This window comes from Hyla sarda, chromosome 5 (genome assembly GCF_029499605.1).
Source record: "Hyla sarda isolate aHylSar1 chromosome 5, aHylSar1.hap1, whole genome shotgun sequence".
In the NCBI taxonomy this organism is placed as follows: Eukaryota; Metazoa; Chordata; class Amphibia; order Anura; family Hylidae; genus Hyla; species Hyla sarda.
In genome coordinates, this window is record NC_079193.1 from 111,662,840 (window position 1) to 111,807,018 (window position 144,179).

Consider the following 144,179-nt stretch of genomic DNA (forward strand, 5'->3'; position numbering starts at 1 on the left):
TATACTAGATTTATAGGTAAAGAACGTTGATCCAGGGATTTATTCTGACTGCCATATTTGGAGTGGGGAAGGAATTTTTACCTCTAGTATGAGGGTTTTTTGCCTTCCTCTGGATTAACTCAACTCAGTAGGGACTCATTAGGGATATAGGTTGAACTTGATGGACTCTGGTCTTTTTTCAACCTCATGAACTATGTTACTATGATAGTGCCCGGACAAATAGCCAATGTATTTAATTTGGCTACCGGTAAAACAGTTTTAAGACGGCCTGGGGCTAAATGACTTTATGCACTTTAGGCAGATAATAAAAATGCAGTAGTTGATATGTCTTAACTTTTTAAAAAATCTTATTTTTATTATCTGCCTAAAGTGCATAAAGACGCCAAAAAACCTCCGGGGAGACCAATCATTTCGGGAGTAGGTGCAATAAGTTGCAACCTGTCCCACTATGTGGATCTTTCTTTTTACAAAGCTATGTTCGGGATTTACCATCTTTTTTAAAAGATTCCACTCAGCTTATTGCAGAACTTTCCCATGTACCTTTTTCCCCTTATTATTTATTTTTATCATTAAATTTGAGTGCGTTGTATTCAAATATTTTAGAAAGTAAAGGTATTGACTCTATTAAATTTTATTTGGACTTGGATAAGGACATGACTACATTACAAGCCGAAATTTTATTGGAATCCATTCTATACATATTACAACATAATGTATTTTCATTCAATGATGTAGTTTATCATCAGATCCGTGGATGCGCGATGGGGACTCGTTTCGCCCCCAGTTATGCAAATCTGTATATGGGGCGGTTTGAGTCCTTTTTCATCGCGCATCCGCGGATCTGTTTTTATCGTAGATATATAGATGATCATATTATTTTATGGGATGGATATGAACAAGAAGCCCGTGAATTTGTAAGTGACCTTAATTCTAATAATTGGGGCCTGGTTTTTACACCAAACATATCCCAGGAGTCCATTATTTTTTGGGATTTAGATTTTTTTTTAAATAATGACGAAAATATCTTCTGCACTCGCACTCACTTCAAACAAGTAGATGTCAATAGTTTCCTATCCTAGCTGTCATTTCCCGAAATGGGTTAAAAATATTTCTTATTGACAATATCAAAGGATACGAAAAAACTGTTCACTTGACACCGATTTTACTGATCAGGCAATAATTTAAAAAAATCGTTTTTTAGAAAAGGGTTACCCAAAAAGTCTTTTAAAAACAGCCTATAATAAGACAAAGGCTTTTAAACAGGGTGATTTACTAATTGAGAAAAATATAAAAGTACATGATAAAAATACTAATGAAAAAAGAAAATATAATTTTATTACTAATTTTAATAGTTCCACAACCCAGATTTCCAATATTTTGAAAAAACATGGGGAATACTACAAAGTGACCTCATATTAAAAGCTAAAATTCCAACCAAACCTGCGATTACATATCGCAGGGCCAGGACACTGAGGATTCATTTAGCCCCGGGCCGTCTTAAAACTGTTTTACCGGTAGCCAAATTAAATACATTGGCTATTTGTCCGGGCACTATCAGTTGCGGACATCCCTGTTGTTTGTGCTGTGGGTGGATTACAGAGGGCAATAATTCATCTTTTAAGTCCCACTGGAGAGACTTTTTCCATTAAAATCCAGTTGGACTGCTCCACGATGTTTATTGTGTATCTACTGACTTGAAAATGTGGAATACAATACATTGGCCAAACAGTACAAACACTTAGGGCACGAATGAATAAACATAGATACAATATTCATACTAAATTCATGCAACATAGTGTCTCAAGACACATTACCACGGTTCATGCCGGTGATCCCCATTGTCTGTCTGTGTTGATAATTGGGGATTTTCCTAGCCTTGGTGCAGGAAAATATAGATTTTATTAAAGACAAGAGACGAGTATTATGCTTTAACTTTCTTTTACTGACTGACAGCAGCAACCAATCAAATCACATAAAAGAGAAAAAATGTATGCATGCATATGCAAATGAAGGATCGATATTATCCAATCAGCACACGCCATAGTATATATAAACTGCTGACATCAACTGAACTTCCTCTTTCTTGATGCGAACTGTAGGCTTGGAGAAGAAGTTGGAACATCATAAACTAATCGAACTGGAACTGAACAACTACTTCATATGACGAAACATCTGGATTTAGGCTGTAAAATAAAAATAGGGACGGGTTATTAGGGTGGGATAATACTCGTCTCTTGTCTTTAATAAAATCTATATTTTCCTGCACCAAGGCTAGGAAAATCCCCAACTTTACTGCAAGAAAAGAGACTTCATATTATGCTAGTTTAAAGCTAAAACAATATTAAATGAATCATAAACATATATGACTATTATAATAATATTAGAAAAAACAATATACTGCGATTAATGCAAAATGACAGAAGATATGTGAGATTCTGGTCTAAAATAAAAATCACGAAAGGTAGTTTCAGAAGACCAATCTGCAGCCTTTAAGATATCAGATAGAGCACCCCCAGATTGGAAAACAGAAGTAGACATAGCACCTCTAGTGGAATGGGCGCCAAATATGGAGATGTCAATTCCAGCTAAGGACATGGCATATTTAACCCATCTGGCTAAAGTGGGTGAGGAAACTGGAAGATGAGGTTTAACATAAGAGATGAGAAGCTGAGAATAGGAAGGAAGACGGAAAACGGAAGTTTTTAGTTCATATGCTTTTACACAACGTACCACACAAAGTTTAGGATTCTGAGTGAAAGAAGGGTAAAAAACTTTACGTAAACCAGTTTTGGTGCTTCTGAAAATAGAAAATTGTACACCATGTGGAGAAAAAATACGATGAGTAATATCGAGGGCTCTAACGTCTGATACTCTTTTAAGAGAAATTAAACATAGAAGGGTTGTTAGCTTAGCAGATAATTGTTTTAAGGATAAAGAATCATTATCTGGCCAAGAAGAAAAAAGATTGAGAAGAGAATGAACATCCCAAGTATAATGGTATTTTGAGGTAGGTGGTCTCTTAAAGCGGATACCACGTAACAATTTACAAATAATAGGATGTTTTCCTATAGGAAGAGAATTAAAAGGTTCATGATAGAATGAAATGGCGGATCTGTAAACATTAATGGTTCGATAAGCTTTACCGTCATCGAAACATTCTGAAAGAAAATTAATGATGTGGTTCAAAGATGCATGTACAGGATCCAATTCCCGTTCCATGCACCAATTACACCATAGCTTCCATGCGGAGCGATAAGCCTTTCCTGTACCTGGGGCCCAGGCTTCCGACAAGATCTTCTGAGCCGATTGTGAAATTCCAATATCAGATCTTTCTGACCTGAAATTAACCAGGCTACTAGAGATAGAAGATCTGATTGGACCAGAGGATGAGGAAATCCCGACGGATTTAGAAGAATAGAATGGAATGACGGTAGAATTCTGGGAAAATCTATCGTCCTACTCAGAACATGAGGAAACCATGTCTGAGTCGGCCACCATGGAGTGATCAGGACTAAGATGGACCTCTGAGCTTTCGCCTGTAGTAAAACTCTCGGAATGAGAGTGAATGGTGGGAATGCATAAAGAATTTCTGATGGCCAGGTCTGAGTGAATGCGTCCGTTCCCAAAGCTTCTGGATCTGGACGCCAACTGAAAAATAGAGGTATTTGACGATTCAAACGGGAGGCAAAGAGGTCTAGATGTAGTGGACCCCATAGACGATTGATATCCTGAAACACTTTCTGATTCAGCATCCAATAGCTCGAATCTACAAGATATCGGGAATTCCAATCTGCAACGGAATTTGATACTCCAGGAAGATATTCCGCCTTGAGAATAATGTCTCTGTCCAGACAAAAATGCCAAAATTTCTTTGCAATATCTGTCAGAATTTTTGATTTCGTACCTCCTAAGCGATTCACATATTGAACAGCTGAGATATTGTCCATTCTCAAGAGAATACAACAATGGGATCTCTCTTTGGCAAAACTCTTGAGACCGAAAGAAGCGGCCAATAATTCTAAACAATTTATGTGGAGAGAAGACTCTTCCGTGGACCATTTGCCTCCTGTGGAAAGGTGTCCGCATCTCGCTCCCCATTCTAAGAGGCTCGCATCTGATTCTATCACTAGATCTGGCATGGAATTGAAGATAGTCTTCCCGTTCCATGCTTGAACGTGTTCCAGCCACCAAAGAAGTTCTTGTCTGGCCTCCGGATTCAAGGATATCTCGTCTGAATATCCTAATCCGTTTCTCAAATGAAGAGCTTTTAAACGTTGCAGAGCCCTGTAATGTAACGGAGCTGGAAAAATCGCTTGAATCGATGCTGATAAAAGACCGACTATTCTCGCAATTGTCCTCAGCGATATGAGAGATTTGTTCAACACAGAGCGAATTTCTCTGCGAATAGTTTTTAATTTCCGTGATGGGAGGCTTAAAATGGCCGATTGAGTATTGACCATAAAACCTAAAAATTCCACTTCCCGAGATGGGGTAAGTATGGATTTTTGGTAGTTGATCACGAAACCCAAATTGGTTAAAAGAGAGAGAGTCCAATGCATGTGACGATGAATCAGGTTTTGTGAATCCGCCATGATGAGGATGTCGTCCAAGTAAATAATTAGAAGGACACCTCTTCTCCGAAGATAAGAAACTACTGGTTTCAGTAGTTTTGTGAAGCACCATGGAGCGGAAGATAGACCAAAGGGAAGGCTGAGAAATTGCCATTTGATGTTGTCCCACAGGAATTGGAGATATATTTGGGATTCTGGGTGCATAGGTACGGAGAGATAGGCGTCTTTTAGATCTATTTTCACTAGCCAATCTCCTTGCCATAATAAATCTCTCAAGAGATGAATACCCTCCATTTTGAAATGCTGGTATCTGATGAACTCGTTCAGATTTTTTAGATTGATGACTGGTCGATGACCTCCATCTTTCTTTTTTACCAGAAATAAATTGCTGAGAAAACCTGGAGAATGGAAGGGAATTTGAGTTATTGCATTCTTAGAACATAGTTCCTTGATTTCTGAAGATATCAGAATTTTTTCTTGGTCTGAAAAATACATGGGAAATGGATGTTCTTTCTGAACTGGGAAAGTGTAAAACTCTATCTGATATCCCATGACTGTGTTCAACACCCAGGAATCTGTTGTTATCATAGACCAGTTTTGGAAAAAATAGGTTAACCTGCCCCCTAAAGGAATCTGAGAAGATAGAGGAGTGAAAAGACTTACCTGAAGAAGGGCGAGATCTAGGATATCCTCTTTGACCTCTAGCCCTCCATGGGCGGCCTCTTGGAGGAAAGAAGGGGCTTGGTTGTTGAAAAGATGTAGGTTGAGGGGGGCGGTATGTATATGCAGAGCCTCTGAAGGATCCTCGATCCGCATATTGACGGCCGAGAGAGCGGCCCCTGCCTCTCCCGGCCTTCCCAAAAACCTTAGAATGAAAAACTTTTTTCATAGAGGATTGTGCTTTCTCCAATGATGAGAACAATCCGACATACTTGTTGAGCTCTTTGACAAAAGAGTCTCCAAATAAAAAACCCTCAGTAGAGGATGATGGTTCTGATTGAGCTAAGTTGATTAGCTGGGGGTCCAATCTGAGTAAAATTGAACGTCTGCGTTCACAGGTTATGGCAGCATTCGCATTGCCTAATAAACACACAATTCTTTGAGCCCATCCTCTGAGGATTTTTAAGTCTACCGGAGTATCAGAAGACAATGCTTCTTCCGTGATATCAAGGATTTTGGTTACAGGGCCCAAAACATCAAGCACCTTGTCTTGAATAGACCGAAAAGATCGGTCTATGCCCTTTTTTGGATTAGGACCCGACTTAGATAAAAATTTTATCAGGGACAAATCAATATCCGGAGTACAAGATTTTTTATGATCCAAATATGGTCTTGGGCATTCTGCCCTAAGTTTATTTCTGGAACTTTTGTCCAATGGTTTATTGACCCAGAACTCTAGAAATTTTGCTACTTGGGGATGTGGTAGCCACTCACCCGATCTAGGATGCTTAATGCTCTCCGGATGAAAAAAGGGTTCACCCACACTATCTAGAATATTAGAAGATTGATCTTCTTTACTAATTGATGTACTCGGGTTCTCATCATTATCTTCAATGCTTAGATATTCTTCATCTTCTGAAGATTCTTTGGAATCCTCAGAAGAAGAATCATCTGTGACATAAGAGTCTGGTTTCATCCTTAAAGATGTTTTCTTTGCCCGTAAAATTTGTACGTCCTCCCGGGTAGAGGGTCTGGGATGCACTTTTTCAGCATCAGTCTGTTTATTGCGTGGTAAGCGCAAATTTTCATCATCAATATTTTTTGTTTGTTTTTTGTAACTTTTAGTATGAGGAGGAGAAGAAGTTATCTCTAAAAATTTTCTTTTTTGTTTTGCCTTTCCTGATTTTTGAAACCCTTTAGCAAGTTTTTCCACTGACTCTTCCGTGGAGAAAAATGCATCTGAGGGAGTAGAAGGTAAAATTGGTATCGGAGCATTGGATGGAGATTGGGCTAACGAAATAGATATGGTTTTTGAAATGGATTCTTGTATTGTGAACATTGCCGATTGAAAGGCATTGCGTACTGAGTTGTCCACCATTGATTGCATTTTATTTTCTGCATATTTCTCTAACTCTTCAGGAGTAGGAGATTTGTTAGTGTTAAGTTCAGTGGACATGGTAAATATATTTTTTCGGTAGGGAAAAATTATAGATATATCTAATAAAAGTATAGGAATATAATGAATAGTATTCAGAAAAAATAAATAAATAAAGAAATATATAATAATATATAAATGTTAATACACACCTAAATATATATATACATACATATACATGAATGCACATATATACATATAGATCCTATGAACATGTATACAAATCCTTCATACATATAAAATATTATTTAGTAAAGTAGAGAATTCTTTAATAATAGAATAGAATTAGTATAAATATATAAGGATACAAGTTTTAGAATATATATGATTCTTATAATCTCTGTAGCGTAGCGATGTGGATGTAGGGAACGGAAGATTCCTGTCAGCAGGTCCGTTGCCGAGTGACAGGACGCGCTCGAGCAGGGAAGATGGGCGGGAACTCCTGCGCAGCTGAGAACCAGCTGACAAAAACCAGTGCGTCACACGGAAGACCCGGAAGTAGCTGAAGAGCGCTCGAGCTCCTCCGTGCGCGCGGCTGGTAAGTAACGGTATAGAGAGAGGGATGGGTTGGCGATAAGCAGGGGGGAAAACACAAGATGGCGATAAACGGCGCTGTATATGTAACACATACACAACGCCGGAAACTGAGATATTACAAGACAATCTACGCTATGGACTTATATATATAAAAAGAGAGGGGTATACAGTATGAAAGAAAAAATGGAATTACTTATATATAAAAGTATATTAGAAAATACTATGAAGACAAAGTTAAGAATGATGGTAATACACATATAAGATATGTGAATAAGCTATAAAAGATTGAAAACAAGAAATAATAATAAGGACAAAATTTTTCTTATCTTAAGTTGCCACTGGCAGCAGCAAGAAAGAGGAAGTTCAGTTGATGTCAGCAGTTTATATATACTATGGCGTGTGCTGATTGGATAATATCGATCCTTCATTTGCATATGCATGCATACATTTTTTCTCTTTTATGTGATTTGATTGGTTGCTGCTGTCAGTCAGTAAAAGAAAGTTAAAGCATAATACGAAGTCTCTTGTCTTGCAGTAAAATTTAAGCTATCCCAGAAGGGACACACAACAGATATCAGAAACTTATTAACAGGGAATATTTCTGGATCTTTAATATTAATTCATTATGGCCTTTTGGGCTAAATGAATTGATTGAAAAAACACTTTTTAAATAATTTTTTTAATCCTGTCTGCTTCTAATTCCCTTGAAGTATTTACAGTTGTAATTAGTTTTATATTTAATGTTTGGAATCTTTATCATCATTTTTTTCATTTATGTATTTATATATTTATTACTATTCAGTAGCACGATCTGGGATTCCAGGTTTTATTGGGATCCTCCATGTTTTGTGGATCATAATATGTCACATCTGTGTGTGACATCCACATGTGTGGTTGTATAAATTCAGTATATTGTTTAGTTTTATCATGCCTGATGAAAAAAACAGATGGTTTTGAAATGCGTTGCATGTTTGAAGAATAAAGCACCTTATCCTAATAGCTTTGACTCACCTCCGCTGTGACAGCGCGATCCAGCTTCCATTTCCAACCTGCTCCCTCTGATTTCCAGTTTCTTCACGTCTGCTTGTCAGCGTGGGAAGCCACTGCAGTCTCCTCCTCACCCCCGCTCCCCCAAGTTTTGTATACTACAAGCATGAGGAGAGCACACTAATAGGTAGGGAAAAACAGGCAACGTATGGCAGGCACTAACTTGTAGACCGTTCCGCAGCTCTGGAGTACCAGGGAGTTCAAAGTGAAGCCAATCTGCGGGGTGCAGAAAACTCACGGCAGAATCATAAAATCAACAACAGAAGAAAAGAACATCTGCACTCACCGCTCAGTATCGGCCGTTACAGGTGCTGCATGTAGCAGGAAGCGCTCAGAGACTATACCGGTATTTTGCACAACAGTGTGCTTCGTCCGGTCTCGGAAATACGTCATTGCGCAACCACATTATATAGTCCATCCGGCTCGGCTGGTAGCCATAGCTACGTATCAACAAAGGGTAGCAGTAGTGAGAGTCGGCACTCGTCACCTTGGCGTGGTGCTTGGACAGGTGAGCAATAGGTAAGTGGAAGGAATCCCGGCACACACAATCTTGGATGCAAATCACCTGAAGTGTTTATTCATCATAAGCGTACATAGTGATATGGCAATTCAGATCAGTTGATGAAGGCGATGAGGTGGCCGAAACGCGTTCTGTGAATTGCCATATCACTATGTACACTTATGATGAATAAACACTTCAGGTGATTTGCATCCAAGATTGTGTGTGCCGGGATTCCTTCCACTTACGTATCAACAAAGTACCGGGTTCCGCCCAGGGCAAGAAAAAGAGGTAAGATAGAAAGCTACCGTGAACTGCCTAATACAGGCGTAACGAAGGGGCACGAAACACCAAAAAGAATTGCAATATATGTAGATATTACGCCGAACACTGTGCAAAGAAGTAGAGCCAATATTGGTAAACAGAGGGAGGCGAACCATAGAAGAAAAGAAAAAGGGTATATACATATAGTAATTCACACCTGAAATAAGGTGAAGCAGTAGAATATTGTATTCTATTAGGAAAGGATCCAATATCCTTTAGACAATGTAATCAGCTATAACAAAGGAAAGGGAAATGATAGGCCTGTTATTGCAAGTTGGAGCTCAACTATCGTGCAAAAATGGGGTCATATCCAACCGATCATTAAGTCCCGCTGGACCCTGAGCATTACATCTCAGGATCCAACGGGCCTCACGCTGTAATAAGATGACATCCTTATTTCCCCCTCTTTCAGGCAGAGATATCTTTTCCACTCCTCCAAACCTGAGCACATCTGGATCATTGTTATGGTGGTTATGCAAGTGGCTAGCTAGCCTTGGTGCTCCACTACCTTTTCGCAAGCTATTACGGTGTTCACTAATCCTGATATAAAGGGGTCTCTTGGTTTTTCCAATATAAAAATTCAAACACGGGCATATGATGTAATAGACTACGTACGAAGTCTTACATGTGATGAATTGCGACACCTTATGTGTCACTCCCCCTAGATTACAGACTGATGCGCATGTATTAAAACGACACAGATTGCAATTGCCGCACCTGAAGTTGCCCTGCAGGTTTCGGTTACATAAACGATCCTCATAGGGGGACTTGTTCACCACTTCTACTTTTTTTCGTAGAGCTTTAAGCTCATTGGCGATCGTCTTGTTCTTACGGTAAGTGATTATGGGGTGCTGCTTGGTGGACTGCCTAAGATCATCATCATTCTGTAGCAGATGCCAGTGTTGGAGGATGGCTGTTTTGATTTTACTATTCATCAAAGAGTTACTGAAGGAGAACACGAACTTGCGATTTGACTCATTGTCTGTCATTTTACGATTATGCTTGACGAGGAGATCACGTCTATCCATGATCTTCACACTATCATATGCTTTCTGGATGACAGTTAGAGGATATCCCCTTTATCTATATATATTGCACTTCTTTTTGGTGTTTAGTGCCCCTTCGTTACGCCTATAGTAGGCAGTTCATGGTAGCTTTCTATCTTACCTCTTTTTCTGGCCCTGGGTGGCACCCGGTATTTTTTTGATACGTAGCTATGGCTACCAGCCGAGCCGGATGGGCTATATAATGTGTTTGCGCAATGACGTACTTCCGAGACTGGACGAAGCACACTGTTGTGCGAAATACCGGTATAGTCTCTGAGCGCTTCCTGCTACATGCAGCGCCTGTAACCCCGGATCTCTGGACGCAACGGCCGATACTGAGCAGTGAGTGCAGATGTTCTATTCTTCTGTTGTTGATCCTCCAAGTTTTGTGCCTTTCCTGCACAAACATTACAAGTGAGCAAGTTTCTTATGAGTTCACACCACAGTTGTACCGCCACCGATACCGCACAGAGAGCGCTCCTTCTCTTTTCTATTACTGTCTTCTATTAGATCATCCTCGGTGAACAGTGGAGCTGAACCCACAGCATAAGATACTTCTGTAGAGGAGGGAACAGCATAGGACAGAGGCAATAGGAGGACAGGGACTGCTCCCGGGCCATGCCAACTGAGGATTGTGTCTGAGGAACCCACCGACTGTTGACTGGGGATATCAGATGTCACTTGTGATGAAGTGGATGACCATGTTAACCAATCGATGATGGCAGATGGGTTGCTGGTCGAGACACGACCGCTAGCTGATACCGGGAGCTCAAGCCTCTCGCTGCGACTCCTGCTGCCACTCGCCCCTATTCTGCTGCGACCTCTGCCTGATGAATTTAGGCCTCTGCCCCTCCTCTGTGCATGTCCTTGCACTTCTCTGCGTGATATACTTAGTGCGTATATGAGGGGAGTACAATACGCTTCACTACACTTAAAACAGTACATGTCTAGAACAGCAGCAGGTGTGTTCTTTTCCCTGGACTTTCACAGTATCTAGGCCCTTGACAGATTAACAGGTAAAAAATAGTTCCCATACTTAGATGTATGTATGTGGTATACACTTATCAGGGCAGAAAAATGCGCTACAGTATGCTTAATAAACATATTGGAGTAAAACACCAGCCAGTGATCACCAGCCAGCTGTCCTTTCACAGTATGTAGGCCCTTGACAGATTAACACACACAAAATAGTACACCACTTAGATGTAGGTATGTGTTATGCACTTATGAGGGCAGAATAATGAGGTACAATATGCTTAAAAAAAACATATTTTAGTAAAACACCAGCTAGTGATTACTTTTGCCTGGACTTTCACAGTATGTAGGCCCTTGACAGATTAACAGGTACAAAATAGTACACGACTTAGATGTACGTATGTGGTATGCACTTATGAGGGCAGAAGAATGCTGTACAGTACGCTTAAAAAAAGTATTTTTGCACAACACTGCAGCACAAAAAAGCTGTATACAAAACACAAAATTTCACTATGTCAAAGACTATTATGAATCGACTGCTGGGTATTATTCCGTCTACAGACTAGTATAACCAGCAGATGATTTGTTGTGGAACACAGACAGAATTGCGCTGAAAAATTATTCCTGCCTCCTCTCCTAAGGTTTATGAAGTTGAGGCAGCTTGTTGAAACTGGGATTTATGGCTGCAGTAAAAATCCTTTTCAGTGAAAAAAACACTGCTCTCTGTCCACCAAAACACTGATGTGACTAGGATGTGAAACGCTGCTGGAGTGAGCTTTTCTGTGTAACACACACACATCGATGTCCGGCCTATCTGTATGCAGTGTAATGAATGATATGACGAGCTGCAAAATGGCTGCCAAATAAATAGGGCTGTGACATCACAGGAGTGACTGGCTACTGATAGTCTGCATCCTGCATGTTATCCAGGGTCATCCCGCTTACTTCCCTTCACGCCTTGCCTTCCTGCCCTCCCAGCGTTCCTTGCCCCATGTACTGACATGACACAGTAAATGGAGGTTAATGAAGCGATTTGCACAATAGAATCGCAGTGATGTTCGCATTCGTTGCAAATGGAATATTTCATGAAATTCGTAACAAATTCAGGTTTGTCAGCTTTGATTCTCTCATCTCTAGCCATGGGCGGCAAACTTCTTGATAATGTTGCGCACTGTGGACCAAAACAAATCTAGATCTCTGGAAATGGACTTATAACCTTGAGATTATTGATATTCTTCCAAAATTTTGGTTCTCAAGTCTTCAGACAGTTCTCTTCTCCTCTTTCTGTTGTCCATGCTTAGTGTGGCACACACAGACACACAATGCAAAGACTAAGTGAACGTCTCTCCTTTTTATCTGCTTTCAGGTGGTATTTTTATATTGCCCACACCTGTTACTTGCCTTAGATGAGTTTAAAGGAGCATCACATGCTTGAAACAATCTTATTTTTCAACAATTTTGAAAGGGTGCCAATAATTTTGTCCAGATCATTTTTGGAGTTTTGTGTGACATTGGCCCTCATTTACTATTCTAAACCCGACTTGTTTTGTTGGGTCTTATTGGCGCATCTTTGTCTGCGACATGTTACAGACATCGTGCGCCAGTCTGCGACACGATGCAACATTTTTTCCCAACTGACCCGATGTGGATTCTCCCAAACCCGAAAAAGGGGCGTAACCCGACATTTCTGAGCTTTCTCATGTATTTATAAAGGTTTCCAACCCGAATTTGTTGAATTGTTGTGGATTTTTTCCCGACAACTCAGAGGAGTTGGAAACCAAAACCAACAAAACCCACGTGCAACAAACAGGAAGTGACATAATAATAAATACCAGGGGGAAAAGCAGTCAGGTAAGAAAGCAAGATAGACTTACAACCCGATATTCTAAGTAAATGAGGGCCATTATGTGCAATTAGCTTTTTTTCCTCCTTTTTTTGGTTTAGTTCCAATACACACAAAGGGGGGGGGGGGGATTCATCATTATGTGTCAATTTTAGACACAGTTCTATCCATTTACACTTCTTGTCTATGGTACACTCTTACTCAGAATTTACTAAGGCTGTACACTCCTTTGATAAATCTTGCACAAATATAGAAACTCCCCCCCTCGCTCTACCATACACTCCTTCTCTACCTCACAGGAAAAGTGGACATATTGATTTTGTTCTATCGCTTTGAGGCCAGGATTTTATTGAGGTTTTTTATGAATCATAAAAAACGCCAGAAAAACTGTCCCAGCTTTTTCCTGCGTTTTGTCAGTTTTTCTTGTGTTTTTTTTATTGCATTTTTGTTGGTGTGTGGAAACAAAAAAATTTACAAAATTTTTTTTCTTTTAAATTTAGATACGTGAATGCGGAGGACTGTCAGATTTTGTGGATTGCGATGATGAACAGCGTTTTTTTATGTCAATAAAAGGGTTAACGAGGGCTGTGGGGGAGTGTTTTTTTAAATACATTTTTTTTCATTGTGTTGTGTTTTTTATCATTGAATTTTCAGGCTTAGTAGTGGAAGGCGTCTTGTAGACAGAATCCATTACTAAGCTGGGGCTTAGCGTTAGCCCCCAAAACAGCTAATGCTAACCCCCAATTATGACTCGGTACCCACCACCACAGGGTTTCCAGGAAGAGCCGCTATCAACAGGCCTAGAGCGTCAAAAATGGCTTAGCCCCAAAAACAGCTAACGCTAAGCCCCAATTGTTACCCCGGTACCCACCGCCACAGGGGTGCTGGGAAGAGCCGGTACCAACAGGCATGGAGCATCAAAAATGGCGCTCCTGGGCCTAGGCGGTAACAGGCTGGCATTATTTAGGCTGGGGAGGGAGAGTAACAATGGTCCTCGCCCATCCTGGTAACGTCAGGCTGTTGCTGCTTGGTTGGTATCTGGCTGATACTGAAAAAATTAGGGAACCACACACTTTTTTTATTTATGAAAAAAAAAATGCTTAGGGTTCCCCCTATTTTCAGTATCAGCCAGATACCATCCAAGCAGCAACAGCCTTGCGTTACCAGGGTGGGCGAGGACCATTGTTACTGGCCCTCCCCAGCCTAAATAACGCCAGCCTGTTACCGCCTGGGCCCAGGAGCGCCATTTTTGATGCTCCATGCCTGTTGGTACCGGCTCTTCCCGGCACCCCTGTGGCGGTGGGTACCGGGGTAATAATTGGGGCTTAGCGTTAGCTGTTTTTGGGGCTAAGCCCTGGCTTAGTAATGGATTCTGTTTATAAGACAGCTTCCACTACTAACCCTGAAAATTCAATTTAATAATTTAAAAATCACTCCCCCACAGCCCTCGTTAACCAATTTATTGAAATTAAAAAAAAGCGCTGGTCATCGTCGCAGTCCACCGAATCTGACGTATCTGAAATGAGAAGAAAAGAAAAACAAGAAATATGGGTTAGTACATTTTTTTATGCTCTCCCCTGGGAAGAGCGCACATAATGCAGCGTGTTCATAAACAGGGAGCCTCCAATTGTTGCTAAACTACAACTCCCATCATAGGGGGCTGTAGTTAAGCAACAGCTGGAGGCACACTGGTTGCAAAACACTGAGAGTTTGTTACTCCAGCTGCGCCTCCAGCTGTTGCCAAACTACAACTCCCAGCATGTACGGTTTGTCAGTGCATGCTGGGAGTTATAGTTTTGCAACAGCTGGAGGCACACAGGTAGGGAAACAATGAGTTAGGAAACAGACAATGTTTCCCAACCAGTGCGCCTCCAGTTGTTGCAAAACTATAACTCCCGGCCCAGGCAGTCCAGACATGCTGGGAGTTGTAGTTTTGTAACATCTGGCCCCTCAGATGTTGCCTAACTACAACTCCCAGCATGCCTGGGCAGTCTGGGCATGCTTGGAGTTGAAGTTTTGCAACATCTGGAGGGCTACAGCTTGGACACCACTACTTAGCGGTCTCCCAACTGTTCTCCTGCAGTTGTTGCAAAACTACAGCTCCCAGCATGCCCTTCGGCTGTCTGAGCATGCTGGGAGTTGTAGTTTTGCGACAACTGGAGGCACACTGGTTGGGAAACTCAGTGTTTCCCAACCTGTGTGCCTACAGCTGTTGCAAAACTTCAAGCATGCCCAGACTGCCCAGGCATGCTGGAAGTTGTAGTTCAGCAACATCTGAAGGGCCAGATGTTACAGAACTACAGCTCCCAGCATGCCTGGACTATCTGGGCATGCTGAGAGTTGTAGTTTTGGAACATCTGGAAGAGCACAGATTGGACACCACTGCACAGTGGTGTCCAAACTGCGGCCCTCCAGATATTGCAAAGCTAAAACTCCCAGCATGCCCAGACAGCCAAAGGCTGTCTGGGCATGCTGGCAGTTGTAGTTTTGAAATTCCTAGAAGCAGCAGTGAATATCACTTTACGGCGATCTTCACTGCTGCTTCAACATACCTGCAGCAGCTGCCTTCTAGACGGTCCCCGGTCCTTGCCGTTCCCTCCGGTCCCACAGCAGGTATGTGCCGCGGCCCCCCGCAGCTCCCGGGATCCTCTTCCCCCATTCTGCCCGTCTTCTAGGGGCGGGGAGAGTGGGGGGATCTGAACTTTAACCCCCCACTGTCAGCAATCACTGTGATTGGTCCACAGGGACCAACCACAATGATCGCTGACCAGGACCATCCACAGAACTACCTGCACATCATGACATTTATATATGTCATTCTGCGGGAATGGGGTTAAATTGGGGGGCCACTGATGTAATGCGGATCGCAGCAGATCTCCAAAAGGATCTGCTGCGATCCGCATTTAAATTAAAAAGCCGGTGGTACATGCGGCTACATTCCGCTGCCACCTGCTTCTATATAGACTGTAATGATTCATAATCCCTGCTGGGAGAGGGGAGCTCTGATTGGAGAATAGCTATTGACCAATCAGAGCTATCCTCTCCCGGCAGCGGGGATTATGAATTATTACAGCTGTATATAGAACTCGTGTCAGCGCAGTAAAGCCACATGTACCGCCGGCTTTTACAGTTGATAAATGTGGATCGCAGCGGGTCTCTGGATAATGACCTGCTGCGATCTGCACCTCAGCCTCTTGACTATAACTCCCATCATGGGCAGAGTCTGTCCATGATGGGTGTTGCAGTCCTTACTGTGTGAAAATACACACTTTGGTACGTGTCCTCCGAGGTGGTGTATATTTGTGTGTCCAGAAAAAAAACAAAAAACCCAGTTAGTAAATCGATGTCTACGGGAAAAATGGCTCTACGGTACACCCAAAGGGTGACATCTTTAGAAAAAGTTCCACCAAAAAAGACGCACAAAAAGAATGCAGAAAATATCATTGCACAAGATTTTGCGCAAGAAAATACACTTAAAATGACTCTATATAGATTGATGAATACCCCCCAAAGGGGATAAACATGTGTATAGCAAATCTGTGTTACTGCAATCCTTTTCTGTGAGAAATACTTCATTTAAAAAAATAATTTCAGTGGTGCCAACATTTACAGCCATGACTGTGTATATATATATGTAAAACCTATATCAAAACCTGTCCAGAGGAAAAGTTGCTAAGTTGGCCATAGCAACCAATCAGATCGCTTCTTTCATTATTGAAAAGGCCCCTGAAAGAAATGATCTGATTGGTTGCTAAGGGCAACTCAGCAACTTTTCCTCTGGACAGGTTTTGATAAATCTCCCCCCAATTTGTGTGTGCATGTTCCAGCATCACTTCCAAACGGCCAAAGATATAAACATGAAACTTGGTACACATGTTAATATGTCAACAACAAACATAGGATAGGTAATTTAACCTTTACCCACCCCCATTTGCGAGAGTCAGGGTTTTTACAAGTCTATGGGAAATATATGTTACTGCATAACTTCTAAACAGCTGGAGATATTTTGATAATACTTGGTCACATGTTACTTATACTGTATGCCCACTAAAAATATAGGATAGTTAATTTAACCCTAACCTACCTTCATTTGCGTCGGTCGGGGGTTTTTGTTTAAAGTCCAATGCAAATCTTTGGGAAATGTATGTTTCATACAGCTGGAGATATTTCAATAATGCTTAGTCACATGCAGTGGCGTACCTACCATTGGCGAACCTGGCCCCCCCGGGGGCGCACACCCGGGTGGGGCGCAAGCCACCAAACATGTCAGGCCGCCCCACTGCTAGATAAATATACAGTTGCGGCTGCTTATTATGATGGCCAGTGTCAGCGAGTGCAGGCCAGAGGAGTGCAGGGGAGAGCCGCGCTGATCGCACTACACAGCCACCACAAATACCTTTCTCCTGAGCATGGGCACTTTAAAAATCTGTTCAGGGCAGGACAAGCTAGGGGTTCATGGGAGAACATATGTGCGCCGCGCAGGTACACACGTCTGCCCCAGGCCCCTGACATCCCTGGCAGTGCAGAGAGGAAAAGCAGCCTCCAACGCCCCACAGTTTCTCAGCACCGCGGTGAGTGTACTTACCGAGCATGGGTGCGCTGAAGAGATGGGAAGGGACGGGGCGCTGTGTGAAGAGACCGTGGATTCAGGAACAGGTATGGGTGGACGGACGGGCGGGGGCTTTGGGTTGTGTGAAGAGACCGTGGATTCAGGGGGAGATGGGGGTGTAAGGTGACTGAGGATGGGGGGATGAGGTGACTGAGGATGGGGGGGGTGAGAAGACCAAGGATGTGGGGGGGGGGTGAAGTGAGTGATATTGACTGCATTTTGGTCAGGTAGGGAGGTAGGGAGGAGGTGGGAAGGTGTCCCTCTAAAGGAAATTTGTCACCTGCACTAACCTGTCAGTACCTACAGGTAGTGCACATGGCATTGATGACAACGGTACTTACCTTGTCCCGGTCGGTGGCAGGGATCTCCTGTAATCTCCTCCGTTAGCTCCAGCTTCGGGCACCGACTTGGGGCACTGGCAGAGCTTAATGACATCACCGCTGCTGTTCCCAGGGCCCAGCATAGAGCAGCAGCGGTGACGTCACTAAGCTCTGCCCATGTCCCAAGCCGGTGCCCGGAGCTTGAGCTAATGGAGGAGATTACAGAAGATCCCCGCCATGGACCAGGACAAGGTAAGTACCGTTGTCATCAGTGTCACCTGCACTACCTGTCGGTACTGACAGGTTAGTGCAGGTGCCACTGGTGACAGATGGGGTAGTGTCAGTACTGTATCCCCTGTATCTGCCATTCAGCAGCCATACCTCCAAACTGCTCCAAAAAACAAACTGTCAGCAACAGTGATCTCAAAATAAACTGCAATAACCCCAAGTGTCAGCCATAATGCCCCTTTATTGTTAACCACCTAATCCCCCAATGTCATTCAGAAGGCCCACTTCCTTTATTTCTAAATACATTATCCACCTACTGTCATCCAAAATGCATCCCATTGTTTGTTACATTGCCCCATGTTGTCAATTTACTTGGATGTCCTTTTAGTTTTCACCAGTGTTCCTGTTACGCCGAGCGCTCCGGGTCCCCGCTCCTCCCCGAGCGCTCGCTACACCCTCGCTACTGCAGCGCCCCGGTCAGATCCACTGACCGGGTGCGCTGCGATACCGCCTCCAGCCGGGATGCGATTCGCGATGCGGGTGGCGCCCGCTCGCGATGCGCACCCCGGCCCCCGTACCTGACTCGCTCTCCGTCGGTCCTGTCCCGGCGCGCGCGGCCCCGCTCCCTAGGGCGCGCGCGCGCCGGGTCTCTGCGATTTAAAGGGCCACTGCGCCGCTGATTGGCGCAGTGGTTCTAATTAGTGTCTTCACCTGTGCACTCCCTATGTATACCTCACTTCCCCTGCACTCCCTCGCCGGATCTTGTTGCCATCGTGCCTAGTGAAAGCGTTCCCTTGTGTGTTCCTAGCCTGTGTTCCAGACCTCCTGCCGTTGCCCCTGACTACGATCCTTGCTGCCTGCCCCGACCTTCTGCTACGTCCGACCTTGCTTTTGTCTACTCCCTTGTACCGCGCCTATCTTCAGCAGTCAGAGAGGTTGAGCCGTTGCTAGTGGATACGACCTGGTTACTACCGCCGCAGCAAGACCATCCCGCTTTGCGGCGGGCTCTGGTGAATACCAGTAGTGACTTAGAACCGGTCCACTAGCACGGTCCACGCCAATCCCTCTCTGGCACAGAGGATCCACCTCCTGCCAGCCGGCATCGTGACAGTAGATCCGGCCATGGATCCCGCTGAAGTTCCTCTGCCAGTTGTCGCCGACCTCACCACGGTGGTCGCCCAGCAGTCGCAACAGATAGCGCAACAAGGCCACCAGCTGTCTCAACTGACCGTGATGCTACAGCAGCTACTACCACAGCTTCAGCAATCATCTCCTCCGCCAGCTCCTGCACCTCCTCCGCAGCGAGTGGCCGCTTCCAGCCTACGAATATCCTTGCCGGATAAATTTGATGGGGACTCTAAGTTTTGCCGTGGCTTTCTTTCACAATGTTCCCTGCACTTGGAGATGATGTCGGACCAGTTTCCTACTGAAAGGTCTAAGGTGGCTTTCGTAGTCAGCCTGCTCTCTGGGAAAGCTCTGTCATGGGCCACACCGCTCTGGGACCGCAATGACCCCGTCACTGCCTCTGTACACTCCTTCTTCTCGGAAATTCGAAGTGTCTTTGAGGAACCTGCCCGAGCCTCTTCTGCTGAGACTGCCCTGCTGAACCTGGTCCAGGGTAATTCTTCCGTTGGCGAGTACGCCATACAATTCCGTACTCTTGCTTCTGAACTATCCTGGAATAATGAGGCCCTCTGCGCGACCTATAAAAAAGGCCTATCCAGCAACATTAAAGATGTTCTGGCCGCACGAGAAATTCCTGCTAACCTGCATGATCTCATTCATCTAGCCACTCGCATTGACATGCGTTTTTCCGAAAGGCGTCAAGAGCTCCGCCAGGATATGGACTTTGTTCGCACGTGGCGTTTTTTCTCCCCGGCTCCTCTCTCCTCTGGTCCTCTGCAATCCGTTCCTGTGCCTCCCGCCGTGGAGGCTATGCAAGTTGACCGGTCTCGCCTGACACCTCAAGAGAGGACACGACGCCGCATGGAGAATCTCTGCCTGTACTGTGCCGGTACCGAACACTTCCTGAAGGATTGTCCTTGGATTCCGGATCTGCAGGAAACTTTATTTTGGCCTCTCTCATCAACAGGTTCAACATCCCGGTAACCAGTCTCGCCAGACCCCTCTACATCAATTGTGTTAACAATGTAAGATTGGACTGTACCATACGTTACCGCACGGAGCCCCTCCTAATGTGCATCGGACCTCATCATGAAAAAATTGAGTTTTTGGTCCTCCCCAATTGCACTTCCGAAATTCTCCTTGGACTACCGTGGCTTCAACGCCATTCCCCAACCCTGGATTGGTCCACAGGGGAGATCAAGAGCTGGGGTACCTCTTGTTTCAAGGACTGCCTTAAACCGGTTCCCAGTACTCCCTGCCGTGACCCTGTGGTTCCCCCTGTAACCGGTCTCCCTAAGGCCTATATGGACTATGCTGACGTATTTTGCAAGAAACAAGCTGAGACTCTACCTCCTCACAGGCCTTATGACTGTCCTATTGACCTCCTCCCGGGCACTACTCCACCCCGGGGCAGAATTTATCCTCTGTCCGCCCCAGAGACTCTTGCTATGTCCGAGTACATCCAGGAAAATTTAAAAAAGGGGTTTATCCGCAAATCCTCCTCTCCTGCCGGAGCTGGATTTTTCTTTGTGTCCAAAAAAGATGGCTCCCTACATCCTTGCATTGACTACCGCGGACTTAATAAAATCACGGTAAAGAACCGCTACCCTCTACCTCTTATCTCTGAACTCTTTGATCGCCTCCAAGGTGCCCACATCTTTACCAAACTGGACTTAAGAGGTGCTTATAATCTCATCCGCATCAGGGAGGGGGACGAATGGAAAACGGCATTTAACACTAGAGATGGACACTTTGAGTATCTGGTCATGCCCTTTGGCCTGTGCAACGCCCCTGCCGTCTTCCAAGACTTTGTTAATGAAATTTTTCGTGATCTCTTATATTCCTGTGTTGTTGTGTATCTGGACGATATTCTGATTTTTTCTGCCAACCTAGAAGAACACCGCCAGCATGTCCGCATGGTTCTTCAGAGACTTCGAGACAATCAACTTTATGCCAAAATGGAGAAATGTCTGTTTGAATGTCAATCTCTTCCTTTCCTAGGATACTTGGTCTCTGGCCAGGGACTACAAATGGACCCAGACAAACTCTCTGCCGTCTTAGACTCCGTGCTATCCAACGTTTTTTGGGGTTCGCCAATTATTACAGACAATTTATTCCACATTTTTCCACCATTGTGGCTCCTATCGTGGCTTTAACCAAGAAGAATGCCAATCCTAAGTCATGGCCTCCTCAAGCGGAAGACGCCTTTAAACGGCTCAAGTCTGCCTTTTCTTCTGCTCCCGTGCTCTCCAGACCTGACCCATCTAAACCCTTCCTATTGGAGGTTGATGCCTCCTCAGTAGGAGCTGGAGCGGTTCTTCTACAAAAAAATTCTTCTGGGCATGCTGTTACTTGTGGTTTTTTTTCTAGGACCTTCTCTCCGGCGGAGAGGAACTACTCCATCGGGGATCGAGAGCTATTGGCCATTAAATTAGCACTTGAGGAATGGAGGCATCTGCTGGAGGGATCAAAATTTCCAGTTATTATTTACACCGATCACAAGAATCTCTCCTATCTCCAGTCTGCCCAACGGCTGAACCCTCGCCAGGCCAGGTGGTCTCTGTTCTTTGCCCGGTTTAATTTTGAAATTCACTTTCGCCCTGCCGATAAGAACATTAGGGCCGATGTTCTCTCTCGTTCCTCGGATGCCTCGGAAGTAGAGCTCTCTCCGCAACACATCATTCCTCCTGACTGCCTGATCTCCACTTCTCCAGCCTCCATCAGGCAAACTCCTCCAGGGAAGACCTTCGTCTCTCCACGCCAACGCCTCGGAATCCTCAAATGGGGTCACTCCTCCCATCTCGCAGGCCATGCGGGCATCAAGAAATCCTTGCAACTCATCTCTCGTTTCTATTGGTGGCCGACTCTGGAGACGGATGTTGTTGATTTTGTGCGGGCCTGCACTGTCTGTGCCCGGGATAAGACTCCTCGCCAGAAGCCTGCTGGTCTTCTTCATCCTCTGCCTGTCCCCGAACAGCCTTGGTCTCTGATTGGTATGGACTTTATTACAGACTTACCCCCATCCCGTGGAAACACTGTTGTTTGGGTGGTCGTTGATCGATTTTCCAAGATGGCACATTTTATTCCTCTTCCTGGTCTTCCTTCAGCGCCTCAGTTGGCAAAACAATTTTTTGTACACATTTTTCGTCTTCACGGGTTGCCCACGCAGATCGTCTCGGATAGAGGCGTCCAATTCGTGTCTAAATTCTGGAGGGCTCTCTGTAAACAACTCAAGATTAAATTAAACTTTTCTTCTGCTTATCATCCTCAATCCAATGGGCAAGTAGAAAGAATTAACCAGGTCCTGGGTGATTATTTACGGCATTTTGTTTCCTCCCGCCAGGATGACTGGGCAGATCTTCTTCCATGGGCCGAATTCTCGTACAACTTCAGAGTCTCTGAATCTTCTTCCAAATCCCCATTTTTCGTGGTGTACGGCCGTCACCCTCTTCCCCCCCTCCCTACTCCCTTGCCCTCTGGTTTGCCCGCTGTGGATGAAATAACTCGTGATCTTTCCACCATATGGAAAGAGACCCAAAATTCTCTCTTACAGGCTTCATCACGCATGAAGAAGTTTGCTGATAAGAAAAGAAGAGCTCCCCCCATTTTTTCTCCCGGAGACAAGGTATGGCTCTCCGCTAAATATGTCCGCTTCCGTGTTCCCAGCTACAAATTGGGACCACGCTATCTTGGTCCTTTCAAAATCTTGTGCCAAATTAATCCTGTCTCTTACAAACTTCTTCTTCCTCCTTCTCTTCGTATTCCTAATGCCTTTCATGTCTCTCTTCTTAAACCACTCATCATCAACCGTTTCTCTCCTAAACTTATTTCTCCCACTCCTGTCTCCGGTTCTTCGGACATCTTTCCCGTAAAGGAGATACTGGCCTCCAAAAAGGTCAGAGGAAAAACCTTTTTTTTGGTTGACTGGGAGGGCTGTGGTCCTGAAGAGAGATCCTGGGAACCTGAGGACAATATCCTAGATAAAAGTCTGGTCCTCAGGTTCTCAGGCTCCAAGAAGAGGGGGAGACCCAAGGGGGGGGGTACTGTTACGCCGAGCGCTCCGGGTCCCCGCTCCTCCCCGGAGCGCTCGCTACACCCTCGCTACTGCAGCGCCCCGGTCAGATCCACTGACCGGGTGCGCTGCGATACCGCCTCCAGCCGGGATGCGATTCGCGATGCGGGTGGCGCCCGCTCGCGATGCGCACCCCGGCCCCCGTACCTGACTCGCTCTCCGTCGGTCCTGTCCCGGCGCGCGCGGCCCCGCTCCCTAGGGCGCGCCGGGTCTCTGCGATTTAAAGGGCCACTGTGCCGCTGATTGGCGCAGTGGTTCTAATTAGTGTCTTCACCTGTGCACTCCCTATGTATACCTCACTTCCCCTGCACTCCCTCGCCGGATCTTGTTGCCATCGTGCCTAGTGAAAGCGTTCCCTTGTGTGTTCCTAGCCTGTGTTCCAGACCTCCTGCCGTTGCCCCTGACTACGATCCTTGCTGCCTGCCCCGACCTTCTGCTACGTCCGACCTTGCTTTTGTCTACTCCCTTGTACCGCGCCTATCTTCAGCAGTCAGAGAGGTTGAGCCGTTGCTAGTGGATACGACCTGGTTACTACTGCCGCAGCAAGACCATCCCGCTTTGCGGCGGGCTCTGGTGAATACCAGTAGTGACTTAGAACCGGTCCACTAGCACGGTCCACGCCAATCCCTCTCTGGCACAGAGGATCCACCTCCTGCCAGCCGGCATCGTGACAGTTCCAATAATGCCAGCCATAATATCCCCCCAGGTTCTGCCACCATGTCCACATATTTCAAGCCACAATACTACTCCACTGTCCACCATATTGTCCTCATTTGTCCAGCCACAACAGCCTTCTAAGGTCTGCCACAATGTGTCTTCCACATTGCTCCCAACTTGCCGTCTTGGATTCTCCTCAGTGTCTATTATACTATCCCCATATTACAAGCCACAAAACCTCCTGGTGTCTACCACAACTTCCCCTTATTGCAAGCTAGAGTCAGCCTAATCCTCAGCCACAATGCCTCCTATAACCATAAACAAAATGAGGAGAGGGTGAGGAGAATGAGGAGGAGGGGGGATGTGCATATGTATGTATGATGTGTGTGTCTGTGTGTATGATGTGTGTGTGTGCATATGATAGATAGGCATATGCATGATAGATGTGCGTATGTATGATGGATGTATGTGTGATAGATGTTTGTATGTATGATAGATGTGCGTATTTATGATAGTTTTATGATGTATGTATGATAGATGTGTTTATTATATATGCATGTATGATAGGTGTGCGTATGTATGGAGTGTGTATTATAGATGTATGTTTGATAGATATGTGAATGTATGGTGTGTGTATTATAGATGTATGTATGATAGATGTGTGTATGAAAGATAGATCACACATCTATCATACATACACCCATCTACTACACACACACACATCTATGATACATACACCCATCTATCACGCACACCTCTACCATACATACACACATTTGTGGTGGGGGAGAGAAGAGGAGTGTGGAGAGTACTTAGGGTATGTTCACACGGCATAATGTCCACAGGAATATTCCACATGGAAATTTCCCTGCAGCAGAGTCCCTTTAATTTTATTAATTATTATATTCAGGGGTACAGTGTCCCTGCAGCAGAGTCACTTTAATTTTATTAATTATTATATTTGGGGGTACAGTTTGTAGCAATATTATATTCAGAGGACACAGTGTGTGGCAGTATTGTATTTAGGGGTGCAGTGTGTGGCAGTATTATATTTAGGGGGTAAAGTGTGTGGCAGTATTATATTCAGGGGGTACAGTGTGTGGCAGTATTAAATTCAGGTGGTACAGTTTGTAGCAGTATTATATTCAGAGGACACAGTGTGTGGCAGTGTTGTATTTAGGGATACAGTGTGTGGCAATATTATATTCAGGAGGTACAGTGTGTGGCAGAGTTGTATTCAGGAGGCACAGTATCTGGCAGGGTTATAATGATTAATGTCTTAATATAGAGGCTCTGCTAACAAAGTGAGGAACCAATGATGTTCAGGCATCAGATTTTGCAGAGGAAGACGTAGCTGGAAGAAGTCCTGGTGCCTGGACAAGATGAAGAAAAGGAAGGACAACAGAGAAGACATCACTCAGGTCATTAATATCATTGTGCATTCTGTCTGACTGTCCCATCAGAGCTATAGTCACTTGTAAATTATGCTGTAGTTATGATTCTTCCCCAATCTGTGGATCTACAGGCATGATGGCAGTTGTAGCTTTGCAACAGCTGGAGAGCCACTTGTACTGAGTTTGACCTCCACCAAATAAATGGTCTGCTTAGTCTAAAATGCCTAAACCTATTTTTGGTCCCAGTTAGGCCCTAGCACAGGGGGGCCCAGGGCAATTTTTTTTGTTGCTCTGGGGCCCAGTGCTTTTCAGCTACTCCCTGGCACTTATGTCTGGCATCCAGTGGCGTGACTGCGCCTGTGTCTCTACGCCTTATTGAGGAGGAGTGTAGGGACCAACGCACCACTGCTGAGCATGGGTTGGGCTCTAGTCTCTGGAGCATCCAAGAGCAGGCAGCTGCTGCTGCTGCTGATGTGAGTTTAAAAAGTTAAAAAACAACACACAAGAAATGTATGTTTATTTAGTATACTGAACATTTAAGACTCGTATTAACCTAATGCAAGCAGGCAGCAACATGAGGGGGCACAATCAGGATCTAAACCATACGGGGGGGGGGGGACACTGTCGGTATCTAATCCATATGGGGGGGGGGGGCACAGTACCTAATCCATATGGATCCATGTATAGATTAGATACTGTGTCCCTCCCGTTTGGATTAGAAATATCCGTTACCCCCCTCATATGGATCAGAAATTGTGCACTTTCCATATGGCTTAGTAGTATCTAATCCATATAGGGGATCAGGATCACAGTATTTAATCCATACAGTAAGGCAGAATATTTAATCCATATGTATTGGGGGGGGGGGGGGGGCACCAATGCAGCACCTCGCCAGGGGCGCAAGGGGCACTAGGTACGACTCTGGTCACATGTTACTTATACGTCAAATAAAAATATATAATAAATTAACCCCTAATCTACCCCCAAATGTGAAGGATGGGGTTTTTGTTTCAAATCCTGTGCGAGTATATAGGACTTCTGGCCTTACTTCAAAGCTCTGCTCCTGTTGAATGCATCAGTCCAGCTGGCAAGCCACACCCTCCCCGCATTCCATGCCCCATTTTGCAAAGACACGCCCACCCTTTAAGCCACATCCCTTTTCTCTTCGGCTTACAATATCTTTACCACAACGCAACCCCACCTGAGGACGGGATATGAGGATGGGATATGAGGATGGGATATGAGGACGTGATATAAGGTCGGGATATAAGGAAGAGATTTAAGGAGAGGATATGAGGAGGGGATTTAGGATCGGGAAATGAGAAGGGAATATGTGGTCAGGATTTTAGGACAGAATATGAGCTTCCTCCTTTGTTGCTCCCCCCCCCCCCCCCCAACACACACACACACACACGGATAAGGTATGAAAAAACGGGCAGCGCCGAGTACTCAGCTAGCGCCGAGTGTAGGGCTTCCCTTAGACTCTCAGTACTGTATGTTACTAGTATTCTTTATTCCCTCTACTATGTTTGACTTCAAACAGTTTTACTTTCTTATTGGCTTTTACAAACTCTCTCTGACTTTAAGACACATAATATCTAATTACAGAGCCCTTTCAACTGCTGGTACAGAGGTTCCTTTGTTTGATCTCCACATGTTCTTTATCACATGCTAACCATCATTATAGGCAGTAAAATAACTAAGGAAAAGCTCCTCTGTACAAAGCTGCTCCCTGCAGCCATAGAACATACAATTCTTATTAAAATTACGTTGATTTAATGTTTTTTGACACTTACAAATGTATGAATAACATGTGACATAATACAAATTCATATGTTGGACTTCTGATGTAAGTAGCATTGTATGAAAGGATGATATAAAAGGTTCCTGAGCGGGGCTACCCCTTATGGGTGAAGCCACCTAAGTATAGGGCATTGAAGTAGGGCAAAATAGGGATCTATTTGACAATAGGGCCCCACAATATATACCTAGCCCACTTAAAATAGGGAGTTTTCTTTCTCTGTATGCTCCTCTATATGCTTGTTTTTTTCTTACAGGGCGAACCCCCGTTGGCAGATGACTTCAAGAGATATGCCCATACGGTTTAACCTATTTCTCTTTTTATATATCTATTATAATTAAGAGCTAACCGGACATTATTGCACAAACTATGTGATTCACTATTACTGTCTGGTGTGTGTTTGTTTTAGGGGTTTAATTAACAGACCCTGGCAGTATAAAAGAAACTCCTTATGCTCTAAATACTCCCCTGATGACATCGCTGAATAAGACAATAGAAATGTGTTGGAGGAACCAGTCGCCGGAGATGGACGACTGAAGGAGTGCGATTCCTAGATCATCCGTGTGAGACGTTCTAATAGATCCAGGATGTACATTTGATTCAAATTATAGCACTCCGGAGCTAATATACTTATTTCTTAATAGCTCTTATAATTGCATAATAACTACAATACAAGCACTTAATACACAATATTTGCTTTATTATTTTTAATATAACCAATAAAAGGAAAATTTTAGGCACCTCTTACACTGGTATTGGTAAGCTGGTGATATATTATAAAAAATGGAGACACATTTTGTATACTTTGTATCTGCCACAGCTGTGTGCACCTGTGTATTAGGTAGTTGTACTGGCTATTTTCCTATGTTTTCTTTTTTTTTTTTCAATGCAAATTAGGGGGAGTGGCACCCTCTTTAGCTGTGTACCCTTCCCTGGTTTTTAAAATGATAGTGGATCCTGCATGTCACCCAGTCTGAGGCTATGGGGGGACATTTAGCAATGTTGGTGTAAGGTAGTATAGATTTTACTCATGTTTGCTTGATATTTTTTACGCAGTTGCTAAAAATTTTACCAAAATGGCACATGGGACTTGATAAATTTGGTACAATTATAGAAACCAGTGAGCTGCAGAGCTAGGTTTAAGCTTTGTACTCTGGCACATTTGTACATGTCCTATTAGTTGGCTTTGCACAAAAGCTGTATGCAAAAAAAAAAAAAACCTTCACATAATAACTTTGCCCCAAACTGTACACTTGATTAGGAAATGCAAACTGTGGCGCCTAAAATAAACAAGAAAAAAGATGTTCAACCAATGATAAATGTCCCCCTATATGCACAGCATAGGTGAGTAGAGTGAGCGTGTTAGGGTCCCATCCAAAGTGAGGCCACCTCTGCCGGGTGGATGAGGGACATGTTTTGATCAAAAAGTGCGCTAAGAGCCTAAATTTTTGACCAAGAGTGCTGCTGTGACCTTCTTTTTGTATACTTTGTATTTGCCACAGCAGCGTGCACCCGTGTATTAGGTAGTTGTGCTGGCTATTTTTCTGTAGTTTGTATGCTGTGTAGGTTTCTTCTAAGTATTCTGATTATGGCCAACTCTCCAAAACCTTACTTAATTTAGAATTTATATTGTGAATCCTAGTGGAGACATTGACTGAAGGGAGTGATAACAATCTCAGGATAATAATGCAGAATATATTGGTGCTACACAAATGTATAATTCAAAAAATGTGTGACAGTATCTGATTCTCTTCATGCCAGGAGAAGTAAATTACATTGATTAACTTTTGACAAGCTTTTCAAAAGGTTGTATTCGCACACACAGTATCCTGCACATTTTTAAAAAGGCCTCAGAAAAAATGAATAGGCAACTGGACCACTCTGCCTTTACACTGATAAATCTCCTCTCATGTGCATGTAGAAAGAGAAACAAAAAGAAATGGCAAGTGTAAGGATCTAAGCAACTTTAACAAAGGTCATATTGTAATAATCCTGGCATGCAGTGGTTAGTACCTTCCAAAAGTCTTCCAAGATCTAAAACAGGTGACAGGATTATGGGTATCATACTCACCATCTCTTTTTTAAGAGCCGAGGCAAGTGCTCTCTATCACCCAAAGTGCAAGAAAAAGTGCAAACGTGTCACACTAAAAAAAACGTGCACAAAGGATGCGGTATATCACTAAGCCCTTCTCCGACAGGAGAGAGGCCCCCCAACAAACCTACCCTTCACCTCCGGGCCAAAAGGCTCCTGCAAGGATCCAGGTTCAATGCCCCTTTTCGACGAAGCTACTAAGGGGCCGAAAATGCTCCTGGCTTCAACCTAGGCATTAGCCAAGGTATCAGCCAAGGAGCCGTATACTGGTGGCATCTTGACCAAAGCCAAGATGCCCAAGGGTTGCAGGGAGGTGAGGAACCTAATGGCCACACACACACCTCCCCTAGACCGCCAGGAGGGACACCCAGAAGGGCTACCGCATCCTGACAATCCTGTGTACAAATAAAGACACAAATGTGGCAGAGTGACAAACATAAAAAAATAATAAATAAGTGGACAAGTGCAGATATACTGCCCGGTCATCCGGCCGGATCTATAAAAATTTCCCTGATCCTAGCCAGAAGGCCGGGATACAAAGGGTGAGTGCCAAAGGTGAAGAGTATGGTGCAGTGTGTTCACTCAGTGAGTTAACACCCAGTGAGTTTCGGCACCTCAGGGTCACCACTCCCCGAGGCACAAAAGTACCTCGGTTCTACACCCCTCTACCTCATGGCGAGACCTGGAGGAAACAGATACTACACTTGATCTTAGCCAAAAGGCAGAGAAGCGATATATCATACTCACCATGTAGCAATAAATACATGGGGGTTGGCGTGTTAAATGTTTTTAAATTTTTTACACTATGTGGTGGATGGCCAGGTATATGTGTATCTCCTAACTTGGAAGAGATGGCACCCAAATGCACAATGGGAAGAAGCAAATGTAGTGAAAGTAATATTCTGCTAACATTGGGTCCTGTTATTAATGTTGTTCAGTGGTCTCCAAACGGTGGCCCTCCAGATATTGAAAAACTACAACTCCCAGCATGCCTTAGGCTGTCCAGGCATGCTGGGAGTTGTAGGTTTGCAATATCTGGATGGCCACAGTTTGGAGACCACTGATGTTGATGTTACTTTTGCACAAACCATATACCCTAAACCAATGGTTCTTAACCTGGGTTCGATCAAACCCCAGGGGTTCGGCAGGGGGGGTCGTAACAGGACAGGCAAACCAAGCAATTGCTTGGGGCCCCGAGCAGAGCCGGTGTTTGGCCGTCCTGTAGCGACGGGGCAATTCCCCCCATCACTATTAACTCCCTGTGGCCCCACGTTAAGTTTAAAAATGCAGGGCCGTCACTGACGTCCCGTAGTTGCGCCCATGGAAATGAAGCTGCCGAGAACCGGAGGATAGAGAAGGAGGAAGATGTGCGCTGGCCAGCTTGGTAAGTGACCAGCGGCACGTCATCTTCGGTGCTCCGACCACCGGTCCCGAGACCTACTGCTATAGCCGAAGCGGTGGTCAGAGTACTGAAGTGGGCAATACACAGGCATACAGCCTCCAGCCATACACTGTATATGGCTGGAGGCTGTATGTCTGTGGGGAAACACTGCCTACATCAGTGGTCTTCAACCTGTGGACCTCCAGATGTTGCCATTGGCTGTCCGGGCATACTGGGAGCTGTAGTTTTGCAACATCTGGAGGTCCGCAGGTTGAAGACCACTGGCCTACATAATGTGGGGGAACACGGCCTGCCTAATGTGGGGGAACACTGCCATAGTTGCGAAAATTACATGAGAGTGGCACTTGCCAAGGTAAAGCTGCGCATTTCTGAACTGGTCTCTGAAAGACAACAGCAGAAGTCACACTGATTTGCAGTAAATATCCATTATGTTTTTGTGTGAATATCATGTTTTCATGATTTTGTTCTATGTTCTTAATGGTTTTGTTCATTTTGTGCACCTATGTATAAATTTATACTTAAATATATACCTCCTATGTTTTGAATTTGAAAAAATCATATTTTATTTTTCCAATTAAGAGGGGTTCGGTGAATGCGCATATGAAACCGGTGGGGTTCAGTACCTCCAACAAGGTTAAGAACCACTGGCCTAAACATTGTTGTAAAACAGCAAGAAAAAATGTTCAGCAATGGCTTGAGGAACATGACAAAAAAGGTATTGGTTTACTAATTCCCCAAATCTTAATGAACTCGCTTGTGATTTTTTTTTGTTACAATAAGTCTTGCCGCACTTTTTTTTAACTGTAAACTCATTCAAGAATTCCTCAAGTAAAAAAATAAAATAAAAAAATCCCATGTTTGCACTTCAAGAGATGGAATAACAATGGGGGACATTTATCAAGGGATTTAGAGCTCTTTTTTTTTTGCTTACAAAAGTCGCACAAAAAGTCACATTAGCACTTAAGCATTTTTTTGTGCTACTTTTGGCTGTAAGCAAAAAGCTACAAAAGAGCGTACGAAAGTAAATTTACTTTTTTACTTTGCAGTGGTCAGGGATTTATCAAGGTCGAAAGTCGCACAAAAAGTCGCAGGCCCTCAAAAACTGTGTTTTTGCAACTGTACAAAGGAGCCCGGGCTGGCATCACTCTGCAGCCACCCGGCTCTGTCTGATTCTAAGGCTAGGTTCAGACTACGGAATTTCCGCCTGCAATTCCTCTTTGAAATTGCAGGCGGAAATTCCGCTTGCTAAAATGTATAGTGTAGTGAATGGGTTTCCGTTCACAAATTCACACTTCGGAATTTGTGAAGCGGAATTTGTGAACGGAAAATCCGCTTGGAAATTTCCGCCTGAAGAAAGGGGTTGCTCTTTCTTCAGGCGGAAATCTGCGCGGAACACATTGCAGTCTATTGGAGACTGCAGTGTCCGCGCGGTCCTAGCGCCGACTGATTCAGTCAGCGCTGGCCGTACTCGGAATCTCCGAGCGGAAATTTTCTGCCTGGAGATTCTGTAGTCTGAACCTAGCCTAACCCTGCTACCCTAACATAATGACATCCCCCCTTGTCTCCCACCCGCCTGCGCCTTGTCTGCTACCTGTTGCAAGACTGAAACTCCCAGCATGTCCATACAGTGAGGGCATGCTGGGAGTTGTAGTATTGTAGCGGGCGGACAATGTGCGGCACTGGCGGGTGGAAGACAAGGGGGGGGGTTATGTAAAGCAGCGTCCCCATCCTCATCATTATATTAGGGTAGCGGGGATAGAATCAGAGGAACCCGGGCGGCTGCAGAGTTATGTCAGCCCGGCCTCCTTACCAGGCGCTGCGGAGATAATAGTTGACGGAGCCTGGGCGGCTGAAGTGAGGCTAGCCCGGGCACCTTACCACGGTGCCGCAGGATATATGAGGAGCCCGGGCGGCTGCAGACTGGGCTCCTTTTAACATACCTCCTGGCCGCAGAGTTTCTATTTCCCCTACTGTAATTTCATTTTTCCCAGCTGGGTCCCGTGTTTGGCCAGGACCGAGCAGCCAATCACGGGACCCGGCAGGAAATTTGATATTACATTAGGGACTAAAAGCTCCACGGCTCCGCTAGATGTTAAAAGGAGCGCGGGCTGGCATCAGTCTGCAGCCGACCAGGCTCCTCATATATCCTGCAGCGCCGTGGTAAGGAGTCCGGGCTAGCATCACTTCAGCAGCCCGGGCTCCGTCAACTATTATCTCCGCAGCGCCTGGTAAGGAGCCTGACATAACTCTGCAGCCACCCAGGACTCCCACAGCCGGGCAGGGAGATGTGTAGGTGCCGTCCTTGCCATCCCTCAGCACTGCGGTACACGCCGAGAGATGGCAGGGACGGCTTCTGGGAAGAACCGGTACCAACAGGCCCGGAGCGTCAAAAATGGTGCTCCTGGGCCTAGGTGGTAACAGGCTAGCGTTATTTAGGCTGGGGAGGGCCAGTAACAATGGTCCTTGCCCACCCTGGTAATGTCAGGCTGTTGTTGCTTTGTTGGTATCTGCCTGACACTGAAAAAATAAGGGAACCACACACATTTTTTCAATTTATTTATTAAAAAGAAAAAAAATGCACCCCTATTTTCAGTATCAGCCAGATACCAACCAAGCAGCAACAGCCTGACGTTACCAGGGTGGGCGAGGACCATTGTTACTGGCCCTCCCCAGCCTAAATAACGCCAGCCTGTTACCGCCTAGGCCCAGGAGCGCCCTTTTTGACGCTCCGGGCCTGTTGGTACCAGCTCTTCCCGGCACCCCTGTGGCAGTGGGTACCGGGGAAATAATTGTAGGTTAGCGCTAGCTGATTTTGGGGCTAACGCTAAGCCCCAGCTTAGTAATGGATTCCGTCTATAAGACAGCTTCTTCTACTACCCCTGAAAATTCAATTATAAAAACACAACACATTGAAAAAATAATTTTATTAAAGAAAAACACTCCCGCACAACCCTCGTTAACCATTTTATTGAAATAAAAAAAAAAATTCTGGTCATCGTCGCAGTCCACCGAATCTGACGTAGTCCTCTGCATTCACGTATCTGAAATGAGAAGAAAAGAAAAACAAGAAATATGGGTTAGTACATTTTTTGCGCACTCCCCTGGGAAGAGCGCACATAATGCAGCGTGTTCCTAAACAGGGAGCCTCCAATTGTTGCTAAACTACAACTCTCATCATGGTGGGCTGTAGTTAAGCAACAGCTGTACTCTCCCTGTTTGGGAACACACTGCCAGAAAGGTTCTGTTCCCATTATGCAAAACGCATAATGTGAACAGAGATCTGTCCCTCTGTCCTTGGACTACTACTCCTATCATGTGAAAGAGTCTGTCCGATGATGGGAGTAGTTGTAGTACCGTGGTGCTGCTGAGGGATGGCACTTGCACATCCCCTGGCTGCGGACTTTTAGGACTACTACTCCCATCATGGACAGACTCTGCCCATGATGGGAGTTGTAGTCCAGGAGCTGAGGTGCAGATCGCAGCGGGTCTCTGCAGAATGATCCGCATTTAAGTTAAAAAGTGCACGGTACATGCGGCTACAATGCACTGCCCGCCGACTTCTATATACATAATTCCTAATCCCCGAGAGGTCAATAGCTTTCCACCAATCAGAGCTCCCGTCTCCCGGCGGGGATTATGAAATGTGACAGTGTATATATACAGGCTGGCGGCAGCGCGTTGTAGACGCCAGCTTGTATAGTTAATAAATGCGGATCGCAGAAGATCTCCAGAGAATGATCTGCTGCGATCCGCATTTAAATTAAAAAGATGGCGGTACATGCAGCTACACTGCGCTGCAGGTAGCAGGCGATGGTTAACGTGCACCACAGCGGGTGGGTCGATAGGCTGTGGGGCGCTCCTCTGGCTGAGCTTCACGGTCTAACAGCGCTATATGTGAATGGTATAGCTATCAGAACGCATCCAGCATCCGCTGGCCAGATGATCCTGATAGATATACTATTCATTCATAGCGCCAGAGGCTGCATATGTATATAGATATGCTGGGGGGCAGACATAGTGTTATCTGCCCCCCACAGTGCTTCTATATACATATACATATGCAGCAACCGTGCTATGAATGAATAATATCTATCAGCATCATTTGTGCAGCGCTATATGTGACAAGTATATCTATCAGATCGAATCCAGCAGCCGCTCGGCCGATGATGCTGATAGATATACTATTCATTCATAGCACGGCTGCTGCATATGTATATAGAAGCACTGTGGGGGCAGATAACACTATATGTTTGCCCCCCCAGCACATCTATATGCATATGCAGCCTCCGGCGCTATGAATGAATAGTATATCTATCAGGATCATCTGGCCGGCGGCTGCTGGATGCGATCTGATAAACTAGTCACCTATAGTGCTGCAATAGAAAATGAAGACAAATGCGCTGGCGGGGTCACATAAGCGGTGTAGAAACTGTGTCCCCGTCCACCTGAGGGAGGTTAGTGGGAATGGAATGAGCGGCCTGCAAAGCAGAAAACTGTGTCCCTGTGCGGAGTGTCCCATTCCGCTACAGGGCACAGTACACCGGCTCCTATATACACTGTCACATTTCATAATCCCCGCCGGGAGACGGGAGCTCTGATTGGTCAATAGCTATTATGAATTATGACAGTGTACTGTATATAGAAGTCGGCGGGCAGTGCATTGTAAGCGCATGTACCGCCGGCTTTTTAACTTAAATGCGGATCGCAGCGGGTCTCTGCAGAATGACCCGGTGCGATCTGCACCTCAGCCCTGGGACTATAATTCCCATCATGGGCAGAGTCTGTCCATGATGGGAGTAGTAGTCCTAAAAGTCCCGCAGTCGGGGGATGTGCAAGTGCCATCCCTCAGCAGCACCACGGTACTACAACTACTCCCATCATGGACAGACTCTGTCCCATGATGGGAGTAGTAGTCCAAGGGCAGAGGTTCAGATCGCAGCAGATCATTCTCTGGAGATCCACTGCGATCCGCATTTATTAACTATAAAAGCCGTCGGTACATGCGTCTACACTGTGCTGCACGCCGACTCCTATGTACAGTTCTTATAGTTCATAATCCCAGCCGGGAGACGGGAGCTGATTGGTTAATAGCTTTTCACCAATCAGAGCTCCCCGCTCCCGGCGGTGGGGATTATGAATTATGACAGTGTATATAGAAGCCGGTGGCAGCGCAGTGGAGCCGCATGTACCGCCGGCTTTTACAGTTAATAATTGCGGATCGCAGCGGGTCTCTGAAGAATGACCTACTGCGATCTGCACCTCAGCCCCTGGACTACAACTCCCATCACGGGCAGAGTGTGTCCCATGATTGGCACAGTAAGGACTGCTACTCCCAAGTAGCAGTCCTTACTGTGCTGTTTGCGCATTTTTTTGGCGCAAAAATTGAAGTAAATTGATTCTACAGTAGAAAATGCTCTAAGGTAAACTTAACCGTAGAAAAGGTGATGAAGAATTTTATTAAAATTATAGTTATAGTATGATACGGTTTCATACTCTCATTTCTGTTATACGCTTATAGTATTCATACTGGTCACACGCTCATTGCATTTGTGAAGTGCATACGCTTACAATGTGCTGATCAGGTCTGATATGTTTAGAGGTTCATATATGCTTTGCATTTGTTGCGGTTCAGATGCTCATACTCTTGTCCGCTGATAACTTTATAGTGTTAATAGGTTCACATAACATTTCTCTACACATATGTAGGTTGATACTGTTTATACGCTCATAGTATAACTTTTACACGGTCATGGGCATTCATACAGGACATATGGTCGTAGTGTCATGCGGGTGATTGGCTGGTAGCATTGATGTTGTTCATGTGCATGTTACATTCATGTGGGATTTACGCTTATAGCGTTATTCTGTTGATATGCTTATAAGTATTATACTGGTTTTCGTTCATTACTTTCATCCAGTACATACGTTCACAGTGTGCTGCTCATTACTGGTATGTTTCATTTCACGCTATTTTAATTTATGCTGTACATACACTCATAGCTTATACTGTTATACGCTTATACCAGTTACAAGGTTCATACGATCATTGCCTCCATGCAGTACATATGCTCATAGTGTTGTGCTGTTATTTGCTTGTGGCAGGTATTTGTCGCGTGCTCATTTCATTCATGCAGGTCACACGCTCATAGTTTTATACTGTTTATCTGCGGTTAGCATTCATGTTGTGCATACGTTCATTGTATTCATATCATACATGCACTCCTAGTTTTACTGGCAGGCGTTGTCAAGCTGCCACGATGGTTGCACTCGGTCGCAGCGATTACTATAAATAGCCACTATCAGGTATGTGCACACGTTTGTAGCATCGCTACTGTTCATATATAGCGTTTCACTATATATATGTAGCTTCTATACTGTTCACATGTAGTATTTCTCTGTTCATCGCTTTATGCGGTACTTACAATTGTGTCAGTCCATAAATTCATAATGTTTCTTTACAATCTCATGGTACTTACATTCCCAGCTGGTGTATGATATACGATTCAGTACATCACGTTGATGCACACGACAGTAGTTTGTATGCGGCTAGGATTATTATGTGCACGTTCCTAGTGTTGATTAGCAGTTGCATCTCTTGCTGTACATATATTTACCATACACGTTTACAGTATTCATATCATGCTTAAGTTTATAACAGCTATATCGAGCTCATATTTCTTAAGCTATGTCTGCAGGGGGATGCACCACATAGATTGTTACGGATATGTCATCAGTGCAATAACATCTCAAGTAGCCAGTTGCATTTGTGTATACTGTTAGCAGGTTATTCTGTACATAAGGTTAGCTTGTTTATGCTGTTCATACAGTGGACAGAGGTTTCATTTTGGTTAGGGTATTTGTCACAATTTGGTCATTGTTGTTACTGACACGCCTTTCAGAGCAACACGCTAGCTCCATACAGGTTTTGTTGTCAGGAATACTCATGATGTTACCTGACTCCTCTTCAGGTTAAGGGGTCAATGTCGGTTGCTAATGACTCGTTTTCAGGGCAATTTTGTTTGATTTGTATGCTTGATTACGTTATCTCTTAGTTACAGTAGACATTTTCAACTATTCGGCATAGTTGCACGTTGTCTTTTAATATTTCATTAAAGTTGTACTTATAATGGTGTCAGACCATAAATTCATAACGTCCTTTACATTCTCACAGTACTTACGCTCCCAGCTTGGGTATGATACATGCACCAGTACATAGCATTTGTTGCATACAACCTTAGTTGTATGCGGGTAGAATTACTATGTTCATACATTCCCAGTGTCGATTAGCAGTTGCATCTCTTGCTGTACAGATATTTACAATACACTATTACAGTATTCATATCGTGCTTACGTTCATAGAAGCTATTTCGAGCACATATTTGTTAGCCTGCCAAGTCTGCAGGGGGGATGCGCCGCATGGGTTATTGTTACGGACATGTCTTCAGAGCAATAACATATCGAGTAGCGATTTGTATTTCGGTATACTGTTAGCAGGTTATGCCGTACATACGGTTAACATATTTCATGTGGTGAATACAGCGGAAGTAGGTTATTTGGTTAGGGTATTGGACACAATTGGTCATTGTTGTGACTGACACACTTTCAGAGCAACACGGCAGCTTCATACAGGTTTCTTGTCAGGAATACTCATGATGTTACCCAGTTGCCTGACTCCTCTTCAGTTTAAGGGGTAATGTCGGTTGCTACTGACTCGTTTTCAGAGCAATTTTGTCATTTGTTATGACCTGACACGCTTTCAGGTCAGATACAACCTCGTCTTTGTCCTATAACGAAATCGAGAAATGCAACAGATTCAACTATCCGGCATAGTTGCACATTCTCATTTTAGGATGGCAGGCATTTAGTTGCAGATATATTGTCTATTTAATACCCAGTTACATGAAACATTTTTCAGGATCGGGGAATGTATCGTGGTTGCTGCTGTCTCATTTCAAAGCAACTGATTTTTGATGTGGTCGTGGAGGTAATCTGACACGTTTTCAGATCTCATACAATCTCACTATTGCATTTCACACTTACGTATTAGGGGAAAAAATGGTTACAAAGACCTGTCACGTTTACAGGCACGATGATTTCACAAAGACCTGTCACGTCTACAGGCTTGATGGTCTCACGGGGACCTGTGACGTGTACATGCAAGACAGTGTCACAAAGACCTGTCAGGTCTACAGGCATGATGGTTCACCTAAACACTGGTCACGTCTGCAGGTACGTTGCTCAAGCAGGGACCTGTCATCTGCAACGGGTCATCACTCCCAAGTCCAGTTGGGTCAGGATATTGGCTAGTTAGGTATGTCTGTTGGTACAGTCTTAATCAGGTAAGGTGCCTTCGTGAACCTTGTAAGGCGACATGACCCACACGGTCTATCATGTAGATAGGAATTTCTTTCATTTACCTGTCTGTTTAGTTTTGCCTCTTAAATAGCAGGGGATTGGTGTTTGTCAGACCTGCCATGAAGTTAGCCCTTCAGTGTCCATTTGAAGTAATGTCACAAGTAGGGATGGTAATAGGTATAGTTCAGTTAGTATATTTGGCAGGGCGTGTTCTCTTCCGCCTGTAAAGAAACGACCTGAGGATGTTACTACCACAGTTTCTAAGGTATGGTTACCACCTCTAGTAGCCACTAGTTGGTCGAGGCTACTCTTTCAGCACCCAAGGTATAGTCTACTTTGTGTATGTGAAAATTGATGCTGGGTGTAGGATGTGTTATTTCAGGAATTGTATTCATCCTAGCATGGTTGCTTTTTGCCCTCTATAGGCATGCCCTCATTACGCGGTTATGGCACAAATCAGACCACTATACTAGGGTAAAATCTTTGTACATGTGTGGAGCCATGAGCACAAATTAAACTTTAAAGGGGTACTCCGGCCCTAAGACATCTTATCCGCTATCCAAAGACTATCCATAGGATTTGCTGGGGACCCCCGCAATCTCTCATGCAGCACCCACCTGTGTGAGCTGCACGTAGTGCTGGAGGCTCAGAGTCTGAAGCCTCACGACCACCGGGCTGGAGTATTTTGACGTCAAGCCCCTTCCCATAGACTTGCATTAGGGGGCGGGACGTGACGTCACATGAGGCGGAATCGTGACGTCTTGATACTTCGGCCCCATAGTCGTGAGGCTTCATACTCAGAAACTCCAGCTCTGCGTGGAGCTCACACATGTGGGTGCTGCATGAGAGATTGCAGGGGTCCTCATCGACGGGACCCCCGCGATCAGACATCTTATCCCCTATGCTTTGGATAGGGGATAAGATGTCTTAGGGCCGGAGTAATCACAAATCATTACATTCACATATTTAGAGTGAAAACTATCAGGGAACATTGTACAATAAAAGAATGTTCTAACTATGTTGGACAACTTTTAGCCTGGATACAAGATGGGATATGGTTGGATATGGAGGCATAAAAGGTGTTGTATGGCATCCTACCTCACATTTGACCACAGATGTAGCTGCGTCTGGAGATCCTGCACACTCATAGGTTGCCAAAGCTGAAGTCCCAGCTGCTTCCATAAATGTTAGATAGGCGATTGGACAGGACAAGAAAGTGTTGCAATCTGGCGGAGACATTCCTGGGAAACTCTTGCTGTGGGGAGAGCATTATCCTGCTGAAATATTCCAGTTAGAAGCCCTGCTGTGAGTGCCAGCACATATTGCTTACCTGTTATTGTCCCTCATATCACTACTAAGGGTGACCGATGGCTCCCCAGATCACAACAGAAGTTGGGACAATAGGGAGATTTATGAAAACTTGTGCAGAGGAAAAGCTGACCAGTTACCCACAGCAACCAATCAGATTGCTTTCTTCATTTTTTAGAGGCATTTTCAAAAATGAAAGAAGCAATCTGATTGGCTGTTATGGTAAACTGGTCAACTTTTCCTCTGCCCAATATTTCATATTGAATGTGTTGTTCCACAGCAAAGGCAAGATTAAAAGATCCCAAACTGGTTCCTGCATCTATTATCCTGATTGTTTGGAACCTTATTAACTAACCACCGATACAGTTTGTGTTTTAATAATGTTTTATGAAATATTTTAAGTAATGCTATTATTACTCAGTCTTGTTGGTTTGATGTCTGTTTAAAAGAGTTACCATTATGGAGGTGGTGGTATGGACAAACATGTGCCCTCCCTGCACAATTACATAGCAGTTTAATAGGCTCTATAAACTGTTTACACCAGGGGTCCTCAAACTTTTTAAACAGGGGGCCAGTTCACTGTCCCTCAGACAGTTGGAGGGCCAGACTTTAGTTAAAAAAATATATAAGTGTGCATAGGAATTTATTCATATATATCTTATTAGTGGACTACCCCTTTAAGTATGTAAGTACGTAGCACAGTTCCCCCCACATTAGGTTGTAGTTCCCCCACATTAGGTTGGCAGTATAGTTCCCCCCCACATTAGGTGCAGTAGAGTGTATGGCTGGAGGCTGTATGCCTGTGTTTTCATGGCCCACTTCAGTGCTCCGACCACCACTCCTCCGGTCCGCCCATAGCAGTAGGTCACAGGACCAGTGGTCGGAGCACCGAAGCTGACGTGCCGCTGGTAACACTTACCAAGCTGGCCAGCGCACGTCCTGCTCGCTGCTCCGCTCCTTCAGGCTCTGTTGCTATGGCTGCACGCACGGGACGTCAGGGACGTCCCTGCGTGCGCTAACTCCTGGCGGCCCCTGCGCTTTTAAAGCAAACGCGGGGCCGCAGATAGGTAACCGGGGCATCACTGTGTCCCGAAAACATTTTTTGGGACACAGGGATGTCCTTAGGCAGCGGTGACAGGCGGGCCGAATAAATGTCTGCGGCAGACCGCAGTAGTTTGAGGACCCCTAGTTTACACAGTGGTTCGGGCCATCTAATAGGGCCCTTACAGAGAGCACAAAATCACCAGACCATGGTGTATGCTCTTGTTTGCTAAATGCAAGCACCTGTACAATAAAGAAATAGACAAGAATCAAAAATACAAAGTGGTTTAATTAATTTCTTCAATATTGTATATTTACTTGTGGCATAAAATCACTGAGCTGAAAGATTAAAAATAGCCAAATATCATCATATTCAGTGTCCTGAACAGTAAACACATACATAAGAGAAATATATACCGTACACATCGGCATCCAAAGATTTAATAACCATTAAGGTCACAGAATATTCATTCATGTGTTTTCCAGCAAATTAATATAAACTCTGATGTATCACCAGAATGGAGACGCTAATTATTCTCTTTTTGGCCTCTGTTGGGTTCTGGGGGTCTATGGATAGTTTTCGATATAGTGTACAGATGGCAAATGTGCACTGCTAGTGTAACGAGGCCTTATCTTTTCAATATGCTCATTGAAAATGCAGAAAAGCAGTAGAAAATAAGTGTTCCCTTAAAGAGTAGCCGATGGCTTTTAGCCTAAAAAATGCTCCTTAACTTTATGAATAAATATATGATGGTCACATTACAATTAAGCAATTGATTGTAGATTATAACCTCCAATAAGTTGGGATAGCTGGTATATGCTAGATGTATTTCCATCAAGTCAGTACTGCCATTCATTCATTTTAGTAGCCGTTAGACGACTCTCTGGATTAATACTTGCTCCAATAAGTGTGAACACGCGTAGATTTTAGTTTTTTTCTAACCTACACAAAATGTTTAGGAAAATGCGAGCTAAATGTCTCATATTATATGTACGGATTGCTTGGGAAATAAAAAAAAAAAAAAAAGGGAGAAATCATATTTAAAAACATTAAATTTTACATTTTAATCAAATATCACAAACCTAATTTCAGCATCACTCCCTTTACTGTTAAAAAAAAACCTGTTCAGTTTCAGTAGTTGTCACTTCACTGCCAGCGAGCCTAGGCTATTAGAAGGTTTCAAAGCCATAAAAGAAAAAATAAAAAGAAGAAAAAAAAAAATATTTAAATGAAATAAAAAAAAATTTACAGTCTGGTTCCCTTGCTGCACTGGCAACTACATAAACATAATTTTTAAATTATAATTAACCAATTAGATTACATTCAGAAGTAGCCGTTTAATAACCAAAGTAAATCTGCCATATACTTCATCACCAGATAAGTCTTAGAAAACAGTTTTCCAAATAGCCTATTTGGGAACTCAAACGTGCTGATGTCTTATGCTCTAGAGAATCACGTTCATGCATTACAAGGACATCCTACTGATTTCTATGGGACCTGTGTAATGCTTCTTTTCCTCCTTTGCTGGCACTGTATAAAAACCCTGAACACTTGCTGTTGGGTTTCAGAATAAGATGCAGAAGATTTCTGGGGGTCCCAGCAAAAGTACAGCTTGTGATCAGAATTACCACAGGTAATACTTCTAACAAAAGAGACTTGTACAAATTAGACACCTTTTTAAGTGTCCTGTGTTCCATAGATCAGACAGTTTGCGCCACATGTGCTTTCTGCAGCAAGTTGTATAAAACTTTAAGGGTACTTTCAAATGCGCCCCTGTCACTTTAATGGGAGCTTTAGGGCTGAATTGTGCTGCCTGATCCTGTTCTTTGAGCCCGTTGTACCGGTTGGGACATTTACTTTTCTAATGTTGTTGTGCATTGTCTGTGATCCTTATGTTTAATCACATCTCAATAAACTAAGTTTAAATAAAAATGTAATGCAAAAGTGAGAATCTTTTACTCCACTTTGCCCTGTATATGTGCACTGGTATATATAACCTTACTACTCCTGTATATATACAGATTCAGATTACAGTGGTATGCTGGTTACCTATTGTATTCCTCTGTTATCCCCTCTTTACAGTTACCGTATATTTTTCTATTTTAGGTATAGTAAAAAATGCATAGGGATGTATAAAAACATATAGCTATACATTTAACATATGCATGAATTTGCACATATACCCTAAATGTGCATTAAAATCATGAACTAAAACAGGAAACTACCAAAAGTACCCAATAAACATGTCCATCACTGCCCAACGGAGGCAAATCAGTGTCATTTTGGCATTTATACTGTTGGTACACTTAATTTCCTTGCAGGACACTTAAGCGTGAAATAGCATTGTAAACACTATTCCATCCAACAGGTTCCTTTAGAAAACATATCTGTTAAAACGGATACCATATTAGTCTTAGGGTGACAGATGCTAAAGTATGCTGTCCATCACAAGCATCTAATATATGGCTATATCATGAGCTTTCTAGTAGCTGTTGGTGCTACTATAGCCTATTGGTGACAAATCCATTAAACAGATTCTTAACATGGATAAAAAATTAAAAAGGTATCCTGTATTAGTCAATGGATTATGGATGCCACCAGTGGCTTGTGTATCAGCCTATGCTTAGCATATACCCCAGGTAGAGTGCCCAATGTATACATTAAAAAATGTGATGTAAACCCTTGTTTAGTGCCAAATAATATTTGGATTTAGGCAACATTTGTTGCAGCCTAAAAAGGCACTTACATATTCTCACATAACATAAGATGATAGAAAATAAATAATACATTGAAGTATTCCATCATGCATAAACTATTATCTGGAATGAATAAAAACATTTTTACAGCATACAGAGATGTGGAAAGGTAACATTTTTCTGCATATGCAAATGGAAAAGGCACATTATGGATTGTATTCTGCAAAATAGTGAATATTATTTACATAAAATAAAAAAACAGACCATGAAACTGAATGAATTTCATAATAAACAGGTTTTCCCAGGGTATATCTTCTCCACCAGAATCTGTATCCCGGATGATTAGGCTGAAGCTTGCACTGGCACGTTTAGTGGTTGGTTCTCTACTGTGCCATTTGCCCCAGCTGCTGTTGTCTCCTTACTTTGTGCTATATAGCCACTTTTATACATAAAAAACAATTCCGCTAAAAATGCAATGGAGGCGAAGAATCCAAAAGCCTAAAAGATACAAAAAACAAGACATTACAGTGTACCTCCAGCTACATGTGGAACTTACACAATGAGGTTTTCTAACATATTTAAGTTATTTGGCCTTTTCCCTATAATAATGCAGCACATACTGCCTATTTCCCACCCTGCACTTTACCCAGATGCCAAAGGAAAGATGGACTTTGGTCTATGCTTATATTTTATCTATATATATCTATATATATCTATATCTATATCTATATCTATATCTATATATATATATATATATATATATATATATATAGAACAATGCTGGTGGAGGAGCACCGTATATCGGGATTTGAAATCCTTGTGGGTGCCAAACTTCGGGAACAGACCACTTCCCAAAAATACAGAAGAAAGGTAGAAGCGGCACTCCAATGTTGGAGTGCCGCTTTTACCTTTCTTATATATATATATATATATATATATATATATATATATATACACACACACACACACATACATATATATATATATATATATATATATATATATATATATACACACACACACACACATATATACATACACACACACAGTCATGGCCGTAAATGTTGGCATCCCTGAAATTTTTCAACAAAATTAAGTATTTCTCACAGTAATGGGTTGCAGTAACACATATTTTGCTATACACATATGTATTCCCTTTGTGTGTACTAGAACTAAACCAAAAAAGGGAGGAAAAAAAAGCAAATTGGACATAATGTCACACCAAACTCCAAAAATGGGCTGGACAAAATTATTGTCACCCTTTCAAAATTGGGGAAAAATAAGATTGTTTCAAGCATGTGATGTTCCTTTAAACTCACTTGGGGCAAGTAACAGGTGTTGGCAATATAAAATCACACCTGAAAGCAGATAAAAAGGAGAGAATTCACTTAGTATTTGCATTGTGTGTCAGTGTGTGCCACATTAAGCATGGACAACAGAAAGAGGAGAAGAGAACTGTCTGAGGACTTGAGAACCAAAATTGTGGGAAAATATCAACAATCTCAAGGTTACAAGTCCATCTCCAGAGTTCTAGATTTGCCTTTGACCACAGTGCGTAACATTATCATGAAGTTTGCAACCCTGGGCCTGGACGCAAGAGAAAGATTGATGAAAGGTGTCAACGCAGGATAGTCTGGATGGTGGATAAGCAGCCCCAAACAAGTTCCAAAGATATTCAAGCTGTCCTGCAGGCTCAGGGAGCATCAGTGTCAGCGCGAACTATCCGTCGACATTTAAATAAAAAGAGACGCTATGGCAGGAGACCCAGGAGGACCCCACTGCTGACACAGACATAAAAAAGCAAGACTACATTTTGCCAAAATGAACTTAAGCCAGCCTAAATTCTTCTGGGAAAACGTCTTGTGGACAGAGGAGACCAAGATAGAGCTTTTTGGTAAAGCACATAATTCTACTGATAACCGAAAACGGAATGAGGCCCACAAAGAAAAGAACACAGTACCTACAGTGAAATATGGTGGAGGTTCAATGATGTTTTGTGGTTGTTTTGCTGCCTCTGGCACTGGGTGCCTTGAATGTGTGAAAAACTAAATATCAAACCCTAATCACCTAGAGGTGATGGGGTGAAAAATCCCTATAACAAAATATTCCCCTCTTATAATTCCCCAATAGATGTATTAAAACATCACTTTTATTATACTTGATTAAAAGGTTCAAAAAGTGCTTAAAAACACTAGCACAATCCCTATTGTAGTAAAGTTAAATCCTAAATAGGAGGTACATTAGTCTCTTGACGTCTGCAGTACGTCTCTTAAGGGACTGTTTGCTATTGATTAAAAGGCAAAGCTATGTCTCCCCTACATGTTTTGTGGTGTCCTCCACGTCTTCAGGGGTTTGAGACATACTGAATACCAAAGACGTGGTGGACACCACGAAACATGTAGGCGAGACATAGCTTTGCCTTTTAATCAATAGCAAACAGTCCCTTAAGAGACGTACTGCAGACGTCAAGAGACTAATATACCTCCTATATAGGATTTAACTTTACTACAATAGTGATTGTGCTAGTGTTTTTAAGCACTTTTTTAACCTTTTAATCAAGTATAATAAAAGTGATGTTTTAATACACCTATTGGTGAATTATAAGAGGGGAATATTTTGATATTGGGGTTTTTCACCCCATCACCTCTAGGTGATTGGGGTTTGGTAATTTAGTATTGGTTATCTCTGTCCCTACTCTGGGCTTGTTTGGTTTAGCTGGAATGTGAGCAAGTCATCATGAAATTGAGGATTACCAACGGATTTTGGGTTGCACTGTACAGCCCATTGTCAGAAAGCTGGGTTTGCGTCCAAGATCTTGGGTCTTCCAGCAGGACAAGGAGATTCATCAATCCCTTGGCAGAGCTTTTTTTAGCAACCAATCAGATTGAAAAATGAAAGAAGCAATCTGATTGGTTGCTTTGGCCAACTGGTCAACTTTTCCTCAGCACAGTTCTTGATGAATCTCCCCACATGACCCCAAACATGCGTCAAAAAGCACCCAGAAATGGATGGCAACAAAGCGCTGTAGAGTTCTCAAGTGGCCAGCAAAGAGTCCAGATCTAAATTCCATTGAACACCTGTGGAGGGATCTTAAAATTGTTGTTGGGAAAAGGCGCCCTTCCAATAAGAGAGACCTGGAGCAGATTGCAAAGGTAGAGTGGTCCAACATTCCGGCTGAGAGGTGTAAGAAGCTTATTGATGGTTATAGGAAGCGACTGATTTCAGTAATTTTTCCAAAGGGTGTGCAACGAAATATTAAGTTAAGGGTGCCAATAATTTTGTCCAGTCCATTTTTGGAGTTTGGTGTGACACTATGTCCAATTTGCTTTTTTTCCTCCCTTTTGTGGTTTAGTTACAATACACATAAAGGGAATAAACATGTATATAGGAAAACATGTGTTACTGCAATCCTTTTCTGTGAGACATACTTCATTTTCTTGAAAAGTTTCAGGGGTGCCAACATTTACAGCCATGACTGTATGTGTATATATATAACTAACTGCAATAGGAATTCTGTTGGAGAAGTGTATATCAGAGTCTAGAAAACAGCCCACAGTTTATTGCCTATATACTCTATATACTATGCTTTTCTTATGTTGAAAATATTTTAAGTCCTCCAGTCCTCCTTTTGTTTTGTGCTTTTCTTTCTACCAAGATCCTTTTGAAAAGTAATTCTTGGTGTGCTATATTTTCTCTTACTGGCACTAATATTTTCCACTTACCACAGATACTTTTGCACGGGAATCTTGGTCCATTGTAGCCGCGAATACAATAGAAGCAATGATGAAACAAATGCCAACAATTGCAGTAACATAGAAATCCTATAAGAGAAATAACCGTAATTTGTTTTACTCTCCTCTAGATGGAGCTAAAGGTTAAGCTATTTATAATATCACCTGCTCAGACTTCATGGAACATTGTTTAAGTTAAGAAATGCAGCTCTTGTTAAGTCATCATAAAGACTATAGGAACCAAAAGTCATATCTAAGGGGGAGGTTGGGGTAGTTGATATTAATAAAATATGCTTGCATCAATGCAGATGTAAAGACAAAAGTTCTAGTAAGGCAGCATTGCAGAATACACTATAATGAGGGTGCATTCCCACCACGTTTTGGGGATCTGGCGGGAGAATTTAATCCCTTAATGCCCAAGCCCATTTTGACCTTAAGCACCAGGCCAATTTTATTTTTGCGTTTTTTTTCCTCCTCACTTTCAAAAATCTATAACTTTTATATTTCAATCTACAGACCCATATAAGGGCTTGCTTTTTGCATGACCAATTGTACTTTGAAACCTCTCATTTTACAAAAAAAAATGAATGGCGAACCCAATGAATTATTTTTACACATTTTGGAGGGTTTCGGTTTCACACAGTACACTTTATGGTAAAAATTACATGTGTTCTTTATTCTATGGGTCAATACGATTAAAATGATACCCATGGCTAGATACTTTTCTATTTTTGTACCACTTAAAAAAAATCTCAAACTTTTTGTACAAAATCAGTAATCTAAAATCTCCCTATTTGAACACCTATAACTTTTTAATTTTTCTGTATATGGGGTGGTATGAGGGCTCCTTTTTTGCGCCGTCGTCTCTACTTTTTATTGATACCACATTATATAAAACTTTTAGATCACTTTTTTTTTTGGGGGGGGGAATAAAATGTGACAAAAAAGCAGCATTTTTGGACATTCTTAAATTTTTTACGTTTATGCCGTCCACCGAATGGGATCATTAACATTATATTTTGACAGTTTGGACATTTACACATGCGGAGATACCAAATATGTTCATTTAAAAAAATTATGCTTTTTGGGGGTAAAATGGGCAAAAGGGACAATTTTCGTTTTTATTGGGGGAGGGGATTTTTAAAAAATTTTATGTCCACATAGGGGACTATTTATAGCAATCATTTGATTGCTAATACTGTTCAGGGCATAGCACTGATCAGTATTATCGGCTATCTTCTGATCTGGTCTGCTCGATCTCAGACCAGAGCAGAAGACTCGAGGAGACGGCTGGAGGCAGGTGAGGGGACCTGATCTATCTATTTTAACATGCGCATTGGCGTGTATTGATCACGGCATCTGAGGGGTTAATGGCGGACATTCGGGACCTGTAGTGTATGACGCGAACACTGCTCCGATACTCGCGGTCATACACAGGACGTAAATGTACGTCCTGGTGCGACAAGTACCTCCGCACCAGGACGTACATTTACGTCCGTGGTCGTTAAGGGGTTAAAAAACGGCTGCTGCCGTATCCCTGCTGGACCTGCACCACACCCCATTTACTTCAATGAGCAAAGCGGAGTCAGATAGTGACACTGGTCGGCTCATTTTTGAACCGTGTGAGTTGTATTGCCAGACTATAAACCGTGACAGACCAGTTTTCAGTCCGGCAACAAAATCAGATACGGTAAAAAAACAAGCTGACCGGAGTCAATATCTGACTCAGTCCGGCTTATTGAAATGAAATGAATGGGGTGCAGCTGCCATATCCCCAAAACGTGGTGTGAATGAGCCCTGACTTTGAAGTAGGGATCGACCGATTACCGGTTTGGTTTGACCGCACCGGTGGTGCGGTCGCGGTGGCTGTGGTAGGACTCAGGAGGACCCCAGGACAGGCAGGGGAAGAGAAGCGGGTGGAGGCGGCTGTCTCTGGCACCACAAAAGCCACTGCAGTTCACTGATTTAAAAGGGGGGGGGGAATAAATAGCCAATAACTTATAACGGAATATCGGTATAAGTTATCGGCCCTAACCTCCACAGAGTATCGGTATCGGCCCTAAAAAATTTTATATCGGTCGATCCCTACTTTGAAGGTTTTCATTTTTATAATAGGAGTCTGACTACAAAGCAAAATGGAAAGGGTCTTTGCTTTTACACTTGTTACATAGAATCTGCTTTCCTGATCAGTGCTACCCATCTTGCTGATCTCTACAGCTCTGGAGCCAGTGGCGCACCGTCTATACAGGCAAACCATATGGCTGCTATGGGGCCTGTGCTGCAGGGAAACCCAGCAGGTGCCAAATAGCCCCATCCCCTGACCCACCAGATTGACTGCAAGCAGGTGTGAAGGGTGCACAGCATAACTTACATTGTGTTCTGTGCATCCTCAACTGAGCATCGGATCATAGAGGAGAGGGAGGAGAAGACTCAGCACAGCAGCCTGCACAGGCCAAACAGCACATTAGTACCAGGAAGCTGAGTTTGCTGTGCTGTCCGAGCCCCGTCCTCTGCATCATTATCAACTGCCTGCTAAGGTAGTGACCCCTCCACAGGCTCCAGAGACCAGTGTAATAGAGAAGACAAGCCAGATCTAATATAGAAGTTTGTACATACACTCAAGGCACAGAAAGAAACCCGGCACTGGCTTAGAAGAGAGGGAGCACAGCCGTCTGGCTTCTAAGAGCCGATCTCTGTAATCCGGCCAATAGGTAGATATAATGCTTTTGTGGTGGTGCTACTAAGTGTAGTGCAAATAGTCAAAGTCCAGATAAAAACAATGAGAATATACGGAGCACTCACCAGGGACCAAGATCAAGGACTCAAGCAGTATCTTTATTCATGCTTCATGTGAAAAAACACACATACACGGGGAGTCAGGAGTTGGATCCATGTGGGGGAGAAGACTCTAAAAGGCCTGTAAACGTCTACTCCCCCACTTGGATCCAACTCCTGCCTCCCCATGTATGTGTGTTTTTTCACATGAAGCATGAATAAAAATACTGCTTGGCTCCGCGATCTTTGTCCCTGGTGAGTGATCCGTATATTCTCTTATCGTTATTAATGTAGAAGATTAGTGTAAATGTATGTTCATTATTTCTAGGCAACATCCATGGTACATATAAAGCAGATGTACGCAGGGGTGGGTATAGGGTGGCTCATTGGCTAAGCACACTCCAACTATGGCAGGTGCAGACACTCACTATCAGTATCAGAGTTACCTCCGAACTCAGTCATCTAACCCTCTAGATCAGTCTTTCCGAAACAGTGTGCCTCCAGCTGTTGCAAAACTACAATTGCCAACATCCCTAGACAGCCTTTGTCTAAAGCAATGACAAAAGCATATACTGTGTTCATATGTGGTACCAGCAAAGGGAAAAATATACAGAAGCATGTATATGAGCGTAATCCACAGTGGTTAAACCAAGCCTAAATCGGCTGCTGATTTGGAAATGGCTAAGCCTAATAAATATTCATTGGGGAGTTTTAAGATTTTTCAAATCAGAATGGGAGATAACAGTTTTGACTGGAGTTTCTCTTAAGTTCTTGGATCAGCATACTTACAATTTTCTTGAAGCTTGCAATGATTATTTTACGTCTTAGAGGTGTCCAGTATACGATTAACATGAGTAAGGCAAGGAGGAAAGCACTGCAGCTCACAAACTCAAAGATATACAGGCCTGTACAGGATTCACACTGTTCGATTACCTCTTCACATATGAACGCCACCAAGGACAGCACCTAGAAAACACAATCAGGGATTGGTCAGGTTTTTTATTTGTGCATATACAAGTAAAAACTGGTATTTTGGGGGTTAAAGAACCTGTCACCATGAAACTGGTTTCCAATCTATTGGAATCATTTTATAGAGCAGGTGCCCACCGGGTATGGGGCGGGCTCGAGTCATGAGCCCACTCCATACACCCTGAGCACCGGCGTAATAAAATCAAAGTGGGAAGTCGTCCAGCCCTAGTTGCCCGAAGCAGGGCTAGGTGTATGAAAAATTCCCCTGCCCAGTGCCTGAAACTGCATGTCCCGGGTGTCGGGCGATAAGATTTCCACAACCCTGTATACATGTCATTGTGCCATTAAGAAAGTATGGTACAGGTTCCTGACCCGAGCTCGTGCCATACCAAACGGCCCTCAGCTGAGTTAGAATTTTATTTTTAAAATTAGCCCCTTGGGGATAGAGACCATTTTGACCCTAAGGACGGGAGCATTTTTTGCAATTCTGCCCATTGGCATTAATAACTCTGGGATGCTTTTAATTCTAATTTGATTCCGAGAGTCTTTTCGTAACACATTGTGCTTTATGTTAGTGCTAAATAATTGTCCGTACTTGCATCATTTCTTGGTGAAAAATGTTAAAATTTCATGACAATTTTGAAAATTTAGCATTTTTCTAACTTTAAAACTCTCGAAGGGAAATAGATATTCCAAATAAATTATATATATTAATTCACATATACAATATGTCTACTTTATGTTGGCATCATAAAGTTGACATGTTTATACTTTTTGAAGACATTAGTGGGCTTCAAAGTAAAGCAGCAGTTTTCCAAATTTTCATGAAAATTTCAAAATACCGTATATACTCGAGTATAAGCCGACCCGAATATAAGCCGAGGCCCCTAATTTCACCCCAAAATCCCAGGAAAAGTTATTGACTCGAGTATAAGCCTAGGGTGGGAAATACATCATCCCCCCCTGTCATCATCCAGACCCCCGTCATCATCCCCCTTCATCATCACCGCCTGTCATCATCCCCCCTTCATCATCACCGCCTGTCATCATCCCCCGTTTCATCATCACCCCCTTCATCATCCCCTTGTCATCATCTCACACCCCCCCTTCATCATCCCCTTGTCATCATCCCCACATCATCCCCCCATTCATCATCCCCTTGTCATCATCCCACACCCCCCTTCATTATCCCCTTGTCATCATCCCACCCCCCCATCATCCCCTTGTTATCATCACCACATGTCATCAGCCCCCCCCCCACCTTCATCATCACCGCTTGTCAATGTCTGATACAGTGGTCTTCTGCGGACCTCCAGAGGTTTCAAAACTACAACTCCCAGCAAGCCCGGGCAGCCATCGGCTGTCCGGGCTTGCTGGGAGTTGTAGTTTTGAAACCTCTGGAGGTCCGCAGGTTGAAGACCACTGCGGCCTCCGACATCATCCAGCCCCCCCTCTCACCCCCTTTAGTTCTGTACTCACCTCCGCTCAGCGGGACGGTGCTCTGCTGGTCCGGTGGGGTGGTTGTCCGGTGGGATAGTGGTTCCGGGCTGCCATCTTCACCCGAAATAGAGGCGTTGCCTTGACGACGACCCAGACGGACGTTGGTAATGAACGTCCCCCTTCGTTGTCATCAAGGCAACGTGACTATTCCGGGCCCGAAGCGCGGAGAAGAGGCCCCCCGGTGAAGGTGGCAGCCCGGAACCACTATCCCACCGGACGACCTCCCCACCGGACAGTCCTGCAGCACCGGACCAGCGGAGCACCGTCCCGCCGAGCGAAGGGGAGTACAGAACTAAAGGGGGTGAGAGAGGGGGGCAGGATGATGTCGAAGGCCGCAGTGGTCTTCAACCTGCGGACCTCCAGAGGTTTCAAAACTACAACACCCAGCAAGCCCGAACAGCCGATGGCTGCCCGGGCTTGCTGGGAGTTGTAGTTTTGAAACATCTGGAGGTCCCGCAGGTTGAAGACCACTGAGGGCGGAGAGTTCACTCGAGTATAAGCCGAGGGGGGTGTTTTCAGCACGAAAAATCGTGCAGAAAAACTCGGCTTATACTTGAGTATATACGTTATGATTTATTTCATTGATCAGTTGAGTTTGAAGTGGATTTGAGGGGCCTTTCTGTAAGAAACCCCCCATTATTGACCCCTTTCTGTAAAGTGCACCCCCTTAAAGTATTCAAAAGACATTCAGAAAGTTTGTTAACCCTTTAGGTGTTTCACAGGAATAGCAGCAATGTGGGGGGGAAAAAAAATCAAAATCAAATTTTTTTTTACACTAACATGTTCTTGTAGCCCCATTTTTATACTTTTTACAAGGGTTAAAAGGTGAGAAAGACTCCTAAAATTTGTAGCCCAATTTCTCTTGAGTATGGCAATACCTCATATGTGGATGTTAAGTGCTCTGCGGATATACAACATGGCTCAGAAGGGAAGGAGCAGCTTTGCGATTTTGGAAAGAGAATTTAGCTGAAATGGTTTTTGGGGGCATGTTGCATTTAGGAAGCCCCCATGGTGCCAGAACAGCAAATAAAAAACACATGGCACACTATTTTGGAAACTACACCCCTCAAGGAACGTAACAAGGGGTATAGTGAGCCTTAACACCTCACAGGTGTTTGACGACTTTTTGTAATATTTTGACATGAAAATGAAAAATTAGATTTTAAACACTAAAATGTGGGTGTTACCACAAATTTTTTATTTTCACAAGGGGTAATCAGAGAAAAATCACCCCAAAATTTTTAGCACAATTTCTCCCAAATAAGGAAATACCCCATATGTGAATGTAAATTGCTCTGCGAGCGCACTACAGGTCTCAGAAGAGAAGGAGCGCCATTTGGCTTTTGGAGAGTGAATTTGGCTGGAATTGAAGTTGGGGGCCATGTGCAATTACAAAGCCTGAATGGTGCCAGAACAGCAGATATCCCCCACATGTGACACCATTTTGGAAACTACACCCTTCAAGGAACGTAATAAGCATTACAGTAAGAACTTTTACCTCACAGGTTTATTGAACAGTGGGTTGCAAAACTGAAAATGTTTATTTTTAACACAAAAATTCTGTTACCCAAAATTTTTCATTTTAACAGGGTGTAATTTAACAAAAATCCCCCAAAATGTGTAGCCCAATTTCTCATGAACAAGTAAATACCTTATATGTTGACGTAAATTGCTCTGCCAGTGCACTACAGGTCTCAGAAGAGAAGGAACGCTGTTTGGCTTCTTGAAAGAGAATTTGGCTGGAATTGTAGTTGGGGGCCATGTGCATTTTCTGAACAGAGGATCCCCCCCCCCCAACTGTGCCATCTTTTTGCAAGCTACACCCCTCAAGGAACGTAACAAGGGGTACAGTGAGTATTTACAACTCACAGATTTTTTGAACAGTGGGCCGTAATAATAAAAAATCTAGGCAAAAAGAAATAAAGTCTGCACTACCTTATCCCCGGTGTAAGGTCCAATGCGGTCCTGGAAACAGCTGCAGGTCCTCCGGTGGTGCTCAACTTATAGGTAAACAGAGTCCAATATACAAAATGCTAAAGACAGAAAAAGTGGCAGCTCTCCGGTAGGTGCAATCAGAAACTTCTTTATTCTTGATACATCAAGCAAGGACAAACATGTCTAAAATTGGGAGAGGGTGGGTGCTTCAATACTTCATGCAGTGGACACAGGTAACGCCGTTTTGCACAACTCGCGTGCTTCTACAGACCTGCTCACTTCCTGCAGGACGGCGATACCACATATATTTATTTTTATGATTCTTACTTCTATTAGGGAAGGTGTTAAATGATCTTTATTAACTTTTTTTTACCCTTTTTTTTGCAGTGTTATAGCCCCCCCCCCCCCCGGTGGCTATTTCACTGCACATACCAATCTCATACACAGATCATTGCTGTGCATTGATACGGCAAAGATCAGTGTAATCAGCGGTCGATTGCTCAAGCCTGGATTTCAGGCTTTGAGCAATCAATCGCCAATCGGACGCGACGGTGGCAGGTGAGGGGACCTCCGCTTTTTATGCACATTGTTTTGGCAGCCAAAACTCTTATTGCTAAACACTGGAAGCAGCCCCTTCCTCCCTCTGAAATGGATCTTGTAGCGAGGATTAGGGAGATACGTTCCCTCGAGTCCCTAACGGCCTCCCTTAACTCCTTGCCTCTCTTTCTTTCTGTTTGGGAGTCCTGGGATCGGTTTTCAGATAGACAACCCCCTTAGTCCTTTTACTCCCTTCTGATACTGTCCCCCCCCTTCCCACCCCGGCTTCTCCTACCTTCCCGTTCCTCCACCCTCTTGATCTCCTGCTATTCCTTCCATCTCCCTTCCCTTATTCCTTTTGTTTTCCTTGTAGTGTCTTGTCCTTGTCTGTCCAGTTCATGTCATGTCTTGTTCTTCTCTGTTCCAGATGTCATGTTTAGACACGAGCAAACTTACAGTAATTCAATTCGTCACGAACTTCTCGGCTTGATGGTTGCTGACTTTAGCCTTCATAAATTAGTTCAGCCTCTCCTAGTTCAGAGTCTCCTAGGACTGTATCCACCTTTTCCAGCCCACCAGAGCACTTGAAAGCTGACCTAATTATGAAGGCTAAAGTCAGCAACTGCAAAGCCAAGAAGTTTGTGACTAATCGAATCACTGTAAGTTCGCTCGTCTCTAGTCCTGTTCATGGGCCTTCTTGGTCCTTTTTGGTGCCTCGGTTGTAATGTAAGAGCTGACTGACCACTGCATATTGTGTGTCTGGTACTTTTGGAGCTATTGCTCGGGCATTTTACCTTGCTCTTAGTCATCTCTTGTAACTGTGTTTTACATTGACTTTTGTTTAATATCTGCACGTATTGTTGGTGGCATAATTTTTTGTATGTGAAAACTTTATAAAAAATTTACAGTTAAAATAAATAAATAAATAAACCCAGGAATCACAGGCTCAAAGTTCTCTGGGATAGTCCAGACAGGTTCACCGGTAGAGAATACCGGTGGACTTGCCTGGTGGGCTGGCATACTAGTACTGGCGACAGAATCGCTAGTACTAGTATGGGGCACCGGGTCAGTTGCATGGGGGGGTTGTGGTCTCGCACAGCGGTGTCTCCGCCGCCTTGGTTGCTCATCATCACTAGATGATGAGGAGAGAGAGGAAGAGACCAGGAAAGTGAGGTCGTCCTCGCCCTCACTGGCACTTTCCGAGTCGGTGGCAAGTATAGCATATGCCTCCTCCACTGAAAACACCCTACGAGCCATTGCCTAACACTTATGGGAAGGAGGAGGGGGGAGTATATAGGTGTGTGAGTGTTTTACTGTGTATGTGTGGAGGGGGTTTCTACTTAATACCAAACCAAAAAAAAAAGGGGTGTGCTTCTAACACAAAAAACCCTGTGCCAAAGAGCGTATACCCAATCAGTTGTGTGTGCCACTGATTAGGGCTCAGTGGCGGCAAGGGGCGCGGAAGACAGCAAAAAAAGGGGGGGGGGGGGGGAGGAAATAAAAAAGCATCTGCCTGAACCCAAAAAAAAAAAAAAAAAACAATGATCAGTTATATATTACTGTCAGCGGTCAGGGCAGGCACACACAGGGTTATTCTCATTCCTGAGCCTTGTTGTGTGCCCGCAGATCATTTTACACCCAAATATGGGGTATTTCTGTACTCAGGAGAAATTGTGTTACAAATTTTGGGGGTCTTTTTCCTTTTACCGCTTGTGAAAAAGTATGGGGCAACACCAGCATGTTAGTGTAAAAAATTTAATTTTTTTACACTAACATGCTGGTGTAGACCCCAATTTTACCTTTTCATAAGGGCTAAAAGGAGAAAAAGACCCTCAAAATTTGTAACGCAATTTCTCCCGAGTACGGAAATACCCCATATGTGGCCCTTAACTATTTCCTTGAAATACGACAGGGCTCCAAAGCGTGAGAGCGCATTGCGCACTTGAGGCCTATTTTGGGGATTTGCATCCATCACCAAAATACCCTACGGCAATGTTTCCCAAACAGGGTGTCGCATGCCTTGACAGTCAGTGGCTGTCCGAGAATACTGGGAGGTGTTGTTTTTCAACAGCTGGAGGCTCCGTTTTGGAAACCGTGCCGTACAAGATTTTTTTTATTTATTGGGGGGGGGGGGGTACTGTGTGGGGGTATATGTATACAAAGAATTTGTGAGACAGCACGGGGGCTCATGGTTACCCAGGCATCCAGCCCAGGATCAATGTACCAAAGGTTCCGAGATCACAGCACCAGCCAGGTCATGGATCTAGAAAAACTGGATTGTTTTATTTTTCCCACAACAATAGCAATGTTACGGCAGTAATAGCCTTTATCAAGCATGTATATGTAGTGTTTAACTTTTTATTTTGTGTAGTGTAGTGTTTTTAGGGTACATTCACACGGTCGGTTTACAGTGGGCTTCTTGATGGGAGTTTGAGCTGTGGCGGAAAAGTTGCCGCATCTCAAACTAGCAGCAGAAAACTCGCTGTAAACCTGCCTATGTGAATGTACCCTGTACATTCACATTGGGGGGGCAAAACTCCAGCTGTTGCAAAACTACAACTCCCAGCATGCACTGACAGACTATACATGCTGGGAGTTGTAATTATGCATTAACTGGAGGAACACTGCTCTCAGTGCATGCTGCGAGTTGTATTTTTGACACAGCTGAAGGCACACTGGTTGTGAAACACTAAGTTAGGACACAAACTCTGTTTCACAACCAATGCATCTCCAGTTGTTGCAAAACTTTTTCATAGAAAAAATGTGCCTCCAGCTGTTGCATAACTACAACCCCCAGCATGCACAGACTACCAAAGGGCATGTTGGGAGTTGTAGTTGGAACTCCAGCTGTTGCAAAACTACAACTCCCAGCATGCCCTTTGGCTGGGCATACTGAGAGTTATTGCTAAGCAACAGCAGTAGGGGAACAGGCCTCCCCTTCTGCTGTATCCTGCCGCCTGCACCGCCGGGACCATCGCCGCTGCTGCCACCGCTCCTGCCACCAGGACTGCCGCCGCCGCTGCTGAGGGGATCACCGCCAGACCAAGGAAAGGTAGGAGACCCCCGCCCCGATCGCCGCCAAGCAGGACAGTGATTGATTGGTCATTCCGACTGATCAATCACGTAATCCTGATTTTTTTTATGGGTCACCAGAGACCCAATTGACCCGGAATTGCCGCAAATTGACAGTCTGAATTGACATGGGGAGGTCTCAGGACCCCCTGGGCATTTGCACGGGATGCCTGCTGATAGATATCAGCAGTCATCCCAGACGCCGCCCGGCGTGGGCCAAAATTCCCACAGGCGTACATTTACGCCCTGGGTCCTTAAGAAGTTAAACAAATCATATATATTATATATATATATATATATATATATATATATATATATATATATATATATATATATATATATTTGGGGGGGTAGCAACTGGCAAATTGAAAAAAAAACTATTTAGCAACTTTTTAGGATTTTTTTAATTTTACTTTATGGTAAAACTGATGTGTTCTCTTTATTCTGTGGGTCAATACAATTAAAATGATACTCGTGGTTACATGCTAGTCTATTACTGCATTACTTTTTAAAACAGTCTAACTTTGACAAAATAACACCAATAATCACCTTTGCAACATGATCTGTAGTTTTCATCAATCTTTTTTTGGTTTTGATGGAACTTTTTGATCCACTTTTGTGTCAACTTTTTGATTCACTTATGAGGTGACCGTTTACCATCTGGGATCATAAACATATTTTAATAGTTCATACATGACAAATACCGTATATACTCGAGTATAAGCCGAGTTTTTCAGCACGATTTTTCGTGCTAAAAACACCCCCCCCTCGGCTTATACTCGAGTGAACTCTCCACCCGCAGTGGTCTTCAACCTGCGGACCTCCAGAGGTTTCAAAACTACAACTCCCAGCAAGCCCGGGCAGCCATCGGCTGTCCGGGCTTGCTGGGAGTTGTAGTTTTGAAACCTCCGGAGGTCCGCAGGTTGAAGACCACTGCGGCCTTCGACATCATCCAGCCCCCTCTCACCCCCTTTAGTTCTGTACAGTACTCGCCTCCGCTTGGCGCTGGTCCGGTGCTGCAGGACTGTCCGGAGAGGAGGTCGTCCGGTGGGATAGTGGTTCCGGGCTGCTATCTTCACCGGGGGCGCCTCTTCTAAGCGCTTCAGGCCCGGCCCCAGAATAGTCACGTTGCCTTGACAACGACGCAGAGGTACATTCATTGCCAACGTACTTCTGCGTCATTGTCAAGGCAACGCCTCTATTCTGGGCCCGAAGCGCGGAGAAGAGGCGCCCCCGGTGAAGATAGCAGCCCGGAACCACTATCCCACCGGACGACCTACTCACCGGCAGCCCTGCAGCACCGGACCAGCGCCGAGCGGAGGCGAGTACTGTACAGAACTAAAGGGGGGTGAGAGGAGGCTGGATGATGTCGAAGGCCGTAGTGGTCTTCAACCTGCGGACCTCCGGAGGTTTCAAAACTACAACTCCCAGCAAGCCCGGACAGCCGATGGCTGCCCGAGCTTGCTGGGAGTTGTAGTTTTGAAACCTCTGGAGGTCCGCAGGTTGAAGACCACTGAGGGCGGATGATGACAAGAGGATGATGAAGGGGGGGTGTGGGATGATGACAAGAGGATGATGAAGGGGGGGTGTGGGATGATGAAGGGGGGTGGGGATGATGACAAGGGGATGATGAAGGGTGTGGGGTGTGGGATGATTACAAGGGGATGATGAAGGGGGGTGGGGATGATGACAGGTGATGATGATGAGGGTCTGGATGATGACAGGCGGTGATGATAATGAGGATGTTAATGACGGGTCTGGATGATGACAGGGGGGGGATGATGTATTTCCCACCCTAGGCTTATACTCGAGTCAATAACTTTTCCTGGGATTTTGGGTTGAAATTAGGGGTCTCGGCTTATACTCGGGTCGGCTTATACTCGAGTATATACGGTAAGTTGTTTTTTGCGTTTAAAAAAACTAAAAGATTAACTTTTTTTTCATGGGAAAAGGAGGGTGATGTAATATTTTTATTTGTGGGGGGCTTTTATATATTTCTAAAAACTTTTATTTATTTTTTACACTTTACGTCCCTATAGGGTACTTTTAATAGCAATCATTTTAATGCTATGTACTGTTCAGTAATATGTAATATAGTACTGATCAATACTATAGGCGATCTTCTTGTACAGCCTGGCTCTGCAGGTTGCACAAGAAGATAGGCCATTCTGCACTCATTTACGCTTATTGGATCTGAACAGCCCACCCGAACCCACTATCACCTCCATTTTGGCTATAGAGGGCATGATCAATGCATTGATCACGGCATCTATAGGATTAATGACAGTCATCAGCATGACTGTTGAAGCTCACCATTATTGACAAGGTCTCCGCTGTGGGGTATTAAGGTTCACTTAACCCCTTGTTACGTTCCCCGAGGGGTCTAGTTTCCAAAATAGTATGCCATGTGTTTTTTTTTTTTTTTTTTGCTGTTCTGGCACCATAGAGCAAAATTTGCTTTCAAAAAGCCAAATGTGACTCCTTCTCTTCTGAGACCTGTAGTGCGCCAGCAGAGCACTTTTCACCCCATATGGGGTGTTTTCTGAATCGGGAGAAATTGGGCTTCAAATTTTGGGGGGTATTTTCTGCTTTAACCCTTTGTAAAAATGTAAATTTTTTGGGAAACCAAGCATTTTAGGTAAAAAAAATTGTTTTTTTTTTTTACATATGCAAAAGTCGTGAATCACCTGTGGGGTATTAAGGTTTACTTTACCCCTTGTTACGTTCCCCGAGGGGTCTAGTTTCCAAAATGGTATGCCATGTGGGGTTTTTTGCTGTTCTGGCACCATAGGGGCTTCCTAAAGGTGACATGCCCCCCAAAAACCATTTGTCGCTCCTTCCCTTCTGAGCCCTCTACTGCGCCCGCCGAACAATTAACATAAACATATGAGGTATGTGCTTACTCGAGAGAAATTGGGTTTCAAATACTAGTAAAAATTTTCTCCTTTTTACCCCTTGCAAAAATTCAAAAATTGGGTCTACAAGAACATGCGAGTGTAAAAAATGAAGATTGTGAATTTTCTCCTTTACTTTGCTGCTATTCCTGTGAAACCCCTAAAGGGTTAAAACGCTGACTGAATGTCATTTTGAATACTTTGGGGGGTGCAGTTTTTATAATGGGGTAATTTATGGGGTATTTCTAATATGAAGACCCTTCAAATCCACTTCAAACCTGAACTGGTCCCTGAAAAAAAAACGAGTTTCAAAATTTTGTGAAAAATTGGAAAATTGCTGCTGAACTTTGAAGCCCTCTGGTGTCTTCCAAAAGTAAAAACACGTAAATTTTATGATGCACACAAAGTAGACATATTGTATATGTGAATAAAAAAAAAAATATTTGGAATCTCCATTTTCCTTACAAGCAGAGAGCTTCAAAGTTAGAAAAATGCAAAATTTTCAAATTTTTCATCAAATTTGGGGATCTTTCACCAAGAAAGGATGCAAGTTACCATAAAATTTTACCACTATGTTAAAGTAGAATATGTCACGAAAAAACAAACTCGGAATCAGAATCATAACTAAAAGTATTCCAGAGTTATTAATGTTTAAAGTGACAGTGGTCAGATTTGCAAAAAATGGCCGAGTCCTTAAGGTGAAAAAGGGCTCAGTCCTTAAGGGGTTAATTCATTTTTCATGATATATAAAGTAACCAAAAATGTACAATTTTGGACCTTGGTATTTCTTTCCACGTGCTGTTTAACTAACCTTAAATTTTAATAGTTCGGACATTTATGCACGCAGCGGTACAACATATGATTATTTTTATAAATTATTTTAAAATTATTTTAATTTAAAAAATGGGAAAAGAGGGGGGGGTGTTTCAAACTTTCATTAGGGAAGGGGTTATTTCACTTATTATTTATTTATTTTTTTAGTCCCCATAGGGGGCTATTAATGCAAACTTTTGATTGCATATACTGATCAATGCTATGCCATAGCATAGCATTGAACAGCGTTATCGGTGCTCTGCTGCCCCAACCTGCATGGCTGGGAGCAGCAGAAGACCGATCGGACAGCGAGAAGCCAGGTAAGGGCCCTCCCACTGTTCACTCAGCTGATCAGGACATCCGCTGCAACATTGCATGTCCCGATCAATTCCACTATGCTACCAACACCGGTTAACCCGCATTTTAAACGCCGCAATCAACTTTGATCGCGGCGTCTACAGGATTAATGCCAAGCTTCTGCCCGATTGGCAGCGCCTGGCATTAACCATGGGTCCTGGATGCGCGTAGCAACTGTGATCCACCGGGTTTAAAGCGTTCTCCGCTCATGAGAACGGTTTAAACCCTGTTAACAGGACCAGGGCGTACAGGTTCCCCACTCAGTCCTTAAATATCTGGACACAAGGGTGTGCCTGTATGCCCTGCGTTCTGGATGGGTTAAAGTAAGTAAAAAAATGTTTTTTGTTTTTATTTACTGACCATACATTTTGTGTTAAAATGAGTGATGTCGCTACAAAGTACAATTGGTCCTGCATAAAACAAGCCCGTAGGTGAAAAATTTTAAGACTTATGGCTATTAAATGGCGAGGAGGAACAACAAAAATGCAAAAATGAAAAATTGTTGTGTTCAAGGGGTTAAATGCCATGTGTAAGCATCATCAGCCAAACTACTTTGCTAATAGTGTGGGTGATGCTGATCAAAATCCTTCTTGATGCCGCCATTTCTGAGATATCATTATAAATCTATATATGTCAATGAGGTTCTTGATGCACTTTGTGTTTTCCCTAGCCCTTAGGTGCACTGGTTCTTCTGCCCATCTGATTCCTTACTCACGCCACTAATAAATATTGATGTTTTCTGCATGTATGCTAAGATCCCACGTGGTCTAAGATCTCCAGTAGGGATTGACCGATTATCGGTTTGGCCGATATTATCGGACGATAATCACGGTTTTGGACATTATCGGTATCGCAATTACCTTGCCGATATGCCGATAATGCCCCGCGCCCCGGCCAGAGACGACCGTCGCCGCCGCTGCCCCATTGCCTCCCCCCATCCTGCCGCCGCCCCATTGCCTCCCTCCATCCTGCCGCCACCCCATTGCCTCCCCCCATCCTCTGGCCACAAACCGCCGCCACCGCTTCCCCATCGCCTCCCCCCCATCCTCTGCCCACATACCGCCACCGCCCCATCGCCTCCCCCCATCCCAGTGTTATAATTACCTGTTCCCGGGGTCTGTGATACTTCTGGCGCCTGCGCTGTTGCTGTGCAATGACGAGTGACGTCCCCAACGCGACGTCACCGTCAGTGCACACAGTGACAGAGCAGGACGCCGACGGAGCCAGAGGTAGCGCGGACCCCAGGAACAGGTAATTATAACACCGAGGATGGGGGGGGGTGATGGGGCGGCAGTATGTTTGGCAGAGGATGATGGGGGGGGGGGGGGAGGCGATGGGGCAACTGAGGTGGTTAGACTCAGGACCCCAAGACAGGCAGGGGGAGAGAAGCGGGCGGCGGTCTCTGGCCCGGCAAAAGCCGATGCAGTTCATTGATTTAAAGCGCCCACTTTAAATCATTGATCTGCAACGGCTTCTGCCCCGCCGGGGGGGGGGGGGGGGGGGGTGTGTTGAAATAGCCGATAACGGAATATCGGTATAAGTTATCGGCTACCGGCCTGAAAAGTGAAAGATTATCGGTATCGACCCTAAAAAAAATTTTTTTTTAAATCGATATCGGTCGATCTCTAATCTCCAGCCCTGAATAGAACATCAGACCATTACTGCGCACTCAGCATGTAGCAGCTAAACATATGAATAGTCACTAGGGCGTGTGAGTAAGGGACTGTAGAGCACCAAGATCCTCATTTAAAGGGGTATTCCGCCCTCTAGGGGATAAGATGTCAGATCGCCGCGAGTTCGCTCTGCACGTAATGATGGGCGGTACAGGGGCCGGAGCATCGTTACGTCACGGCTCCGCCCCTCGTGATGTCACGGCCCGCCCCTTTCAATACAAGTCTATGGGAGAGGGCGTGGCGGTCGTCACGCCCCCTCCCATAGACTTGCATTAAGGGGACGGGCCGTGATGTCACGAGGGGCGGCGCCATGACGTCACGCTGCTCTGTCCCCCGTATCGCCCGTCATTACGCACAGAGCGAACTTGCTCTGTGCTATAATGACAGCGCGGTGCCGCAGCGGGGATCCCGGGGGTCCCCAGCAGTGGGACCGCGGCGATCTGACATCTTATCCCCTATCCTTTGGATAGGGGATAAGATGTCTAGGGGTGGAATACCCCTTTAATATTAGTTTTTTGTTTAAAGTGTACCTGTCGTAAGCAAAAACTTTTTATATAATCTAGATAATACCATTATATGTATATTTGTAATATACATTAGTTTAAAAATGTGTATATTTTGGGTGAAAAAATGCTGTTCCTGCAGCTACTGCCTGTGTGCCTCTGTGAGGAGACCAAGTGTGGATGGACAAGCAGGGCTCTGTGTAGGCTGCTGGCTTGTCAATCTAACTGCTGTGTGAGCTGGGGGCATGTAACAGAGCCTCAGTGTACAGAGCCCAGCTTGTCCACCCTCACTTCCTGTATTTGGTCTCCTCATGGAGACACACAGGCAATAGCTGCAGGGACAAAAATATACACAATCTTTAACCAATGTTTATTACAAATATACATATAAGGTTATTTTCTACATTATACAAAAAGTTTTTGCTTATGACAGGTACACTTACAATATTTTAAGAACCTGTGGCACCTACAAAAATAAAGTAACCACCATTTTGATCAGCATCACTGTACTAACAGACAGTACCAGCAGGTTAATGCGGGTGTCGCTCCTGACAGATTTACTTTAAAGGGTTATCCAGGATTAGAAAAATAGAGCAGATTTCTTTAAAAAAAAAAAAAAAAAATTATATCTGTCCTCTTATGTGTGTTATTGCAGCTCAGTTCCATTGAATTGAATGTAGCCAAGTTGTAATACCACACATAACCAGAGGACAGAAATGGTGCTGGTTTTGTAAACTTAACTCTGTTTTTCTATTCTTGGACACCCCTTTAAGGGACGCACTTCAGGAGAAGACTAGGAGGAGCTGTTGTCACACACTGATATGGATGCTAAAACCATAAGATTATATTCTAAGGTCAGTGGAATGTGGCTGTACACTTGCTATTACAGTAGGTACCAGACCTCATACAAAACCATTTACTACCAATGAGCGCAAAGCTTTGGATAGTCTCCTATAATGTCAATGTTGTGCATTGTACTTCAGATATTGACTTTACTCCATAGCCATGTAGTAATGATTGATGTTGTGAAGATATTTTTAATAGACATGTTCTTTTTGTATTGTATCAATAAAGTTATTTTGTATCTAGATGTATTTAAGGGTGGGCTTTTGTCATGTGATTGGCCTGTGAAAAAGCTATTGTTATAGCAAAACAATTGTTGCCTGCTTCCTAAACCTGTAAATAAAGCCGATACAGATTGGGACGAGTGCTGCAACATCTTTTATGATATATGAAGTAGAGCTGCTGGACTTTCACAGCTGAGCGTGCACAGTCATCGCTTTAGGCAGCCAAACCTGCAGTCTGAGGCGCCGCTACTCACCTGTCTCTCATGCAGTAATCCTGGTACTGCCAGTGTGGATTTCTGCAGTGTGACCATCAAATGAGTGTAGTGTGTGCTGAATTCCACCAACACAGTGCAAGCTACTGAATAGTACCAACTAAGTAAATGGCAACTATTGCCTTTATTGCAAATGTCAGAACTAGAGATAAGAAAAGTAACAGTACGAGTCTCTGAATCTGAATGTCACGCATAAATGGTCGATTAGGGTTGTCATCCTAACTGTCTTTATTCTGGACAACTTATCAAATATTCACAAACAGATTAATTTTTTCAAACAGATTGCAAAGACATATTGGTGGAATTTATCATAACCTGAGCAGAGGAAAAGTCAATCAGATGGCTTCTTTTATGTATTAGATACCTTTTTAACAGTTAAAGAAGCAATCTGATTGGTTGCTATGGGCCAACCATTCCTCTGCACAGGTTTTGATAAATCTTTCCTATAGAATCTTAAAAATTAAAAGTAATATAGACCTTCTGCTCAGAACATTTATATAAAAACATAAGCATTTACTTTGACCTGTGAAATAACGATAGTTACTGTAACAACCTGTACAAAATCCTACAGCTTCATAAAAAAGAAATCACGGGCACAACAAAAATGGGGAAAATAGACTTTTTCCAGACAAAACAATCTGATCACCACTGCTTGAGATTTGGATTCAGCGATTGCTAAATTCGCAGGCAGTGACAAATCTTCTCCAGAATGTCAACCACAACCTTATCAGGCACAGGAAGCTGCCTGTACTACCGACCAATGGGTCCTGAATATACACACAGCTGCCTTATGGCAAGTACTCTTCAGCCAGAGATTGAGGCTATATCACACTATGTCCTTACAATAGATGAGGCAATGTTCTTATGAGGGAGAAGCATTTTCTTGGAATTTTAATAAGTCATATAGTTTTTAATAGGCGAGATGCAGAGATGGGAGATTCTGCCAGATTCCCCCGCAGTTAGAACATTTCCACATGGGAAACTTCTGCTGATAGAATTGTGAGGTCAACAACTTCCTGGCATTCTTTCACTCTGAAATCACTGCACGCCCAAGTCTTTTCTAACCCTTTAAGTTGATCATTTTGCAGTCACTTCAGTTCCACAATAATATCTAGCGACTACGCCACAAGGAAAATATCAATGGCGCGTCAAACAACAGCGGATTTCCCTGTAACTTTCGTTGTACATTCCCTGGTCTACACATTCTGCTGCTCATGTTGCATACAATGATGTACGACGGCCCACCAGTCATTGCTGACAATAGCAGGAGGAAGTGGGAGGGCGCTCCTCTCATGAATACAATGAACTAACGAGTTTGCTCTACACTTTTACAATACTCTAGACCAATGTTTCCCAACCAGTGCACCTCCAGCTGTTGCAAAACTACAACTCCCAGCATACATTGTGCAAAAAAGATGAAGTGCTGATTAACCCCTAATAGTAATCTGAGTGATACCATGTCTCCCAGTCACTTGAGGTATTTGCCTTTGTTTCATCAGTGTTCAGAACATGTGCCACATCTCCTTAAGTGATATAGTCAGATGAAGATATGGCACATATCAGTGATCCCTAATCACAGTAAAACAGTATTCTTTGTTTTATAATTATATATATATATATATATATATATATATATATATATATATATATATATATATATAAAAACTCAATGGGGGACATGTATCATTATTTGTGTATGGTAGAAGCAGTTTACCCCCTTTCCCGAATTCTAAATTATGTGCAGAAGCGCTAAATTTATCAATCAAGCGCAATGAGCTTCATAAATTGTGGGTAAATATAGTAAACTCCTCAATCCACTCTTTGGAAAATAGAATCGATGATTTAGAGCATCTTGCTACGTTAAGTCCAAGATGGCTTATATTTGCGCAAAAAAACCCAGCTCTTGCGGCAACATTTTTGGTGTAAAGGAAAAGTACGCAGTTAATAAATCCATGCGTACTATAGATATCACTCCAAGGTACCCCGATTTGGCCACATCTGGAGGACATGCTCTACCAAAACGTGCGCAAAAAAAAATTTGCAAAAAAGGGGCTTGTGCAAAATTTTGTGCAAAAAAATACACACAAAACAGGGGTAAAATCTTTGATACATGTCCCTTAATGTGTGTATGCATGTATGTGTATTATGTTCCAGCATCACATCCAAACGGCTAAAGATATTAACATGAAACTTGGCACACATGTAACTTATATGTCAACAACAAACATAGGATAGGTAATTTAACCCTTACTCCCCCCCCCCCCCCCCATTTGCCAGGGGCGGGGTTTATGTTTAAAGTCCCATTCAAGTCTATGGGAAATATATGTTACTGCATAACTTCCAAACGGCTGGAGATATTTTGATAAAACTTGGTCACATGTTACTTATATGTCCACTTAAAATATAGGATAGTTAATTTAACCCTTAACTACCCCCATATGTGAGGGTCGTGATTTTTATTAATTTTTTTAAGTCCCATGCAAATCAATGGGAAATGTATGTTCCCACATAACTTCCATACGGCTGGAGATATTTCAATACCTGGTACACATATTATGGGTCGGGATAGGAGGTTGAGATAAATGGACTGGATAGGAGGTCAGGATAGGATGACGGGATAGGAGGACAGGGTAGGAGGACGGGGTAGGACGGGGTAGGAGGACGGGGTAGGAGGACGGGATATGACAACAATATATGAGGACGGGATATGAAGTCAACAGCTTCCTCCTCTGTTTATTTTCCTCCCCAACAAGGATTAGGAAGGAAAAACCGGGAAACGCCGGGTACTCTGCTAGTGTTATAAAAAACAAGACTGATCTAATCTCTCTCTTCTTTTCACTCCTCATGATCTCATGTTCACTCCTTAATATTCTTTCATCTGCAGTGAGTAACACAATAATAATTTAGTTCTAAAGCCCCTTCCAAGTTCTGCAAATACAAACTGCAATTTGGAATTGTGTGGTAAAAGACATGGCTGCAATAACTGCAATCTTTTTATTAAACACAAAGTTTGGCTTTAAACAATAGTGTTAACCATTTTTGAAAAAAATAGTAATTGTTCTATTAAATACAGAGAACCCTTTATTACATACACACACACATATTTTTATATATATATATATATACATATACATACACATACACCGTATATACTCGAGTATAAGCCGACCTGAGTATAAGCCGAGGCCCCTAATTTCAACCCAAAATCCCAGGAAAAGTTATTGACTAGAGTATAAGCCTAGGGTGGGAAATACATCATCCCCCCCCTGTCATCATCCAGACCCCCGTCATTAACATCCTCATCATCATCACTGCCTGTCATCATCCAGACCCTCATCATCATCACCTGTCATCATCCCCTTGTCATCATCCCACACCCCCCCTTCATCATCCCCTTGCCATCATCCACACCCCCCTTCATCATCCCCTTGTAATCATCCCACACCCCCCCTTCATCATCCCCTTGTCATCATCCCCACCCCCTTCATCATCCCCTTGTCATCATCCCCACCCCCCTTCATCATCCCCTTGTAATCATCCCACACCCCCCCTTCATCATCCTCTTGGGGCCGGGCCCGAAGCGCTTAGAAGAGGCGCCCCCGGTGAAGATAGCAGCCCGGAACCACTATCCCACCGGACCACCTCCTCACCGGACAGTCCTGCAGCACCGGACCAGCACCGAGCAGAGGCGAGTACTGTACAGAACTAAAGGGGGTGAGAGGGGGCTGGATGATGTCGAAGACCGCAGTGGTCTTCAACCTGCGGACCTCCGGAGGTTTCAAAACTACAACTCCCAGCAAGCCCGGACAGCCGATGGCTGCCCGGGCTTGCTGGGAGTTGTAGTTTTAGAAACCTCTGGAGGTCCGCAGGTTGAAGACCACTGCGGGTGGAGAGTTCACTCGAGTATAAGCCGAGGGGGGTGTTTTCAGCACGAAAAATCGTGCTGAAAAACTCGGCTTATACTCGAGTATATACGGTATATATATTATATATATATATATGTTACGCCTAGCGCTCCGGGTCCCCGCTCCTCCCCGGAGCGCTCACGGCGCCTCTTTCCCTGCAGCTCCCCGGTCAGTCCCGCTGACCGGGAGCGCTGCTCTCTCATGGCCGTTGGGGATGCGATTCGCACAGCGGGACGCGCCCGCTCGCGAATCGCATCCCAGGTCACTTACCCGTTCCCGTCTCCTGCGGTCATGTGCTGGCGCGCGCGGCTCCGCTCTCTAGGGCGCGCGCGCGCCAGCTCCCTGAGACTTAAAGGGCCAGTGCACCAATGATTGGTGCCTGGCCCAATTAGCTTAATTGGTTCCCACCTGTTCCCTCCTTATATCTAGTCTCCTCCCTTGCACTCCCTTGCCGGATCTTGTTGCCCTAGAGCCTAGTGAAAGCGTTTTTGTGTGTTTATACCCTGTGTACCAGAACTTTGCTATCTCCCCTGACTACGAACCTTGCCGCCTGCCCCCGACCTTCTGCTACGTCCGACTTTGCTTCTGCCTACTCCCTTGTACCTCGCCTATCTTCAGTATCTTCAGCAGCCAGAGAGGTGAGCCGTTGCTAGTGGATACGACCTGGTCACTACCGCCGCAGCAAGACCATCCCGCTTTGCGGCGGGCTCTGGTGAAAACCAGTAGTGTCTTAGAACCGGTCCACTAGCACGGTCCTCGCTATCCCTCTCTGGCACAGAGGATCCACTACCTGCCAGCCGGCATCGTGACAGTAGATCCGGCCATGGATCCCGCTGAAGTTCCTCTGCCTGTTGTCGCCGACCTCCCCACACTGGTCGCCCAGCAAGCCCGACAGATTGCCCAACAAGATCACCAGCTGTCGTACTTGACCACCATGACTCAGCAACTCCAGTCGCAGCTACAGCAGATTCAGTCTCAGCTACAGCAGCAGCAACCATCTCCTCCGCCAGCTCCTGCACCTCTTCCGCAGCGAGTGGCCACTCCTAGCCTCCGCCTGTCTTTGCCGGACAAATTTAATGGGGACTCTAAGTTTTGCCGTGGCTTTCTTTCCCAATGTTCCCTGCATCTGGAGATGATGTCGGATCAGTTTCCTACTGAAAGGTCTAAGGTGGCTTTCGTAGTCAGCCTTCTGTCTGGAAAAGCCCTGTCATGGGCCACACCGCTCTGGGACCGTGATGACCCCGTCACTGCCTCTGTACACTCCTTCTTCTCGGAAATTCGAAGTGTCTTTGAGGAACCTGCCCGAGCCTCTTCTGCTGAGACTGCCCTGCTGAACCTGGTCCAGGGTAATTCCTCCGTTGGCGAGTACGCCATACAATTCCGTACTCTTGCTTCTGAACTTTCCTGGAATAATGAGGCTCTCTGCGCGACCTTTAAAAAAGGCCTATCCAGCAACATTAAAGATGTTCTGGCCGCACGAGAGACTCCTGCTAGCCTGCATGAACTCATTCATCTAGCCACTCGCATTGACATGCGTTTTTCTGAGAGGCATCAAGAGCTCCGCCAGGAAAAAGACTTAGATCTCTGGCCACCTCTCCCACAGTCTCCACTGCAATCTGCGCCTAGGCCTCCCGCCGAGGAGGCCATGCAAGTGGATCGGTCTCGCCTGACCCTGGAAGAGAGGAATCGCCGTAAGGAAGAGAATCTTTGTTTGTACTGTGCCAGTACTGAACATTTTCTGGTGGATTGCCCAATCCGTCCTCCACGTCTGGGAAACGCACGCTCACACTCAGCTCTCGTGGGTGTGGCGTCTCTTGATGCCAAGTCGGCTTCTCCACGTCTCACGGTACCTGTTCGGATTTCCACTTCAGCCAGCTCTCCCCTCTCAGCCGTGGCCTGTCTGGACTCTGGAGCTTCTGGAAATTTTATTCGGGAGTCCTTTGTGAATAAATTCCATATTCCGGTGACCCGTCTTGTCAAGCCACTCCGCATCTCCGCGGTCAACGGAGCCAGGTTGGACTGTACCATACGTTTCCGCACGGAGCCCCTTCTTATGAGCATCGGATCTCACCACGAGAGGATTGAACTTTTGGTCCTCCCCAATTGCACCTCGGAAATTCTCCTTGGACTTCCCTGGCTTCAACTTCATTCCCCAACCCTGGATTGGTCCACTGGGGAGATCAAGAGTTGGGGGTCCTCTTGTTCCAAGAACTGTCTAAAACCGGTTCCCAGTAACCCTTGCCGTAACTCTGTGGTTCCTCCTGTATCTGGTCCCCCTAAGGTCATTAAGGACTCTGCCTGCCACAGGAAATGCCCCTCCCCCCCTCCCAGTTCCATCAGGCAAGCTTCTGTGTCCCCTCATGGCCCTCCTCCTGGTGTCACACTGCCCCGTGCCAGGTCCCGCCCTCTGCCCTCTCTCCCCATTCCTACTCCTGCGGTTCTGCCTGCCGTTGAGGAATCCCTCCATCCTTTCCCGGTGTCCTCATCCCAGGGGAGGCAGTTACCCGATAAAGAGAAGGGGAGACCTAAGGGGGGGGGTACTGTTACGCCTAGCGCTCCGGGTCCCCGCTCCTCCCCGGAGCGCTCACGGCGCCTCTTTCCCTGCAGCTCCCCGGTCAGTCCCGCTGACCGGGAGCGCTGCTCTCTCATGGCCGTTGGGGATGCGATTCGCACAGCGGGACGCGCCCGCTCGCGAATCGCATCCCAGGTCACTTACCCGTTCCCGTCTCCTGCGGTCATGTGCTGGCGCGCGCGGCTCCGCTCTCTAGGGCGCGCGCGCGCCAGCTCCCTGAGACTTAAAGGGCCAGTGCACCAATGATTGGTGCCTGGCCCAATTAGCTTAATTGGTTCCCACCTGTTCCCTCCTTATATCTAGTCTCCTCCCTTGCACTCCCTTGCCGGATCTTGTTGCCCTAGAGCCTAGTGAAAGCGTTTTTGTGTGTTTATACCCTGTGTACCAGAACTTTGCTATCTCCCCTGACTACGAACCTTGCCGCCTGCCCCCGACCTTCTGCTACGTCCGACTTTGCTTCTGCCTACTCCCTTGTACCTCGCCTATCTTCAGTATCTTCAGCAGCCAGAGAGGTGAGCCGTTGCTAGTGGATACGACCTGGTCACTACCGCCGCAGCAAGACCATCCCGCTTTGCGGCGGGCTCTGGTGAAAACCAGTAGTGTCTTAGAACCGGTCCACTAGCACGGTCCTCGCTATCCCTCTCTGGCACAGAGGATCCACTACCTGCCAGCCGGCATCGTGACAATATATATATTTATTTTTATTTTTTATATGGCAATGTTTTAACATTCATGTTTCTAAGACAAAAACATACAAGTGTGAAATAGCTCTCATCCTTTTGGAGCCATCACTGTGCATTGATGCCGCGCAGCCACAGCCAAAATCTAAACAATGAAGCTTGAAACTCCAGCAACAGTGATTCCTATAGTAGCAATAGTACTTCCATCTGGAATCAGTACAGGGCTGCCACATTTCTGCCAGCTGCCAGATCCATACCTGTCCCAGATGGATGTATTATTGCTTTTAATATAAAGCCATAAAGGCAACACATTTGTATTTCTGTTGCATTTATTTATTTACATAATAACAACCTAAATTGTCTGTCTGGGCTCTACAATGTGATCAGCATTTCCAGGCTTCATTTAGTTGCTTATGACGAAGAGAGACTGTTGTAAAACCATTTTGCTAGTTGCTTCTCATATTCACACACAAAAAAAAAACACATGCATTTTTCTAACTGTGTGTTTGACTGTAGTTCACAAATGTAAATGAGGGAACAAAGCCTAAAAGAACTAGTAAGGGCTCAATGCGCCCGACAGTCAATTATAGATTCATATCACCACTTGTAAAACAATGAAATACAACTGTTATGACCACTTGGGATGAATTCACACAGGCAGTATTTTATACAATACATTTTCCTACAAAACATAAATTATATAATTCTAAAAATAATAATCGTAATAAGAAAAAAAAAAAAAGTATACAAAACACTTTAGGTATATGCATTCACTTCACATGCTGGGATCATTCCCAGTGCAGATGCCCTGAACTTGACAATGTTAGGGAGCATCACAAAGAATGACTGGAGTGATGGCCGCCGTTGCAATATTTTGGGATAACCCCTTTATGATAATCTCCTAATATTATTCAAGTGGTCATCAATCCAGAGATTCACTCAGATGAACAAACATGTTGTTGTTTTCTTGATCCCCTATGTTAGTATGGGCCCTATAACACAGGCTGCTGATCACGGTGATTGGCACTCTTTTACGGAGCCTCCACAAGGCTTGACACATCGGCAGGGAAGCATGGACATTGTTCATTCAACCCTTTAAAGAAAAAATTGTCATCAGTGTCACCGCACTAACCTACTGCTACAGGCAGGTAGTGCAGCTGATGATCCTGGGCCCCCTCCCAAGGCAACATCCCCTGCCACATCAGTAACATCTTTTCCTGACCTTAACATCATAGAGCCACTATTACTCAGGATCAGTATCGAAGAAGTAATGTAATGTACAGAGTGGGGGAGATTTATCAACACGTGCAGAGGAAGAGTGGTGCAGTTGCCCATAGCAACCAATCAGATTGCTTCTTTCATTTTTCACAAGCCTCTGAAAATTAAAGGTGCAATCTTAATGGTTGGTATGGGCAACTGTACCACTGTTCCTCTACACAGGTTTGATGAACCTCCCCCACACTAGCAGAATAGTGAGTATAGCTCTGAAACTCAGCAACTGAGAGGCAGGACTGGGACGCTCCCATTACAGAGAGCTCGGTAAGAGAGCCTGCCTCTCCGACTGTTTAGCAGCTGTGCCCTGGACTTTAAATGGTGTTTTCTCAATCATACAAATAGCATGAATTAGAACACAGGTCTGTCAGCTGTGTTACTACCACAAAACTGCTGACAGAACTTTTTAGTGTTGACCTTTAGGCTAGGTTCAGACTACGGAATTTCTGCCTGCAATTCTGTTTTGAAATTGCAGGCAGAAATTCTGCTTACTAAAACGTACATGCTAGTGAATGCTAGTAAATTCTGCTTCAAAAATTCCGAACGGAAAATCCGCTTCAAAAAATCCACCATCCACCTGATTGTGTTGCTTATTCTTCAGGCGGATATACTCACGGAACACACTGCAGTCTATTGGGGACTGCAATGTCCGCACGGTCCTAGCGCTGACTGATTCGCACTGGCCGCACTCGGAATCTCAAGATGGAAATTTTTCGGCTGGAGATTTGGCAGTGTGAACCTAGCCTTACCGATCATTAACCCCTTAAAGGACCAAGGGCGTACAGGTACGCCTTGCTCCCTGGTACTTAAGGACCAAGGGCGTACCTGTATGGCCATGGGAATTTCGGTCCCTGCTGCGCGCCGGGCGGGGACCGGGGTGACTGCTGATATCGATCAACAGGCACCCCGTGCCAATGCCCATGTAGGCGATCACTGAAAATCGCAAGTGAATTCACACGATTTTCGGCTATTCCGGTGATGCGGGTCACGTGTGATCTGCTGACCCGGAGATACAAGGTGATCAGGGGTGTAGGAGCCAGGGACCCCCCTCACAGAGGAAGACCCCCCTTAGAGCAGGGAGAGAGTACAGCCCCAGGGACAGGTAGGGTTAACCAGTAAAGTAAAAAAAAAAGTGTAAAAAAAAGTTCAAAAATGTTTCCCCCCATGACCCCCTAATAAGACCTAAAGGGGCCACCACAATTTTTTTAGTGTGACCCGGGCCCTATCAGGGATTCAGGGCGCTGCATTTGGCCCCCCATTTTTATTTTTTTTTGGCCGCAGCTCTTTCCCCACATACAGTTACAGTTACACCAATCACACACACTACATACTCACCCCCCACCACACACACACACACCCACCACCCCCGCCACCAACCCCCCCACCGTAGAAAAAAGGCGATGGCTCACCAGGCATTTTCAGCAGCGGAGGCATACGCTTTTCTTGCCTCCGAATCTGTCAGTGAGGACGATGAAGATCCTACATTCCTGTGTTCTTCATCGTCCTCCTCATCATCTAGTACTGATGATGAGTCACCTATACGGCGGCGGAGACGCTGCCAGGCGAGGCCACGCACCCCCCATGATAGTGGCCCAGTGGCTGGCACTTGTGGGAGTGGTGATGATGCTCGTACTAAGAGTTCGACCCCCCAGACAAGTTTAGGTTCACCCCCCTTCAGGTGAACCTGTCTGGAGACCCCCAGGGGCTTATCAGCCACGCGTTCCGGAGTTTGTTGGCGACTCCGGAATCCGGATTGACAATTCTGGATTTACTGAAATTGACTATTTCAGTTATTTTTTCAGTGACAGTTGTCAATCACATGGTGGAGCAGACGAATCTGTACGCCAGGCAGTTCATTGCCCACCACCCTGATTCTGTTTTGGCCAGGCCCAATGAATGGTACGCCATTGATGCAGCAGAGATGAGGACATTTTAGGGCCTCTTGCTGCATATGGGCCTGGTCAAAAAACCAAGTGTCAGACAGTACTGGAGCGGGGACATCTTCTACCAGACCCCGCTTTACAGTATGGCCATGACACGGAGGCGGTTCGGAGCCATTCGGAAATTCCTCCATTATGCAGATAATGAGGCATGTCCACCACGAGGTGATCCCACCGGCCGGCTTTACAAAGTGAGGCCGGTCATCGATCACTTTGGGGCCAAATTTTTGGAGGCCTATGTACCCCTCAGGGAGCTCTCGGTTGATGAGTCTCTTATCAGTTTTAAGGGGAGACTCATCTTCCGCCAGTATATTCCCTCGAAGCGGGCGCGGTATGGCGTGAAGCTCTATAAACTTTGTGAGAGTACCTCCGGGTACACTCTCAAGTTTAGAGTGTATGAGGGACGAGATTCCCGTAGTGAACCCCCAGATTGTTCCCCCACTCTGGGTGTTAGCGGGAAAATCGTTTGGGAGCTTGTGCACCCTTTGCTGGATAAGGGTTACCATGTGTACGTGGACAACTTTTATACCAGCATCCCTCTGTTCACATCCCTTGCCGCCAGATCCACGTCCGCTTGTGGGACCGGGCGTAAAAACCAGAGAGGCCTCCCTCTAAATTTTCTGCAGATACCTATGCCCAAGGGTGAGTTCCGTGCCCTTACCCATGAAAACCTGTTGCTGGTCAGGTATAAGGATAAGAGGGATGTCCTTATGCTGACCACTATTCATGGTAACGGCAGCTCACCTGTCCCTGCGCGAGGTACCACAACAACGCTCCTCAAGCCTGATTGTATTCTGGACTACAATGGGTATATGGGGGGAGTTGATCTTTCTGATCAAGTCCTCAAGCCATACATGGCCATGCGGAAAACACGCGTACAAAAAAGTTGCGGTCTACTTGGTACAGGTTGTCATGTACAACGCTTTTGTACTGTCCCAGTACGCTGGCAACACAGGGACATTCCTCCAGTTCCAAGAAGAAGTCCTAAAAGGTCCTGATCTTTGGCGACCAGGAAAGAGCAGGCTGGACTTCCCAAGGAACTGGAGTTATAGGTGCCAGGATCGTCCTAGGCCAACACTTTCCAGGTGAAGTCCCCCACACTGGAAAGAAGGGACAATCCCAGAAAAAATGCAGAGTGTGTAACAGGAAGGACACCACCACTCAATGTGACACTTGTCCCGATCATCCGGGCCTCTGCATTAAAAACTGCTTCAGGGAGTATCACACTTCCATGCAGTACTAAATTTCCCCTTTTCATTTAAATTTTCCATAATTTGACCACAATGTACCAAGTCCAGAGTACATTCCAAATTTTAAAACCACTAAATTGCCCAAAAAAAAAAAACTCATCCCCCCAAAAAAAACAAAAAAAAACTAAGACCTCTGGGGGTATTTTTTTTCTCTGGGTCATGGGTCACTGAGTCACTATAATCAGGGACTTTTTTTGTTGCCTCAAATGCGCAGCGCTCTCTCTCAACCTGAGCGGGGTGCGCAATTGAGGCAACGGGTTAGGGATGGCCACACACGTCACATTCCCAGAATGATGATTCAGAGCATAGGGTTTGGGGCGGGCATATTTTTTAGTTTTGGCTATGCTCTGGGTCATCATTTTGGGAACATAACCTGTTTTATAATTTTATGTCCCACTGTACCCCATTTTAGTTAATGTACCCCAGTTATTTACCCCATGTAATGCCCCTTGAGGGGGGGTCCCGCTGTTCTGACTCCATAGGCCGCAACGCAGAAGCTCAAGGCCCCTGAATGCGACCTGCTCCTTTCAGACCAGTGTGCAAGCTGTTTACGCCCAGACTTGAGGTATGTCCTTACTCCAAAGAAATGTATTTACAAACTTACGGTGACATTTTCTCCCTTCACCACTTGTGAAAATATGAAAAATTTGGGGTAACCCCAGCATTTTAGTGTAAAAAAATCCAATTTTTCATTTTCACATCCCACTTCATGAATATTTATCAAACACCTGTGGGGTGTTAAGACTCACTGTACCCCTTGTTATGTTCCTTGAGGGATGTAGTTTCCAAAATAGTATGCCATGTGTTTTTTTTTTTTTTTTTGCTGTCCTGGTACCATAGGGGCTTCCTAAATGCGACATGCACCCCGAGCAAAATTTGCTCTCAAAAAGCCAAATATGACTCCTTCTCTTCTGAGCATTGTAGTTCGCCCGTAGTGCACTTCAGGTCAACTTATGGGGTACCTCCATACTCAGAAGAGATGGGGTTACAAATTTTGGGCTTTTTTTTCTGCTATTAACCCTTGCAAAAATTTGAAAATTGGGGGGAAACACACGTTTTAGTGAAAAAAAATTTTTTTTTTACATATGCAAAAGTCATGAAACCCCTGTGGGGTAGTAAAGCTCACTTTATTCCTTCTTACGTTCCTCAAGGGGTCTATTTTCCAAAATGGTATGCCATGTGGGGGGTTTTGCTGTTCTGGCACCATAGGGGCTTCCTAAATGCAACATGCCCCCCAAAAACCGCCGAACAATTTACATAGACATATGAGGTATGTGCTTACTCGAGAGAAATTGGGTTACACATACAAGTATACATTTTCTCCTTTTACCCCTTGTAAAAATTAAAAAATTGGGTCTACAAGAACATGCAAGTGTAAAAAATGAAGATTGTGAATTTTCTCCTTCACTTTGCTGCTATTCCTGTGAAACACCTTAAGGGTTAAAACGCTGACTGAATGTCATTTTAAATACTTTGGGGGGGTGCAGTTTTTATAATGGGGTATTTCTAATATGAAGACCCTTCAAATCCACTTCAAACCTGAACTGGTCCCTGAAAAATAGTGAGTTTGAAAATTTTGTGAAAAATTGGAAAATTGCTGCTGAACTTTGAAGCCCTCTGGCGTCTTCCAAAAGTAAAAGCATGTAAATTTTATGATGCAAACATAAAATGCAAACATTTTTTCATCACATTTTGGGATTTTTCACCAAGAAAGGATGCAAGTTACCACAAAAATTTACCACCATGTTAAAGTAGAATATGTCACGAAAAAACAATCTCGGAATCAGAATGATAACTAAAAGCATCCCAGAGTTATTAATGTTTAAAGTGACAGTGGTCAGATGTGCAAAAAACGCTCTGGTCCTAAGGTGTAAAATGGCCTGTTCCTTAAGGGGTTAAAAATGTGGAGAGAAGTGTACAGTATCACGCTTCACTCCCTCATTTGCAGTTATTTCTGTCCTGCGGCCCTATTATAAGTCTCTAGCACTTTACAGTGAATATACGGTACGGTGATACTGCATTTATTCTCCCTGCTACTAAAATAATTGCTGGTGGGCTCAGCACTGAGACTCCAACCGTTTTGATATGGCTCTGTGAAATGTCAAAAAATTTTGGTTTTTTAAATGATAGGGGCATTTTAAAGGGAAGACAAAAAAAAAAAAAATCTCTCAGGCCCCATATAGAGAGGCCTAGTTAGAGATTTACCTAAGTAATTTTAGCCCATAAGGTATAATATTGATTAAACCCCACACACCTGCTATAGGCAGTACAATTTAATCTGCTAACCAAGTTATGATTTATATGCAAAAACAAACACATGTTTCTGTCAACATGAAATGTTACCCACTAGACATCTAGAAGTCTTCAGGGGAACGCATGAGCCACCAGATCATTAACCGAGATTACAGAGTAGCTGTACTATCACATAATTATGAGTCATAATTAAAAATCCATCTATCAGCGGCTGTGTACACCTTATAGGGGCCCCACTAATGCAAGGACAATATTTATGCAGATATTGTCCTAGTTCCCTTGGTTATATTGGTGTTAAACAAAAGAATCCCGTGTACAGATGAGGGCAAAACAATTAGCATATGATACACGGCTGAATAAAATATGTGCAATGCACCAACAGAGTCTGCTATACCAGACATTAGAGATGAGCAAAGTTACAGCGTTTCGATTCGTCACAAACTTCTCGGCTCGGTGGTTGCTGACTTTAGCCTTCATAAATTAGTTCAGCTTTCAGGTGCTCCGGTGGGCTGAAAAAGGTGGATACAGTCCTAGGAGAGAGTCTCCTAGGACTGTATCCACCTTTTCCAGCCCACCAGAGCACCTGAAAGCTGAACTAATTTATGCAGGCTTAAGTCAGCAACTGCCGAGCCAAGAAGTCCGTGACGAATCGAAAAAACCAACTTCCCTCATCTCTACCAGACATGGTAGAAACGTTTATTCAAAAGCCCATAGCACTGTGTAAGCTTAGGAGGTAAAATTTTGTGACAGGTTCCCGTTAACCTTGTGGGGAAGAAGGGCGTACTTGTACGCCATTGTCCCACTCCCCTTCTATGACGATGGGTCATAGCGTGGTGGTCATCTGCCACCAGGACCCATGGCTAATGCCAGACATCACTGATCATGGTACAATAGGTTAGTGTGGGTGATACTGATGAAAAATTCCCTTTAACCCTTTAAAGACCAAGCCAATTTTAATTGTAGGACCAGAGCTTTGTTTCACATATACAATATATCTACTATGGATCGACCGATTATCGGTTTGGCCGATATTCTCGGCCTATATTCACGATTTTGGACATTATAGGTATCGGCAATTACCTTGCCGATACGCCGATAATGCCCCACCCCGCCTCCCCCATCCCCGGTTTTATAATTACCTAATGTCTACTTTATGTTTGCATCATAAAGTTAACATGTTTTTACTTTTGGAAGACATCAGAGGGCTTCAAAGTTCAGCAGCAATTTTCCAATTTTTCACAAAATTTTCAAAATCAGAATTTTTCAGGGACCAGTTCAGTTTTGAAGTGGATTTGAAGGGCCTTCATTTTAGAAATACCCCATAAATTACCTCATTATAAAAACTGCACCCCTCAAAGTATTCAAAATTACATTCAGTAAGTGTGTTAACCCTTTAGGTGTTTCCCAGGAATAGCAACAAAGTGAAGGAGAAAATTCAAAATCTTCATTTTTTACACTTGCATGTTCTTGTAGACCCAGTTTTTGAATTTTTACAAGGGGTAAAAGGAGAGAAATCTCATATGTGTATGTCAAGTGTTCGGCGGGCACAGTAGAGGGTTCAGAAGGGAAGGAGCAACAATGGGATTTTGGAGTGTGAATTTTGCTGAAATGGTTTTTTTTTTTTGAGGGGGGGGGCATGTCGCATTTAGGAAGCCCCTATGGTGCCAGAACAGCTGAGAACGCCACACACTGCATACCATTTTGGAAACTACACCCCTCAAGGCATGTAACAAGGGGTCCAGTGAGCCTTAACACCCCACAGGTGTTTGACGACTTTTTGTTAAAGTCAGATGTGTAAATGAAAAAAAATATGTTTTTTCACTAAAGTAAATTTTTCCCCCCAAATGTACTACTTTTACAAAGGGTAAGGGGAGAAAATACCCCCCAAAATTTGTAACCCCATCTCTTCTGAGTATGGAAATACCCCATGATAGGACGTAAAATGCTCTGCAGGCGAACTACAATGCTCAGAAGAGAAGGAGTCACATTTGGCTTTTGGAAAGCAAATTTTGCTGAATTGTTTTTTGGGGGGCATGTCGCATTTAGGAAGGCCCTATGGTGCCAGAACAGCTAAAAAAAAAACAAAAAAAAAAAAAACACATGGCATACTATTTTGGAAACTACACCCTTAAGTGGGCACTGTCATGAACTTTTTTTCTTTTATATGTTGTAGTACTGATGTACTACAACATATTTATAATATACTTAATTATTTTTCATTAAAACACTTTATTTTTATTTTGAAATCCGGCCACCAGGGGTTTCCCTCCTAGTGGCCGGCTGCAGCCTGGCATGACGTCACGCCTGAATTCGGACCAATGCCGGCCAGGCAACCGGTCCAAAATCATTCAGCCTGCGCTCGCTCCCTGCCTGTCAATCAGAACGCATTGGCTCCCTGGCCTCACACGCTGGCCCCGCCTTCTGCTGCCTCAGGAAGGACTCAGGACTCACTTTGGTATGTCTGTATCGCGTGGGGGTGGGGGGATTTTAGCGCCACGGCCATTTAATGTATTGCTTTAAGAGGGGGGGGGGCGTTGCATGGGTAGCGCCGCGGCCATGTAATGTATTGCTTTCAGAGGGGGGGGGGGGGCATTGCGGGGGTAGTGCCGCAGCCATAACAAAGTTATTGTTTTCACCACAGGGTGCCTCCAGGGTGCCTCCAGCTACAACCCCCAGCCGGCCCTGACAGCCAATAGATGTCAGGGCAAGTTGGGAATTGTAGTGGTGAAACAGCTGGAGACACCCTGTATATGTGAACTAAGGCCTGCTGGGGAAGTCTGCCTGGTAAGTGAGCACACTACCAGGGAGACAAAAAGACATTTCTGGGATAGTTAAAAAAAATTAAAGGCAGGGAGTGGGTTAGGGACAGATGGGCAATAGGCAGGGACAGAAAAAAAAAAAAAAGGTATTGGTACTTACTTTTTAAAGGAACGTAACAAGGGGTACAGTGAGCCTTAACACCTCACAGGTGTTTGACGACTTTTTGTTAAAGTTGGATGTGTAAATGAAAAACATTTTATTTTTTTTTATTTTTTTTTTTTTTTTTTACTAAAATGTAGTTTTCCCCCCAAATTTTACATTTTTGCAAGGGGTAATAGGAGAAAATTACCCCCAAAATGTGTAACCCCATTTCTTCTGAATATGGAAATACCCCATGTGTGGACAGCAAGTGCTCTGCTGGCACACTACAATGCTCAGAAGAGAAGGAGCGCCATTGAGCTTTTAGAGAGAGAATTTGTTTGGAATGGAAGTCAGGGGCATGTGCGTTTACAAAGCCCCCCGTGGTCCCAGAACAGTGGACCCCCCCTCACGTGACCCCATTTTGGAAACTACACCCCTCACAGAATTTAACAAGGTGTGAAGTGAGTATTTACACCCATTGGCAGTTGACAGATCTGTGGAACAGTGGACTGTGCAAATGAAAAATTTAATTTTTCATTTTCACGGACCACTGTTCCAAAAATCTGTCAGACACCTGTGTGGCATAAATGCTCACTGTACCCCTTATTATATTAAATGAGGGGTGTAGTTTACAAAATGGGGTCACATGTGGGGGGGGGCCATTGTTCTGGCACTATGGGGGCTTTGTGAACACACGTGGCCTTCAATTCTGGACAAATTTTCTCTCCAAAAGCCCAATGGTGCTCCCTCTCTTCTGAGCATTGTAGTTCACCCGCAGAGCACTTTACATCCACATATGGGGTATGTTCTTACTCAGAAGAAATGGGGTTACAAATTTTGGGGGGCTTTTTTTTCTTCCTATTTTCCCTTGTGAATATGAAAAATTTACACAGCATTTTAGTGAAATTTTTTTTTCTTTCATTTTCCAATCCAACTTTAATGAAAATTGGTCAAATACCCCTTGTTACATTCTGTTAGGGGTGTAGTTTCCAAAATGGGGTCACACGTGGGTATTTATTTTATTGCATTTATGTCAGAACCGCTGTAAAATCAGCCACCCCTGTGCAAATCACCAATTTAGGCCTCAAATGTACATAGTGCGCTCTCACTCCTGAGCCTTGTTGTGCACCCGAAGAGCATTTTATGCCCACATATGGGGTATTTCCGTACTCAGGAGAAATTGCGTTACTATTTTTTTTTTCTTTCCTTTAACCGCTTGTGAAAATAAAAAGTATGGGGCAACTCCAGCATGTTAGTGTAAAAATTTATATTTTTTTACACTAACAGGCTGGTGTAGCCCCCAACTTTTCCTTTTCATAAGGGGTAAAAGGAGAAAAAGCCGCCCAAAATTTGTAGTGCAATTTCTCCCAAGTACGGAAATATCTCATATGTGGCCCTAAACTGATTCCTAGAAATACGACAGGGCTCCGAAGTGAGATTTCATAGGGGTGAACATAGGGGTATTCTACAGTGATTCCCAAATAGGGTGCCTCGCGCTGTTGCTAAACTCCCAGCATGCCTGGACAGTCAGTGTCTGTCCGGAAATGCTGGGAGTTGTTGTTTTGCAAAAGCTGGAGGCTCCGTTTTGGAAACACTGCCGTACAATACGTTTTTCATTTTTATTGGGGGGGACGGGGACGTGTAAGGGGGTGTATATGTAGTGTTTACACTACATTAACAAATAATAAAAAGTGAGTGTTTTTAGGGTACATTCACACGGGGGGGGGGGGGGGGGGGAAGACCGTGTAAGGGGTTTATATGTAGTGTTTTACCCTTTATTATGTGTTGAGCCGCAGTTCAAATTTGAAGCAGGAAATTCACTATAAACTCGTCCGTGTGAATGTACTCTAATTCCCATGGGGGGGGGGGGGGGCGCAAACCTACAACTGTTTCAAAACTACAACTCCCAGCATGCACTGAAAGACCGTGCATGCTGGGAGTTGTACTTTTGAAACAGCTGGAGGCACACTGGTTGGAAAACCTTCAGTTAGGTTCTGTTACCTAACTCAGTATTTTCCAACCAGTGTGCCACCAGCTGTTTCAAAACTACAACTCCCAGCATGTACTGATCGCTGAAGGGCATGCTGGGAGATGTAGTTGCGTGCCTCCAGCTGTTGCATAACTACATCTCCCAGCATGCCGAGACAGCTGTTTGGACATGCTGGAATTTGCAGTTTTGCAACATCTGGAGGGCTACAGTTTAGAAACCACTCCACAGTGATCTCCAAACTGTAGCCCTCCAGCTGTTGCAAAACTGCAAATCCCAGCATGGCCAAACAGCTGTCTGGGCATGCTGGGAGTTGTAGTTTTGCAACATCTGGAGGGCTACAGTTTAGAGACCCCTGTATAGTGATCTTAGACTGTAGCCCTCCAGATGTTGCTAGGCAGCTCACCGGCTTCCGTAGGATCCAGGGAGCCGCATTGCCATCCTCTGCTGGCGCCGATCGTCGCCTGCTGCAGATGGGTAAGTGGTCCTTCAGCGCCGGTCCCTGTCTGTTCCCCATTCTGCCCAGCCTATTGTGGGTGGGTAGAACAGGGGAACCGAACGTTAACCCCCCCGCCCCTGATCTACTATTGGTCATTGCTTCTGAACCACCTCACCTCACCTCATATCCCTTCAGGGGGATTGTGGGCGTCTTGGACAACCCCGCTCCCCCTTATTTTCCGGATCACCGGAGACCCGTATGTCCCGAAATCGCGGCAGATCGCCGATGTGAATTCACCGGCATTTGCACGGGGCGCCTGCTGATAGATATCAGCAGTCACCCCGGTCCGGTCCTTGCCCGGCGGGCACCGAAATTCCCACGGACGTACGCGTACGTCCTTGGTCCTTAAGTACCAGGGAGCTAGGACGTACGCATACGTCCGTGGTCCTTAAGGGGTTAAGAGCATTTTCATAGCTTTTGACATATTTAAATGATAGGAATCTACATACATGTTCTCCGAAATGAGAGCATAGCAAACCTAGTAGATCTGCTTTAAAAATGGTTAGAAACTTTAGCACTCTAAGACCAAGTTTCTACTTGTCTTTTTTTGGGGGTAGAAACCCCTAATATGCCGCATGGCTTTTTTTCGGCCAGATGTAGCCAGATGTTACCAGTAAATCAATGAGAAATCGCAAAATTCTATTTCCGCTTGCCTTTTTTTTTAACTGTGTTTTTTCACTCTTTTTCAGCTCCTTGGCGGTTTTGCAAAGTCGCAGCATGTTGAGCCAATAGCGTTTTTTCCCCTGAAATCGTGGCATTTTTCTCCCATAGAGGTCTATGGAAGTAAAAAAAAACGCCTAGAAAAATGACATGTGGGTTTTAACTTTGGTGTTTTTGCAGGCGGTTTTTATTCTTTTTTGGACTAGTGTGTGTGTGTTTTTAACTTTTTTTCTTCATTTTTCAGGTGGTACTACTACTCCCAGCATGGAACACACTGTTCCATGATGGGCGTAGTAGTACTTGTACTAATTGAAAGATCGCCCCAGGTTCCGTTGCGATCCTTCTGTATAATGTATAGATGCGGTTGGCCGCTCTTCTATGGTCCCCTGCACTGCCGTATATATGCACCTATTCATATTTCCCGCAGAGCTGTGATTGGCCAGATGGTCCCAGGTGTATATATATATATGTCAGTGCAGGGGACCATAGAAGAGCGTCCGCCCACATCTACAGTGTGGATCAAGAGTTTGGCCACCCCAGGTAAAAATTTGTATTAACCTGTTGGGGATGAAGGGCGTATGCATATGCCCTTGGGAATTTCGGTCCCGCCGCGCGCCGGGAGGGAACCGGACCAGGGTGACTGCTTACATCTATCAGCAGGCACCCCGTGCAAATGCCCAGGGGGGTCACCCCCCACATGTCGGTGATCGGCGCAAATCGCAAGTGAATTTACACTTACGATTTGCGCCGATTACGGGTCATACGGGTCTATGGTGACTCGGAACATAAGGGGGATCGCGGTTGTCTAAGACACCCATGATCCCCCTGAAGCGATAGGAGTGAGGTGGCAGGGGTGCCACCCCTCCTATCCCTGCTATTGCTGGTCTAGACGCGACCACCAATAGCAGATCGGGGGCGGGGGGCTTTATTTTAGTTTTCCCCGTCCTGCCCACCCACAATAGGCGGGCCAGAACGGGGAAGACGAAGAGGATCGGGCGCCGACGTCCACTTTCCTGTCCGGAGGCAGCGGCGCTACGGTGATCGGCAGGCGGCGACGGAGATCTGCGAGCTGCAGAAGAGGATGGCTCCCTGGATGCGATGAAAGCCGGTAAGTTGCCTAGCAACATCTAGAGGGCTACAGTCTGAGACCAATATAGTGGTCTCTATACTGTAGCCCACCAGATGTTGCAAAACTACAACTCCCAGCATGCCCAGACAGCTGTTTGCTGTGTGGGCATGCTGGGATTTGTAGTTTTGCAACAGCTGGAGGTCTACAGTTTAGAGACCACTGCACAGTGATCTCTATACTGCCCTCTAGATCTTGCAAAACTACAACGCCTAGCATGCCCACACAGCTGTTTGCTGTCTGGGCATGCTGGTAGTTGTAGTTTTGCAACATCTGGAGGTCCACAGTTTGGAGATCACTGTTCAGTGGTCTCTAAATTGTAGCACCCCAGATGTTGCAAAACTGCAAATCCCAGCATGCCCAAACAGCAAACAGCTGTCTAGGCATGGTGGGAGTTGTAGTTGCGTACCTCCAGCTGTTGCATAACTACAACTCCCAGCATGTCCTTCTCTGATCAGTACATGCTGGGAATTGTAGTTTTGCAACAGCTGGAGGCACACTGGTTGGAAAATACTGAGTTAGGTAACAGAACCTAACTGAAGGTTTTCCAACCAGTGTGCCTCCAGCTGTTGCAAAACTACAACTCCCAGCATGCACGGTCAGTACATGCTGGGAGTTGTAGTTTTGAAACAGCTGGAGGTTTGCCCCCCATGTGAACGTACAGGGTACATTCACACAGGCAGGTTTACAGTAAGTTTCCTGCTTCAAGTATGAGCTGCGGTCAAATTTTTCACCGCAGCGCAAATTCCTAGCGGGAAACTCACCGTAACCCGCCAGTGTGAATGTACCCTAAAAACACTACACTACACTAACACCTAATAAAGGGTAAAACACTACATATACACCCCCTTACACTGTCCCCCCCCCCCCAATAAAAATGAAAAACGTATTGTACGGCAGTGTTTCCAAAACGGAGCCTCCAGCTGTTGCAAAACAACAACTCCACGCATTTCAGGACAGCCACTGACTTTCCAGGCATGCTGGGAGTTTAGCAACAGCTGGTGGCACCCTGTTTGGCAATCACTGGCGCAGAATACCCCTATGTCCACCCCTATGCAATCCCTAATTTAGTCCTCAAATACGCATGGCGCTCTCTCACTTCGGAGCCCTGTCGCATTTCGAGGAAACAGTTTAGGGATACATATGGGGTATTTCCGTACTCGGGAGAAATTGCACTCCAAATTTTGGTGGGCTTTTTCTCCTTTTACCCCTTATGAAAAGGAAAAGTTGGGGGCTACACCAGCCTGTTAGTGTAAAAAAAATATAAATTTTTACACTAACATGCTGGAGTTGCCCTTTACTTTTTATTTTCACAAGAGGTAAAAGGAAAAAAAGACCCCCAAAATTTGTAACGCAATTTCTCCTGAGTACGGAAATACCCCATATGTGGGCGTAAAATGCTCTGGGGACGCACAACAAGGCTCAGGAGTGAGAGCGCACTATGTACATTTGAGGCCTAAATTGGTGATTTGCACAGGGATGGCTGATTTTACAGCGGTTCTGACATAAAACGCAAAAAAATAAATACCCACATGTGACCCCATTTTGGAAACTAAACCCCTCACGGAATGTAACAAGGGGTACAGTGAGCATTTACGCCCCACAGGTGTCTGACAGATTTTTGGAACCGTGGTCAGTAAAAATGAAAAATTTAATTTTTTTGTTTGCACAGCCCTCTGTTCCAAAGATCTGTCAAACGCCAGTAGGGTGTAAATGCTCACTGTACCCCTTATTACATTCCGTGAGGTATGTATTTTCCAAAATGGGGTCACGTGGGGGGGGGGTCCACTGTTCTGGCACCACGGGGGGCTTTGTAAATGCACATGGCCCCCGACTTCCATTCCAAACAAATTATCTCTCTAAAAGCTCAATGGCGCACCTTCTCTTCTGAGCATTGTAGTTCGCTCGCAGTGCACTTGATGTCCAAACATGGGGTATTTCCATACTCGGAAGAAATGGGGTTACAAATTTTGGGGGGCATTTTCTCCCATTACCCCTTGTAAAAAAGTAAAATTTGGGTGAAAAAACAGCATTTTAGTGAAAACATATTTTTTTTTCATTTACACATCCAACTTCAACAAAAAGTTGTCAAACACCTGTGGGGTGTTAAGGCTCGCCGTACCCCTTGTTACGTTCCTTGAGGGGTGTAGTTTCCATAATAGTGTGCGATGTGGGGGGGGGGGTTGCTGTCCTGGCACCATAGGGGCTTCCTAAATGTGACATGCCCACCAAAAACCTTGTAAAAATTCAAACACTGGGTCTACAAGAACATGCGAGTGTAAAAAATGAAGATTTTGAATTTTCTCCTTCACTTTGCTGCTATTCCTGTGAAACACCTAAAGGGTTGACACACTTACTGAATGTCATTTTGAATACTTTGAGGGGTGCAGTTTTTATAATGGGGTCATTTATGGGGTATTTCTAAGGCTGCTTTCACACTATAAAATTCAACCCTTTTAAAGATCCGTTTGATGTTCCGTTATGAAAACCCTGAAAATCGGCCATTAAACGTCCGTTAGAAAATCCCATTATAGTCTATGGTATTTTTCATTATCCGTTTCAATCCATTATAGTCCGTTATTAATAATGGACATTATTTTGTGACGGGAGAATGAACGGAAGAAATAGTGCATGCACTATTTCTTCCGTTACTATCTTCAGTCACAAAATAACGTCCGTTATTGTTATTAATAACGGACTATAACGGATTAAAGCGGATGATGTAAAAATCCCATAGACTATAATGGGATTTTCTAACGGACGTATGGGATTTTCTAACGGACGTTTAATGGCTGATTTTTAGGGTTTTCTAAACGGATCTTTAAAACGGATTAATTTTATAGTGTGAAAGCAGCCTTATAGGAAGGCCCTTCAAATCCACTTCAAACCTGAACTGGTCGCTGAAAAATTCTGATTTAAAAATTTTTGCGAATAATTGGAAAATTGCTGCTGAACTTTGAAGCCATCTGATGTCTTCCAAAAGTAGAAACATGTTAACTTTATGATGCAATTATAAAGTAGACATATTGTATATGTGAATCAATATATAATTTATTTGGTATGTCTATTTTTCTTACAAGCAGAGAGCTTCAAAGTTAGAAAAATGCGAAATTTTCAAATTTTTCATCAAATTTTAGAATTTTTCACCAAGAAATGATGCAAGTATTGACGAAAATAAACATAAAGTAGAATAGGTCACGAAAAAACAATCTCGGAGTATACCAAAGTTATTAATGCTTAAAGTGACAGTAGTCAGATTTGCAAAAAATGCTCCCGTCCTTAGGGTCATAATGGGCTCCGTCCCCAAGGGGTTAATGTTAATAAAGAAGCCAAGGAAAGATGGAAAAATCTCCAAAGGGCATCAAATTACAGATTAGACATTCTTATAATATGTCAACAAAAGTTAGATTTTATTTCCATCATTTACACTTTCAAAATAACAGAAAACAAAAAAATGGCATCTGCAAAGGTTTGGGTACCCTGCAGAGTTAATATCTTGTACTGCCTCCTTTGGCAAGTATCACAGCTTGTAAATGCTTTTTTAGGCAGCCAAGAGTCTTTAAATTCTTGTTTGAGGTATCTTTGCCCATTCTTCCTTACAAAAGTCTTCCAGTTCTTTGAGATTTCTGGGCTGTCTGTAACGCACTGCTCTTTTAAGGTGTATCCATAGATTTTCAATTATGTTGAGGTCAGCAGATTCTGAAGGCCATGGCAAAACCTTCAGTTTACGCCTCTTGATGTAAACCCCCGTGGATTTTGAGGTGTGTTTAGGATCATTATCCATTTGTAGAAGCCATCCTCTCTTTAACTTCAGCTTTTTCACAGATGGCATCAAGTTAGCATCCAAAAACTTCAATTTTAACCTCATCGGTCCACAGAACTTGTTTCCAAAATGCATCAGGCTTGTCTAAATGTTAATTTGCAAAGTTCAAACGTTGATTTTTGTGGTGAGGACGTAGAAGTATCTCTTTATAGTGGAATAGTGTGCCACAACTCCAGTGTCTGCCAGATATTTCTGGAGGGATTGTGCAGTCAAATGTGGGTTTTGAATTGTTTTCCTGCGAGCTGTTCTGTCTGATATTTTTCTTGGTCTTCCAGATCTTGCTTTAACTTCCACTGTTCCTGATGACAGCCATTTCTTAATTACATTCTGAACAGAGGATATTGGCATCTGAAAACGTTTCGCTATCTTCTTATAGCCTTCTCCAGCTTTGTGAGCGTCAACTATTTTCAGTTTCAGATTTCTAGACAACTGCTTAGAAGAACCCATGGTGAAGATTGTTGGGGCAAGGTCAAATGAGTCTGGGCATTTTAAAACCTTTTGAGATTGACATCACCTGGTCTTCCAAGATGATGATTGAGAACAATCCATGACACTGGCAGGTCTCAGCTTTGCAAAGGGGACAGGGCATGCTATAAATTCTGCAGGGTGCCCAAACTTTTGCAGACGCTATTTTTTTGTTTTCTGTTATTTTGAAAGTGTAAATGATGGAAATAAAATCTAACTTTTGTTGACATATTATAAGAATGTCTAATCGGTAATTTGATGCCTTTATGCACATTAATACAAATTTTTACCTGGGATGCCCAAACTTTTGATCCCCACTTTATACATTATACAGGAGGGTCACAGCGGGTGACAGGAATGACATCCGCTGGGATCTTTCCTTAACTGCAGGTACTACTACTCCCAACATGGAGCACACTCTGCTCCATGCTGGGAGCTGTAATACCTGCAGTTAAGGAAAGATCAGAGTGTGCTCCATGTTGGGAGTAGTAGTCCCTGCAGTTCAGGAAAGATCACAGCGAGTATCACTCCTGACACCCGCTGTGATCCCACTGTGATCATCCTATCTATAGAACATCACTCATTTATAATTCCCTCTGAGAGCTGTGATTGGCTGGAACCATCCGGCCAATCCCCACTCTGGGCGGAAAATATGAATGAGGACAGAGCAGAGATGCGAGTGCTGTATAGAGCCACTCCGCATCCCTGCTATATTCTGGACAATCGCATCGGGTGTCAGGATTGACACCAGGGGTGATATGTCTATTATTACAGGTGCTACTACTCCCATCATGGAACAGTCTGTTCTGTGCTGGGAGTAGTAGTACTACCTTAAAAAAAAAAAAAAAAAAAAAAGGGGACACACACACTTTATTAAAAATGTATTAAAAATTATTTTTAAAAAATTTCCTTTAATACTTTTTTCCCCATCTCTACTGCATTTTTTTTATTTATTTTTTTGGTACCCAACACTTTTTGAAAAAAAAAGCCAAAAGGGGCAAAAAGTGCAATTTCAACTCAAATGCAAAAACGCCAGAAAAAAACATCAGATGCAGGAAATTGCACTTGCATTTTTTCTGGCTTTTTTCAGTGAAAAAAACACAGTAAAAAAACACAAGAGGAATCCTAGCCAAAAAGTGACAAACGCATTGTAAACCTTTAGCGTTATTTTTCCCCTTTGGAAGCTTGTGTGAATGCAGAGTAACTAAAAACAGCTCACCACAGCATAGCATTACACTCTGTGGTCTTACATTACCCTATGAGACAATAATTACACAATAGCTGAAAAAACCCAAGGCTGTAAAAGAAAAGAAAACATTAATAGAGAAGCTGGAACTTTGTAGTTTAGGGAGTTGCCATGTTTCTGAAACTTTGTCAGCCTTCTGAGAACAGAAAGCTCTTCCAGGAAACACGCACTGGATGAAAATCACCTTTTATTACATTAAGAGAAGTAATATTCAGTAGGTCAAACTCCAAATGTGAATTACCAAAACTAGATAAGAACCAGAAAGATGAGTGTGCACTGCATCCTCTCTAATCTAAAAACAGTGCCAGTTAACCTGCAGAAGCCCCACCCTTGCCAGTTACAGCAAGATATACACATAGAATAAAACTACAATTGCGGACCAACGGCCGGGCGGATCCAGGTAAGGTATGGCTCGTTTTAATCAGCGTCTCCCGCACTATCCACCAGGATAGTGTGGGATAAAATATCTGACAGTTTTCCTTTAAAGGACATCTGTAGTGCAATATAACTTATCCCCTATCCCAAGGAGAGGGGATAAGTTATAGATCGCGGGGGTCCGAGCGCTGGGACCCCCCCAGGATCTCCTGGACAGGGCTGCGGCAGTATGCTGAAAAGGGGGTGTTCCGTCCCCTCATGACACGGCGCCCGACATGCCCCCTCCATAGAGATACATGGAGGGGGGGGGTGTCTGCCGCGGCTTTCTGCTGGGGATGAAACTGCACTTCCTGCAGACTGCCGCCGCCCCGTCCAGGAAATACCGGGGGGCCCCAGTGCTCGGACCCCCCACGATCTATAACTTATCCCCCATCCTTTGGATAAGGGATAAGTTATGTTGCGCTGGAGTACTCCTTTAAGTTGCGAGCGGAAAGCTGTCAGCTCCCCATGCAAGCGCTAAAAGCCAGGCTTTTAGTGCTTTCAGAGGGAGGCGACAGCTTGCCACAGCCGCATTTTATTCATTTAAAGTGCAGGCATCCCACAAGTCATTCATTTAAAGCACGGCCCGCAAGTCATTATTTAAAGCACAGCCCGCAAAGTCATTCATTTAAAGCGCTGCCGCAACTCATCTGCAGCTGATAATTCATTCATTCGAGGGGGGGGGGGGGCCTAACCGATATTGCGGTATGGGAAAAATTCATATCGTGCAGGGAAAAAGATTTCGGTATGAACCGGAATACCGCCCAGCCCTAGCTGGAGGTAAGTAAAAGTTTTTTTTTTCTGTTTTTCTTTTTTTTACACTGTGAGGGTGCGTTCACACGTGCATATTTTTACTGCAGATCTGCAGCAGTAAATATGCACATGTGAACGCACCCTTAAGTGGGCAAAGTTGTAAAAAAATAAATAAATAAATAAATAAATAAAACTACCAGCGGACAACCCCTTTAAGTCTCTGGAAAATGAAGCTGGTTTTGGCCATAGCAACCAGAGCTCAGCTCTCATATCTTAACGAGCTTTGGTAAAGCTACCAGCAGACAACCCCTTTAAGTCTCTGGAAAATGAAGCTGGTTTTGGCCATAGCAACCAGAGCTCAGCTCTCATATCTTAACGAGCTTTGCTAAAACGAAAGCCGAGCTGTGATTGGTTGTTATGGGCAAAAGGAGACCATTTTAGTTTCAAGTAGATTGATAAATCTACTTGCACTGACAACTGCTTTTCCATAGAATTTTTTAGTTTGTTATTAATTTACTTTCTCAGTTTTAGTTTTTTCTAAATTTGGTTTAAAACTAGTAACAAATTCGCTATTGAAGGATGAACAAAAAGAAAAATAGCCAGCACAACAACCTAATACATGGGTGCATGTTGCTGTGGCAAATACTGAGTATACAAAAAAGAAGGTTGCAGCAGCACTCTTGGTCAAAAAAATGGAGGCTCTTAGCACACTTTTTGATCAAAACGTGTCCCCCATCCACCAGCAGAGGTGTGTAAAATGAGGGTTAGTGTCCCATCCGAAATAAGGCCACCTCCGTGTGGTGGATAAGGGACACGATTTGGTCATAAAGTGCGCTAACAGCCTCCATTTTTTGACCATGAGTGCTGCTGCAACCTTCTTTTTTGTATACTCTGAATTTGCCACAGCAGCGAGCACCTGTGTATTAGGTAGTTGTGCTGGCTATTTTTCTTTTTGCTGTGCACCTGGCACCCTCTGTGCCCTCTGTTTCTGCTGGCACCCTCTCTAGCCGTGCACCACTCACTTTTTTCACAGGAGGTTTTCTAAATTGATAATGGATCCAGCATTTCACCCAGTCAGAGGCTATATGCCCAGCAGATGTGAGCGAAATGAGTGTTAGGGTCCCATCCAAAATGAGGCCACCTCCGCGTGGTGGATGGGGGACACATTTTGATCAAAAAGTGCACTTAAGAGCCTCCATTTTTTGACCAAGATTGCTGCTGTAAGCTTTTTTGTATACATTGAAGGATGAAGCCTATTTTGGTTGCAATTTCAGGCTCCATGTGTGCCATAAAGTGTGGAATATCATGTTTTCATTGGACAGTTACATAGATAGTCGAACCTGGTTCCCAGACCTGGACAAGCAGTGGAAAATCAGTAAATGCCACAATCAGTATGTAAGCAGGGTTCTGTGACTAAAGTAGAGCTGGGCGGCATGACCAAAAATGTGTATTACAGTCTTTTTGTAAGTTATGGCGGTACCAAGGTATTTAACGGTATTTTCCACCACCCCTCCCAATCATGTGACCCATGGGCACTGCTTTACCCCCCCCCCCCCCCAAATGAATTATCCCAGCACTGCGCTGTCCCCCACATCGGGGAACTAATCATATGCCACCCGCGAGCGCTGCTTCTCCCGCCCCCCAATTATTAATAGCTGCTGCGCTGTACTGTACTATCCTGTGCCCGGGCTGCAAAAACAAACAAAATAAACTTTAACTCACCTTCCGACGTTTCCCAGTTACCGGCCTCACGGTCCTTCGGATGCGGTCCTGGGGATGGGAACGTCGCAGAACCGTCAGCCTATCACCGGCCGCAGCGATGTCCTGCCTCGGCCGGTGATAGGCTGAGCGCATTGTCATGTAAGAAGCCAGGGATCACTAATGCAGCTTGAGATCTCAAGGAATCACTAATGCAGCTTGAGATCTCAAAGCCTGATCTGAGGCACCCCTGCAAATACCAGCCAACACAAGGAAATACAGAAGGGCATAATCACACAATCCACTCTAACTCCTGCATCTATGATTCTGCATGGAAATCTGTCTCTTTCACTATTCTTCACCCAAACAGCACTGAAAGATATGTGCTTTTTAAAAGCACGTCATAGACTTTTCAGCACTAAACAAAAGATAACCAACATACTTTTCTGCGTGCAATTGCTGCAAAATTCTCCCACTGTAAATAAATCTGCAGGTAAATCCACACATAAATCCCCATCATAAATTATATGGAATTCAGATGTTGATTCCATGCAGGGCAAAAAAAGTAAATCCTTTACCAAAGAAAAGATATATGGCCACATCAGGCCACCAAGGTTAGCTCTGTTACCTTGCAGTACTGGGGCCCTAGGCTTACCCCTTTCAGGACATCAGGTTTTTTCATTTTTGTTTTTTCCACCTCACCTTCTAAAAATCATAACGCTTTCAATTTTCCACCTACCGACCCATATAAGGGCTTGTTTTTTATGCTACCAATACTACTTTGTAATAACATCAATAATTTTACCACAAAATCTACGTAAACAAATAATTTGTGAGGAAAAAAAAAAGTGCCATTTTGTAACTTTCGGGGGCTTTCGATTCTACGCAGAGCACTTTTCGGTAAAAGGACATGCTATCTTTATTCTCTAGGTCCATACGATTAAAATGATACCAACTTATATAGGTTTTAATTGTGTTTTACTTTTAAAAAATAACTTTTTGTACAAAAATTAGCATGTTTAAAAATGTCCTCTGACTCTTTATTTTTCGGTATTCAGGGATGTATGTAGTTTTTATCAGTACCATTTTTGATTGCTTTTTATAAATTTTTTAGGGTATACAAAGTGATCAAAAATACGTAATTTTGGACTTTGGTATTTTTCCACGCATGCGCCATTGACCGTGCGGTTTAATTAATGATATATTTTTATAGTTCGGAAATTTACACATGTGGCGATACCACGTTTATTTTTGTTTACATTTTTTTTTAAATGCCTTCCTCTTAGTTGATCGGGATACCGTATTTTCACAGCGGTGGTCCCGATCAATATTTAACATGTTAGACGCCGCAATCAACTTTGATGCAAACTTTTATCAGGGAAGGTGTTAAAACTTTTTTAAATTTTTTTTTATTGTATAGTTCCCATAGGGGACTATTACATGCAATCTTGATTACATACACTGTTCAATGCCATAGCATAGCATTGATCAGTGTAATCGGTGCCACCGATCGGACGGCAAGGAGGCAGGTAAGGGACCTCCCGCCTTCCTCTTGATCGTGACACTGCATTTTCACTGCGGTGGTCCTGATCAGCTCCGCTGAGCTGCCGAGATGTTTTTTTTTTTTTTTACATGTTTGGTTACAACTTTGATTGCGGCGTCTAAAGGGTTAATGCCACTATCGAAGATATCCGGCATAAGACAAGGGTCCTGACCAGCTCCAGAGCCCGCTTTGTAGAAGGGGCGTACAGGTACTCCCTTCGTAAATAAGTGGTTAAAGACCACTAATTTATCTATTTATTTATTTTTAGCTGAGGCAAGTGCTCTGTATCACCCAAAGGCTAAGTTTCTACTTTTTAATATTTTTTTTTTTTTTGGGGGGGGGGGGGGGGGGGGGGGGGGAACGCCAAAAAAAAACACCAGTTCTGCCTCATGGCGTTTTTTTGGGCCAAAAAACACTGCAGCAAGATGTTAGCTGTAAATCCATGAGAAATCGCTAAATTCTTTCCACTTAGCGTTTTTCAGTTTGGCGCTTTTTTTAATCCTTTTGGCGTTTTTTCACAATTTTTGGCGGTTGGCGGTTTTGCAAAGTCGCAGCATGTTGAGCCAATGGTGTTTTTTTTCCTGAAATCGTGAAAAACGACATGCAGGTTTTAACTTTGGCATTTTTGCAGGTGATTTTTATTCTTTTTTGGACTAGTGATCCAAAAAAGTGATGGAGATACCTTTTTTAAATAAAAATTGTGTAGGGTACCATAAATTTTTTTTTATAAAATAATAAAAAAAAGATACAGTAGTGATGGAAAAAATTGTATCTAACGAAAGTCATCTTTTTTATAACAATTTTTATGAATTTTTAAAACGGGGATCAATTTAGGTGGGCGGGTAGGGCACTAAAAATGTAGCAGACAATAATAGAAATGTAGTGTGTGTGTGTTTTTCACTTTGTGTGTTTTTTTTTTTTTCCCCTTTTTTTAGGTAGTACTACTACTCCCAGCATGGAACACACTGTTCCATGATGGGAGTAGTAGTACCTGTACTAATTGACAGATCACCCGGGTCCGTTGCGATCCTCCTGTATAATTTATAGATGCGGCCAGCCCCTCTTCTATGGTCCCCTGCACTGCCCTATATATACACACCTATTCATATTTCCCACAGAGAGCTGTGATTGGCCAGATGGTTCCAGCCATTCACAACTCTGTGGGAAATATAATTATGTGTATATATACGGCAGTGCAGGAGACCATAGAAGAGCGGCCGGCTGCATCTATACATTATACAGGAGGATCGCAGTGGGTGTCAGGAGTGACATCTGCTGTGATCTGTCCTTAACTGCAGGTACTACTACTACTCCCAATATGGAGCGCACTCTGCTCAATGCTGGGAGCTGTAGTACCTACATTAATAGACAGATTGCAACAGGTGTCAGAAATTACACTCGCTGCGATCTGTCCATTAATGCAGGTAGTAAAGCTCCAAGCATGGAGCAGAGTGTGCTCCATGTTTGGAGTAGTAGTACCTGCAGTTAAGAACAAATCACAGCAGGTGTCGCTCTATACAGCGCTCGCATCTCTGCACTATACTCCGGCCAGTGATGTGGATAGAACATCACTCATTCATATTTCCCGCTGAGAGCGGTGATTGGATGCAACCATCAGGCCAATCACCACTCTGGGCGTAAGATATGAATGAGTGATGTTCTATTCACATCACTGGCCGAAGTACAGAGCAGAGATGTGAGCGCTGTATAGAGCCACTCCGCATCTCTGCAATATTATGGACGACTGACACCAGGGGCAATATGTCTATTAGTACAGGTACTACTACTCCCATCATGGAACAGTCTGTTCCATGCTGGGAGAAGTAGTACTACCTAAAAAAAAACTTTAAAAAATAGAGGGGAAAAAGTGAAACACACACACTTTATTAAAATGTAATTATAAAAAAATATAAGTTTTGTTAAATACATTTTTTTCCATCACTACTGCATCCTTTTTTTTTTGGTACCCAACAAATTTTGGGTACCAAAAATAGAAACGCCAGGGGCCAAAAATGCAATTTCCACTCAAATGTAAAAAAACGCCAGAAAAAAACGCAAGGAAAAAAAATGCCAAACACAACAAAATGGCGTGGCGTTTTTTTCTTGTTTTTGGCCACAAAAACACAGGTAGAAACTTAGGCAGGTAGCCAAAGTGCAAGAAAAAGTGCAAACGTTTCACACACAAAAAAGAAGAAGCGATCTGATTGGTTGCTATGGGCAACTTTTTCTCTGCACAGATTTTGAAAAATCTCCCCCAAGGTGCCTGTGTGTCCTGTATGGATTTTTGTTAGGAATACCTCTGGCATGCCTGCAGAGTCTTTTTTTTTTTTTTAACTAAATCTACAAATATTTTACTCACTTGTGAACCCGGCCTGAGGATAGATGACTACCGACTTAATAATATTGATGTCACAGCATATCCATCCCTTTACTATGGTGTATCCACCCCCTGATGATGTCATTAATTGATGCCCTGATATATACCATGTTGCACATTGTTTATGTTATGCTTGAGAAAGACCTTGGGGAGATTTATCAAAACCTGTCCAGAAAAAAAGTTGCTGGGTTGCCCATAACAACCAAACAGATTGCTTATTTAATTTTTCAGAGGCCTCTTCAAAAAATTAAAGAAGCTATCTGATTGGTTGCTATGGGCAACTTTTCCTCTAGACAGGTTTTGATAAATCTCCCCCCTTATATAGTAAGGTCGAAACGTGGCATCTTTTTGTATTTGATGGTTGAATAAACTTCACATTCACTGAATACGATATATACTGGAGTGCCGTCTTCCACTTTATTTTACATTTGGATTACATAAGCTTTGGACAGGTTCTAAAGACTGAGCACCCACAAACTTTTTAAAAGTCACATCACAGTGCATCGTTTTTACCTTCTTGTCTTTCTATAGACAAAAGCATCTCCTATTGCCAATAGTAAACTTTGGTATACTATTTTCTTTTCCTTTGTACGAAAAATCAGTGTGTATGTCTATATATTATTTGTGGTCGTTGCTACATGACTGAAATGCGTAAAACCCTAATACTAACCTAACAACCAACTGTAACCAATAATCTATCAACCTCAACTAAGCAGTTTGGAGTGTGCCATAACTGCGGCGTAAATAATATGCCTGGAAAAGAGGGCATACCCTGTGGTAAGTGTGATGGAATGAAAAGAAGGGGGGGGCGGGTGGGAGCGAAGAACCCACGGCGTCATTGAAGGGAGGAGAGCCGTGAGTTTTATAGTCATCCCGCTCCTCCCACAATTACAGGCCAGCTGCGCAGATCTTTCCATTTGTGGTCGTTGCTACATGACTGAAATGCGTAAAACCCTAATACTAACCTAACAACCAACTGTAACCAATAATCTATCAACCTCAACTAAGCAGTTTGGAGTGTGCCATAACTGCGGCGTAAAGAATATGCCTGGAAAAGAGGGCAAAACCCGGATTTAAACAAACATTTGTTTATTGCGGATTACAACACAAGAGACTGGAATGCGCTAGCCATTTCTTTGCGAGGGTTAGGGATATACTGCATGTAGCATCCGCATTTCCAACATCCTAATTTCATGATTACGTGGGCTGGGACCCCGTGCTTAGAATTGGCTGTAGCTGCGCCAATACGGAAGGAGCGACCGGATAATGAAGTCGGGACTCCTCCCAGCGACCCGACCGAAATGCGCAAATGTTTGATGAACTGAGAAGTAGTTAGCGGGTTGGACCTGAAATGGAGTAAAAGGTCGTCAGCTGATAGGTTAACACAGGCATTCAACAATTCACGGAGGACTGTGGCAGGACACCCTTTGTGCACGGTGGGGAAAACCGAACAACCACAGTTTGACCCGGTGACGAGGTCTTGGTCTGACTGGGGGACAGCTGGAAATGATCAGAGACATGTGACAGCTGACTGACCTTAGGATAGGGCGCGTTAATGGTCCGAGTAGTACACTCACCCGGTCTGAGAAACCCATAACAGGCAAGGTACATGGCCGCTTTTAATGTGAGGCTATCACGGATACCCAATGGTGTGGAGTCTAACAAGTCGGACAACTGCCTGAACATGTTGCCTGTGATTGGTTGTCTGACTGGGCTGCGAGGGACTTCCTTCTCAAGGATGCCCTTCAGAGCGGACTTCACCAAGCGAGAAGAGAGTAAAGAGTAACTACGGGTATTGGTCAAGGATAAATGGTGTTGGATACCGGCTAGATAACTCTTAATAGTATTGTGGGATAAATGCAGTGTGAAATGGCAAAACCCGACATATGCTAATAGGAAGGGAACTGAAATCTTGTCGCCCTCGGCGTGCTTGGATCTGGATTTGGAAAACGAGTTCCACGCCGTACCATAAATTTTTGCGTATTTGCGGACAAGGCATCTGCTGCAATATTCTGGACTCCTTCAACGTGAGCACATGTGAAAGTAAATGTATGTAGTAGGGACAGCCAAACTAACCGTCTAGCCAAGCTCATTTATCTATAACATAGCTGACCGTCTAACACCAGGACAGAGAGAGAGTATCCGAAGACGTGACGGATGAGAATTGTATACGTGACTGGACCTAGACAAGTATGTGCCCGGTGACAAGAGCGAAACGTTATACAAGTACCTTAACAACCTAGAACACCCTGAAGAGCATCTTTAGGAACGAGACTACACAGAGAAAGGAGCGCATCGACAACGCAAGCAATCACAACCTGAAAGTGTATCAGGTTCATGAGGTGATTACTTGGACAACAATAATCAACTCTTTAAACCAGGACAGAGGGAAAGTATCCGAAGACGTGTTGGACGAGAATCGTATGCGTAACCGGGCCTAGACGAGTATGCGCCCGGTGACAAGTGCGAAACGTTATACGGAGTATCATATCAACCTAGAACACCATGAAGCACATTTTTGGGACATGACTACACATAGAAAGGAGCGCATCGACAACGCAAGCAATCACAACCTGAAAGCGTGTCAAGTTCATGAGGTGATTACTTGGAGAACAATGTACGACACTTTAAACCAGAACAGAGGGAAAGTATGCGAAGACGTGTCGGACGAGAATCGTATGCGTAACCGGGTCTAGACGAGTATGCGCCCGGTGACAAATGCGAAACGTTAAACGAGTACCATATCAACCTAGAACACCATGAAGTACATTTTTGGGACATCACTACACAGAGAAAGGAGCGCATCGACAACGCAAGCAATCACGACCTGAAAGCGTGTCAGGTTCATGAGGTGATTACTTGGACAACAATAAGAAACTCTTTAAACCAGGAGAGAGGGAAAGTATGCGAAGACGTGTCGGACGAGAATTATATGCGTAACTGAGTCTAGATAAGTGTGTGCCCAGTGGTAAGTGCGAAAGTTCATACGAGTACCATTACAACCCAAAACATCGTGAATTCCGTTTTTGAGAACGTGACTAAATCGTAAAAGAGGTGCACCGACGACACAAGTAAACACAACCTGAAGACGTGTCAGGTTCATGAGGTGATTACTTGGATAATAAAACAAATCTTATCACCTACGTGTGGCGTTATTGCTGTTCTGAAGGCGTGTCAGTAACAACCGTGCAACGTACTCCCTGCAGGCGTGGGAGGCATGATGGGTATACATCACCTATGTGTGGCGTGTCAGTCATAACAATTATGCGACGTACCCTTTCTGTAACATGACAGGCTTAACAGGTAAATACCACCTATGCGTAGTGTCAGTGTCGTTCAGAAGGCATGTCAGTACCAACGATAATGAGACATACCCCGTCTGCAACGGTTTACTGGGTCAGCCCCGCCTGTGCGTCGTGTAATAGTCGTTCTGAATATGTGTCAGCAGCGACAACTGCTATGTATCACCCTGCCTATATAAAGATGCGTGCAGAACGACTACGTGTGAAACTGTCGTGAACCGCTAAGCATGGCTATACCACCAACCTGATGAACCTATACTCGGGCCAACCATATACGCGTATAGACCACCAGTGAATGCCTGAAGCTAACCACGACCTGATGGCAGAGAATATGCCGGCAAGTAGTAACTATTATAACCACATACCTGCGTACAGGGCCACACCCCATGTGCTGTATGAGCATGTGCGCTGCACAAAACTGCGGGCGTACGAACTTCACAAATAGTGCAAGTGCATGTACAGAACACATGCCACGAGTGCACACGCAGCCTGATTCCCGCGTGCACCCGAGTAATATAACCCTACAAACACGCGTGATACAGGTCCTGCGAGCGGGTGTGCAGCACGAACCTTATGAGTGCATGCTCAGTAGTAATTCTATGAGCGTGGGCCATGTAATACTATAAACGTGCGTACAGTGTGACTCGTATGAGCGTGTACAAAGTATGAATCCTATGAGTGTGTACAACATGACTCCTACAAGAGTGTGTGTAGTATGAACCCTGCAGGCGAGTACAAGCGTGTATACCACGTAAACCTACGAGCAAGTGTACAGAATGGATGCTACATTGGTATGCACAGCATGAACTTTATGAATTATGCAAGCGAGTGTACCGTATAAAAGCTACCGCGAATGTACTGCATAATCCTAACGCGTGTAAAGTAAGAATCCAACAAGCGTGTGTACAGTGTGTACTGTGTACAGCATGAATCTTATAAGTGTGTACGCAGCATAATGCTACAAGTATGTACAAGCGTGTGTATAGAGTAAATGCTACAAGCATGCACCCCCCAACTATGCGCAAGTGTGAGTGCAGTATGAATGCTACAAGCAAGCGTACAGCATGAACCCTAAGGGTGAATGTACAATATAATCCTACAAGCGAGTGTACAGTATGAAACCTGTAGGCAAGTAAACGGTATAAACACTACAAGTGTGTACTGTATGAATCATACAAGCGTGTGTGCAGTATAAACCTTACAAAGGGGGTGTACAGTATGACCCTAAAAGCGTGTGTACGGTATAAAACTACAAGTGCGTAGAGAACGAATGAACCCTGAAAGCGTGTGTGGCGTATAAATGTTACCGGCATGAATCCTACCAACGTGCATGGGTACCAGGATGTGTACAGCATGAACCCTACGGCATGATTCCTATAAGTGAGAATCGTAGCTTCACAACAGCTGGAGGCACACCGCCCGGAAACACAGAAATATAAAATAAATGAAAAGAAAACTGTGAGGAAGTTAGTTAAGAGACAAAGATTGGAAGTGAGCGCAGCTGTTGGTGTAGCGTGCCTTAGACTGACCAGATTGGCAGCTGTGGGGGTGAAGCATAAGCCCACAGGGTGGGGCAGAGCGGTGAGACCGATTGAGTGTAAAGGTGTGCGAGTCTTAGTATACCGGAGACACATATAGATCCTCCCAGCAGCACCGAACTACAAAATGTGATAATGATATATATGTGCAGGAGACTGTTCACATAGAGCGGCAATGTTATACATGTGCAGGAGACTGTTCACATAGTGCTGTAATGATAAACATGTGCAGGAGACTGATCACATAGTGCGGTGATGTTATACATGTGCAGGAGACTGTTCACATAGTGCGGTAATGATATGCATGTGCAGGAGACTGTTCACATAGTGCGGTAATGATAAACATGTGCAAGAAGCCTAACACATAGTGCGGTAATCATATACATGTGCAAGAAGCCTAACACATAGCGCGGTAATGATATGCATGTGCAAGAAGCCTAACACATAGTGCAGTAATGATATACATGTGCAGGAGACTGTTCACACAATACAGCAATCAAATACATGTGCAAGAGGCCTAACACATAGTGCGATAATGATATACATGTGCAGGAGACTGTTCTCACAATGCAGTAATCATAGTGCAGTAATGATATACATGTGCAGGAGACTGTTCACACAATGCAGTAATCATAGTGCAGTAATGATATACATGTGCAGGAGACTGTTCACACAATGCAGTAATCATAGTGCAGTAATGATATACATGTGCAGGAGACTGTTCACACAATGCAGTAATCATATACATGTGCAGGAGACTGTTCACACAATGCAGCAATCAAATACATATGCAAGAAGCCTATTACATAATGCGGTAATGATATGCATGTGCAGGAGACTGTTCACACAATGCAGTAATCATATACATGCGCAGCAAGCCGTTCACATGGCGCGGCAATGATATGCACGTGCAGGAGGCTGTTCACATGACAAAGTAATCGTATACATGCGCAGCAAGCCGTTCACATAGTGCGGTAATGATATGCACGTGCAGGAGGCTGTTCACATAGTGCAGTAATGATATGCACGTGCAGGAGGCTGTTCACATAGTGCGGTAATGATATGCACGTGCAGGAGGCTGTTCACATAACAAAGTAATCGTATACATGTGCAGCAAGCCGTTCAAATAGTGCGGTAATGACATGCACGAGCAGGAGGCTGAACACATAATAAAGCAAGCCATAAGAAAACACATACATGCGCAGCAAGCCGTTCACCTAGTGCGGTAATGATATGCTCGTGCAGGAGGCTGTTCGCATAACAAGGTAGCCATATACATGCGCAGCAAGCCGTAAGTAATCATATACAGCTGAAAACCGTAAAATGCTACCGGCGAATGCCGAATGCCGATATGTAATACAATAACCTGGGGCCGGGCTGACCAAGGGTTTCCCTGAACTCCGGCTCACCTCCGGAGTCCGGGAACCGCCAGCGTTACCCCCGGTCAGCCACAGCCACTTACCCCCACTTATATATGTGTGTGTGTGTATGTATATAAAAAAAAAATATATGTATATATATTATATTATAATATATTTATTAGGGATCGACCGATATCGTTTTTTTTTAGGGCCGATACCGATAATCTGTGGAGGTTAGGGCTGATAACTTATACCGTAATATCGGTATAAGTTATCGGCTATTTACCCCCCCCCCCACCCCATAGACCACCGCCGCCACCCGCCTGTCCGGGGGTCCTGAGTCCTATCACCGCCACCACCCTGACCCCCCCCCCCCACCGCACCGCGCCCCCTACCACACCGCCCCGGCCCCATTGCCTCCCCCATCCCCGGTTTTATAATTACCTGTTCCCGGGGCCCGGGGTCCACTCTACATCTGGCTCCGGTGGCGTCCTCCTGAGCTGTCACTGTGCGTACCGACGGTGACGTCACGTCGCGTCACGTCACTCGTCATTGCGCACAGTGTAACGCAGGACGCAGCAGGAGCCAGAAGTAGCGTTGACCCCGGGAACAGGTAATTATAAAACCGGGGATGGGGGAGGCAATGGGGCCGGAGCGATGCGGTGGGGGGGTGCGACGCGGTGCGGGTCGGTGGGGGTGCGACTTGGTGCGGGTCGGGGGGGCAGTCGCGGTGCGGTACCAATAATGCCCAAAATCGTGATTATAGGCCGATAATATCGGCCAAATCGATAATCGGTCGATCCCTAATATATATATATATACACACACACACACACACGCACGCACGCACGTTTTGGATGACATATACCACTCTACAACAGTGATCTCCAAACTTCGGCCGTCCAGATGTTTCAAAACTACTACTTTCAGCATGTCCAGACAGCCGTTGGTTGGAGGGCCACAGTTTGGAGGCCACTGGTCTACAGTTTACACTAAAGTATATTTGGACTATCGGCATATACATGAGGTATTTTATTCAATTTTTCAATGAATGTGAACAGAGCTTTACAATCATGAACCTTTCAGCCAATAAAAACATACCTCGGGTGTCAGGGAGAGTTTCATGCTGACATGTCACATGGGAGTGGGCGCAATCCATAAGGCAGCCAAGGACCCCTTATAAAAAAATAAAAAAAAATTGCCTAGCTGAGAAAACCCCTTGATAGAACCGCCTTTGAAGAAACAACCATGGGAGTTCCCCTTTAACCCCTTAAGGACTGAGGGTGTACCCATACAACCCCGTTTTAGAGTCCTTAAGGACTGAGGGCGTATGGGTACGCCCGTGGGAATTCCGGTCCCCGCAGCTAGCCAGTCAGGGACCGGACCGGGATGCCTGCTGAAATCATTCAGCAGGCAATCTGGCACATCGCCCCCCCCCATGTCGGCGGTATATATATTACGAATTTTGGGGGGAATTTTCTCCAATTACCCCTTGTAAAAATGTAAAATTTGGGGGGAAACCAGCATTTTAGTGACAAAACATTTTTTCATTTACACATCCGACTTTAACAAGAAGTCGTCAAACACCTGTGGGGTATTAAGGCTCACTGTACCCCTTTTTACATTCCTTGAGGGGTGTAGTTTCCAAAATAGCATGCTATGTGTTTTTTTTTTTTTGCTCTTCTGGCACCATAGGGGCTTCTTAAATGCGACATGCCCCCCAAAACCCATTTCAGCAAAATTCATTCTCCAAAATCCCATTGTCGCTCCTTCCCTTCTGAGCCCTCTAGTGCACCCGCCGAACACTTGACATACACATATTAGGTATTTCCTTACTCAAGAGAAATGGGGTTACAAATTTGGGGGGGGGGGGATTTCTCTCCTTTTACCCCTTGTAAAAATTCAAAAAATGGCTCTACAAGAACATGGGAGTTGAAAAAAGGAAGATTTTGAATTTTCACCTTCACTTTGCTGCTATTCCTGTGAAACACCTAAAGGGACAACAAACTTTCTAAATGTCATTTTGTATACTTTGAGGGGTACAGTTTTTATAATGGGGTATATTTATAACATGAAAGCCCCTCAAATCCACTTCAAACTGAACTGGTCCCAGAAAAATTCCAATTTTGACATTTTCGTGAAAAATTCGAAAATTGCTGCTGAACTTTGAAACCCTCTGATGTCTTCCAAAAGTAAAATCATGTCAACTTTATGATGCAAACATAAAGTAGACATATTGGCCGACATTTATCATTGTCTTTAGACTGTTTTTTGTGTCTAGAAAAGGCGCAAAAAAGGTGCAAGCAGGGTTTATTTGCACCTTTTGGTTTATACATTTCTGCTGATTTTGAGTTGCAATCCACTCATTTTGGCAGTACACATGATATGGAAGGGTTTTAATCAACTGCGCCTTTTTGTGAAAAGGCACAAAAAAGGCGCAAAGCCACTGAAAAGTCTCTAAAACGACACCAGCCCAGACTTAGCTTAGCTTTTTGGTGTACTTGAAGAGAGAAATTTCTGAAAATTTTTACCTGCACAAAATGCTCTGCTACCTTTTAATAAATCTGGTGCTCCAACACATAACCGGCCGACCAATCAGGGCACCTGCTGCGGGTGTCACTCCCGCAACCCGCTCCGCCCCTCTTCCGGAGGACGTGATCGGGTGCGGGACGTGGACCCCGGCAGCTGGGGACCCCGATCCCCGGCGTCCCTGTTGGGATCGGGGCCCCAGGAGCAGCGGCGGCGAGGGACTGACCTGCAGCGTGGATCAGCAGTTGGACGTGAGTGACAGCCTCCTGCTGTTGCTTAGCAACAGCTCCCAGCATGCAAAAAAGGGCATGCTGGGAGCTGTAGTTATGCAACAGCTGGAGGCACATTTTTTTGTACCTTCAGCTGTTGTATAACTACCACTCCCAGCTTGCACAATCAGCTAAAGTGCATGCTGGGAGTTGTAGTGGTGCATCTGCTGGTTGCATAACTACAACTTCCAGCATGCCCGTTGGCTGTCGGTGCCTGCTGAGAGTTGTAGTTTTGCAACAGCTTAAGGCACACTGGTTGTGAAACACGGAGTTTTTTTATACTTAACTCAGTGTTTCACGACCGGTGTGCCTCCAGCTGTTGCAAACTACAACTCCAAGCATGCACCGGACATGCTGGGAATTGTAGTTTTGCAACAGCTGGAGGCACACTGGTTAGGAAACACTGAGTTAAGTAGCAAACCAGTGTGTCTCCAGCTGTTGCATAACTACAATCCCCAGCATTCCCAGCCAAAGTAGTATGCCTCCAGCTGTTGCAAAACTACAACTCCCAACATGCACTGATAGACCGTACATGCTGGGAGTTGTAGTTTTGCAACAGCTGGATGTCCCCCCCCATGTGAATGTACAGGGTACACTCCCATGGGCGGAGGTTTACAGTAAGTATCCGGCTGCAAGTTTGAGTAAGAAACTATTGTGAACCCCTGCTCGTGTGACTGTACCCTAAAAACACTACACTACACTAACACACAATAAAATAAAAAGTAAAAAACACTACATATACACATACCCCTACACAGCACCCCTCCCCTCCCCTCCCCAATAAAAATGAAAAACGTCTGGTACGCCACTGTTTCCAAAACGGAGCCTCCAGCTGTTGCAAAACAACTAGTCCCAGTATTGCCAGACAGCCACTGACTGTCCAGGCATGCTGGGAGTTTTACAACAGCTGGAGGCACCCTGTTTGGGAATCACTGGCGTAGAATACCCCTATGTCCACCCCTATGCAAGTCCCTAATTTAGGCCTCAAATGCGCATGGCGCTCTCACTTTGGAGCCCTGTCGTATTTCAAGGCAACAGTTTAGGGTCACATATGGGGTATAGCTGTACTCAGCAGAAAATACCCCCAAAATTTGTAACACAATTTCTCCCATTACCCTTTTAAAAATGTAACATTTTTGGGAAACCAAGCATTTTAGGTAAAAAAAATGTTTTATTTTTTTTTTTTTACATATCCAAAAGTCGTGAAACACCTGTGGGGTATTAAGGTTCACTTTACCCCTTGTTACGTTCCCCGAGGGGTCTAGTTTCCAAAATGGTATGCCATGTGGTTTTTTTTTTTGCTGTTCTGGCACCATAGGGGCTTCCTAAATGCGGCATGCCCCCAGAGCAAAATTTGCTTTCAAAAAGCCAAATGCAACTCCTCTTCTGAGACCTGTAGTGCACCAGCAGAGCAATTTTCACCCCCATATGGGGTGTTTTCTGAATCAGGAGAAATTGGGCTTCAAATTTTGGGAGTTATTTTCTGCTATTACCATTTTTAAAAATGTAAAATTTTTGGGAATCCAAGCATTTTAGGTAACTTTTTTGTTTTTTTTGTTTTTTTTACATATGCAAAAGTCATGAATCACCTATGGGGTATTAAGGTTCAATTTATCCCTTGTTATGTTCCCCGAGGGGTCTAGTTTCCAAAATGGTATGCCATGTGTTTTTTTTTTTTTTTTGCTGTTCTGGCACCATAGGGGCTTCCTAAAGGTAACATGCCCCCCAAAAAACATTTGTCGCTCCTTCCCTTCTGAGCCCGCCGAACAATTACCATAGACATATGAGGTATGTGCTCACTCAAGAGAAATTGGGTTTCAAATACCAGTAAAAATTTTCTCCTTTTTACCCCTTGCAAAAATTCATGCGAGTGTAAAAAATGAAGATTGTGAATTTTCTCCTTCACTTTGCTGCTATTCCTGTGAAACACCTAAAAGGATTAAAACGCTGACTGAATGTCATTTTGAATACTTTGGAGGGTGCAGTTTTTATAATGGGGTCATTTGTGGGGTATTTCTAATAGGAAGGCCCTTCAAATCCACTTCATAACTGAACTGGTCCCTGAAAAATAGTGAGTTTTGAAATTTTTTGAAAAATTTGAAGATTGCTGCTAAACTTTGAAGCCCTCTGGTGTCTTCCAAAAGTAAAAACTCATCAATTTTATGATGCAAATATAAAGTAGACATACTGTATTTGTGAATAAAAATAACATTTATTTGGAATATCCATTTTCCTTACAAGCAGAGAGCTTCAAAGTTAGAAAAATGCAAAATTTTAAATTTTTTCATAAAATTTTGGAATTTTTCACCAAGAAAGGATGCTATTTACCACAAAAAAAGTACCACTATGTTAAAGTACAATATGTCACAAAAAAAGAGTCTCGGAATCAGAATGATATGTAAAAGCATCAGTAAAAGGTCCGATGTTCAAAAAACGCTCTGGTCCTAAGGTGTAAAATGGCTGGGTCCTTAAGGGGTTAAAGGTGTACTCCGGCCCTAAGACATCTTATCCCCTAGCCAAAGGACCCCCGCAATCTTGCATTTGGCACCCACCTCTTTGAGCTGCACGCCGCACTGCCAGCTCACAAACTGCTGGGTGCCGACCACGGGGCCGGAGTATCGTGACGTCACGACTCTGCCCCTGTGTGACGTCACGCCCTGCCCCTGCTACGCAAGTCTATGGGAGGGGGGCCATCATAGCGAGGGTGGGGGGTGAAATCACACGGGGGCGGAGTCGTGACATCACGATACTCCGGCCCCGTGGTCGGCACACAGCAGTTTGTGAGCTGGCAGTGCGGCGTGCAGCTCAAAGAGGTGGGTGCCAAATGCAAGATTGCGGGGGTCCTTTGGCTAGGGGATAAGATGCCTTAGGGCCGGAGTACCCCTTTAAGGGGTTAAGGCTAGGTTCACACACAATGGCCCTTATTTACTAAGAGTGGAGTGTAGGTTTCTTTGTGGGTTTTAATTCACTACAATTTATTTTCCAAAGTATTTACTAAGGCCTCCCTACATTTTCCTTTTTTTACACATGCTCTGATCTGTCTGAATTTCCTCAGCTGAAATCCACCACATTTTCTGTGGAAACCTTAGTAAATATGTTGGGTTTTTGTGAAAATGTCGTGAACACGACCCTTTTCAGTGACCATGCCCCCTTTCCCCCCAACAGCCATGCCCCTTTTTGGGTTTTCTTAGCAAAATGGAGAGTAAGGCTGGGTTCACACTACGTTTTCTCCCATATGGGAGCGCATACGGCAGGGGGGAGCTAAAACCTCGCGCTCCCGTATGTCACCGTATGCGCTCCCGTATGTCATTCATTTCAATGAGCCGGCCGGAGTGAAACGTTCGGTCCGGTCGGCTCATTTTTGCGCCGTATGCGCTTTTACAACCGGACCTAAAACCGTGGTTGACCACAGTTTTAGGTCCGGTTGTAAAAGCGCATACGGCGCAAAAATGAGCCGACCGAACGTTTCACTCCGGCCGGCTCATTGAAATGAATGACATACGGGAGCGCGAGGTTTTAGCTCCCCCCTGCCGTATGCGCTCCTGTATGGGAGAAAACGTAGTGTGAACCCACCCTTAGTCGGGTTTTTCAAAATTCTGGCGCAGACAGACAGAATCTGGCGCACAACACGACAAAACGTGTCAGGTTTGCAATAGTAAATGAGGGCCAATATCTTGGTCACTATTTTGAGCCAAAAGTGGGTAAAATTTTTACACAGCCCAGCCTATTTGAGACCAAGCACAATTATCCACTTTTATCCCTCACTATAAATGAAAAAATTTTACTTTTATTATTAGTTTACATTTTGAGGCAAAAAAAAAGGGGGGGGGGGGGGCTTTGTTATAGAGTTTTAAAATCAGCACAAGCACCTTTAACCTGGGCATACACTGCAGGTATACCCAGGATACACAAATGTGTGTGTGTGTGCGCGCCAAATGAGCAGCATGTGATACACTGATAATAGGTGCTCTGATGTGCTGGGTTTTTAAATCTCCTTTTTTACCTTCACTTTTTGCTACTCATAATTTAAACCAATAATCATAAGTTAAGTTTTATCTCATTATAGTGAGGGATAAAAGTGGATAATTGTGCTTGGTCTCAAATAGCCTGGGCTGCATAAAAATTAACTGGTATTTCCACCCTCATTTTGGTCCTATTTTTTTTAAAGTGGGTACAAAGCACAGAAAATGTGGCGATTTTCTTGTTCCTCTGTGTCATTTCCTCTCGTGGATTTCGCTAAAAATACTGACATAAAATGCAAGGTGTGAACACAAGTCCAGCAGAGATTTGTACTTCCGGCAGGTAAAAGCCGCAAAACAAATGCCCCAGCACAGCTCTGGACATGGAGGCCTTTGTTCACACAGGACATTTTCTCCCCCTCACCTCCCCCAGGTACCGGTCCGTACACAAGACATGCCGCAGGACACTCACCAGCTGCGCCACTTTCAGGAAGAAATGTCTCCTCTCCAGCTCGGAGCCGAGGAACTTCTCCGCTTTGTCGGGGATGGTCTCAGTGGTAAGGTTATATGCCGCGTTTTCTGCCATTACCGCAGACCACCGTGCAGTACTGTCCTCAGGTTGTGTTGCGGTTCTTGTCGGCTGTGTACACCCGTCACGAGGCGTCTCCTTTGTGCCCTCAGCACTTCCTTCTCTTCGAAGACTCCTAGAAAATGGACTCCAAGTGCGAAGAGAAAGTGAAACTATCAACGAAGTGAACCCCCTAGATTACGTGACGCGAGGCGGGAGGAGCTCGGAGATCCCCGGCCACGGCCCTTTGCCTCCCCTGGCGAGTTCCCTGCGATAGTAGTAGCGTGCTGTAGTTTGGTGCTTTGTGTACTGTAACCTGCGGTGGTGTAGTATTTTGTGTATTGCAATGTGTGGACGTTTAGTGCTCTGTGTACTGTTATGTGTGGTAGTTCAGTGCTTTGTACTGTTATGTGTGGTAGTTCAGTGCTTTGTGTACTGTAATGTATTCTGTGTACTGTATTGTGTGGTAGTTCAGTGCTTTGTACTGTTATGTGTGGTAGTTCAGTGCTTTGTACTGTTATGTGTGGTAGTTCACTGCTTTGTGTACAGTAATGTATTCTGTGTACTGTATTGTGTGGTAGTTTAGTGCTTTGTGTACTGTAATGTACTCTGTGTACTGTATTGTGTGGTAGTTCAGTGCTTTGTACTGTTATGTGTGGTAGTTCACTGCTTTGTGTACTGTAATGTATTCTGTGTACTGTATTGTGTGGTAGTTTAGTGCTCTGTGTACTGTAATGTATTGTGTGGTGGTTTAGTGCTCTGTGTACTGTTTTGTGTGGTAGTTTAGTGCTTTTTGTACTGTAATGTACTCTGTGTACTGTATTGTGTGGTAGTTCAGTGCTTTGTACTGTTATGTGTGGTAGTTCACTGCTTTGTGTACTGTAATGTATTCTGTGTACTGTATTGTGTGGTAGTTTAGTGCTCTGTGTACTGTAATGTATTGTGTGGTAGTTTAGTGCTTTGTGTACTGTTATGTACTCTGTGTACTGTATTGTGTGGACGTTTAGTGCTCTGTGTATTGTATTGTGTGGTAGTTCGGTGCTGGTAGTTTAGCGAGTACTGTAAGGCTGGGTTCACACCACGTTTCTGCAATACAGTTCCAGTATAATTGTTTTTCAATAAAAAACGGATTCCTCAAAACCTGACTAAACTGTAGCAAAACGTGTCAAAATTTTTATCCGGATTAGTGATGAGCTACATTGCCAATATTCGAATTTGCAATATTTCGCGAATATATAAACAAATATTCATCCTATATTCGCAAACTATTCGTTAGTCGCATATGTGAATATTTGCATATTCAAGGAAGAAAACAGTGAGGGAGTGGGCAAATTTACTATTAATTGCTAGGGATGTTGTTGAAAACCTCTGACAAGTGTATTTGCATCATTTTAAATGTCCCACAAGTGAAAAGAAGGAATATGTGAATATACACATATGCTGAAAAAAGGGAATATTTGTAATTTCGAATATATTCGTGATAAAAATTTGAAATGCGAATATTAGTGCCCAACACTAATCCATATAATGTTGAGAAACGTATAAGGATTGAAAAATGATGTCCGGTTCCATCCATTTTTAACCCCTTAAAGGGGTTGTGCGCTGCCCTGCAGTTCGGAGCTCAGCTCACAGCGTCCAGAAGTTCATTACTTCGAACGCCCGGCCCCTTCGTGACGTCTCGCCAGCCCCCTCATGATGTCTTGCCCGCCCCCTCAACGAAAGTCTATGGTAAGGGGGCGCGACCGCTGTCACGCCCCCTTCCCATAGACTTTGGTAGAGGGGGCGGGCGTGACGTCACGAAGGGGCCGGGCGTGATGTCACGCCCGGCGGCTGCGAACACGGAAGCCCGCACACAGCGTTCGGAGTAATGAACTTCCGGACGCTGTGAGCGGAGCTCCGAACTGCAGGGCAGCACACAACCCCTTAAGGACCAGGCCATTTTACACCATAAGGACCAGAGCGTTTTTTGCAATTCTGACCACTGTCACTTTAAACATTAATAACTCTGGAATGCTTTTAGTTATCATTCTGATTCCGAGATTGTTTTTTCGTGACATATTCTACTTTAACTTACTAACTTTAACTAAAATTTTATGGTAACTTGCATCTTTTCTTGGTGAAAAATCCCCAAATTTGCTTAAAAAAATGAAAATTTAGCATTTTTCTAACTTTGAAGCTCTCTGCTTGTAAGGAAAATGGATATTCAAAATAAATTTTTTTTTTTTTTTGGTTCATACATACAATATGTCTGCTTTATGTTTGCATCATAAAATGTATGAGTTTTTACTTTTGGAAGACACCAGAGGGCTTCAAAGTTCAGCAGCAATTTTGAAAATTTTCACAAAATTTTCAAACTCGCTATTTTTCATGGACCAGTTCAGGTTTGAAGTGGATTTGAAGGGTCTTCATATTAGAAATAACCCATAAATGACCCCATTATAAAAACTACACCCCCAAAGTATTCAAAATGACATTCAATAAGTGTATTAACCCTTTAGGTGTTTCACAGGAATAGCAGCAAAGTGAAGGAGAAAATTCACAATCTTCATTTTTTACACTCGCATGTTCTTGTAGACCCAATTTTTGAATTTTTGCAAGGGGTAAAAAGGAGAACATTTTTACTTGTATTTGAAACCCAATTTCTCTCGAGTAAGCACATACCTCATATGTCTATGTTAATTGTTCGGTGGGCGCGGTAGAGGGCTCAGAAGGGAAGGAGCGACAAATGGTTTTTGGGGGGCATGTCACCTTTTGGAAGCCTCTATGGTGCCAGGACAGCAAAAAAAAAAAAAAAAACACATGGCATACCATTTTGGAAACTAGACCCCTCGGGGAACGTAACAAGGGGTAAAGTGAACCTTTACCCCACATGTGATTCACGACTTTTGCATATGTAAAAAAAAAATAATAATTTTACCTAAAATGCTTGGTTTCCCAAAAATTTTATATTTTTTAAAAGGATAATAGCAGAAAATACCCCCCAAAATTTGAAGCCCAATTTCTCCCGATTCAGAAAACACCCCATATGGGGGTGAAAAGTGCTCTGCTGGCGCACTACAGGTCTCAGAAGAGAAGGAGTCACATTTGGCTTTTTGAAAGCAAATTTTGCTCTGGGGGCATGCCACATTTAGGAAGCCCCTATGGTGCCAGAACAGCAACAAAAAAAAACACATGGCATACCATTTTGGAAACTAGACCCCTCGGGGAACGTAACAAGGGGTAATGTGAACCTTAATACCCCATAGGTGATTCACGACTTTTGCATATGTAAAAAAAACTTAAACATTTTTTTTTACCTAAAATGCTTGGTTTCCCAAAAATTTCACATTTTTAAAAAGGGTAATAGCAGAAAATACCCCCCAAAATTTGTAACACAATTTCTCCCGAGTACGGCGATACCCCATATGTGGCCCTAAACTGTTGCCTTGAAAGACGACAGGGCTCCAAAGTGAGAGCGCCATGCGCATTTGAGGCCTAAATTAGGGACTTGCATAGGGGTGGACATAGGGGTATTCTACGCCAGTGATTCCCAAACAGGGTGCCTCCAGCTGTTGCAAAACTCCCAGCATGCCTGGACAGTCAACGGCTATCTGGCAATACTGGGAGTAGTTGTTTTGCAACAACTGGAGGCTCTGTTTTGGAAACAGTGGCGTACCAGACGTTTTTCATTTTTATTGGGGAGGGGGGCTGTGTAGGGGTATGTGTATATGTAGTGTTTTTTACTTTTTATTTTATTTTTTGGTAGTGTAGTGTTTGTAGGGTACAGTCACACGGGCGGGGGTTCACAGTAGTTTCTCGCTGGCAGTTTGAGCTGCGGCAGAAAATTTGCCGCAGCTCAAACTTGCAGCCGGATACTTACTGTAATCCTCCGCCCATGTGAGTGTACCCTGTACATAGTTACATAGTTAGTACGGTCGAAAAAAGACATATGTCCATCAAGTTCAACCAGGGAATTAAGGGGTAGGGGTGTGGCGCGATATTGGGGAAGGGATGAGATTTTATATTTCTTCATAAGCATTAATCTTATTTTGTTTTAGGAATGTATCTAATCCTGTTTTAAAGCTGTTAATTGTTCCTGCTGTGACCAGTTCCTGAGGTAGACCGTTCCATAAATTCACAGTCCTCACTGTAAAGTAGGCGTGTCGCCCCTTGAGACTAAACTTTTTCTTCTCCAGACGGAGGGAGTGCCCCCTCGTCCTTTGGGGGGGGTTTAACCTGGAACAGTTTTTCTCCATATTTTTTGTATGGGCCATTAATATACTTATATACGTTTATCATATCCCCCCTTAAACGTCTCTTCTCAAGACTAAACAATTGTAACTCCTTTAATCGCTCCTCATAGCTAAGATGTTCCATGCCCCATATTAGTTTAGTCGCGAGTCTCTGCACCCTTTCCAACTCCGCAGTGTCCCTTTTATGGACAGGTGCCCAAAACTGAACAGCATATTCCAGTTGAGGCCGTACCAATGCTTTATAAAGGGGGAGTATTATGTCCCTGTCCCTTGAGTCCATGCCTCTTTTGATACATGACAATATCCTGCCGGCTTTGGAAGCAGCAGCCTGACATTGCATGCTATTCTGTAGTCTGTGATCTACAAGTACACCCAGATCCTTCTCTACCAGTGACTCTGCCAGTTTAATCCCCCCTAAGACATACGATGCATGCAGGTTATTAGTACCCAGATGCATAACTTTACATTTATCCACATTGAACCTCATTTGCCAAAGTGGATGCCCAGACACTTAGTCTATCCAAGTCATCTTGTAACTTATGCACATCCTCTATAGACTGTACTGTGCTACAAAGCTTGGTGTCATCTGAAAAGATAGAAACAGAGCTGTTAATACCATCCTCTATATCATTGATAAATAAATTAAACAACAGCGGTCCCAGTACTGAACCTTGGGGTACACCACTAATAACCGGGGACCAATCAGAGTACGAATCATTGACCACCACTCTCTGGGTACGATCCATGAGCCAGTGTTCAATCCAGTTACAAACTAAAATTTCCAAACCCAAAGACCTTAACTTACCTGTCAGATGTCTATGAGGGACAGTATCAAACGCTTTAGCAAAATCCAGAAACACTATATCCACAGCCATTCCTCTGTCAAGGCTTCTACTCACCTCTTCATAAAAGCAAATTAGATTGGTTTGACAACTTCTATCCTTAGTAAACCCATGCTGGCTATCACTTATAATACAATTATCCCCTATGTATTCCTGTATGTAATCCCTTATAAGTCCTTCAAACAATTTACCCACAATGCACGTTAAACTTACCGGTCTATAGTTTCCTGGGGAAGACCTAGAGCCCTTTTTGAAGATTGGCACCACATTCGCCTTGCGCCAGTCCTTTGGCACAATACCAGACACCAGAGAATCTCTAAATATCATGAACAGGGGTACAGATATTACTGAACTTACCTCTCTAAGAACTCTTGGGTGTAGTCCATCCGGTCCTGGGGATTTGCTTACATTTATATCACTTAACTTACCTTGTACCATCTCTACATTAAGCCAGTTCAGTACATTACATGATGTGTTACCAGCACTGACCTGGCCAATGTCAGCTCCTTCTTCCATAGTGTATACAGAACTAAAGAACCCATTCAGTAGCTCCGCCTTCTCTTGATCGCCTGTGACAACCTCCCCATTATCATTATTAAGGGGTCCTACATGCTCTGTCCTTGGTTTTTTTGCATTTATATATCTAAAAAAATATTTAGGATTAGTTTTGCTTTCTTTGGCCACCTGTCTCTCATTTTGAATTTTTGCTGTTTTTATTACATTTTTACAGATTTTATTAAGCTCCTTGTTGTTACGCCGAGCGCTCCGGGTCCCCGCTCCTCCCCGGAGCGCTCGCTACACTCTCGCTACTGCAGCGCTCCGGTCAGATCCACTGACCCGGTGCGCTGCGATACTGCCTCCAGCCGGGATGCGATGCGGGTGGCGCCCGCTCGCGATGCGCACCCCGGCTCCCGTACCTGACTCGCTCTCCGTCGGTCCTGTCCCGGCGCGCGCGGCCCCGCTCCCTAGGGCGCGCGCGCGCCGGGTCTCTGCGATTTAAAGGGCCACTGCGCCGCTGATTGGCGCAGTGGTTCTAATTAGTGTGTTCACCTGTGCACTCCCTATGTATACCTCACTTCCCCTGCACTCCCTCGCCGGATCTTGTTGCCATTGTGCCAGTGAAAGCGTTTCCTTGTGTGTTCCTAGCCTGTGTTCCAGACCTCCTGCTGTTGCCCCTGACTACGATCCTTGCTGCCTGCCCCGACCTTCTGCTACGTCCGACCTTGCTTCTGTCTACTCCCTTGTACCGCGCCTATCTTCAGCAGTCAGAGAGGTTGAGCCGTTGCTAGTGGATACGACCTGGTCACTACCGCCGCAGCAAGACCATCCCGCTTTGCGGCGGGCTCTGGTGAACACCAGTAGTGACTTAGAACCGGTCCACTAGCACGGTCCACGCCAATCCCTCTCTGGCACAGAGGATCCACCTCCTGCCAGCCGGCATTGTGACACTTGTACTGTTTAAATGTTATAGCTGACCCATCAGATTTGTATTTTTTGAAGGCTATTTTTTTGTTGTTTATTGCTCTTTTAACATCATGTGTCAGCCATGTAGGATTTAGTTTTAATCGTTTATATTTGTTCCCCTTTGGTATATATTTAGCTGTATAGTTATTTAGAGTTGATTTAAAGATGTCCCATTTACCTTCTGTATCAGTATTTGACAACACATCCCCCCAGTCTATGTCCTGTAGTGCAGCCCTCAGCTCAGGGAAATTTGCCTTTTTAAAGTTATATGTTTTTGCCTTCCCCGCCTGTCTTTGTTTTCTACATTTTAAGTCAAAAGTAACTATATTGTGGTCGCTATTAGCAAGGTTTTCCCGCACAGTTACATTACCAACCAGCTCTGCGTTGTTGGAAATGATCAGATCCAACAAGGCATCCCTTCTTGTTGGGTCCTCCACAAACTGGCCCATAAAATTATCCTGCAATAAATTTAGGAATTGTCGCCCCTTTGTAGTTTTAGCCAACCCCGGACCCCAATCTATATCTGGATAGTTAAAATCTCCCATTATTACCACTGTACCTGCCCGGGCGGCCCTCTCTATTTGTTTATGAAGCCGAACTTCTATCTCTTCAGTGATATTAGGGGGGGGAGAAACATGTACGTTCACATTGGGGGGGAGAAACATCCAGCTGTTGCAAAACTACAACTCCCAGCATGTACGGTCTATCAGTGCATGCTGGGAGTTGTAGTTTTGCAGCAGCTGGAGGCACACTGGTTGTGAAACACCGAGTTTGGTAACAAACTCAGTGTTTTGCAACCAGTGTGCCTTCAGCTAACAAACCATATTTTTATTTTTTGCCAAAAATACATAAGTCGGCTACCAGACCACCCGGACGGCCAATTATATCTAATACAAACTGTCTGACTAGTAACTTGTCACATTATATTGATCTATACCTACAAGAACATGTCATCTCGTTACCCAGCTATCTTCGAGATTCAACCCAACTTATAGAACAACTTCTCACTATTCAATGGGAGCCAGGCACTTATCTGATAACGTGTGACGTCATATCATTATATACCAATATTGGTCACGAAATTGGTGTAAAATGTGTGGAAAACTTTTTGGGGACTGACCCAGGCATCACCAAAGAACATTTGAATTTCATCATAAAGAGCCTGAGATTCATACTAGAAAATAATTACTTTTTGTATAACAAACAGATTTATCACCAACGTAATGGCACGGCGATGGGGTCCAAAGTGGCCCCCGCCTATGCCAACCTGTTTATGGGGGCGTTCGAGAAGAGCTACATCACTGGTGTGCCAGATTTTGCTTCACACATATTAAACTCTTTCGGCGCTATATAGATGACCTTTTCTTTTTGTGGAAAGGCCCTGTGGAATCCATAGAGGCCTTTTTGGTTCATTTAAACTCCAACAATTGGGGGATCAGATTCACTATTGAGTATATTGAGGACAATATAAATTTTCTGGACTTAAATATAGCACATAGGGATTCAAGCTACATTACATCCACTTATTATTTAAAAAAAGTGGATGTTAACAGCTATCTTGAGTACGACAGTGCCCATCACAAACAATGGCTGAATAATGTACCTTATGGGCAATATAAGAGGATTAGAAAGAACTGTACTGAAGACAGCATTTTTTCTATACAAGCTAAAATCCTATCAGAGAGGTTCAAAGAAAAGAAGTACCCCTCATCCATTATTCGTGATGCTTTTAACAAAGTTTAAGACCAGACGCAAGGAGACTGTATGAAACCAAAAGAGAACAAGAACACTAGTGACCTGCGGAGATCAAATTTTGTTACTACCTTTTGTGACTCTGCAAGTGACATTAAGAAAATTTTAAATAAACATTGGCATATTTTGCTAAATGGCTCCGCTTTACCAATTAGACCCCCTATAACTTATCGGAGAGCACCTCCCCTTAAAAATATTTTAGCTTCTAGCGTGATCAAACAGCATAAATCCGCATCCAAAAAATCCCGTAAGCGCTTGTGATGTTTGCGGCGCATCGGTTCCATTCATGAATTCTAGTAGGCGTGTTACTATGTATCGCCACGCGCTACTTTGTTTCATGGCTTTGTATTCTGTTAGAAACACACCCCGACAGCCAACAGGCCTAACCCCATATGAGACACTCTTGGGGGGGGGGTCCCTAAGCTAGGATGTTATTACCCACAGTACCCTCAGTGCAGGAAATTATAGTTTGGTAAAGTTTGTTACTACATTGTGTAATGAGCTGAAAGTAACACATGTTGCAGTTTTATTCTTCCATTCCAGATCCAAACGCTGAACCAGGAAGTCACAATCTGCAGAGTTTGTCCTCCGGAGAAGACACTTCAGGGGGCCGCTGGAAACTAGATTTGAAGGTCCTTGTTATTACTGACAACTCTGACTTCGGTGAAACTGGAAGGAGAATCAACATGGATACGCCTCACACTGCAAGAGGGTTCCTACACCATGCTCCTGATACATATCCTTTTCCATATAAGTGGAGTGCAAACCCACTAACTGAATGAGAGACAAAGTAGCCAAGAAACGGAAGACTAGATTTCTCGAACAGGCATTTCTCCAGTTTGGTGTAGAGATGATTCTTACGTAGTCGCTGAAGAACCAGACAAACATGAGTACAATGCTCTTCTAAATTGGAAGAGAAGATCAGGATGTCATCTAGGTATACGACAAAACAGGTGTAGAGAAGATCACGGAAGATATCGCTGATGAACTCCTGGAAAACGGCTGGAGCATTGCAGAGACCAAAAGGCATTACAAGATACTCAAAATGTCCGTCAAGAGTATTGAAGGCCGTTTTCCATTCATCACCCTTGCGGATACGAATGAGGTTATACGAACCAAGTCCAACTTGGAGAAGACCTTGGCACCACGTATGCGGTCAAAAAGTTCTGAGATAAGATGTAGAGGGTAACAGTTCTTGACCGTGATTTTGTTAAGTCCCCTGTAGTCAATGCATGGACAGAATGAGCCATCCTTCTTCCCTACAAAGAAGAAACCTGCTCCAGCAGGAGAAGAGGACTTAGGGATAAAACCCTTTTGGAGATTCTCCTGGATATTCTCAGCCTTGGCTTTGGTCTCAGGAACTGAAAGAGGGTATATCCTCCCACGAGGAGGAGTGGTACCAGGCAGAAGATCAATAGGGCAGTCATAAGGACGATGTGGAGGCAGAGATTCAGCCTGTTTCTTGCAGAAGATGTCTGAGAAATCTTGGTAAGGTGGAGGCAGGCCAGGTAAAGTAGGAAGACGAGAAACAACTTTACACAGAACAGGTTGGAGGCAAACATTTTGACAGGACTGTCCCCAGCGAATTATTTCTCCAGTTCTCCAATCCAGTTGCGGGGAATGGCGCTGCAGCCAAGGAAGACCAAGAAGAATCTCAAAAGTACAGTGTGGCAGAACATAGAATTCAATCTTTTCTTTATGCAAAGTGAACCTTACAGTCCCGATTTGGTCCATTAACAGAGTAGATGAAAAAGGGCTTAGCAAGTCGAGTAAGGGTATAACACTTGTGGACTAAATCCGCATCAATAAAGTCACCTGCTGATCCGGAATCCAAAAATGCTGTAGCGCAGGAGGAAGACTTCTTGGCTGAAACAAAGACTTGTACAGGAATAGTTAAGCGTGGATTTACTACCGTATTCACACCCAGGGACGCCTCTCCCACGTACCCTAGGTGCGGGCGAACTGTACAGTCCTTGAGAAAGTGCTCCGGGCTAGCACAGTACAAACACAAATTCTCATTGCGTCGTCGTGACCTCTCATGTTGCGTAAGACGAGAACAATCTCCTTGTATAACAACATAACAAATGTAACTGAGTGGCGCGTGTGCAGATTAGGTATACCGGCTTCACGGAGAGCCGGCATGAATAGAAAGTTAATAGGAGCCTCCAGTGCTGCCGAACATATAAATATGGGGAAATTTTACAAGTTTTACCCAGGGAACAAAGGGTTCCTTATAATACATATGTTTAACATGTTGTTTTTGTATTTCTGTTATTTTAATGTCATGCTTTTATGTGACCTTTTACCCGGAACAAGTGTGTTCCCGGGTCTTTTTAAATGTTTGTTTCACTGGTTTGTATATGCCTGATGAAGAGTCTGGCACAGGGACTCAAAACCTTTGTGTTGCAATAAACCTTCTTCCATATGAAACTCCACGCTTAAGCCTACTATTACCTACTAAGGGGGAGAAGCGCCCGCAACCGAAGTCCTCATTTTCAGATGTGCTCCTTCTTCTTGGTTCACATTGGCCTTTATTGTACTGCTTGTGCTGAGCAACTGGTTTGCTCAGAGGGGACCACGGAGCTGCTGACCTCACGGAGAACACACTATACTACAGGCGGATACAGGTGTCATACCATGAGTACGACTATCCCTGGTAAGCATATCCATTGATTTGGGGGCCTACCGTACCTAAAACGTCTTACACTAGGAGCGCACCTCTCCTTTTTTTCTATGAGATCCAGGCATGAGCAGCCAAGCGGCAGAATCATTGATCAATGGTTTCCTATGAGAAACCATTGATCAATGTAAAAGATCAGTGTGTGCAGTGTTATAGTCCCCTATGGGAGCTATAACACGGCAAAAAAAATGTGAAAAAAAAGTTTAGATCATTTAACTACTTCCCTAATAAAAGTTTGAATCACCCCCCTTTTCCCATTAAAAAAAAAAAAATAATTGTAAATAAAAATAAACATATGTGGTATCACCGCATGCGGAAATGTCCGAGTTATAAAAAGATATTGTTAATTAAACCGCACGGTCAATGGCGTATGCGCAAAAAAATTCCAAAGTCCAAAATAGTGTATTTTTGGTCACTTTTTATATAGTTACATAGTTACATAGTTAGTACGGTCGAAAAAAGACATATGTCCATCAAGTTCAACCAGGGAATTAAGGGGTAGGGGTGTGGCGCGATATTGGGGAAGGGATGAGATTTTATATTTCTTCATAAGCATTAATCTTATTTTGTTCCAGGAATGTATCTAATCCTGTTTTAAAGCTGTTAATTGTTCCTGCTGTGACCAATTCGTCAGGTAGATTGTTCCATAAGTTCACAGTTCTCATGGTAAAGAAGGCGTGTCGCCCCTTGAGACTAAACTTTTTCTTCTCCAGACGGAGGGAGTGCCCCCTCGTCCTTTGGGGGGATTTAACCTGGAACATCATGAAAAAATGAATGAAAAGCTATCAAAAAGTCTGATCAATACAAAAATTCATACCGCCCCATATGCAGAAAATTCATAAAGTTATAGGGGTCAGAAGAGGACAATTTTAAAGTTATACATTTTCCTGCATGTAGTTATGATTTTTTCCAGAACGACAAAATCAAACCTATATAAGTAGGGTATCATTTTAATCTTATGGACCTATAGAATAAAGATAAGGTGTCATTTTTACCGAAAAATGTACTGCATAGAAACGGAAGCCCCCAAAATGTACAAAATGGTGTTTTTTCTTCAATTTTGTCGCACAATGATTTTTTTTTCTGGTTTCATCGTAGGTTTTGGGGTAAAATGACTGATGTCATTACAAAGTAGAATTGGTGGTGCAAAAAATAAGCCATGATATGGATTTTTAGGTGCAAAATTGAAAGAGTTATGATTTTTTAAAGGTAAGGAGGAAAAAATGAAAGTGCAAAAAACGGAAAACCCCCTGGTCCTTAACCCCTTAAGGACAATGGACGTACTCCTACGCCCCCCGTTTCCGAGTCCTTAAGGACCGAGGACGTAGGAGTATGTCCTATCCATTCCCGGCCCCCCGCCGCTAGCCGGAGGGGAGCCGGTGCCCGATGCCTGCTGAAATCGTTCAGCAGGCATCGCGGCATATCGCCCAGGGGGGTCATTATGCCCCCCTATGTCGGCGATGGCCGCAGATCGCTGGACAATTCAGTCCACCGATCTGCGGCGATTCCGGGTCAATCGGGTCTCCAGTGTCAGAGACATCCCCGAACAGCCATAGCCAGCAGGGGTGAGGTGGCACTGGTGCCACCTCACGATCGGCCTGATTTGTCAGCCGGTTTCCCGGCCGACCTATCAGGGCGCCTTCTGCGGGTGTCACTCCCGTAACCCACTCCGCCCCTCTTCCGGAGGACGTGAGCGGGTGCGGGACGTGGACCCCGGGTGCTGGGGACCCCGATCCCCGGCGTTAATGTTGGGATCAGGGCCCCAGGAGCGACGGCGGCGGGACTGACCTGCACGGCGTGGATCAGCAGCAGCAGTAGGAGGTGAGTGACAGCCTCCTGCTGTTGCTTAGCAACAGCTCCCAGCATGCAAAAAGGGCATGCTGGGAGCTGTAGTTATGCAACAGGAGAAGGCAGACAACCACAACTCCCAGCATTCCCTTATGGGCATGCTGGGACTTATGGTTTTGCAACAGCTGGAGGCACATTTTTTCTATGGAAAAGTGTACCTTCAGCTGTTGTATAACTACAACTCCCAGCTTGCACAATCAGCTAAAGTGCATGCTGGGAGTTGTAGTGGTGCATCTGCTGGTTGCATAACTACAACTCCCAGCATGCCTGTTGGCTGTCGGTGACTGCTGAGAGTTGTAGTTTTGCAACAGCTGAAGGCACACTGAGTTAAGTAGCAAACCAGTGTGTCTCCAGCTGTTGCATAACTACAAGACCCAGCATGCCCTTCCGCTGTCCATACATGCTGGGGGTTGTAGCTTTTGCAACAGCTTACGACCATACAGGGAAACCAGTAATATAACATAACAGCCATCCTCATCAATGTGAGAATGGTCAATTTCAAATGGCAAGGTATTACTAACATATAACCACTCCCCAACATTTAGACTGAAAAGTGGACTTAACCTGTTAAGGACGGCGGGCGTATCCATACGCCCCATTTTAAAGTCCTTAAGGACTGAGGGCGTATGGATACGCCCGTGGGAATTCCGGTCCCCGCCGCTAGCCGGTTGGGGACCGGATCGGGATGCCTGCTGCAATCATTCAGCAGGCATCCCGGCACATCGCCGAGGGGGGTCCTGAGACCCCCCCATGTCGGCGATGGGAGAAAATTTTCTCCAATTGCAGGCTGATCGGGTCTCTGGTGACCCGATCACCCAGAAAATAGGGATGATCGGAGTTGTCAGTGACAGCCTGGATGTTGGGCAGAACGGGGGGAGAAGATGGAGGCTTGTACCTGAGGACCAGATGCGTGGGGCCTGGCGATCATCGCAGACATCCAGCGGAGATCACGGCTCAGGTAGGGAATTGACGATGGGGGGGAGAAATGAAAGTGAAAGTAAAGTGATCTTTACTGTGGCAACCACTAGGAAGGCCGGACTGAAACTCCCAGCATGCCCAGACAGCTAAAGGCTGTCTGGGCATGCTGGGAGTTTTGTTTTGCAACATCTGGAGGGTCACAGTTTGGTGACCACTGTTACAGTGGTGCCCAAACGGTAGCCCTCCAGATGTTGCCAAACTACAACTCTCAGCATGCCTAGACCGCCCAGGCATGCTGGGAGTTGTAGTTCTGTAACATCTGTCCCTTCAGATTTTGCAGTTTTCATGACATTTTTGAAAATTGATGCTCTACTTTGAAGCCCTCTAATTTTTTCAAAAAGTAAAAATATGTCCATTTTATGATGCCAACTTAAAGTGGACATATTGTATATGTGAATAAAAATAACATTTATTTGGAATATCCATTTTCCTTACAAGCAGAGAGCTTTAAAGTTAGAAAAATGCAAAATTTTAAAAATTTGCATGAAATTTTGGGAATTTTCACCAAGGAAGGATGCAAGTAACGCCGAAAATTTACCAACAAAATAAAGTAGAATATGTCACAAAAAAAACTATCTCAGAATCAGAATATTTGTTAAAAGCGTTTTAGCGTTATTAACGCTTGAAGTGACGGTAGTCAGAATTGTGAAAAAGGGCTCAGTCCTTAACCCCTTAAGGACATAGGGCGTATCCATACGCCCCCATTTCCAAGTCCTTAAGGACCGAGGGCGTATGGATACGCCCTGAGCATTTCCGGCCCCCACCGCTAGCCGGAGGGGAGCCGGATGCCTGCTGAAATCGTTCAGCAGGCATCCCGGCATATCGCCCAGGGGGGTCATTATGTCCCCCCATGTCGGCGATTGCTGCAGATCGCTGGACAATTCAGTCCAGCGATCTGCGGCGGATTCCGGGTCAATCGGGTCTCCAGTGACCCGATGACCCGGAATTACTGGCTGATCGGGGCCATCAGAGACGGCCCCGAACAGCCATTGCCAGCAGGGGTGAGGTGGCACTGGTGCCACCTCACGATCGCCCTGATTCGTCGGCCGGATTACCGGCCGACCAATCAGGGCGCCTGCTGCGGGTGTCACTCCGGCAACCCGCTCCGCCCCTCTTCCGGAGGACGTGAGCGGGTGCGGGAAGACGACCCCCGGTGCTGGGGACCCCGATCCCCGGCGTCCCTGTTGGGATCGGGGCCCCAGGAGCAGCGGCGGCGGCGGCGGAGACGACGAGGGACTGACCTGTGCGGCTGGATCGTTGGAGGTGAGTGACAGCCTCCTGCTGTTGCTTAGCAACAGCTCCCAGCATGCAACAAGGGCATGCTGGGAGCTGTAGTTATGCAACAGCAGGAGGCAGACCACCACAACTCCCAGCATGCCCTTATGGGCATGCTGGGACTTGTAGTTTTGCAACAGCTGGAGGCACATTCTTTCTATGGAAAAGTGTACCTTCAGCTGTTGTGTAACTACAACTCCCAGCTTGCACAAACAGCTCAAGTGCATGCTGGGAGTTGTAGTGGTGCATCTGGTGGTTGCATAACTACAACTCCCAGCATGCCCGTTGGCTGTCGGTGACTGCTGAGAGTTGTAGTTTTGCAACAGCTGAAGGCACACTGAGTTAAGTAGTAAACCAGTGTGTCTCCAGCTGTTGCATAACTATAATCCCCAGCCAATGTAGTATGCCTCCGGCTGTTGCATAACTACAAGACCCAGCATGCCCTTCCGCTGTCCGTACATGCTGGGGGTTGTAGCTTTTGCAACAGCTGAAGGCACACTGGTTGCAAAACACTGAGTTTGTTACCAAACTCGGTGTTTCACAACCTGTGTGTCTCCAGCTGTTGCAAAACTACAACTCCCAGCATGCACTGATAGACCGTCCATGCTGGGAGTTGTAGTTTTGCAACAGCTGGATGTCCCCACCCCCCCCCCCCCAATGTGAACGTACAGGGTACACTCACATGGGCGGAGGATTACAGTAAGTATCTGGCTGCAAGTTTGAGCTGCCGCAAACTTTCTGCTGCAGCTCAAACTGCCAGCGAGAAACTACTGTGAACCCCCGCCCGAGAGACTGTACCCTAAAAACACTACACTAACACAAAAAATAAAATAAAAAGTAAAAAACACTACATATACACATACCCTTACACAGCCCCCCTCCCCTCCCCAATAAAAATGAAAAACGTCTGGTACGCCACGGTTTCCAGAACGGAGCCTCCAGCTGTTACAAAACAACTACTCCCAGTATTGCCAGATAGCCACTGACTGTCCAGGCATGCTGGGAGTTTTACAACAGCTGGAGGCACCCTGTTTGGGAATCACTGGCGTAGAATACCCCTATGTCCACCCCTATGCAAATCCCTAATTTAGGCCTCAAATGCGCATGGCGCTCTCACTTTGGAGCCCTGTCGTATTTCAAGGCAACAGTTTAGGGACACATATGGGGTATCGCCGTACTCGGGAGAAATTGGGCTTCAAATTTTGGCGGATATTTTCTGCTATTACCCTTTTTAAAAATGTAAAATTTTTGGGAAAACAGGCATTTTAGGTAAAAAAATTTTTTTTTTTTACATATACAAAAGTCATGAAACACCTGTGGGGTATAAAGGTTCACTTAACCCCTTGTTACGTTCCTCGAGGGGTCTAGTTTCCAAAATGGTATGCCATGTGTGTATTTTTGCTGTCCTGGCACCATAGGGGCTTCCTAAATGCGGCATGCCCCCATAGCAAAATTTGCTTTCAAAAAGCCAAATATGACTCCTTCTCTTCTGAGACCTGTAGTGCGCCAGCAGAGCACTTTTCACCCCATATGGGGTGTTTTCTGAATCGGGAGAAATTGGGCTTCAAATTTTGGGGGGTATTTTCCGCTATTACCCTTTTTAAAAATGTTAAATTTTTGAGAAACCAAGCATTTTAGGTAAAAAAAATAATAATTTTTTTTACATATGCAAAAGTCGTGAAACACCTGTGGGGTATTAAGGTTCACTTTACCCCTTGTTACGTTCCCTGAGGGGTCTAGTTTCCAAAATGGTATGCCATGTGTGTATTTTTGCTGTCCTGGCACCATAGGGGCTTCCTAAATGCGGCATGTCCCCAGAGCAAAATTTGCTTTCAAAAAGCCAAATGTGACTCCTTCTCTTCTGAGACCTGTAATGCGCCAGCAGAGCAATTTTCACCCCCATATGGGGTGTTTTCTGAATCGGGAGAAATTGGGCTTCAAATTTTGGGGGGTATTTTCTGCTATTACACTTTTTAAAAATGTAAAATTTTTGGGAAATCAAGCATTTTAGGTAAAAAAAAATATCTTTTTTTTTACATATGCAAAAGTCGTGAAACACCTGTGGGGTATTAAGGTTCACTTTACCCCTTGTTACGTTCCCTGAGGGGTCTAGTTTCCAAAATGGTATGCCATGTGTGTTTTTTTGCTGTCCTGGCACCATAGGGGCTTCCTAAAGGTGACATGCCCCCCAAAAACCATTTGTCGCTCCTTCCCTTCTGAGCCCTCTACTGCGCCCGCCGAACAATTAACATAGACATATGAGGTATGTCCTTACTCGAGAGAAATTGGGTTTCAAATACAAGTAAAAATTTTCTCCTTTTTACCCCTTGCAAAAATTCAAAAATTGGGTCTACAAGAACATGCGAGTGTAAAAAATGAAGATTTTGAATTTTCTCCTTCACTTTGCTGCTATTCCTGTGAAACACCTAAAGGGTTAATACACTTACTGAATGTCATTTTGAATACTTTGGGGGGTGTAGTTTTTATAATGGGGTCTTTTATGGGGTATTTCTAATATGAAGACCCTTCAAATCCACTTCAAACCTGAACTGGTCCATGAAAAATAGCGAGTTTGAAAATTTTGTGAAAAATTTCAAAATTGCTGCTGAACTTTGAAGCCCTCTGGTGTCTTCCAAAAGTAAAAACTCATAAATTTTATGATGCAAACATAAAGTAGACATATTGTATATGTGAACCAAAAAAAAAAATTATTTTGAATATCCATTTTCCTTACAAGCAGAGAGCTTCAAAGTTAGAAAAATGCAAAATTTTCATTTTTTTCATCAAATTTTGGGATTTTTCACCAAGAAAGGATGCAAGTTACCAAAAAATGTTACCACTAAGTTAAAGTAGAATATGTCACGAAAAAACAATCTCGGAATCAGAATGATAACTAAAAGCATTCCAGAGTTATTAATGTTTAAAGTGACAGTGGTCAGAATTGCAAAAAACGCTCCGGTCCTTAAGGTGAAAAAGGGCTCGGTCCTTAAGGGGTTAAAGGGGTACTCCGGTGAAAACCTTTTTTCTTTTAAATCAACTGGAAATTCCTTTCTTTTTGGAACACTGATGACATCACGAACACAGTGCTGCCGACATCTCTGTCTATTTTAGCAGATGCATAGCAGATGTATGCTAAGGGCAGCATGGTGGCTCAGTGGTTAGCACTGCTGCCTTGCCGTGCTGGGGACTTGGGTTCAAATCCCACTAAGGACAACAATAAATAAAGCGTTATTATTATTATAATAACGTCACCAGAGTACCCCTTTAAGGTGAAAACGGGCTCAGTCCTTAAGGGGTTAAAGACTCTAAAGTATCGGGAATGGAGAGTCCTGCTGAAGGACGAGGGCGTAAAATGGGATTCTGGATACAGATGAAGTCCGGACGATGCTTTAAGTAGTCCCTGAAGGCCTTCTGTCGTTTCACCGGGGAATTAAATCCCCTAACATTGTGAGAAAGGATCTTACACATCATACAACAGAGAGAGACAGCAGACAAGAGGGACACTGACAAATATCACTAACATAGGAGACAAAAGGGAAGGGAAGACATGACAGCCCACATACAGGAACACTAAGCAAAAGAAAAACAAAGTGTAAAAAAAAACTAAACAAAAACCACAGAACCAAAATACAACAAAAAAAGTACTGGAAAGCCAGAGCAGATATTATAGCCATCTGGCATACTTCCAGGCCCAAATACCGGGTAGGGGGGCACAACAATCCGGTCCTACCCAGCTTTAATTTGGGAATTGTGGACTCAGCTACGGCAATGTCCGCTAGAGAAGGCAAGAGGAGGGAACAGTCCCTTGAGGGTGCTCACTTGTCTGGAGGCAGGTGCCGATGAGATGTAGGTACCCTGGTCCTAGCACGGGTAGGGCGATAGTCCCCCTTCAGTGGTGCAGAAACAGGTGTGTGCAGTTTGTGCAACAGGATCTAGTCAGCATGAGTAGTATCCCAAAGTTCTCAATTTGTCTCCATGTTTTTGTGCAAGGACTCCAGAGGCATGGCCCTTTGTTTCAGAGAGAAACAGATAAAACTGTAGTTCATAGTTCGGGATGTCAAGTGCAGGAGCGGACATGATAAGGTCTTTTAGGCGGGTTAAACACTGTATTGCTTCCCATCAAAGTGGTTGCTTCTGAGATATAGTTGTAATGGCATCATACAGAGGTTGCAACAGTGCTGAGGCATCCGGAATCCATTGTCGGCAGTATGTGATCATACCATGAAAGGCTTGTAGTTGCTTGACAGTTGTAGGTATAGGAGTCTCTTGTATGGTTTGCTTCCTGTCTTCTGCCAGGTGTTTAACGCCTTGAAAGATACAATGTCCTAGGAAGACTGCTTTTTGTTGTGCCAAATAAACTTTTCCAAGGGACACCTTTTAGTTGATTGAAGCAAGGAAAGATAGTAGATCCAGTGGCACAGTCATCTTGCAATGTGGCACAGAGTAAAAGGTCATCCGTGTATTGAAGCAAAGTCCCATTATGATGGGCTCCTACCCATGGATCCAGACAGGTGGATAAGGCTTGAGAAAAGTGATTGGGAACAATGGGAGTATCTAGGATTGGCAGCATTAATGACACAAAGATCATGTACCATGCAGAACTTCTTAGGTTGTCCTTTTGGGGGCCTTCTTCTTGACTGGAACAAGGAGTGTTTGCTGGGGAAACACATTTGATTAAGGCTCCATTCTAGAGAAGAGTTGTAATTTGTTCAGATAGAGAAGCTTCTTGATTGGCTCTTAGAGAATATTGGGGTGCTTTTGGAATCTCGGCACAGAGTTTCAAAAAGATCTTAGCAAGTTGAACAGGCAAGAGTCCAATATCATCTGGGCCTTGGGACCAGACATGGTCAGGAATTTTCAGGTAGACATTGGGTATAGTCTTTGTTGGGATGTTCATGGCAAGAGGCTTGCTGGACACAAAAGTTCTTCAGGTGTAAGTGCTTGGGCTAATTCAAGGTGCATCCCATCATCCTCATATTTATTGGTGGCTCCGAGTTTCAGGAGTAAATCTCAGATCCGTTATTTTGACAATTTCTACATGAGACATGATTAGCTGGATTCTCTTGAGTTATTCTGTTGTCGGGTCTTCATTGTTGATTCTCGTTTCAATCAGTTTTATTGAAATTTTTTACAGAAACATGTATTCCATACACAAAAGAAGAAACAAACACAAAATCATAACCAAATTCCAGTAATCAGACAGGTTAGCGACATCATAGCAGGCAAGAGCATTGTGAACAATTCAGAGTATGTAATACATTGGACAGGTCTCAAATACAGGTATGCGGTGGCGGTTAAATGTACATTCTATGCAACACTCGTAGCTCTATCTATACCACAACCGGTCAACTTTAGTATGAGACAGACCGTCATTGAGAGCTATCAACCTCACGTATTTGCATGCTAAGTTGTTTAAGGAAACAGTCTCACTTACTAAAGGTGGAGTTACTGATTTCCAATGGCGTGTCACTACTAATTTGGCTATAATTAGAATTTTAGACAACAGTGGTCTGAAATCTTTCAGAAATTCCTGAATTCCAATTAACAGTAGGGCCAATTTAGGTGTTAAATCCGGCATAAAGGGGTAAATGGAGTTTAGCAGTCTGCCCACTTCCCTCCAGTAACTAGTTAATACAGGGCAAAAACAAAGGATGTGCGAAATAGTTCCCCTATGAGTACATCCTCTCCAGCATAAGGGTGATGTAGAAGGGAACATATCATGCAAACGTGTGGGTGGGTAGTACCAACAAAATTTAGTTTTCACAGCAGCCTCAACATGAGATACACTTCTAAGAGACCTATGTAACCACTTGGCTGCCTGAGTCCGCTCTAATGGTGTGATATCAGTTGCTAGTTCTGTCTGCCACCTACGGTAAGGGTGTTTATCAAACGGTGGAGGGGCTAAATCCAGTAGGAGATAAAGAGCTCTCAATCCTTTACAGTTGAGGGTAAACAAATGAAATAATGCCTCAGAGTAGTACCAGTCTCTTTTAGATAAGGGGCCCAAATAATGGCGAATTTGTAGAGATTTGTAAAATTCTGAATGTGAAAGGTCATACCGCTCTCTGTGTGGAGAATGCAATTAATTGCTCTCCCTCATATAAATGCAGAACAGTAGTGATACCCTTTTCCACTCGTGTGGATCTGCAAGCCAGAAATACACCATGTCAGTAAGGCAATAGGTGTGCTAGGTGGAAATTACCTACGAAGGTGAGATGGGTGGCTATGGAAGATGGACCAGCAGGCAATACCTGCTCTGGTTAGAGGGGACAAGTGTGTAGAGAGATGTAATTGCCAAATAGGAAGGAACAATAAGCTCCTCGGGTGAGTCCCCTCCAAAAAACATTTGATCTGAATCCACGGCTTCATGACGCGATCGGACCAAAATGCCTTTAATTGTGAGATCAGTGTAGCTGTATAGTATCTATGTAGGTCTGGGAGACCCAAGCCCTCCTGGAGGCCCCCCTCATCATCAATGTGCGTGCAACCTTCGGTTTTTTTGAGCCCCAAATGAATGCCAAAAGTACGGGATGAGCCCTTTGGAAAAAATATGTAGATAGGTGTATTGGTAACGTACGGTATAATTATAGCAACTTTGGGAGCACCAGCATCTTAAAAGCTGCTACCCTGCCCAGCCAGGATACTTCAGACCTCTCCAATCTGTCTAATTCCGTTTTCATGCTCTGAAGAATGGGGGCATAATTAGTTTTATAAAGCATAGCGAACGAAGGAGTTAACTTCACGCCTAAATAAGTAATGGAGTCCGGCCTCCAGTCTAAATTAAAGTTGCTAGATAGCCTGTCATGTACTTCTGGAGGAAGATGTATGGGCAGGACTTGCGATTTAGCCACGTTTAACTTATAATAGGACAATTCTCCAAACTTAGCCAGCAACCCCAATGTACCCGGCAGGGATGACTCAGGATTAGATAATGAGAGAATTAACCTCATCAGCGTATAATGACACTAAGTGTTCACACCCTCCCACTGGAATGCCTGAAATCTGGGGGTGGCTTCTCAAGGCTTGGGCTAAAGGCTCCATACATAACACAAAAATTAGGGAGGACAGTGGGCACCCCTGCCGAGCCCCATTAGTTATGCCAAACTCCTCAGACAGTACCCCATTAGTAAACACTCTTGCATTGGGAGAAGTGTAGAGGGCCCTTGTCAGGATTTGGCAGGCTGGAGGTGGATCCTCTGTGTCAGAGAGGGATTGGCGTGGACCATGTCGGTGGACCGGTTCTAAGTTGCTACTGGTTTTCACCAGAGCCCGCCACAAAGCGGGATGGACTTGCAGCGGCGGTAGCAACCAGGTCATATCCACCGGCAACGGCTCAACCTCTCTGACTGCTGAGATAGGCGCGGTACAAGGGATTAGACAAGAGCAGGGTCGGACGTAGCAGAAGGTCAGGGCAGGCAGCAAGGATCGTAGCCAGGGGCAACAGCAAGAGGTCTGGAACACAGGCTAGGAACACACAAGGAACGCTTTCACTGGCACAATGGCAACAAGATCCGGCAAGGTAGTGCAGGGGAAGTGAGGTAATATAGGGAAGTGCACAGGTGAAGACACTAATTAAAACCCATGCGCCAATCAGTGGCGCACCGGCCCTTTAAATCGCAAAGACCCGGCACGCGCGCGCCCTAGGGAGCGGGGCCGCGCACGCCGGGGCAGCACAGACGGGGAGCGAGTCTGACAAGCGGGTCGGGATGCGCACCGCGAGCGGGTGCGTCCCGCATCTCGAATCGCATCCCGGCTAGGGACATTATCTCAGCGCTGCGAACAGGAGAACGCTGTGAGCACTCCGGGGAGGAGCGGGGACCCGGAGCGCTCGGCGTAACAGCCCTTATGGCAGACAAGAAGGTCTCCCCCACTCCCACATGGTTCAGGACCGAAAATGCAAAAGACCAATTCACTCAGTCAAACGCCTTTTCGGCATCTAGTGAGACAAATAGCGATGGAATCCTATTCCTGTCTACAATATGTAAAAGGTTGAGCACCTTTCTTGTGTTCTCGTAGGCCTGTCTTTTCTGGACAAACCCCACTTGGTCATTACTCACCAGGCAAGGGAGAACCGATGCTAATCTAAGAGCTAGCAATTTCGCATAAATCTTTAAATCAACGTTGAGTAATGATATTGGCCTGAAATTGCCTGGAACATCGGGAGACTTCCCTGGTTTCGGGAATGTTATAATCAAAGCCGCCTGATTTTCCTTGGGTAGTGTCCCCTTAGTGAATGTCTCTTGTAGAAAAGCATGGAGATGTGGTGTGAGGATAGGGAGAAAACATTTGTAGTAAGAAGTGGAAAGGCCATCAGGGCCAGGGGCTTTGCCTAAAGGGAGAAATGCTACGATTTTACGGACTTCCCCGAAAGTGACAGGTGAACTAAGGCCCTCCAACTGCGCATCTGTTAATGTTAAGAGATGGAGAGTATTAAGAAATCCCTCTATTTGTGCCTCAATGGGTCGGGGAATTTGGCCATCGGCAGTTAGGTTATAAAGAGACTTATAGTATTAACCGAGGGACTGTCACCGAACAGAAAGGGAATGCAGGTTTTAATATGTTTGTCTTTCAGCTGTGCCGCCAACAATTTCCTTGCTTTGTTGTCAGAGGTGTAGTATCTAGAGTTAGTCTTAACAACATTTCTAGTGTACTGAACCAGAAGTTACATAGTTAGTACGGCTGAAAAAAGACATACGTCCATCAAGTTTAACCAGGGAATTGAAGGGTAGGGGTGTGGCGCGATATTGGGGAAGGGATGGAATCTTATATTTCTTCATAAGCATTAATGTTATTTTGTTCCAGGAATGTATCTAACCCTGTTTTAAAGCTGTTAAATTTTCCTGCTGTGACCAGTTCCTGAGGTAGACTGTTCCATAAGTTCACAGTTCTGATGGTAAAGAAGGCGTGTCGCCCCTTGAGACTAAACCTTTTCTTCTCCAGACGGAGGGAGTGCCCCCTCGTCCTTTGGGGGGGTTTAACCTGGAACAGTTTTCCGCCATATTTTTTGTATGGGCCATTAATATACTTATATACATTTATCATATCCCCCTTAAACGTCTCTTCTCAAGACTAACAATTGTAACTCCTTTAATCGCTCCTCATAGCTAAGATGTTCCATGCCCCATATTAGTTTAGTCGCGCATCTCTGCACCCTTTCCAGCTCCACAGTGTCCCTTTTATAGACTGGTGCCCAAAACTGAACAGCATATTCCAGGTGAGGCCGTACCAATGCTTTATAAAGGGGGAGTATTATGTCCCTGTCCCTCATGTCCATGCCTCTTTTTATACGTGACAATATCCTGCCAGCCTTGGAAGCAGCAGCCTGACATTGCATGCTATTCTGTAGTCTGTGATCTACAAGTACACCCAGATCCTTCTCTACCAGTGACTCTGCCAGTTTAATCCCCCCTAAGACATACGACGCATGCATGTTATTAGTACCCAGATGCATAACTTTACATTTATCAACATTGAACCTCATTTGGCAAGTGGATGCCCAGACACTTAGTCTATCCAAGTCATCTTGTAACCTATACACATCCTCTATAGACTGTACCGTGCTATCTGCAAAGATAAAAACAGAGCTGTTAATGCCATCCTCTATATCATAGATAAATTAATTAAACAACAGCAGGCCCAGTACTGAACCTTGGGGTACACCACTAATAAACGGGGACCAATCAGAGTACGAATCATTGACCACCACTCTCTGATTTTAGACCTAATAGTCATGATGTCCTTGGCTAATTGAGCGTTTGGGTGTGTCCTGTTGTGGGAGTCAAGTTGGTGCTGCGGTTGTAGTAAGCCATCTAATAGCTCTGTCTGTTTCTTTTTATATGCATGACCTAACTTAATAAAAGTGCCTCTGATATACGCCTTATGAGTGTTCCAAATTGTGGTGGAGGGGACATCAGGAGTTACATTAGTGAGGAAGTACGTAGCCAGATCTCTTTCTATCTCGGCTCCATATTGAGCATGATGCATTATGAATGGGGTACATCAGAGGAATAGGAATATTACTCATGTAATTCAAGTAAAATCGGGGAATGATCCGACCACGTGGCATCCAGGATGGAAGTAGATGCCAATGAGGTCAAGAGAGATCGCTAGATCGCCCTACCACAAAAAGGTCTATGCGGAAGTAAGTATTATGAGTAGGGGAGAAATACGTAAAATCTTGTTCAGAGGCATGCATTGTCCGCCAAGCATCAAAACAATCCTCCCTATGGAGCAGATCCAAAAGAGATACTAGCTGGTGTCGACTATGTGAGGAGGAGTCCACATGGGGATCCAAGACTGCTTTAAAATCCCCGCAAATAAGAACCTTCCCCTGTTTGCAACCATTAATAATTCTAAACAATTTGTTAACTAAGCGAATTTGACCCTGGTTGGGTGCAGAAACCGTTACTATCGTGTATATGACATTGTTACAAGAACACACTAGAACAATATATCTCCCAGTAGCATCAATCTGAACAGAAATTTCTTGAAAGGTAACAAAACTATTTATGGCCAATAGAACCCCCAGACACAAAATGGTACTGATATATAACTGGATACCGTGGGTTACTCAACCTAAATGCATCTGACTGCACAATATGCCTCTCTTGTAAGCTCAGAATGTCACAGTTCACCTTCTTGGCTTCAGACCTGAGGGAAGCCCTCTTCTGAGGTGTATTGAGACCATTAGAGTTGATAGATAACTTTCAAGACTATGGTGACTTCATACAGGAGGTGTAGGTCGCAGACTTGACGAACAGTAGAGTCGAGAATAGAGGCCACCGCCTGGGCCAGTCACTCTTCGAACAAGCAGTAAACACCATTAGTGTTGCTCACGAATATTCGCAATTCGAATATTATTCGCGAATATCGCATATTCGCGAATTCGCGAATTTCGCGAATATAGCGCTATATATTCGTAATTACGAATATTCTTTTTTTTGTTTTGTTTTTTTTTCATCACAGTACACATCACAGTGATCATCCCTCTCTGCTTCCAGCTTGTGTGGTGTAAAGAAGGCTGTAATACTACTGTGTGAGACTGGCGCGCGAAAATTCGGATATGCGGAAATTCGCATATGCGAAAATTAGCATATGCGCATTTTCGCATATGCGAATTTTCGCATATGCTAATTTTGTATATGCTAATATTTACATATGTTAATTTTCGCATACACGAATGTTCGCATATGCGAAAATAAAACTGGAATATAACGAATATGCGAATATTCGCGAATATATGACGAATATTCGTCCATATATTCGCGAATATTCGCGAATTCGAATATGGCCTATGCCGCTCAACACTAAACACCATGTCCCTGGAATAAAACACAAACAAACAAGACGAACGAACAAAAACAAAACATTGAGAAACAAGCTCTGTGGAAGTATGGATCCAACTTCCAAAGGAAAATGGATGTTGCCAGAAGAACATCCTCAGTTGTGGGGGAAGAACAGTTCCTTGTTTGCCAAACAGGAGATGTCACAGTTCCTCAGCAGCTAGAACAGAGAATTGAGCCCTACATTCCGGGATTCTTTGTTTCTAGTTTTAAGCATGAAGGCATCTTTTCCATGGTAGAAATGAATGCGGGCTAAAACTTCCCTGGGGACCTTGTCCGGCAAATGCTTGGGCTTAGGAACCCTATGGGCTTTGTCAATAAGGAGATCCCTAGAAGTACAATCTGGGAGGACAGCTTTTATGAGGTCTTGTATGTATGGGACCAGTTCTTTAGCAGGGACATCTTCTTGGACCCCTCTAAATTTTACGTTGCTTCTGCGGGAACGATCCTCCATATCTGCAATTTTGGCGTGGAGGCTATGTACTACTTCTTCAAGTTCATAGTGCACATCAATGAGAGAGTCGTGTGACCCTGTGAGCTCCGCCATTTTCCCCTCAGCGTGGTCCACTCTAGATTCTAGTTCAAGAAATGAGGACTGCAAAGGTTGCAAAGTGAGTAATAGGCTGCTATGAATCGAGGAATGCAATGCTTGCAGCATGTTTTTAAGGCAACTCTCAGTTTCCGGTGCTTCTGAAGCTGTCATGCTGGAGAAAGGGTCTGGGAGAGGTATGGGGTCCCCCTGTGTTACAGCCCTCAAGGTAGACTGTGGTGCAGAGGACAGCCTCGGGCGCTGTTTCACAGGGCTGCCCGAAAGAGAGTGAGCTGGGGAGGCCAGACCAGAAGGACGCACCTGTGTCACCGCCTTCTCTCTCTCCCGTCTCGTGGAAGTCCTCTAGTGATGGTAAGGAGCTGCTACGGGCTCTCAGTTTGGAACAGCCGACTCTCTGTGGGGAGCGCCGCTTGTCAGCCGGCAGCGAGGGCAGGGAGCATCTATACTGTGAAGGAGCGGAGCGTAGTAGTAATCGGTAAGTTTCTTTGGCCGTCTGGATGTCCTGGTCCTCCGTCTCGTCACCAACTCAGTCTGGGGTTATCCTGGAGTGTTCCGACACCCAGTGGTGATGTTTGGGCTGGGTTATTGGCGCCTGGTGTCGCTATTAGAGTCGCTTGGCTCAGGAGCTGCTGCGTTATGCCATCATCTCAGTTGGCTGCCAAGCCACACCCCCCTCTTCATTGTTGATTCATCCTGGAGTGGTTTAAGTGTCCAGAGCGAGGTCCAGATTGTCGTCGGTCCATATTATGATGGTTTTGTGACATCATTGGCCTTACAGTGGCTGAATTCATTCAGTAGTCGGAAGGAAGAGGTTTGGATCTGCAGCGTCACTGGACATGTCCGATTTTACCACATCTGTAGTAGATGATTGTTCTGACGGGTGATCTTCGAGGGGGATAACTTGGAACACGGTACCGAGCCGGAACGGTTTGGAACTGAGGGACATAATTCTAAACCGGGTATTGTGCTGTAGCATTAAAGGGGTACTCCGGTGAAAACCTTTTTTTCTTTAAATCAACTGGTGGCAGAAAGTTAAACATATTTGTAAATTACTTCTATTAAAAAATCTTAATCCTTCCTGTACTTATTAGCTGCTTAATACTACAGAGGAAATTCTTTTCTTTTTGGAATGCTCTCTGATGACATCATGAGTACAGTTCTCTCTGCTGATGTTATTATAATAACGCTTTATTTATTGTTGTCCTTAGTGGGATTTGAACCCAAGTCCCCAGCACTGCAAGGCAGCAGTGCTAACCACTGAGCCACCATGCTGCCCTTAGCATACATCTTCTATGCATCTTCTATGCATGGTTGCTAAAATTGACAGAGATGTCAGCAGAGAGCACTGTGCTCATGATGTCCTCAGTGTTCCAAAAAGAAAGGAATTTCCTCTGTAGCATTCAGCAGCTAATAAGTACTGGAAGGATTAAGATTTTTTAATAGTAGTAATTTACAAATATGTTTAACTTTCTGCCACCAGTTGATTTAAAAGAAAAAAGGTTTTCACCGGAGTACCCCTTTAAGGAAAGATGGTATAGCTTCAACAATTGGTTTGAGGTTATGGTCTATGAACTTGCAAATTGGCTCACAAAAGCTGTTCCGTCCTGATATAATCGGCCTACCTGGTGGTATTGTGGCTTCCTTGTGCACCTTGGGTAGTAAGCACAGTGTGGCGATCGTCGGGTTCTCAATGGTGAGACGTTCTCTGATGCGATGTAATCACTCCTTTCATGATAGCCTGTGATAGAATAAGTGATAGTTCCTCCTTAAATTGGTTTAAAGGGTTTTAAGTCAGCCTCTTATAACATTTTTCATCCCTTAATTGTCTATACCCTTCTTTTTCATATAGGGTAGATTTTTTAATAGAAGTAATTTACAAATATGTTTAACTTTCTGCCACCAGTTGATTTAAAAGAAAAAAGGTTTTCACCGGAGTACCCCTTTAACCTCTTAAGGACCCAGCCATTTTACACCTTAGGACCCGGCCATTTTTTGAACATCTGACCACTGTCACTTTAAACATTAATAACTCTGGAATGCTTTTAGTTATCATTCTGATTCTGAGATTGTTTTTTCGTGACATATTCTACTTTAACATAGTGGTAAAATTTTTTGGTAACTTGCATCCTTTCTTGGTGAAAAATTTAGCATTTTTCTAACTTTGAAGCTCTCTGCTTGTAAGGAAAATGGATATTCAAAATATTTTTTTTATTCACATATACAATATGTCTAATTTATGTTTGCATCATAAAATTGACGTGTTTTTACTTTTGGAAGACACCAGAGGGCTTCAAAGTTCAGCAGCAATTTTCCAATTTTTCACAAAATTTCCAAACTCACTATTTTTCAGGGACCAGTTCAGGTTTGAAGTGGATTTGAAGGGTCTTCATCTTAGAAATACCCCACAAATGACCCCATTATAAAAACTGCACCCCCCAACGTATTCAAAATGATATTCGGTCAGCCTTTTAACCCTTTAAGTGTTTCACAGGAATAGCAGGAAAGTGAAGGAGAAAATTCACAATCTTCATTTTTTTACACTCGCATGTTCTTGTAGACCCAATTTTTGAATTTTTACAAGGGGTAAAAGGAGAAAAATTATACTTATATTTGTAGCCCAATTTCTCTCGAGTAAGCACATACCTCATATGTCTATGTAAAGTGTTCGGCGGGCACAGTAGAGGGCTCAGAAGCGAAGGAGCGACAAGGGGATTTTGGAGAGTACGTTTTTCTGAAATGGTTTTTGGGGGGCATGTGGCATTTAGGAAGCCCCTATGGTGCCAGAACAGCAAATAAAAACCACATGCCATACCATTTTGGAAACAAGACCCCTTGAGGAACGTAACAAGGAATTAAGTGAGCCTTAATACCCCACGTGTTTCACGACTTTTGCATATGTAAAAAAATAAAATAAAATTTCACTAAAATGTGTTTTTCCCCCCAAATTTCACATTTTTGCAAGGGTTAATAGCAGAAAATACCCCCCAAAATCTGTAATCCCATCTCTTCTGAGTATGGAGGTACCCCATAAGTTGACCAGAAGTGCACTACGGGCGAACTACAATGCTCAGAAGAGAAGGAGTCATATTTGGCTTTTTGAGAGCAAATTTTGCTCGGGGCGTGTCGCATTTAGGAAGCCCCTATGGTGCCAGGAGAGCAAAAAAAAAACCAACATGGCATACCATTTTGGAAACTAGACCCCTTGAGGAACGTAACAAGGAATAAAGTGAGCCTTAATACCCCACAGGGGTTTCACGACTTTTGCATACGTAAAAAATAAATAAATAATTTCACTAAAATGTGTGTTTCCCCCCAAATTTCACATTTTTGCAAGGGTTAATAGCAAAAAATACCCCCCAAAATTTGAAACCCCATCTCTTCTGAGTATGGAGGTACCCCATAAGTTGACCTGAAGTGCACTACGGGCGAACTACAATGCTCAGAAGAGAAGGAGTCATATTTGGCTTTTTGAGAGTACATTTTTTCTCGTGCGACATGTCGCATTTAGGAAGCCCCTATGGTGCCAGGACAGCAAAATAACCCCCACATGGCATACCATTTTGGAAACTAGACCCCTTGAGGAACATAACAAGGGGTACAGTGAGCATTTACCCCCACTGGTGTCTGTCAGATCTTTGGAACAGTGGGCTGTACGAAATTTTTAATTTGCACAGCCCACTGTTCCAAAGATCTGTCAGACACCAGTGGGGTGTAAATTCTCACTGCACCCCTCATTACATTCCGTGAGGGATATAGTTTCCGAAATGGGGTCACATGTGGGGTTTTGTTTTTTTTGCGTTTGTCAAAACCGCTGTAACAATCAGCCACCCCTGTGCAAATCACCTCAAATGTACATGGTGCACTCTCCCTTCTGGGCCTTGTTGTGCGCCCCCAGAGCACTTTGTGCCCACATATGGGGTATCTCCGTACTCGGGAGAAATTGCATTACAAATTTTGGGGAGCTTTTTTCCCTTTTACCTCTTGTCAAAATGAAAAGTATAGGTCAACACCAGCATGTTAGTGTAAACAATTTATTTTTTTACACTAACATGCTGGTGTAGACCCCAACTTCACCTTTTCATAAGGGGTGAAAGGAGAAAAAGCCCCCCAAAATTTGATAGGCAATTTCTCCTGAGTACGGCGATACCCCATATGTGGCCCTAAACTGTTGCCTTGAAATACGACAGGGC

The 144,179-nt window shown here is 44.2% G+C and overlaps 1 protein-coding gene, 1 long non-coding RNA gene and 1 other non-coding gene across 6 annotated transcripts; 1 reads left to right on the top strand and 2 right to left on the bottom strand.

Moving 5' to 3' along the window:
* Positions 1-16,709: 16,709 nt before the first annotated feature.
* On the top strand, positions 16,710-27,874 carry LOC130272579 (uncharacterized). 3 transcript variants are annotated; one of them, XR_008843618.1, is made up of 4 exons: positions 16,710-16,842; positions 25,237-25,369; positions 27,400-27,444; positions 27,553-27,874. It is a non-coding gene; the product is annotated as an uncharacterized LOC130272579 (long non-coding RNA). The 3 variants fall into 3 exon arrangements; XR_008843617.1 differs by having other exon boundaries at positions 27,400-27,874; XR_008843619.1 differs by lacking the exon at positions 27,400-27,444.
* Positions 27,875-29,772: 1,898 nt separating this feature from the next.
* LOC130274683 (U2 spliceosomal RNA) lies at positions 29,773-29,969 on the bottom strand. Its single transcript, XR_008844432.1, has one exon. It is a non-coding gene; the product is annotated as a U2 spliceosomal RNA (small nuclear RNA).
* Positions 29,970-41,619: 11,650 nt separating this feature from the next.
* On the bottom strand, positions 41,620-113,448 carry CMTM6 (CKLF like MARVEL transmembrane domain containing 6). 2 transcript variants are annotated; one of them, XM_056520102.1, is made up of 4 exons: positions 112,931-113,448; positions 51,478-51,510; positions 47,761-47,859; positions 41,620-44,536 (listed from the first exon to the last, which is right to left on the bottom strand). In XM_056520102.1, exons 1-4 carry the CDS (start codon positions 113,042-113,044, stop codon positions 44,381-44,383), a joined length of 402 nt encoding a protein of 133 aa, XP_056376077.1. In that variant the 5' UTR covers positions 113,045-113,448; the 3' UTR covers positions 41,620-44,380. The 2 variants fall into 2 exon arrangements, with proteins under 2 accessions (XP_056376077.1, XP_056376076.1); XM_056520101.1 differs by having other exon boundaries at positions 51,334-51,510; positions 112,931-113,416.
* Between the last annotated feature and the right edge of the window lie 30,731 nt (positions 113,449-144,179).

Bases quoted from the DNA above. Each gene is read 5' to 3' on its own strand.
- CMTM6 (XM_056520101.1), bottom strand. From the start codon at position 113,044: ATGGCAGAAAACGCGGCATATAACCTTACCACTGAGACCATCCCCGAC. The intron at 51,511-112,930 runs GTGAGTGTCCTG...TGTGTTTTCTAG, and splicing joins TCCTGAAAGTGGCGCAGCTG to GTGCTGTCCTTGGTGGCGTT. The intron at 47,860-51,333 runs GTAAGTATGCTG...TTTCTCTTATAG, and splicing joins TTGCAAGCTTCAAGAAAATT to GATTTCTATGTTACTGCAAT.